Raw genomic sequence first — 144,179 nt, 5'->3', positions numbered from 1 at the left:
ATTTGTTATATAAGCATGTGATATATGTAAGGCATGACCAGGAGAGTAATGACAAACATGTAGGTCTCTCACGAGAGACAAGAAGTCATGAAATGAGAGTCAATTGGACCCATAATGAGAAGACCATTGTGCTATAAATGTTATAAGTATCCCATAAGTGTATGAAGTTGTGTTGCACTCCTGAAGGATATTGACATGAAGAATTGGAATCTCAAGTCCGTGTGTCTAAATAAGAGTAGAGAACTTATGAGGTTAATACAATGGTGACTTCAATCTCCCTAATATTCAAACATATATGTGAGGGATAGAGATATGAAACATATGTCCATGAAGTTGTTAAATTCAAGACTTGTGTCAAAATCCGGGACATTCGCCCTATGTGGTGGAGGAAGGGCCATATTAAGGCCACTTAAATACAACGAAACAAGAGTAAGACCATGTAGCTATGATGTTTGAATATTTTGTCGAATACATGCGTAGTCTAGAAAGGTGATAATGGATAATGTTATTATCTGAATAGATATACTAATGAAAGACCACGAGTACCCCCCAAAAAGGTGGAAGGTTAAGGAAGGTAAATTCTTCATACATGGCAATGTGAATGATAGGGTCAACGATCCTAGAAACTAAGAGTATGTTTCTAAAGGGATTTTATACTTGTTAGAGGGTCAGGAACAATGGAACCTAAGGAAGTACTATAGGTCAAATGTGGAAGGTTGCGAGTTTTTAGAATGGGTTAATCATAGATATGTGATTTAACCAAAGTACCAAGGTGTTAAGAAAAGCGAAACTAGTGGGAGAAATAAATGTGATGCAATAATAACCCAAGAGGGTATTTGGGCTTGATGGAGAGCCTCTAGAGAATCTTACAAGCAAAAAAGTGTTAAGTGATATGACGATGAACACACTTTCCCACGGATATCCTAACAAGAGTTAATAGGTGAGTGGGATAAATAAATAAGGAAAAAGACCACGTAACATGTGGAAGAGTGAGTGGCTATTCACTAGCCAGGAATAATGAGGTGAAAAGAAATGGGAAGAAAATCTATAAATTGAGATGTCTATAGTTATCGCAATATAGTTTGTATCAGAATGGTGGACTCGCCTGGAGCACAAGTGTTAATAGAAGGTATAAAGGACTAACCGTAATACTATCGACTTGGGTGACACTGAATATCAATTGAAATATTTAGAGGGAGTTCATGTCTACATATTACAATGGAAAGTGAGACTACTGGTGGTGAAATAGTGGTGTGATAAACTCAACAAACCAGACACAATGATACCACGAGTCCATGGAGGTAGACAAGCGTGTGAATAAATAAAGCTATCAACTATGCACTATGAGCAAAATAGAATGGGAATGAATATTCCAGTTAGAAAGAAAAGATGGTACCAACATATTATTCGGGCCGGTGGCGCTTTCTGAATTGAATATGTTTGAAGGGTGTTGATATGCGTTTTTGGTGGTGTTGAAAAGTAAAGAGATATCATGAGAATGCTAATAAGGGAAAGTGGAGTGGTTTCCCAAATCCTATAAGGCACACAAGGAGGAAAGAGTTTGACCAGGAAAGGTCTGAGCACGATGTTACATTACATCTGATGCAATGTCGTGCATGTTGATGATATTAAGGTGTGTGCGCAGGCTAGAAGATGTTATTCCTTTGACATAGAAGGTTCTATAAGAAAACCCATCTAGTAATGTCTTCTGTTGAAAATTAGGAAGAGCAAGTTGCAAGTACTCACATAAGATTGTAGCCATATCAAGTTATTGAAGAACTCAAATCCTAGGAGGTCATATGCAAGAGAAATGTGATATAGATGGTTCACCATTGATGGAACATGGCCAGGTGATCACTTAGGCCTCTAGGCAACCCAAGAATCATGAAAAGAACTATCTGGCACATGATTTAGAACTTGCGGCGGTAGTTTTTGTATAAATATTTGGCGACATTATGTGTATGGGGTCCACGTTGATGTATTTGTGAACCACAAGAGCCTTTAGTATATTATTAAATAAAAGGAGTTGAATCTGAGACATAGAGGATGGCTCAGGTTACTCAAGGACTATGATGTTGAGATTCTCTATAACCCGGGAAAGGCCAATGTTGTGGCGGATGCTCTTAGATGGAAATCTATAGGTAGTTAGCTCACTTGGAGATATATCAAAGGTCGTTGGCCAGGGAGGTTCACCAGTTGGCTAACTGGGAGTTCGTCTTGCGGACACTAGTGAAGGGGGAGTAATTGTGCAGAATAAGGCTGAATCATCGCTTGTAGCGGAGGTCAAAGAAAAGCAATACAATGATCCATTGTTAGCACAGCTGAAGGAGGGGATTCATAAATACAAGACCATAGCTTTTTCTTTTGGCATTGATGATGGTACCCTACGGTGCCATGGGTACCTATGTGTTCCACATATTGATAGTCTTCGGGAAAGGATTGTAGCAAAAGCTCACACTTCCAGGTATTTCGTACACCCAAGTTCTAAAAAAATGTATCATGATCTCAAAGAATTTTATTTGTGGAATAACATGAGAAGGGAGGTGGCAGACTTTGTGGCAAAATGTCTGAACTGTCAGCAAGTGAAGGTCGAACATCAAAGGCCTGGAGGATTGTTACAATCATTGAAATTCCAATGTGGAATGGGAAATGATCAATATGTATTTTGTTGTAGTCTTGTCGCGCACTCTGTGCATGTTCGACTCAATTTAGGTGACTGTGGATCGACTCACGAAATCAGCGCACTTTTTGCATGTCAAATCTACTGACACAATGGAACAATACGCTCAACTGTATATCAAAGAAATAGTCAGGTTGCATGGCACTCCAGTCTCAATCATTTCAGATCAAGGGGATCAATTCACGACAAAGTATTGGAAGAAATTTCAGCAAGGTTTGGGTACTCAAGTAAATCTTAGTACAGACTTTCATCAATAAACTGATGGGCAGGCATAGCTGACTATTCAAACGCTTGAAGACATGTTGCGTTCTTGTACTATTGATTTCAAATGTTGTTGGGATGACCATTTGCCACTCATAGAATTTGCTTACAATAACAGCTTCCATACTAGTATCCAGATGGCACCATTCGAGGCACTGTATGGTAGGAGATGTAGGTCTCCCATTAGGTGGTTCGAGGTTGGAGAAGCGGAATAGATAGGGCCAGACCTCGTGCATCAGGCCATGGAGAAAGTCAAAATTATTAAGGAGAGGTTGAAAACTGCTCAGAGTCACCAAAAGTCTTATTCGGACATTCGTCGCAGAGATTTGGAGTTCAAAGAAGATGATTGGGTATTTTTGAAAGTTTCCCCCATGAAGGGCATTATGCGATTTGGGAAGAAATGTAAATTAAGTCTGAGGTTTGTCGGACCGTACATAGTCATTTAGAGGATTGGTCAGGTGGAATACCAGCTCGAGCTGCCTCCCGGGACGTCGTTGGTACATCCGGTTTTCCATGAGTCTATGTTGAAGAAGGTAGTGGGAGATCCATCCACTATTGTGACAGTTGAAACTATTAAGGTTAATGAAGAACTATCTTATGAAGAAATTCCAGTTTCCATTCTTGATAGGCAAGTCCGGAAATTGAGAAATAAGGAAATTGCCTCCGTAAAAGTGTTGTGACGGAACCAGCAGGTTGAGGAAGCCACTTGGGAAGCCGAGGAAGAAATGAGAAAGAAGTACCCACATTTGTTTGAATAGTCATGTAATAGCTTTGATGCATTTGGTTCCTATGAACTCTTATCTTTTGATTTGATCCATGTTAAACTATTCCATTCTGATTATATGTGTTGCCTATGCGGCCATGGTTGGTGTTGTACAAATTATGTTATATCTATGAAACATGTATATGCTGTTAGGATATGTATCTGGGGCCCTATGACAGGTGGATAGGTCTAGTTACAAAGGAAACTCTGGCAAAATTTTCAGAAAGTTAAAGAGTTAGCCAAATTCTAGGCTGTTGATATATTTCATGATGTGAACAAGCTAAAGTTACATAAGGATGGCTAGTGAATGAACCTTGATCCTCATTCGAGGACGAATGATCCTAAGCGGGGGAGAATGTAAAGCCCCGAAAAATTTTGCTAAGTAATCTAAGATTTCGTGGTGCCAAGATAGGTTAATTATTTTATCTTGTGTGCAAGTGAGGGTTCATGATATAATGGATATCAATTGAATAAGTTAATAAGTGTATAAGTCATAATATAAGTGTTTTGGGGCCTAAGGAGAGGCCTAAGTCTAAGCCAAGTTGGAAAATTACCAAATAGGCTAAAGTTGTAAGTGAATGCGCACAAGATCTCACTTTGGACAAGCATATCTCTAGTTATATATAGTGTTGTGTGATTCACAACCTATCAAATTAAAGCTCTTTGAGTGTAGTTTCCAACGAATCAAACCGATTATCATTTTGAGGTGTATACAGAAAGTTATGACGATTTTACCGGACCTGTATCAGACACGCGAGCACGGCACGACCGCGGAAAACCGCAAGAAAACTGGGTGTTTCTGTCTCAGAGCGTGCCAAAATGCGGCAAACCGCGGCCGCGCGCCCAACAGACCTATTAATACCCCAAGAGAGGGTATGGAGCACCCCTAAGTCATTTTTTTGTGCTAGGGCTTGTTTTATCAAGGGGAATCCGTCCCATACTTCCCTCCTATGATCCAAGGTAATGTTTTTTGAGTATTCTGAGTTGATTACTACTCCTAAACACTTATATTAACAAAGATAAAAATTGAAAATTCATAGATTCCCATTCAAATCCCTAAATTGATCAAGAACTCTACAAGTGGGGATTCTCAAAATTCTTGCTACAAAAGGTATGTCTATCATCTCTAACTACTTTATGGTGATTATTTATGTATGATATGTACATTAGAACTCATGGGATGGTGATTGGAATCAATAAGTGCCTAACCTAGGTTGTGTTAGTGTTGTGGAGATTGTGAGATGGGATATTTGGGTATGATTCTTGGGTGTAATAGTATTATGTAAACATGCATGTACGAATTACGTTTGTGAGAAGATTATTGAACATAAATACGTAAAGGTTGGGTTGGGGAATAAAGGAAACCTTGTAAATGTGATTTGAAATCAAGATGCTCAACTAGTATTTGATAAAATGCTCAAATGAGCTAAAACCATGAATACCTTCCTAAATTGTGTTCAATTTTATTATGTCTGAAGTAGATGGGATTGCTAGAATTTTCGGAACATCGTAGTAATTTAAGGAAAGCTTAAACGAGGTATGTATGGCTAAAACCCCCTTTTATTAGAAATTGAGTTCCGTTGGCATTTACGAAAGTGTGGTAAGATTTGAATTGGTTAATGTATTGATTGTTATTGCGCATTAATTGATTTGCAATTAACTACACATATACGTGAAGGATGTGCCTCAATGTGAGTAATGTACCATTCTTGATAATTAGAGAAGTATGAAGAATACAATTATGTGTTGAAATGCTGAGGCTATAAGCCAAGATAGAAACTGAGAATTATTCATGCTAGCTATGTGCCCACTTACATATACTGCAACTTGAATTACTTTTGTATATGCCTATGATCACAACCTGCAAGATGAATACTGAAAATGGAAAACGTTGTGATAATTGTGGCCCTGAGTGCCAAGGATGTGATATGATATATATATGAAATAAATATTCAGATGCGATGACTAATGAGAAAGGAACAACGCCTAGATAAGGTGGCCAAGCCGATCGGGTCGTGATCAGACACCATGCCGCACACATGGTGGTAATGTGCTGATATTGAATTCCGGATAAGGAAAATGAATTAGTTATTGAGATATATGCCTCCAATGAGGCAACCTAGCCGGTCAGGTAGTGATCGGACTCCGCTCAAGATAGCGGTGGTATTGAGCACAGTGATGAAGATATGAAAGAAATGCCCCAAACTAAGTTTTGGAAATTATATGAAGGATTGAATGAATTACATATTTGATTTACTCATGTGATTTACTTGTACTTGCTTGATAGTTCTTTCTAGTAAAATGGTGTTTAGTTATACATACTAGTGCTATTCGATGACACTAACATCCCTTTTGTCGGGGGCGCTACATTTTTTTTATGAATGTAGGTGGCTTCATTGCGGATAGTGCCGATCGCGCATAGCGGAGTACCTTCTTCTCAAAGTCTTGGTGAGCCCCTTTCTCCTTCAAGGGGTTATATTGTACATCTTCTTATTTTGGACTTTCACTTTTGAGGTATAGCCTAGGCCTTGTTACCGGCATTGTTATTACGTCTTTTGTATCCTTATAGGCTTCGTTGACGTTTGTGTGGGTTATGTATGGGTATTGGATAGGTCAATGGACCATGTTGAACCTTGTACTCTTGCTTTCTTCTACATTATAACTTGTATAAAACCTTGGATGTTTAACCACGTTTTAAATATTGTGATATAAAATGAACTAAGATGTTGAATGTACTATCTTTTATTGTTTAAATAAAGGTAAGCATGGCTTCCTTATTCCTATCGGGTTGGGTAGATAGCGGTTGATAAGGCTTTCTCAGTTGGGTTCACTCGGTTGAGCGCCGCTCGCGCCTCCCGAAATTGGGGCGTGACAAACTTGGTATCAGAGCCTAAGGTTTTAAAGTGTCTTAGGATGTCTCGGAGCTGTGTATAGTAGAGTCCTTCTTATCAGTGTGTTGTCGACCACATATATAAGTTTGAGGCTACACGGACATTTAGAAATATGACCCTTCTTTAACACTCCAGATCGTGCGATAAAGCTTGACTATAAGATTGTTTTCTAACTCGTGCGTTGAGATTCAAGATAAGTTTAAATGCTCTTTCGTCTATTTCAAGTAATGTTGTCATATGGAATGACCAATGGGAAAGGCCTGAATATTAATGAGATGGCACATGTATCATATTGAACAAATTGTACGGATATATGAAATACGAACATAGTACCAGAAGCATACATTATTTGAGAAAAGTGTTTAAATTGATCACCCACCTCCAAAGAGACATTGACTTAATAAATGAGACGCGAGCTTATATGTCACCTGTTGATAGTGTGGGAAGCATGTATATGATCCTAAGGTGTAAAAGAAAAATTTGTTATATAAGCATGTGATATATGTAAGGCATGACCAGGAGAGTAATGACAAACATGTAGGTCTCTCACGAGAGACAAGAAGTCATGAAATGAGAGTCAATTGGACCCATAATGAGAAGACCATTGTGCTATAAATGTTATAAGTATCCCATAAGTGTATGAAGTTGTGTTGCACTCCTGAAGGATATTGACATGAAGAATTGGAATCTCAAGTCCGTGTGTCTAAATAAGAGTAGAGAACTTATGAGGTTAATACAATGGTGACTTCAATCTCCCTAATATTCAAACATATATGTGAGGGATAGAGATATGAAACATATGTCCATGAAGTTGTTAAATTCAAGACTTGTGTCAAAATCCGGGACATTCGCCCTATGTGGTGGAGGAAGGGCCATATTAAGGCCACTTAAATACAACGAAACAAGAGTAAGACCATGTAGCTATGATGTTTGAATATTTTGTCGAATACATGCGTAGTCTAGAAAGGTGATAATGGATAATGTTATTATCTGAATAGATATACTAATGAAAGACCACGAGTACCCCCCAAAAAGGTGGAAGGTTAAGGAAGGTAAATTCTTCATACATGGCAATGTGAATGATAGGGTCAATGATCCTAGAAACTAAGAGTATGTTTTTAAAGGGATTTTATACTTGTTAGAGGGTCAGGAACAATGGAACCTAAGGAAGTACTATAGGTCAAATGTGGAAGGTTGCGAGTTTTTAGAATGGGTTAATCATAGATATGTGATTTAACCAAAGTACCAAGGTGTTAAGAAAGGCGAAACTAGTGGGAGAAATAAATGTGATGCTATAATAACCCAAGAGGGTATTTGGGCTTGATGGAGAGCCTCTAGATAATCTTACAAGCAAAAAAGTGTTAAGTGATATGACGATGAACACACTTTCCCACGGATATCCTAACAAGAGTTAAGAGGTGAGTGGGATAAATAAATAAGGAAAAAGACCACGTAACATGTGGAAGAGTGCGTGGCTATTCACTAGCCAGGAATAATGAGGCGAAAAGAAATGGGAAGAAAATCTATAAATTGAGATGTCTATAGTTATCGAAATATAGTTTGTATCAGAATGGTGGACTCGCCTGGAGCACAAGTGTTAATAGAAGGTATAAAGGACTAACCGTAATACTATCGACTTGGGTGACACTGAATATCAATTGAAATATTTAGAGGGAGTTCATGTCTACATATTACAATGGAAAGTGAGACTACCGGTGGTGAAATAGTGGTGTGATAAACTCAACAAACCAGACACAATGATACCACGAGTCCATGGAGGTAGACAAGCTTGTGAAAAAATAAAGCTATCAACTATGAACTATGAGCAAAATAGAATGGGAATGAATATTCCAGTTAGAAAGAAAAGATGGTACCAACATATTATTCGGGCCGGTGGCGCTTTCTGAATTGAATATGTTTGAAGGGTGTTGATATGCGTTTTTGGTGGTGTTGAAAAGTAGAGAGATATCATGAGAATGTTAATAAGGGAAAGTGGAGTGGTTTCCCAAATCCTATAAGGCACACAAGGAGGAAAGAGTTTGACCAGGAAAGGTCTGAGCACGATGTTACATTACATCTGATGCAATGTCGTGCATGTTGATGATATTAAGGTGTGTGCGCAGGCTAGAAGATGTTATTCCTTTGACATAGAAGGTTCTATAAGAAAACCCATCCAGTAATGTCTTCTGTTGAAAATTAGGAAGAGCAAGTTGCAAGTACTCACATAAGATTGTAGCCATATCAAGTTATTGAAGAACTCAAATCCTAGGAGGTCATATGCAAGAGAAATGTGATATAGATGGTTCACTATTGATGGAACATGGCCAGGTGATCACTTATGCCTCTAGGCAACCCAAGAATCATGAAAAGAACTATCTGGCACATGATTTAGAACTTGCGGCGGTAGTTTTTGTATAAATATTTGGCGACATTATGTGTATGGGGTCCACGTTGATGTATTTGTGAACCACAAGAGCCTTTAGTATATTATTAAATAAAAGGAGTTGAATCTGAGACATAGAGGATGGCTCGAGTTACTCAAGGACTATGATGTTGAGATTCTCTATCACCCGGGAAAGGCCAATATTGTGGCGGATGCTCTTAGATGGAAATCTATAGGTAGTTAGCTCACTTGGAGATATATCAAAGGTCGTTGGCCAAAGAGGTTCACCAGTTGGCTAACTGGGAGTTCGTTTTGCGGACACTAGTGAAGGGGGAGTAATTGTGCAGAATAAGGCTGAATCATCGCTTTTAGCGGAGGTCAAAGAAAAGCAATACAACGATCTATTGTTAGCACAGCTGAAGGAGGGGATTCATAAATACAAGACCATAGCTTTTTCTTTTGGCATTGATGATGGTACCCTTACGGTGCCATGGGTACCTATGTGTTCCAGATATTGATAGTCTTCGGGAAAGGATTGTAGCAAAAGCTCACACTTCCAGGTATTTCGTACACCCAAGTTCTAAAAAAATGTATCATGATCTCAATGAATTTTATTTGTGGAATAACATGAGAAGGGAGGTGGCAGACTTTGTGGCAAAATGTCTGAACTGTCAGCAAGTGAAGGTCGAACATCAAAGGCCTGGAGGATTGTTACAATCATTGAAATTCCAATGTGGAATGGGAAATGATCAATATGTATTTTGTGGTAGTCTTGTCGCGCACTCTGTGCAAGTTCGACTCAATTTAGGTGACTGTGGATCGACTCACGAAATCAGCGCACTTTTTGCATGTCAAATCTACTGACACAATGGAACAATACGCTCAACTGTATATCAAAGAAATAGTCAGGTTGCATGCCACTCCAGTCTCAATCATTTCAGATCAAGGGGATCAATTCACGACAAAGTATTGGAAGAAATTTCAGCAAGGTTTGGGTACTCAAGTAAATCTTAGTACAGCCTTTCATCAATAAACTGATGGGCAGGCATAGCTGACTATTCAAACGCTTGAAGACATGTTGCGTGCTTGTACTATTGATTTCAAATGTTGTTGGGATGACCATTTGCCACTCATAGAATTTGCTTACAATAACAGCTTCCATACTAGTATCCAGATGGCACCATTCGAGGCACTGTATGGTAGGAGATGTAGGTCTCCCATTAGGTGGTTCGAGGTTGGAGAAGCGGAATTGATAGGGCCAGACCTCGTGCATCAGGCCATGGAGAAAGTCAAAATTATTAAGGAGAGGTTGAAAACTGCTCAGAGTCACCAAAAGTCTTATTCGGACATTCGTCGCAGAGATTTGGAGTTCAAAGAAGATGATTGGGTATTTTTGAAAGTTTCCCCCATGAAGGGCATTATGCGATTTGGGAAGAAATGTAAATTAAGTCTGAGGTTTGTCGGACCGTACATAGTCATTTAGAGGATTGGTCAGGTGGAATACCAGCTCGAGCTGCCTCCCGAGATGTCGTTGGTACATCCGGTTTTCCATGAGTCTATGTTTAAGAAGGTAGTGGGAGATCCATCCACTATTGTGACAGTTGAAACTATTAAGGTTAATGAAGAACTATCTTATGAAGAAATTCCAGTTTCCATTCTTGATAGGCAAGTCCGGAAATTGAGAAATAAGGAAATTGCCTCCGTAAAAGTGTTGTGACGGAACCAGCAGGTTGAGGAAGCCACTTGGGAAGCCGAGGAAGAAATGAGAAAGAAGTACCCACATTTGTTTGAATAGTCATGTAATAGCTTTGATGCATTTGGTTCCTATGAACTCTTATCTTTTGATTTGATCCATGTTAAACTATTCCATTTTGATTATATGTGTTGCCTATGCGGCCATGGTTGGTGTTGTACAAATTATGTTATATCTATGAAACATGTATATGCTGTTAGGATATGTATCTGGGGCCCTATGACAGGTGGATAGGTCTAGTTACAAAGGAAACTCTGGCAAAATTTTCAGAAAGTTAAAGAGTTAGCCAAATTCTAGGCTGTTGATATATTTCATGATGTGAACAAGCTAAAGTTACATAAGGATGGCTAGTGAATGAACCTTGATCCTCATTCGAGGACGAATGATCCTAAGCGGGGGAGAATGTAAAGCCCCGGAAAATTTTGCTAAGTAATCTAAGATTTTGTGGTGCCAAGATAGGTTAATTATTTTATCTTGTGTGCAAGTGAGGGTTCATGATATAATGGATATCAATTGAATAAGTTAATAAGTGTGTAAGTCATAATATAAGTGTTTTGGGGCCTAAGGAGAGGCCTAAGTCTAAGCCAAGTTGGAAAATTACCAAATAGGCTAAAGTTGTAAGTGAATGCGCACAAGATCTCACTTTGGACAAGCATATCTCTAGTTATATATAGTGTTGTGTGATTCACAACCTATCAAATTAAAGCTCTTCGAGTTTAGTTTCCAACGAATCAAACCGATTGTCATTTTGAGGTGTATACAAAAAGTTATGACGATTTTACCGGACCTGTATCAGACACGCGAGCACGGCGCGACCGCGGAAAACCGCAAGAAAACTGGGTGTTTCTGTCTCCGAGCATGCCAAAATGCGGCAAACCGCGACCGCGCGCCCAACAGACCTATTAATACCCCAAGAGAGGGTATGGAGCACCCCTAAGTCATTTTTTTGTGCTAGGGCTTGTTTTATCAAGGGGAATCCGTCCCATACTTCCCTCCTATGATCCAAGGTAATGTTTTTTGAGTATTCTGAGTTGATTACTACTCCTAAACACTTATATTAACAAAGATAAAAATTGAAAATTCATAGATTCCCATTCAAATCCCTAAATTGATCAAGAACTCTACAAGTGGGGATTTTCAAAATTCTTGCTACAAGAGGTATGTCTATCATCTCTAACTACTTTATGGTGATTATTTATGTATGATATGTACATTAGAACTCATGGGATGGTAATTGGAATCCATAGGTGCCTAACCTAGGTTGTGTTAGTGTTGTGGAGATTGTGAGATGGGATATTTGGGTATGATTCTTGGGTGTAATAGTATTATATAAACATGCATGTACGAATTACGTTTGTGAGAAGATTATTGAACATAAATACGTAAAGGTTGGGTTGGGGAATGAAGGAAACCTTGTAAATGTGATTTGAAATCAAGATGCTCAACTAGTATTTGATAAAATGCTCAAATGAGCTAAAACCATGAATACCTTCCTAAATTGTGTTCAATTTTATTATGTCTGAAGTAGATGGGATTGCTAGAATTTTCGGAACTTCGTAGAAATTTAAGGAAAGCTTAAACGAGGTATGTATGGCTAAAACCCCCTTTTATTAGAAATTGAGCTCCGTTGGCATTTACGAAAGTGTGGTAAGATTTGAAATTTTTAATGTATTGATTGTTATTGCGCATTAATTGATTTGCAATTAACTACACATATACGTGAAGGATGTGCCTCAATGTGAGTAATGTACCATTCTTGATAATTAGAGAAGTATGAAGAATACAATTATGTGTTGAAATGCTGAGGCTATAAGCCAAGATAGAAACTGAGAATTATTCATGCTAGCTATGTGCCCACTTACATATACTGCAACTTGAATTACTTTTGTATATGCCTATGATCACAACCTGCAAGATGAATACTGAAAATGGAAAACGTTGTGATAATTGTGGCCCTGAGTGCCAAGGATGTGATATGATATATATATGAAATAAATATTCAGATGTGATGACTAATGAGAAAGGAACAACGCCTAGATAAGGTGGCCAAGCCGATCGGGTCGTGATCGGACACCATGCCGCACACATGGTGGTAATATGCTGATATTGAATTTCGGATAAGGAAAATGAATTAGTTATTGAGATATATGCCTCCAATGAGGCAACCTAGCCGGTCAGGTAGTGATCGGACTCCGCTCAAGATAGCGGTGGTATTGAGCACAGTGATGAAGATATGAAAGAAATGCCCCAAACTAAGTTTTGGAAATTATATGAAGGATTGAATGAATTACATATTTGATTTACTCATATGATTTACTTGTACTTGCTTGATAGTTCTTTCTAGTAAAATGGTGTTTAGTTATACATACTAGTGCTATTCGATGGCACTAACATCCATTTTGTCGGGGGCGCTACATTTTTTTTATGAATGTAGGTGGCTTCATTGCGGATAGTGCCGATCGCGCATAGCGGAGTACCTTCTTCTCAAAGTCTTGGTGAGCCCCTTTCTCCTTCAAGGGGTTATATTGTACATCTTCTTATTTTGGACTTTCACTTTTGAGGTATAGCCTAGGCCTTGTTACCGGCATTGTTATTACGTCTTTTGTATCATTAGAGGCTTCGTTGACGTTTGTGTGGGTTATGTATGGGTATTGGATAGGTCAATGGACCATGTTGAACCTTGTACTCTTGCTTTCTTCTACATTATAACTTGTATAAAACCTTGGATGTTTAACCACGTTTAAAATATTGTGATATAAAATGAACTAAGATGTTGAATGTACTATCTTTTTATAGTTTAAATAAAGGTAAGCATGGCTTCCTTATTCCTATCGGGTTGGGTAGATAGCGGTTGATAAGGCTTTCTCAGTTGGGTTCACTCGATTGAGCGCCGCTCGCGCCTCCCGAAATTGGGGCGTGACAAACTTGGTATCAGAGCCTAAGGTTTTAAAGTGTCTTAGGATGTCTCGGAGCCGTGTCTAGTAGAGTCCTTCTTATCAGTGTGTTGTCGACCACATATATAAGTTTGAGGCTACACGGACATTTAGAAATATGACCCTTCTTTAACACTCCAGATCGTGCGATAAAGCTTGACTATAAGATTGTTTTCTAACTCGTGCGTTGAGATTCGAGATAAGTTTAAATGCTCTTTCGTCTATTTCAAGTAATGTTGTCATATGGAATGACCAATGGGAAAGGCCTGAATATTAATGAGATGGCACGTATATCATATTGAACAAATTGTAAGGATATATGAGATATGTACATAGTACCAGAAGCATACTTTATATGAGAAAAGTGTTTAAATTGATCACCCACCTCCAAAGAGACATTGACTTAATAAATAAGACGCGAGCTTATATGTCACCTGTTGATAGTGTGGGAAGCATGTATATGATCCTAAGGTGTAAAAGAAAAATTTGTTATATAAGCATATGATATATGTAAGGCATGACCAGGGGAGTAATGACAAACATATAGGTCTCTCACGAGAGACAAGAAGTCATGAAATGAGAGTCAATTGGACCCATAATGAGAAGACCATTGTGCTATAAATGTTATAAGTATCCCATAAGTGTATGAAGTTGTGTTGCACTCCTGAAGGATATTGACATGAAGAATTGGAATCTCAAGTCCGTGTGTCTAAATAAGACTAGAGAACTTATGAGGTTAATACAATGGTGACTTCAATCGCCCTAATATTCAAACATATATGTGAGGGATAGAGATATGAAACATATGTCCATGAAGTTGTTAAATTCAAGACTTGTGTCAAAATCCGGGACATTCGCCCTAAGTGGTGGAGGAAGGGCCATATTAAGGCCACTTAAATACAACGAAACAAGAGTAAGACCATGTAGCTATGATGTTTGAATATTTTGTCGAATACATGCGTAGTCTAGAAAGGTGATAATGGATAATGTTATTATCTGAATAGATATACTAATGAAAGACCACGAGTACCCCCAAAAAAGTGGAAGGTTAAGGAAGGTAAATTCTTCATACATGGCAATGTGAATGATAGGGTCAACGATCCTAGAAACTAAGAGTATGTTTTTAAAGGGATTTTATACTTGTTAGAGGGTCAGGAACAATGGAACCTAAGGAAGTACTATAGGTCAAATGTGGAAGGTTGCGAGTTTTTAGAATGGGTTAATCATAGATATGTGATTTAACCAAAGTACCAAGGTGTTAAGAAAGGCGAAACTAGTGGGAGAAATAAATGTGATGCTATAATAACCCAAGAGGGTATTTGGGCTTGATGGAGAGCCTCTAAAGAATCTTACAAGCAAAGAAGTGTTAAGTGATATGACGATGAACACACTTTCCCACGGATAACCTAACTAGAGTTAAGAGGTGAGTGGGATAAAAAAATAAGGAAAACGATCACGTAACATGTGGAATAGTGTGTGGCTATTTACTAGCCAGGAATAATGAGGCGAAAAGAAATGGGAAGAAAATCTATAAATTGAGATGTCCATAGTTATCGCAAAATAGTTCGTATCAGAATGGTGGACTCTCCTGGAGCACAAGTGTTAATAGAAGGTATAAATGACTAAACGTAATGCTACCGACTTGGGTGACACTGAATATCAATTGAAATATTTAGAGGGAGTTCATGTCTATATATTACAATAGAGAGTGAGACTACTGGTGGTGAAATAGTGGTGTGATAAACTCAACAAACCAGACACAATGATACCACGAGTCCATGGAGGTAGACAAGCGTGTGGAAAAATAAAGCTATCAATTATGAACTATGAGCAAAATAGAATGGGAATGAATATTCCAGTTAGAAAGAAAAGATGGTACCAACATATTGTTCGGGCCAGTGGCGCTTTCTGAATTGAATATGTATGAAGGGTGTTGATATGCGTTTTGGGTGGTGTTGAACTGTAAAGAGATATTATGAGAATGTTCACAAGGGAAAGTGGAGTGGTTTCCTAAATCCTATAAGGCACACAGGGAGGAAAGAGGTTGACCAGGAAAGGTCTAAGCACGATGTTACATTATATTTGATGCAATGTCGTGCATGTTGATGATATTAAGGTGTGTGCTCAGGCTAGAAGATGTTATTCCTTTGACATAGAAGGTTCTATAAGAAAACTCATCCAGTAATGTCTTCTGTTGAGAATTTGGAAGAGCAAGTTGCAAGTACTCACATAAGATTGTAACCATATCAAGAAAATTATTGAAGAACTCAAATCCTAGGAGGTCATATGCAAGAGAAATGTGATATAGATGGTTCACTATTGATGGAACATGGCCAGGTGATCACTTATGCCTCTAGGCAACCCAAGAATCATGAAAAGAACTATCCGGTACATTATTTAGAACTTGCGGCGGTAGTTTTTGTATAAAGATTTGGCGACATTATGTGTATGGGGTCCACGTTGATGTATTTGTGAACCACAAGAGCCTTCAATATATTTTTAAATAAAAGGAGTTGAATCTGAGACATAAAGGATGGTTCGGGTTTCTCAAGGACTATGATGTTGAGATTCTCTATCACCCGGGAAAGGCCGATGTTGTGGCGGATGCTCTTAGATGGAAATCTATGGGTAGTTATCTCACTTGGAGATATATCAAAGGTCGTTGGCCAGGGATGTTCACCAGTTGGCTAGTCTAGGAGTTCGTCTTGCGGACTCTAGTGAAGGGGGAGTAATTGTGCAGAATAAGGCTGAATCGTCGCTTGTAGCGGAGGTCAAAGAAAAGCAATACAATGATCCATTGTTAGCACAGCTGAAGGAGGGGATTCATAAATACAAGACCATAGCTTTTTCTTTTGGCATTGATGATGGTACCCTACGGTGCCAAGGGCACTTATGTGTTCCAGATATTGATAGTCTTCGGGAAAGGATTGTGGCAAAAGCTCACACTTCCAGGTATTTCGTACACCCAAGTACTACAAAAATGTATCATGATCTCAAAGAATTTGATCTGTGGAATAACATGAGAAAGGAGGTGGCAGACTTTATGGCAAAATGTCTGAACTGTCAGCAAGTGAAGGTCGAACATCAAAAGCCTTGAGGATTGTTACAAATCATTGAAATTCCAATGTGGAATGGGAAATGATCAATATGTATTTTGTGGTAGTCTTGTCGCACACTTTGTGCAAGTTCGACTCAATTTAGGTGATTGTGGATCGACTCACGAAATCAGCGTACTTTTTCCAGTCAAATCTATTGACACAATGGAACAATATGCTCAACTGTATATCAAATAAATAGTCAGGTTGTATGGCACTCCAGTCTCAATCATTTCAGATCGAGGTGCTCAATTCACGGCAAAGTTTTGGAAGAAATTTTAGCAAGGTTTGGGTACTCAAGTAAATCTTAGTATAGCCTTTCATCAATAAACTGATTGGCAGGCAGAGCTGACTATTCAGACGCTTGAAGACATATTGTGTGCTTGTACTATTGATTTCAAATGTTGTTGGGATGACCATTTTCCACTCATAGAATTTTCTTACAACAACAACTTCCAAACTAGTATCCAGATGGCACCATTCGAGGAACTGTATGGTAGGAGATGTAGGTCTCCCATTAGGTGGTTCGAGGTTGGAGATGTAGAATTGATAGGGTCGGACCTCGTGCATCAGGCCATGGAGAAAGTCAAAATTATTAAGGAGAGGTTGAAAACTTCTCAAAGTCGCCAAAAGACTTATTCGGACATTCGTCGTAGAGATTTGGAGTTCAAAGAAGATGATTGGGTATATTTGAAAGTTTCCCTAGGAAGGGCATTATACGATTTGGGAAGAAAGGAAAATTAAGTCCGAGGTATGTCAAACTGTACAGAGTCATTTAGAGGATTGGTCAGGTGGCATACAAGCTCGAGCTCCCTTCCGAGATGTCATTGGTACATCCGGTTTTCCATGTGTCTATGTTGAAGAAGGTAGTGGGAGATCCGTCCACTATTGTGCCAGTGGAAACTATTAAGGTTAATGAAGAACTATCTTATGAAGAAATTCCAATTGCCATTCTAGATAGGCAAGTCCAGAAATTGAGAAATAAGGAAATTGCCTCCGTAAAAGTGTTATGGCGGAACCAGCAGGTTGAGGAAGCCACTTGAGAAGCCGAGGAAGAAATGAGAAAGAAGTACCCACATTTGTTTGAATAGTCATGTAATAGCTTTTATGCATTTGGTTCCTTTGAACTCTTATCTTTTGATTTGATCCATGTTAAACTATTCCATTTTGATTATATGTGTTGCCTATGCGGCCATGGTTGGTGTTGTACAAGTTATGTTATGTCTATGAAACATGTATATGTTGTTAGGATATGTATCTGGGGCCCTCTGATAGGTGGATAGGTCTAGTTACAAAGGAAACTCTGGCGAAATTTTCGGAAATTTAAGGAGTTAGCCAAATTCTGGGAAGTTGATATATTTCATGATGTGAACAAACTGAAGTTACATAAGGATGGATTGTGAATGAACCTTGATCCTCATTCGAGAACGAGTGATCCTAGGCGGGGGAGAATGTAAAGCCCCGGAAAATTTTGCTAAGTAATCTAAGATTTCGTGGTGCCAAGATAGGCTAATTATTTTATCTTGTGTGCAAGTGAGGGTTCATGATATAATGGATATCAATTGGATAAGTTAATAAGTGTATAAGTCATATTATAAGTGGTTTGGGGTCTAAGGAGAGGCCTAAGTCTAAGCCAAGTTGGAAAATTACCAAATGGGCTAAAGTTGTAAGTGAATGCGCACAAGATCTCACTTTGGACAAGTATATCTCTAGTTATATAAAGTGTTGTGTGATGCACAACCTATCCAATTAAATCTCTTTGAGTTAGTTTCCAATGCATCAAACCGTTTGTCATTTGGAGGTGTATACAGAAAGTTATGACCATTTTACCGGACCTGTATCAGACACGCAACCGCGGCCCGGCCGCGGCAAACCGCGGGAAAACTGGGTGTTTCTGTCTCCGAGCGCGGCAAAATGCGGCAAACGGCGGCTGCGCACCCAACAGCCCTATTAATACCCCAAGACCGGGTATGGAGCACCCCTAAGTCATTGTTTTTTGCTAGGGCTTATTTTATCAAGGGGAGTCCGTCCCATACTTCCCTCATATGATCCAAGGTAATGTTTTTGGAGTATTCCGAGTTGATTACTACTCCTAAACACTTATATTAACAAAGATTAATCTTGAAAATTCATAGATTCCCATTCAAATCCCTAAATTGATCAAGAACTCTACAAGTGGGGATTCTCAAAATTCTTGCTACAAGAGGTATGTCTATCATCTCTAACTACTCTATGGTGATTATTTATGTATGATACATACATTAGAACTCATGGGATGGTGATTGGAAGCCATAGGTGCCCAACCTAGGTTGTGTTAGTGTTGTGGAGATTGTGAGATGGGATATTGGGATATGATTCTTGGGTGTAATAGTATTATGTATACATGCATGTTCGAATTACGTTTGTGGGAAGATTGTTGAACATAAATACGTAAAGGTTGGGTTGGGGAATGAAGGAAACCTTGTAAATGAGATTTGAAATCAAGATGCTCAACTAGTATTTGATAAAATGCTCAAATGAGCTAAAATCATGAATACCTTCCTAAATTGTGTTCAATTTTTTTATGTCTCAAGTAGATTGGGATTGCTAAAATTTTCGGAACATCGTAGTAATTTAAGGAAAGCTTAAACGAGGTATGTATGGGTAAAACCCCCTTTTATTAGAAATTGAGCTCTGTTGGCATTTACGAAAGTGTGGTAAGATTTGAATTTGTTAATGTATTGATTGTTATTGCGCATTAATTGATTTGCAATTAACTACACATATACGTGAAGGATGTGCCTCAATGTGAGTAATATACCATTCTTGATAATTAGAGAAGTATGAAGAATACAATTATGTGTTGAAATGCTGAGGTTATAAACCAAGATAGAAACTGAGAATTATTCATGCTAGCTATGTGCCCACTTACATGTACTGCATCTTGAATTACTTTTGTATATGCCTATGATAACAACCTGCAAGATGAATACTGAAAATGGAAAACGATGTGATAATGGTGGCCTTGAGTGCCAAGGATGTGATATGATATATATATGAAATAAAGATTCACATGTGATGACTAATGAGAAAGGAACAACGCCTAGATAAGGCGGCCTAGCCGATCGGGTCGTGATCGGACACCATGTCGCACACATGGTGGTAATGTACTGATATTAAATTCCGGATAAGGGAAATGAAATAGTGATTGAGATATATGCCTCCAATGGGGCAACCTAGCCGGTCTGGTCGTGATTAAACTCCACTCAAGATAGCGGTGGTATTGAGCACAGTGATGAAGATACCACTAAGTTTTGGAAATTATATGAAGGATTGAATGAATTACATATTTGATTTACTCATGTGATTTACTTGTACTTGCTTGATAGTTCTTTCTAGTAAAATGGTGTTTAGTTATGCATACTAGTGCTATTCGATGACACTAACGTCCCTTTTGCCGAGGGCACTACATTTTTTTTATGTATGTAGGTGGCTCCATTGCGGATAGTGCCGATCGCGCATAGCGAAGTACCTTCTTCTCAAAGTCTTGGTGAGCCCCTTTCTCCTTTAAGGGGTTTTATTGTAAATCTTCTTATTTTGGACTTTCACTTTTGAGGTATAGTCGGGGCCTTGTTGCTGGCATTGTTATCACGTCTTTTTTATCCTTAGAGGCTCCGTAGATGTTTGTGTGGGTTATGTATGGGTGTTGGATAGGTCAATGGACCATGTTGTAACCTTGTACTCTTGCTTTCTTCTACACTATAACTTGTATGGAACCTTGGAAATTTAACCACGTTTTAAATGTTGTGATATAAAATGAACTAAGATGTTGAATGTACTATCTTTTCTAGTTTAAATAAAGGTAAGCATGGCTTCTTTATTCCTATCTAGTTGGGTAGATAGCGGTTGATAAGGCTTGCTCAGTTGGGTTTACTCGATTAAGCACTGGTCGCGCCTCCCGAAGTTGGAGCGTGACACCTTGAAACACATAAAATAACATCATAACTAAGAATCTTACCCCAAAACTAAATTGATCAATTTATGAACTTCAAACTTCTTCAACTAACTTCGAACGTGTAGAATCATACCCAGACAACTCGGATTGAAACCAAATTTTGCATTCAAGTTATAAATAAATATACGGAACTATTCCCAGAGTCGTAATCCAAAATGGACATCGATGACACTAAAGTCTACTCCAAACAAAATTTAAAGAACTAGAAAACCTTCAATGAACCAACTTTCATCATTAAGCGCTGAAACGATCCCGGATCACCTGAAACTTGATCCGAATAAAAGCCCAAGTCCAAAATCATCATACGAACCTATTGAAACCATAAAATCATGGTTCTGAGTTTGTTTACTAAAAATGTTGACTTAAGTCAAACTTGGCCCTCGTAGGCCACTATTTAGGAACTAAGTGTTCCGATTTTAACCCGAACCTTTCCAAACCCAAACCAACCATCCCCTCAAGTCATAAAATAGTAAAAGCACATATGGGGAGTCTTCATTATGGAAACGAGGACCTAAAATGCAAAATGACCAGTCGGTTCGTTACAAGTAGTGACAAGGAACAGTGAAGACACCTACTAGACATAGTAACCTTTGCAATTCTGAATATAAAACTAATAGGAAAAAATATCAATATAAAGCTAAGCATGGTAAAAACGACAAAAAATATTTGCAATAGAAAACTAGAAGCAACAATCAGAAACAAGGAACAAATAGGTAATAACGTCATAGAGTAAGCTGAATACATTTAAAGTCTGGTGAAACCAAGGGAAAATAGGTAACAACCCAATAAACAACCGCTTTCACACAAGGTTTATTCAAGAATTTCCCCAAGGTACCACATCTCACAATTACAAATCACGGGTCCCAAAAAATGAACTATAATCACTTGGCATCTTGTGCCCACATTATAAATCACAACCACATGAACAACTTATGTGTTGCATGAACAACTCACGTGCCAATACCATTAATACCTCACATCTGCACGGAAAACTCAGGTGCTAAGGGAGTGACAATATCTCATATCTGCACGGACGACTCATGTGCTAGCAATAACAATATCTCATAACCGCACGGACAACTCACATGCCAATAGCAGAAATATCTCATATCTGTAAGGACAACTCACATGCCAATAGTACAACTCATGCACAGAAGGTAGGTATACAAGAATACATGTAAATGATCAATAAACATCGAGGCTCATCTTCTTGGACTGATATGAGTGACTAACTACGGTGTATGCTTGTGCAAGTATTCTATCATAACTAGAGTCAACAAGTAGATCAGAGACAACGAATGGTACATAGGAAACAACACAACAAAATATAAAATGTGTGACTCACACAAAGTAGGTACACCACTACACAAATATTATCAACAACAATGCCCCCACGCCATCACAAATCATCCTCGACATAGTCGCCCTTGTCTCACCACGTGCGCAACAATAAAGTAAATGCCCCCTCATCTCGCCACACACGTATAATAATATTACCGCCTTGTCTCGCCACATGAGCAAACACACATATATATAGCCCGCCTTGTTAAGCCGCATGTGAAAATATCAATAATAACAATAACATGGACAACTCATGTGCGAATACCCCGACAATCATATTAACAATATCATGTGTGCCAAAAACATAACAACACAATATGACAACTGGCACCACATTTCCTCCAAAAAATTCCAATGCCACAACCACACATATCCCTAGGCTCAACAACATTGAGCACAACAACAACAACGATAACATGAGAGTACGGCAAGTAAATACACATAAGAATTACTAAACACAAAGAAATGGAATAACAAGCTCACAATGAAAGACATAACAAATAATAATGGTTTCAAACAAGAATAACTCAAAAATGAGATAGATAGTGTGTAACTACGACATCAAATAAGAGTAACTTGGCAATACGAGAGATAACATGTAACAGGACCTCATAAAAGGACAATTCAACAATACAAAAGATAACAATAACTTCGAATAAGGATAATGAACTACAGAAGAGATAACAATATCTTGAATTATTGATAATCAACTAAAGAATAGATAACATGGCAATAAAATAGGCAACAACTTCAATTAAGGCATATAAGGGTATATTTTGGCAATAAAGTGTAGAATATGAACCGATCAACTTCAAATAAGACATGTAGGGTAAATTTTGCGATGGAGGATATAACATGATGAGACAACTTCATTTTAATGTACATAAGAACCCAAGAGTCTAAACCGATCAATTTCCACCTATAAGCCATGGACAGACTCATCATCTCGTGTACACATCTTTCACGTAGTTCAAATAGTGCAATCAACTAATCCATGTGAGGTAGTTTCCCCACACTACGTTAGGCAAGAATCTTACCTCAAAAGCCCCTAATCAATACTCTAGCATAGCCTTCTGTTTACAATTCACCTCCACTCGACTCAAATCCTACCAAAATCAATTCAATAACATCAAATATTGCAAGAGTAATGAATTCCAATAATGAATGCTGTGATTTTTACACAATTTGTCAAAAGTCAACAAAACTCAACCCCAGGACCGCCCGATAAAAACCTGTGTCTAAGGGTAGATTTGGAATACCCATAACCCTACGAGTCCATATATGTGTTTTGTTTCTAAAACCAAGTCTAAGCCGACACTCAAAACTCAAATTTTCATTTTTCAAAATATTGACAAAGTTTCCCAAAAATTCACTTTGATTCTCAAGATTTTGATGTTAAAACTCACATATAATCATGTAAAATAGTTGAAAAAATTGAACAAAATCACTTACCCAATGATTATAGAGGAAAACACTTCTTCACAATTTTCCCATACTAAGTCTAGGGTTCTGAAATGTTAAAATAAGGCCAAAATCCCGTCCCTCAACTCTTTTGTCCAGTCGCAGGAGTCGCAATTGCGCAGAACCCCGTAAATGCAAGAAAATTATTGCAAAAGCGAAACATCACGCATCCCTACTACAGTCCCAAATGACATAATGTTCGCAAATGCGAACTATAGACACCTCGCAAAAGCGACCTATCTGATTGCAAATGCAACAAGCTTACCCATGCCCCCATTGCAAATGCGAACATTGTGTCCTCAAATGCTAACATAGCAGACTAGAGAAAATATTGTAATTGCGGTCCATATCTCGCAAATGCGAGACCAGAGTCATCTGTGCAAAACTAGCACAACTTAAACTCTATCAAACATTCCGCAACGCGTCTAAAACTCACCCAAGCCCTCGGTGCTCCAAGCCAAATATCAACACAAGTCTATAAACATAGCCCAAACTCGCTCGCACGATCAAATCATCAAAATAACATCCGAAACCACGAATCAGATCTCCAAAAGACATGAAATCAACAAGATACTCAAGAACTTCTAAAAAATCAACTTCGCATATGATTCCTATCAATTCAACAGTGAATGATGCCAAACTTTGCAGAGAAGTTCTAAATAAAATAATGGACCTATTCCAATTCCCAAAATAAAATTTCAAGCACAATAGCTAAAAGTCAAATTACGGTAAAACTTTTCAACTTCAAATTGCCAAATTTTGACAAAACAACACAAATAAACCTAAGAATTTCTTAAATCAATGTTTGGCACATGCCCAAATTAAAAATTACGATACAAACCTATCGTAGCCGTCAAAACACCATTCCAGGGTTTTTTCCACAAAAGCCAAACCTTGGTCAACATTTTCAACTTAAGCTTGTAAAGTGAGAATCATTCATCCAAATTCATCCCGAAATATCCAAAAATAAAATCCGACCATGTACACAAGTGATAATAAACAATACGAAGCTACTCAAGACCACGAACCACTAAACGGATCTCAAAAGCACAAAACAATCGGTCGGGTCGTTACATTTCCCTCTTAAAACAAACGTTTTGTCACGCCTCAATCTCGGGAGGCGCGACCGGCGCTCAATTGAGTAAGCCCGACTAAGAAAGCCTTATTGAAAACTTTCTACCCAACTCAATATGATTAAGGAACCATGTTTTCGTTTATTTAGACAATAGGAAAGGTTGTACATTCAACATTTTTAGTTCATCTTATATCACAAACGTAAACCGTAGTTAAGTTCCAAGATTTCCATACAGTTACAATTTAGAGAAACAAGAGTTAGAATTATAACATAGTTCATAGACCTATCCAACACCCGTACAAACCCCACACAAATGTCTACGGGGCCTTTAAGGATACAAAAGACAATGATGAGAGAAGGATACTCCGCTACGCGCGATCGGCACTGTCTGCTATGGAGCCACCTACATTCATTCAAAAATGTAGCGCCCCCGACAAAAGGGACGTTAGTACCATGGAACAGTACTAGTATGTATAACTAAACACCATCTCATTAGAAAGAACTATCATGCAATAACAAGGAAATCACAAGAGACAATCGAAAGCTTTAACCGAACACCACATCATCGAATAAAAGAATCATATAACTTTCACATAATTTCTATAGCTTTAGTTTGGGGCATTTCATACTGTTCATCATCAATCATAATACCACCTCTTTCTTGAGCGGAGTCTGATCACGACCCGATCGGCTAGGTTGCCTCAATTGAGACATGTACCTCAAATCACAATCTCATTCTCCTTTTCCGGAATTCAATATCAGCACAATACCACCATGTGTGCGGCATGGCATCCGATCACGGCCCGATCGGCTAGGCCGCCTTACCGAGGCGTAATTCCTTTCTCATTAATCATCTTGTTTCAATCTTTATTGTACATATATCAATTCATAGGCACTTAGGGCCACAATTATCACATCATTTCCATTTTCAATGCTAACCTTGTAATTTGAGATCATAAGCACATACAAAAGCAATTCAAGTTGTAAGCATAGGTAAGATTTCACATAGTTGGCATGACAGTCTCAGTTTTAATCTTGGCTTGTAGCCTACGCATTTCAACATATGGTTCATATTCTTCGCACATCTCTAAATATCAAGAATAGTACATTGCATACATTGAGGCACACCCTTCATGTGTATATATATATATATAATTGCAAACCAATTCATGTGAAATAACAATCAATACATCAACCAATTCTAGTCTTACCACATTTGCGTAAACACCAACGGAGCTCAATTTCTAATAAGAGAGGGTTTTAGCCATACCTCAGTAGAGCTTTCCTTAGATTCTTACAAAATTTCGGGACTCTTAGTACCTTCAATATCTTGTGGTGAAGGCCCTCTACTTAGATTCTTACAAAATTTCGGGACTCTTAGTACCTTCAATCTCTTGTGGTGAAGGCCTAGCAGCTTTGATAATTTTCAAGGGCTTAAGCAAGGATTGAGTGGGGAATTGGTGAAGATCACCCACTCTCTCTCTAGAACTTCCTCTCCTACTCTTTTTGCAGTAGAATATCTTAAAAGGGGTCTAATGGGGTATTTTTAATGAGATGGGGTCGGGTTTTAAAAGTTAGAAAATAGGAGCCCCGACACACTTAGCGATCACATATGCGATCGCATAATGGATATGCGGCCCGCAAAATGGACCACAAAAATGGTCCCAAAAACCTGAACAAACTATCCGGGTATGCGGCAAGAATGTGGTCCGCATACCTGTTTTGTAATCACATAATGCACCGCAGAACTGCCCCTTGCAAAAATTTCAAGTGTATTTTGCGATGACTATGTGGCCCGCATATTGATTATGCGATCGCATAATTGGCCGCATAGTTGACCTTAAAATTAACCATCAAACTGTCTGACTCTGCGGCGACTATGCAGTCCGCATAGCTGTTATGCTACCGCATAATAGACCGCGAAAACACATTTTTTCTGGAAAAACATTATTCCTTAACTTTTTAGTGCATAGATCAGTCCAAAGGGTCCGAACCTTTTACCAATTTCTAACACATATTCCTAACTTGGCACTACGAGCTTTTGGTTTTGGGTAGAAATTTTCACGGGGCCTTACACGTTCATCCTCGAACGTGCCAAGAACCTTTCCCAAGCCACCATATCACTATATGGACTCACCATGCACATACACATGGATTATTTCACGTTACCTCAAACCACATAAAACTGGCAACATCATCTCAACTGAAGATTATTCCGTCTACTCATGTCGATAAGCCTCAGAATCAAATTTTCACATTTACCAAGAGCCCTATTATAACACAAGCACAATGTAAAATTCTCAACTAACTACAACAGCTTATGCATACACCCGCAAGGTATGACCACACAACATAACACATAATCCATATGCTCATAGCATCAGCTTTTACCATAATAGTTGCCCATTACAACGCATAGTACTAGCAAATAGACTCAAATAGACTAAAGCATTGTTCCAAACATTCAAAACGCTGAAAATAATGCAAGAAACATGAGAAACTCATAACTACTCATCCGTTCAACAAGCCACCTCAAACGCCACCTGGGCACATACATCACAATCCAAACCCAATAAGTACACCTCAAATATGACTGATTCTAAAAAGAGGAACACATGAGAGAACTGTCAAACAAGCCAAACAGGCAAAACTCCCCACCGATACCATACTACGAGAATCCAACCCACAATGAAGAATCAAGACACACACAACAATGTCACGACCCAGATTTTCCACCCTCGGGAGTCGTGATGGCGCCTACTAGTGAAAGCTAGGCAAGCCAACCATTTGAATTATTTAGCTTTTTCCCATTTTTAATCCTTACAATTAAGAGCCAACTTTGTATAAACAGTAGAAATTAAAAGCGGAAGATTGAGATGTCATATATAAATAAAGATGCCAATACCAATCCTTACATAAACTACCCAAGACTGGTGTCACAATTCCACAGAGTGTCTAGGAATACTACAAATAAAGGTTCGAAAGAGTTATTACAGCACTGTCTCTGAAATACATAAAAGAAACAGGACAAAAGGATAGAAGGAGATGCCAATGCCTTTGGACGTCGGCATGATTATCGCGAATCTCCGGATGGACTGAAGGCGGCAACCCCATAGCTAAGGTCCAAAACCTGTTGCACGGGATCTGCACACAGTGTAGAGTGTAGTATCAGCACAACTGACCTCATTTGCTGGTAAGTGCCTAGCCTAACCTTGGCGAAGTAGTAACGAGGCTGGGAACAGACTACCAAATAAATTTGTGTAGTTAAATCATATACAGTGGAAAATAAAAGCAGGAATGTATAGTTAAGAATGGGAGAGGAAACATGCTGTTGGGAAACATCAAATGATAACAGAAAGACATCAGGTAATTACAAGGAACACCATAACTCAATTATCAACAAGAATCAGAAATCAATTAAGTGCACGGCACCATCCTTCATGCTTTTACTCTCGTCCTCACCATAAGAATCAATATAATCTGCATGGCATCACCCTTTGTTCTTTTATTCTCGTCCTCACCATAAAATCAATATAATCGGCACGGAATTGTACATCGTGCGGCAGGACATCACCCTTCATTCTTTTACACTCTTCCTCACAAAATCATACATGGAATCACCCTTCGTGCTTTAACACTCTCTCACCAAAACAATGCACAGCATCACCCTTAGTGCTTTAACACTCTTCCTCACCCAAACAACAATCACAAGCAATGAGGGCAAGGAAATAAATAAAACCACAATAAAATCCCGGCAAGGGAACAATAGTACACAATCAAATCCCAGCAAGGGAACAATAGTACAACAATCAAATCCCGGCAAGGGAACAATATCAAAAACATCAACATCCCGGCAAGGGAGACAATACAATAATCCTCTTCTCTTTTTTTCACATTTACTTCACAACTCACTTCACTACTTGATCCAATACTCTATAAGGTTCAATTGCCAATTATACTTCCACAATTCATTTTACAACTTGAGCCAACGCTCTCCAATATTCAATTACCAATATTACATCCACAAGTTTTACTCAATAATAGAAATCATCACATAAGACATGAAAAATACAAACGGAGTCACATTAATCATAGTATAAGACTCACGGGCATGCTTGACACCAACGTATAGATACTCGTCACCATGCCTATACGTCGTACTCAACAAATAACACATAGCGAATAGGACACAACTCCTAATCCCTCAAGCTAATGTTAGACCAAACATTTACCTCAAACTTCCACGGCCAACTCAAGCCTAAACACCACTTTTTCTTTAGAATTCGCCTCTAAATACTCGTATCTAGTCCAAATTAATTTAACAACATCAATAAATGTTAAAGAATTCATACCTAATGCTTAATTATAGATTTTCTATCATTTTTACCAAAAAGTCAAAAATCGACCCCGGGCCCGCTTGGACAAAACTCGAGGTTCGGACCAAAACCCGATCACCCATTTACCCACGAGCCCGAATATGCAATTAGTTTCGAAATCCAACTCCAAAACGAGGTCTAAATTTTAATTAATCAAAAATCCCTAATTCTACCGAAATTCCTAATTTCTACCAAAAAAATCCTAGATTTTTGGATGAAAATTGATGAAATGCAATGGGAAATCGAAAGAAAAAGGTTTAGAATCATCTACTAATACTTTGGGGAAGAACTTGTTCTTTGAAAATCGGCTCAATGCTCTCTAGTTTTAAAAATATGAAGTTTTGAACTAAAACCTGATTTGCTACTGTTTTTAATTCACTGGACAGGCCTTCTTCGCATTCGCGAAGGGTCAGGCCCATTAGCATTCGCGTTCGCGTTCTTGTTTAGCGGCTCGCATTCGGGAAGCTTTGAATCCTCCAACCTTCGCATTCACGGGCCAATGGCCGCGTTCGCATAGAACAAAATCCCCTTCCCCCTGCCCCAGCCCCAAGGCCTTCGTTCGCAATAGCAGGTCCGCGTTAGCGATAGTAGGTCCGTGTTCGCAAAGGGTAGCACCCCCAAAGCTTCGCGTTCGTGACCTGTTTCTCGCGTTCGCGTAGAAAATCCCTTTAGCCTGACTTACCCTTCGCGTTTGCGAGAGTCCTTCCGCAAACACAAAGAACAAAACTTTAGAACACCATAAACTGAAAACCTGCAACTTTTCTAAGTTTAAAAACCTTCCAAAACCTATCTGAAACTCACCCGAGCCCTCGGGGCTCCAAACCAAACATGCATACTAACTCAAAAATATCATATGAACTTACTTATGCGATCAAATCACCAAATTAACAGCATTAACAATGAATTTAGCTTCAATATCAAAGAAAATTTTCAAGAACACTTAAGTTTCAAATTTCACAACTGAGGGTTTGATTCACGTCATTTCAAGTCCATTTCTTACCAAATTTTACAGGCTCAACTTAAATCATATATAAGACGTGTACCGGGCTCCGGAACCAAAATACGGTCCTGATACCATCAAATTCAATTACATTCAAATTTCCAAAAACTCTAAAATTTCAGTTAAACATTTTCTTCAAAAATTCATTTCTTGGGCTTGGAACCTCGGAACTCAATTCCGGGCATACGCCCAAGTCTCATATTTTTCTACGGACCCTCCAGGACCGTTAAATTATAGGTCCAGATCTGTTTACCCAACATGTTGACCGAAGTGAACTTAAATTAAATTTTAAAGGCCAAATTAACATTCTTATCACATTTCCACATAAAAGCGTTCCGGATATATGCTCGGATTGTGCATGCAAATCAAGGTGAGGAAAAAGGAGGCTTCTAAGGCCCCGGAACACAGAATTTACTGGTAAATCAATTGATGACCTTTTGGGTCATCACAAACAATCACAACAAATCTTAGCTTAAATGATCTTATTGCGGCGTATAGCCCGACACCAACACACCAATTCACAAAGAACGCCAGGTCCTCATCCTTTTATCGGAATCACGAGAAAGGTAAACATCTCAGCAACTAAACCATTATACTAACTCAACATCGTAGAACTAGAACAACAACACGTAACAACTTCCCATACTGGTAGAGTACCTAAACCACAAGTCGAGCCAAACCTTCCGAAGATCAAATCAAATCCTACCGTATTAAATAACAAAAAGTCCACCCAAGTCACATGACCTATAATAGAAACAAAACCCGAACGATATTCTTGGGCTATCACAATAAAATTATCAACTGGCATTAACACATGAACAGAGTACAAGAATCACAAAAACCAGCCATATCTGATGCAAAGTAGGATGAATCTTACCAACAAATAAGTCTGAATCGAAGAAACACAAATGCATCTTTATACTCAAATGAAACCATACTTGTGAGGACATTATCTGGTGCATCGGCCTCTGCCCAACCAGGAAGAGCATAACAATAGACATGGCCTCCCCTTCTAGCGTGACCTCTACGCCTGACATCCATCCCTAGCTGGCGGTGCAAGTATAATAGCAATTGGAGCAGAACTTAATGGCTGAATACTCGCTGTGACACATCTATCTGGAGTCTGGGAGAATCTATTACCATGTGGCTGGTATCTCCACGCTCAAAGCAACCTCTCCACTGACATGGATGTGGAAGCTGTTCGGTATGGGTGCTCTGGGATCCATGAATGTCTGAAGCAGCACATGAAGTATGAAGTGCAAATGGAACTAGCTGACCAACAAAACATCTACCATGGTGTACCATGCCTCAAAAATAGCGATCATTAGATCCTATCAGTCCACGAGGCCTCTTAACCTCCCTACCCTCTCTCTCATGACCCCGCATACCCTATAATCTGCGAGCAATCTCTACCCCCTGCTAAAATGGAACATCCATCTCCAACTCTTGAGCCATGCTGAATCGGATACCATAATTAAGACCTTCATTAAGCCTGTAGACTCACTCTCTACTTGTAGAAACCAAAGTAGGTGCATGACGAGATAACTCTTTAAACCTCATAGCATACTCGGACATAGCCATGCTCCCTTGGCGCAATTGCTCGAACTCGGTGCGCCATGCATCCCAAAGGGTCTAGGGAACAAACTCTCTCAAGAGCATCTTTGAAAAATGAGTCCATGAAAGTGAAGCTGCATCGACTGGGCTATCCTCCTCATAAGACAATCACCACTGACACGCTGCTCCCTATAGCTGGAATGTAGTAAATATAACCACGCTCATCTCCACAGTACCCATTGTGAGAAAAATACGATGGCACTTCTAAAGAAAATTGTGTGCATACTCTGAAGCTAAGCCACTGAAAGTAGGAGGACGATACTTCTTGAATCTCTCAACTCTCAGTTGCTCCTCTTCAGATTCCCCTAGCCTGACCTCAGGCTGAACCAGAATAATAGGTTTTGCTGGCAAGACACGTGTGTCACACCTCTTCTTTACACAACATTCCGGAGGAGGGCGTAGGGTAAAGAGAGTTTTTCCGATTAAAGGACAATCGAAACGGGATTCTTTATTAATTTCAGAGTCTCCACCTGGGAATTTTATGGCGTCCCAAGTCACCGGTTTTAATCCCGAATCGAGGAAAATATGACTCTGTTTATCATTCTGCGAACCAGAAATCCGAGTAAGGAATTCTGTTAATCCGGGAGAAGGTGTTAGGCATTCCCGAATTCCGTGGTTCTAGCACGGTCGCTTAACCATTTTATACATGGCCTAATTATCTTGATTTACTAAATACATTTTTTTCTTGTTGCATGATTTTGTTACCGCTTTTGGTTAGATTGTTTATAATTATAGACCTACCTTAAAACGAATCACGCGTACGTATATTCGTATTTTTTTTTATATAAATGTAAAGAATCGTGTCACGCATACGTGTACACAATAAGATTGATAGTATTTTTTTTATATTTTTTATTATAAAAAAAATGAAATTATGGCCGAAATTGTGCGTGCTTAAAATAAAATTACGAACATTCATTACTCTCGTATGATTAAATAGTGAACTGCACATCTCGGGTTATATGAAATAAATTAATTTAATAACCTCCGAAAAACCCCTTTTATTAAGAAAGTTTGCTCGAAGTTGCACGAACGCATACTCCAATTGTCTTTAGAAATGTAATCATGTCACGCGAACGTGTCCCCAATTACACAAAATATTCTTGATGGTAATATAAATTTTCTACAAATGTTTATATGTCCATCTATTTTTAAATATGAAAGCCATGGGAAATCACCGAATGGGATGCCTCGATATTTCTTGAAAAAATCAAAATTTATTAAGTGTTGACCACAGGTTATATTTTAAACGTGAGAATTATATACCTCAAAACTATTCAAATTAAAAGAATTAATGAGATGAAAAATAAATAAATAACGTTCAACTAAAACTACCATTTTTATCGTGAATACAGTATTCGTATTTTGTTTATGTATTTTTAGTACTTGATAATTATATGCACAAGTTATTTATTATTTTCCTAAGCTTAAGACTAAGTGTATATGTTTGAAAACTTACCAAAAGCGAATTACGTGTAAAAACTAGGAAAAATTTAATTGATAAGCAAACTAATAGTTTTCGAAGAATTTCCATTATTCTATTCGAAGCGAACTCTACTTTGTATATCTTTGACTTAAAATGTTGCAATTCGTATTTATAAATCCGGCCTTCTTCTACACAACTTGTTTTTAGTCCAAAGTTCTAATTATTTGGTTAATTTGCTTACGATGATTGAGTTTGGGATAGATAAAATCAAACCAATTTTTATCTCGGCTTATGCAAGCTATTTACAAATACTAAATCTATACTTTGTACAAATCATTGACATTATTTTTATATACTATTTTATAAGGAAATGGGTTAATCGCATTCCTAAAATAAATGGCCATTTGTTATTAAGAAAGAAAACTAATTTACAAATTTGATTAAATGAGTTGACATTATATACCGCAAATACACATCTAAACCTTTAGGAATATTCCAATATCTTAAACGTAACGGATTATGTCAATTTTTCTCTCACTTATGGTTATTCACATAACCATTAACATGCCATATACAAACAAGAAACCCTTACATCAACTAGATTTAAAAAAAAATCTGATGCTTGACGAGATAAATGTGCAGAAATAAAAAAAAGCAATAGCTTCTATTTGAAAGAACAAAACAACAATTTCAGCTTGATTTCAAGCTTTGATCTAGATTTACTTCAAGGTTCAAATGTTTTTACGTACCTGGATATGAAAGTCAAAGGAAGTAGGATCAATAAGCATAACAACAACTATCACCAGCAGCAACAAACAACCCCGATCAAACAATATCTCGCACAGCTTTGACCCAAATTTGAAGACCAATTCTAAAACCTTTTCCCTCAGGTGAACTGAGATTATTTCAGATGTTTTTAAAAAAATAATTCTCAATCAGTAAAAAAAAACTTCAATGGAACAGCAGAATTGTCTTCCTGTGTGTGTATATCCGTGTATGTCTTAACCCTCAATTTTCAGAATTTTTAGAGTTTTAAACCTCTTTCTCCTAAATCTCTTAAGCTCCCTCTCTTTTTTTTCTGTGTTCTGTATTATTGTCCTCTCTTTTCTGTGTGTGTGTGTGTTTGTGCTCTTTTTTCCTGTTTTTCTCTTTCTGCTTTTTCCTGTCTGTATATCTCTCTGTGTGTTCTTTCTGTGTTCCTTTTCTGTCTAAGTCCTGAAATCAGTCCCAACACCCCTTCTTTATACAATTAACTCCCTTTCTTCCAGCCTACTGCCCGGACCCCTTTTGTTATCCAAGACAGATTTTTTTACTAAAATCTGCCACTAAAACTGCTTTTCTAATGAATCAGCCACTAAGGAAAACTTTTCCCTTAATTTCAGCCCCTCCACTTCCTTTGGTTCCCCATTAGGATTAATTAATACTCCATTGATAAAGCACTAACAATAAAGCATCATACTAACTGTTTTATTCCCCAAACACCCCGAAAATTCCCTTACTATTACTGCCCTAAATCAATCTGCCTAGACTGAACAATTATCTACTAATCTGCCTAATAGCTAACAGCCAATTCCTAAAGTCTCACAGCAGAAAAATACAAAAATTTCCAATTTAGGATAACATTCACAGAATTTCAACTAATTGGACAATTAACAATCAGAACTAAAACCAAACAGAATTTTGAATGATTCAATCTATACAAACAAACTAATCAATGAAGCTTAATCAAACGATACATATTATAACTGACATTGATCAGCAATTAATGAACACAGGCAATTCAAACAATTGTAGTGTTATGGCCAGAATCAAGGATTAAATGGAAACAAATTAATCGACGCAACTTATTAATCGATTACACACATAACAATCATAGCATACATAAACAAATGACAGAATTGGACAAAAATAAAAGTCCACTGAAGATGAGCAGAATTAATTGATAGAAGATGGAAAACTAATAGAAGTTCACTAAACAGATACATAGATAAAAAAATCATACATATAGAATAAAAGAAAAAGGAAAGAACCTCAGAAATATTCCGACCCAGGCTCGAACTTGAATTGGGACATTCTGAGGTCGAACAGACTTTAATCGAAGTATCCTCAATTGAAAATACCTCGGTTAAGGTCTATTAGACTTCAATCTATTATTTAATTTGGACAGATTCCAGGGGTTGGATTTTTTTAGGGTTTCATTTTTCTTTGGATTTAGGGTTTGAGTGTTTCTTGCTAGATTCGAACCAAACCAACGGTGTTTTAGGCACGAGGGAGGTCAAGTGGATAACTGGTGTGAGTTTGGGGTTTATTAGGCGAATTAGGGTTTTGAGTCCTGAGCTTCGATCGAAGATTCGAAGGAGTCATGGATGATTCGAGGACAACGGTCAACAGATCCATAACGAGGAGGGTCAGGGGGTGCCTTGGTGTGGGTTTGGGACTGGTTGGGGTGGGTTTCAAGTTGGCTCGAATCTTCGATTGAAGATTGAAGAAGCTGGAGTCTGATTCGAGCAATACAGTTAAGGGATTCGTGGAGAGGGTGGTTAGGGGGTACAGGGTGTTATTTTGGTGGTCACCGGCATTGTTGCCGCCGGCTTTCAAGCGAGGGGGTTTCAGGGCGGCTAGGGTTTGGGAGGGGGGTGTTCGCTTCTGAGTTTGGGGACGATGAGGTAGGTTTGGCTATGAGGGGGGGCGAGGTAAGGTTTAGAAATATATACCAGGGGTGAGATTAAAACCTGGCCGTTTGATCTGATGAGATCAACGGCTCGGATTAATTATGTTGAAGGAAACGGTGTCGTTTGGGTGTAATAACGGGTGAGACCGGGTTGGGAAATGGGTCGGGTTATATCAATGGATATAGGGGTATGTTTTGAGCCATTGGATCGATGTGGATTGAATGGCTAAGATTGATTGTCCACAAAACGACGTAGTTTGGCTCCTATACTACATCGTTTCATCATCCTGTGAGACCTGAAAGTTTGGACCGGGTATGGAATGGGTTTGGGCCGATTTTGTTTGGGTATTAGGTGTGTTTGATTTGGGCTTGAGGATTAGAGTAGATTGGTCCAAGAATTCTTTTCCCTTTTCTTTTCTTCTTTTTTTTTCAAAATTTGAAAAATAAAAATCCTAATTTAAAACAAAGGACCTAAATTAACTTAAAAATAGTAATTAACTTTAAATAATACCTTATCACAAAAATATTTAAACACTAAATGAAAAGAAAATCACACAATTTGACCAAAATACAAATAATATGTTATTTTTTGTGAATTTTCATTTTTGTAAAACAACTAATTATCAATTAATTCCAAAAAATATAAAAATCCAATTCTAAATGCAAATGCTATATTTTTGTATTTTTAATGCATTAATAAAATTAAACATGCACATAGATCTATGCAAACAACAGGAAAATCGCACAATATTTCCTAAAAACAACACACAATTAAAGAAAAGACCTAATTTTGGGGATTATTTTGGAGTAATTCGTATGAGGCAAAAAACACGTGCTCACAGCTGCCCCTCTTTGTCCGGAAACACGAAGAGTTTTCGTGCAAAGATAAAGTGAGCGGATACGAGTGATTTTTGCCTGTTTGAATACTCCGTGGGAAGCATTTTTTGAAAGATTTGACCGAACCTCTGCTTCAAAGGTTTCCTACATATCCTTGGCTATAAAGGAATCAGGTCAATGTAGTTCGGGAAGTTTTGGTAGCTGGGAATACCATGGGACTGTGATGTTATTGCTGTTGCATGCTGCTTTTACTGCTTGTTGACCTCCTTATTACACCCTGCTTAAAGAAAAACAAAAAGCTAGACTAGACCATGGTATATGAATTACAAAATCTTATCTAGATCATGCCCTTGTGTCTCTTGTTGCTTTGATGTCTTGGTGACTCCTTTGGTATCTTTTGCTTCCGATTTGTCTCGTATTCTCTTCGGACTACCGATCTTGAACTGCTTGTTTCCTTTTTGTATTGTTTTTCATTGAGTCTTGTACTTCCTTCCTCTGCTTGGGGATTCTTTGTTGTTTCCCGCTGGGGATTCCGATCGGATCCCTCTGCCTTATTGATTCCAAGTGTATTCCTCCATTATATGGGTGGGATCCTGACATCAACCAACAAAGTCAAAAATAAATCACCATTCTGTTCTTCAGGGGGGCTCTTGGCCTCTTGAAATTTGAATTATATTCCCTTGTTCTCCAGGTGGACGCCTGATTGCTGATACTTCAACTGTTCTTCCTTGTTCTCCAGGTGGACGCCTGCTTGCTGAGACTTCCATTGCTCTTCCTTGTTCTCCAGGTGGACGCCTGCTTGCTGATATTTCAACTATTCTTTCTTGTTCTCCAGGTGGACGCCTGCTTGCTATTTCAACTGTTCTTCCTTGTTCTCCAGGTGGACGCCTGCTTGCTATTTCAACTGTTCTTCCTTGTTCTCCAGGTGGACGCCTGCTTGCTATTTCAACTGTTCTTCCTTGTTCTCCAGGTGGACGCCTGCTTGCTATTTCAACTGTTCTTCCTTGTTCTCCAGGTGGACGCCTGCTTGCTATTTCAACTGTTCTTCCTTGTTTTCCAGGTGGACGCCTGCTTGCTATTATTGCAATTGTTCTTCCTTGTTCTCCAGGTGGACGCCTGCTTGCTGATATTTAAACTGTTCTTCCTTGTTCTCCAGGTGGACGCCTACTTGCTGATATTTCCACTGTTCTTCCTTATTCTCCAGGTGGACGCCTGCTTGCTGATATTTCAACTGTTCTTCCTTGTTCTCCAGGTGGACGCCTACTTGCTGTTATTTCAACTGTTCTTCCTTGTTCTCCAGGTGGACGCCTGCTTGCTGTTTCAACTGTTCTTCCTTGTTCTCCAGGTGGACGCCTGCTTGCTATTTCAACTGTTCTTCCTTGTTCTCTAGGTGGACGCCTGCTTGCTGATATTTCAACTGTTCTTCCTTGTTCTCCAGGTGGACGCCTGCTTGCTATTATTTCAACTGTTCTTCCTTGTTCTCCAGGTGGACGCCTGCTTGCTACTTCAACTGTTCTTCCTTGTTCTCCAGGTGGACGCCTGCTTGCTGATATTTCAACCGTTTTTCCTTGTTCTCCAGGTAAACGCCTGACTGCTGATATTTCCATTGCTCTTCCTTGTTCTCCAGGTGGATGCCTGACTGCTTCCCTCACCGGGTGTTTCCTGAAACAAATATTGTTTTTGCCCCTATTTCAAATCAAAGAAAATCTTGTTTGTTTAAGGCGTGGTGGTTAGTTGTGGCATTCTTGCTGGGGGTGGGGTTTCTCTTTGTCCTGTTTTACTGCCTTGAAGCGGTTGAAAAGACTGTTTTGTCCTCATAATTGATCCTTAACCGTAGGATCCCCAACTGTTGTTTTCACTTCAAACCCTTTCAATTGTATTCATATGTCTCTCATGACATTACTGAACCACTTTTCTGATTCAACTTTTCTCACACCCATATCTTATTTTCATCCTATTACCTCCCGCCTATCATGGACGTATTTTGCATTGTGCAATTTTGAATCTTGGTAGTATACCTTGACATTCCTTTTTATTTGCTTGGAACGAAACTTACCTCAAAAGCTTTAGAAGAGTAAGATTATTAGTGACGAAACATGAAGATTTTGACAATTAAGAATGAAAAGAAAAATCCAAATTTGGATGACTGTTGGAGATAGGAATAAGGAACTTATCTGATTGATGTCACTGGCACCAATGATCAAGGTATGCATTTTGGATTAATCATCCCAGTCTATTTAACCAATCTCCTTTTCAATTGTTTCACTTTGCTTTCAAAATTTCCACAACACAATTTTACTTTTTGTCAACTTACAGAACTTGTTCGACTTGTAGTGCCTTAAAGAGTTTTCACCGACAAACCTCCCTCATTTGTTTATTTCTTAATTACTTTTCGCCTTATGGTGCCTGCGAAGGTTTTCACCAATAAGAATCTCTCATTTTAATTTCTCTCAGCTTCCGTCATCTCATGGTGCCCGTGAGGGTTTTCACCTATAAGACTCTCTCATTTTCATCGCTTTTTCCTGTTTGGACCAGAGTGTTATGAATCACCTCCATTTGCTCGACTCGACATTTTTCTAAGATTGATCGAAAGGTCTTTTGGTATGTGGTTGGAATGAAAGGGTATCAAAAGTCAAAACAATTTTGATATGGGTTTAAAATTACAACTCTTGGAATCATTTTTCTTATTGCCATCACAATTCCTGCCCCAGCTTCTTGCTTGGGGGTCTTTTGATGTTTTATTTTATGCACATTATGCATATTATACACCCTATGACCAAGCCGTGAGAAGCCTACGTATCCTCTTTGAGGAATCAGGTCAAACGTAGTTCACTCCTATAATTTTTCTTTTTTTTTTATTGATTCCAAAAGAGGGTAGGAAAGAAACAAATATGGCTCAAAATGGGGAACAAAGGGTACAGTGTTTGGATAGCAGAATAAATTGCCTTCGTCATTCCAATCTTCGAAATAATGCCAAATACAAACATTCAATAACTATAACAAAGAAAAATCATGCATAATATCTCTTTACTGCATCAGAGTTGATAGCCATGTCTATGCATTTTCCTTCAATATCTGTTAAACATAATGCACCATTGGACAATACTCTGGTCACAATGAACGGTCCTTGCCAATTTGGGGCAAACTTGCCCTTTGCTTCAACCTGATGTGGAAGAATACGTTTCAGCACCAGTTGATCCACTTCAAACTTTCGGGGACGCACCTTTTTGTTGTATGCTCTTACTATTCTTCTTTGATACAATTGGCCATGACATACTGCTGCCAATCATTTTTCATCAATCAAGTTTAACTGTTCCAAATGGGTTTGGACCCATTCATCATCATCAATCTTAGCTTCAGCGACGATCCGAAGGGAAGGAATTTCAACTTCTACAGGAATTACCCCCTCAGTGCCATATACCAACAAATAGGGAGTTGCTCCTACTGAGGTGCGAATAGTAGTGCGATATCCCAACAACGCAAATGGTAATTTTTTGTGCCATTGTCTTGAACCTTCTACCATTTTCAGAAGTATCTTCTTTATGTTTTTGTTAGCTGCCTCGACTGCTCCATTCGCCTTGGGCCGATATGGGGTAGAATTGCGATGTATAATCTTAAACTGTTGACATACTTTTCTCATTAAGTTACTGTTAAGATTAGCACCGTTATCTGTGATGATCACCTTTGGGATTCCGAATCGACATATGATATTTGAGTGAACAAAATCTACCACATCTTTCTTGGTCACCGATTTGAATGTTTTGGCCTCAACCCATTTGGTGAAATAATCAATGGCTACCAGAATGAACCTGTGCCCATTAGATGCTGCTGGCTCAATTGGTCCAATAATATCCATGCCCCAAGCGACGAAGGGCCATGGTGCCGACATTGTATACAACTCGGATGGTGGAGAATGAATCAAATCTCCGTGTATCTGGCATTGATGACATTTGCGCACAAAACTGATACAATCTCGCTCCATGGTAAGCTAATAGTAACCAGCTCGGAGAATTTTCTTTGCCAACACATATCCGCTCATGTGGGGTCCTCAGACTCCCGAATGTACTTCAGACATGACAACTGTAGCTTGTCTAGCATCTATGCATCTTAATAATCCAAGGTCTGGTGTTCTTTTATACAAAACTCCTCCACTTAAGAAGAATCCACTTGCCAACCGTCTAATGGTTCTCTTTTGATCCCATGTGGCTTGTGCTGGATATATCCTCATTCTGATATACTCCTTGATGTCGTGGAACCATGGTTCACCATCAAATTCTTCTTCAACCATGTTGCAGTAAGCGTGCTGATCGTGGACTTGAATATGCAGTGGATCCATATAAGCTTTGTCCGGATGGTGCAACATTGATGCCAGGGTAGCCAATGCATCGGCAACCTCGTTATGGATCCTTGGAATATGCCTGAACTCCACTGATCTAAACCGTTGACAAAGATCATGTAAACATTGTCGGTATGGTATGAGCTTCAAGTCTCGTGTTTCCCATTCTCCTTGAATTTGATGTACCAGAAGATCCGAATCTCCTAAGACCAAGATTTCTTGGATATCCATGTCTGCATCTAGCCTTAACCCCAAAATACAAGCTTCATACTCAGCCATATTATTGGTGCAATAAAACCAAAGTTGAGCCGTAACAGGATAGTGATGCCCGGTTTCAGAAATAATCACAGCTCCTATCCCGACTCCTTTCATGTTAGCAGCCCCATCAAAGAAAAGTTTCCAGCCAGGTTTTTCAATTTGCTCCATCTCACTGATATGCATTACTTCTTCATCGGGAAAATAAGTTCTCAATGGCTCGTACTCTTCGTCGACCGGGTTTTCGGCTAAATGATCGGCCAATGCTTGGGCCTTTATTGCAGTCCGAGTCACATAGATGATGTCAAATTCTGTGAGCAATATCTGCTACTTTGCAAGTCTTCCTGTTGTCATAGGCTTTTGAAAAATATATTTCAACGGATCCAGACGCGAAATGAGGTAAGTAGTGTAGGATGACAAATAGTGTTTCAATTTCTGAGCTACCTAAGTTAGGGCACAATATGTCCTTTCCAGATGAGTGTACTTAACCTCGTAAGCTGTGAACTTCTTTCTAAGGTAATAGATGGCCTGTTCCTTTCTGCCGGTGATGTCATGTTGACCCAGTACACAACCAAATGAATTTTCCAAGACTGTTAAGTAAAGAATCAAAGGTCTTCCTGGCTCTGGCGGAACCAGCACGGGTGGGTTTGACAAGTATCCTTTTATCTTATCAAACACTTCTTGACACTCATCGGTCCATTTGACCGCAGCATCCTTCTTCAACAATTTAAAAATAGGCTCACAATTTGTCGTGAGCTGAGCAATAAACCTGATGATGTAATTCAACCTCCCTAACAAACTCATTACTTCAGTTTTGTTCCTTGGAGGTGGCAATTCTTGGATGGCTTTGATCTTTTATGGGTCCAACTCGATGCCTCGCCGACTGACTATAAATCCCAACAACTTTCCAGATGGACCACCAAATGCTCACTTGGCAGGGTTAAGCTTGAGGTTGTACCTGCGAAGTCTCATGAAGAATTTCCTCAAATCCCCAACGTGGTCGGCCTGATGCTTTGATTTTATGATCACATCGTCCATGTATACCTAAAACTCCTTATGTATCATATCATGAAACACCGTGGTCATTGCTCTCATGTAAGTTGCCCCAGCGTTCTTCAAACCAAATGGCATTACCCGGTAGCAATAAGTTCCGTATGGTGTGATGAATGTCGTCTTTTCTACATCTTCTTCATCCATTAGAATTTGATGATACCCAGCATAACAATCCACAAAAGATCCTATCTCATGCTTGGCACAATTATCGATCAAAATATGGATATTGGGTAATGGGAAGTTATCCTTCGGACTTGCTTTGTTGAGATTGCGGTAATCGACGCATACTCTAATTTTGCCGTCTTTCTTTGGCACAGGAACGACATTAGCCAACCAAACAGTATATCGAGTGACCCGAATGACCTTTGCATCCAACTGTTTGGTGATTTCTTCTTTAATTTTAACACTCATATCAGTCTTAAACTTCCTCAACTTTTGCTTGACAGGAGGCACCATTGGATCAGTGGGCAATTTGTGAACCACTAAATCAGTGCTCAAGCCTGGCATGTCGTCATATGACCATGCAAAAACATCTTTGAATTCGATGAGTGCTTTAATTAACTCTTCCGGATCTTTGGTTCGAGGTGGACACTTATTTTAGTTTCTCGGATATTATTTGTGTCTCCTAGATTGATGTCTTCGGTATCACTCAGGTTAGGTTTGGTTTTTTCTTCAAAATGAATTAACTCTTTACTAATCTATTCGAAAGCCTCATCCTCATCATATTCTGATTCATAATCACAATATACTTTTTGAATTATTATTTCAGAATCAAATTGATTTTTAAGACTAGGTTGAGGATTCCTTATGCGTGTCATATCACTAGAGCCAGCGTAAAAAGGACTGTACAGAAAAAGAAGAAAAAGAAAAGAAAACTATCAGGAATGATAATGAAAAGGAAACTGTATTTTATTGGATGATGAAAGATAACAAGGTTTGCACACTTCAAACAAACTGTAAGATAAACATTTGGATTACAACCTTGAAGTAACCCAAACAAACTGAAGGAAAATCAAAATAAACTACCAAGACTCCTTTCGAATGGGGAGAGGAGTGGCTTTCCAGTTATTAAGCTTTGTCTCTGGCCCAACGAATTGAACTTCTGCGTCGCTAGAACCTTCACCGCTTTCCACCATGTTCACATCGTCAAACAGCTTTTCGAATCTTTCAATTAATTCCTCCTCAGGATTAATCATGGATTTAGGAATTGTTGTTATCGGGTGATTTCTGGTACCGGACTTGACAAAAGACTTTGATAGATGTGGGACTGGCTTTGGAAGGACCCATGCCTTCTGTTTTGGCTTTATGGCCTTTCTCACGTCTGTGACAGTGGGTATAAATCCCAAACCAAATGTTCCCCAGTTCTCGGGAAGAGATACTGGTTGTATAATGCCTTGCAAAGATGATCCCAAACCTTTGCCGAGTACAAAACCATTCTTCAACATTTCATAGGCTACCATGACTGATGCAGCGGTTATCTTTGGATTCAGAATGTATTTCCCCTCCGGAAGTTTCTCTACCAACATTGTGTCGGAAACCTGGTAAACCCATGGACCCTGGTCATTTTTAATTCCCTCGACCGGTACAATGGCACTGCTGTGAGCATTTAAACTGCCTTCCCCATGCACAACTATTTCTTGTTTATCCCATTCAAACTTGACCACCTGGTGTAGTGTTGATGGGACTGCTTTAGCAGCATGGATCCATGGTCGACCCAACAGTAAATTATAAGAAACAGCTATATCCAACACCTGAAACTCCATTGTGAATTCAACTGGCCCTATTGTGAGCTCCAGCACTATGTCGCCAAATGAATATCTGCTTCCACCGTCACATCCCCGTACGCAAATACTATTCTTGTGGATTCTCTCCTCTTTTATTTTCAACTTGCTCAGAGTGGAAAGAGGGCAGATGTTTGCACTTGACTTGTTGTCAACCAATACCCGGGTCACTACGGAGTTTTCACATTTCAAGGTGAGGTAAAGAGCTTTGTTGTGCTCAGTACCTTCCAGAAGCAATTCATCATCAGAAAATGTGATTCTGTTTGCCTCAAAGATTTTGTTGGCTATTTTTTCCAAGTGATTCACGAAGATCTTATCAGGAACGTATGCCTCATTCAATATCTTCATTAAATCTTGACGGTGCTCGTCCGAATGGATCAACAATGACAATAATGAAATTTGAGCGGGCATCATTTTCAATTGTTCCACGATAGAATAGTCATGCAGCTTCATCTTTCTCAAGAATTCTTCCGCTTCTTCAGTCACGACTTTCTTCATTGGTGTTGGATTATTTTTAGTTTTTCTTAACTCTTCGGGAGTAAAACATCTTCCCGAGCGAGTCAAGCCTTGCACTTCACAGACTTCTTCCTTAACTTCTTTTCCTTTGTATATTACCGTCACCCGTTCGTAGTTCCATTGAATATCCTTGTTGTTGATTACTGGTAACTGGGTTACTGGCTTGATAATAACCCGATCTACATGGGATCCTTCCACGACTATGATGGGTTTGCTGGCCACCCCTAGTACAATCACCTTTGACCCTTCCTGCTTCGTGACAACTTTGCTCGAAGATTCCTTCTCAACTACCACAGATGGCTCATCACCGTTTTTGTTCTTCTTAGGTACCGACTTCTCCTCTGCTAACTGTTCATCTATCTTGGCTTCATGAGACCGAATCATCATGACGGTTTGTGACGGCTTCTTTGTTTCCCCATCAGCCCGTACTATTTCTATCATATTGGCCTCCTGATGGGCTGGCATTGGATTTCTATTGATATTGGGAGCTTCGGGGGTTTAAACTTCAATTTTATTAGTATCAATCAGCTCTTGTATTGCATTTTTTAAATGCCAACACTTTTCTGTATCATGGCCTGGTGTACCAGAACAATACTCACAGCTAACGGTGTAGTCCAGATTCTTTGGAGGAGGATTCGGCAGCTTGGATTGTATCGGCCTTAGCATATCCAGCTGTCTTAGCCTGTGGAATAGACTAGTGTAGGATTATCCCAACGGAGTAAAGGTTTTCTTTTTCTGCAACCTTTCACCCCTGAGTGCTTGATTAGGCCTGAAACCTGGCCCGGGATAGGTTCGCGGATAAGGGTAGGTACTTGGTATGACAGGAGCACTCCAATGAGCGTGGGCGGGTGGCTGATTGTATGCTTGCGCATGGTTGACGGAAAAATGAGGTTCCGACGGGTGATAGTAGTGTTGGGGTGAATTGTGGTGATAAGTTGGTTGATGGGATCGATGTTGATTGTAGTAATGAGGTGAACCTCTGGATCCCGACCAAGTTCCTGAATCAACTATTGCCGCTTCCTCTCTTTTCTTCTTTCCAATCCCTCCTACTCCGCCTTGAATAGCTTGAGTAGTTGCTTTAATAGCCGAATAGCTCATAATTTTATTCGACTTGAGGCCTTCTTCCACCATACCTCCCATCTTCACCACTTCGTTGAATGATTTTCCTATCGCTGAAACCAAATGGGCATAGTAAGTAGGTTCCAAGGCTTGTAGGAAGTAATCTACCATCTCACTTTCCTTCATTGGAGGATCCACCCTTGCTGCCTGTTCCCTCTACCGGAAACCATACTCTCTAAAGCTTTCACAGTGCGTTTTCTCAAATTTTGTCAAGGATAGTCGATCTGGGATGATTTCCAAATTGTATTGGAAGTGACAAGCAAATTCTTGTGCCAGGTCATCCCAGGTGTACCATCTCCCATGGTCTTGGCGGGTATACCACTCCAAAGCTGATCCGCTCAAACTTTGACTGAAGTAAGCCATTAATAATTCGTCTCTTCCCCTAGCTCCCCGCATCTTGCTGCAGAAACCCCTCAAGTGGGCTACTGGATCGCCATGCCCGTTGTATAGGTCGAATTTGGGCATCTTGAAACCAATTGGTAATTGCACATTTGGGAACAAACATAGGTCCTTGTAGGCCACACTGACCTGCCCTCCTAACCCTCGCATGTCGCAGAACGATTGTTCTAAGCTTTTGACCTTCCTGAACATCTCTTCTTGTTCGGTATTTTTGACTGGCTTGTGAATTTTTGTTGGGAGGTTAAAACGGGGAGTAAATGAATGGATTTCGGAAGCTTTGAAAGTGGGCTCCGGGGGGTAGTATTGGTTGTCCTGGGCCTGGAACATAGGCTCACTAGGAGATTTGTGGAATGTAGCTGGGGGAGATGCTACGAAGACAGGAGTTACTGGTGGAGGAGGGTATGGAACTGGTTTAGGAGGTGGAGACTGTGGTGTATGAGAGGTGGTGCCTCGGTAGTGCTGGTAGATGGGGAAACTTGGGGATAGTTCAGTGGCAGGATTATCCTGAGTTTGGGCTAGTGATGGGGTAGAGGCAGGGTTAGCTGGGTAAGATGGGGGTGGTTGCCTTGTAGACCAAGCCTGATACATCTCGGCCATCTGTTGCTTAAGTTTAAGCATTTCTTCTTTCATTTTACCGACGTCCATCTCCTCTATCTCAATACTTGTGTCGACATCCGGGATAGACATGCTTTCGGGTATTGGTCCTTTTGATCTGGTTTGATAATGATAATGTTCCAGTATACTCTAGATAAACTAACTACTTGAATTCTGGAAATGAGCAAACTTGTTAGTTTTGAGAGTTTAACACATATACAATTACACGTTGAGATGCAATGTTCCTAAATAACCATTTTCTATCATGCATTTGCTCGGTTGCTTGTGTCATCCCCGCTTTTCTTGATCTTTCTTTTTATTGTCACTCACTCTTTATTTTATTCCTTCTTTTGATTGTGGTTGAATCTTATAGAGATTGCCTACGTATCATGTCCCTGCATGAATCAGGTCGTGCGTAGTTCTGGCGTAAGGCAATTGTCAACACTTTTATTTATTCTTGAAAAAATACAAAGATGGAACGGACATTACATTTGGAAAACATTATAAGAAAATGGTTTAAAAACTCGACACAAACCCAAATCAAACTAAAGACATAACTCTTAACAGCTATGAACATACTCCACTCCCCCACTTTTGTTTTCAATCATTGGATCATCTGCTCATGGTGGGGCTTGACCCGACTGACCTCCTAGCGTACGATACATTCTTTCTAACTCCATTGCCAGATGACAGGCAAAAATAGGTGCATGCTCTATAAACCTTTCATAATCCATCCCTTGGCAGTTCACATAACTTTGAGAGGTGTAAACCGCCAAATCATGGATTTGTGCCCTGAAATCTTGGAGACATTGGTCTTGGTTTTGCAGTTGTTGTTGGCGAGTGGTGGTTATATCTCTTATACGGTCTTCGCGATCTAAAGCTGACTCTAATTGAGCTTGAAGTCTGGCCTGATCGAGTCTTGCCTGTGCTCTTTCCCTGTCGATGTCTGCGTGCTGATGTTCTCTATTGTACCTTCTGGCTTCTTCCAATTGTGCATGGAGTTGAGCTTCTGAATGTATCCAATGGTCTTTCTCTTTCTTGAATTGTGCCTGTCTTCTTCGGATTGCATTACTTGGCGTTCCTTATTAGATTTGGCCTCCTCGTTTAATTGTATGATTCTTCTTTAGCTTTGCCTAACGCCTTTTCAGTCTTTGCCAAAATGGAGTCATAATCTTGCATTTTTTCCAAAAGATTGGCGATGATTTTTTGATCTTTCCAACTTCTCTTGGTGTTTCAGAAGCTTTCTTCATTTTTTGAAATTGAGCGTGAAGATTTTTATTTTCACAAGCCAGACTCTTCTTTTCACCTTCTGCTTCTTGTACTTGTAAGTCTTTCTCCAAATTGAGGTTCCTCAGACTTTCCTTTAAGGCATGAATAGTTGCTTTGTATCCCTTTTCCTTTTCTCCCCAAACCAATCGTTCTTGGATTTTCTCGTTAAAGGTTTGAACATGGGGTCTTTTTATAGGCCTTCTCAGATCGGGTTCTGCTGCATCATCCACGCAGGATCGTTTCTCAAACCACCTTGCATATCCTGGATTTATCTCGCCCTTTGTAGTATCTGGAACTTGAGTATCATCTTTCAAGTATCGACATCCATTCCACATCTGCTTAATTAAAGCCTCGGGAAGAGTGGCTTCGGGGTGTAACTCGATTACTTGCATACTCAAATCCTCATCATCAGGCACTACTTGGTATCTCCCTAGTTGTCTTAGAACTCTCTGTGGCGCATATGGCTGGATGCTTATCAATCCCAATAGCAGCAAATAACTATTCAAGGTTGACATGTGTATCACTTCTCTTACCGGGAGCCATCCCAAAGTCCACTCAATTTGACTTGCCGTTAAAGATCTTAGATGAGATACCCAGGCTTCCACCCCTTCTGGAGATTTATAATCTTTTATTCTTTCTTCATAACTCTCGATGAAATTGTCATTGCTTGGACCATACTGCATGAACTTGGGGTGATGTTGGAGATGTTCAATCATCCACATTTGCAACAAAATTTTACACCCTTCGAAGACCTTTGCCCCTGATTTACGTAAAGTCAACGCCCGATAAATGTCTGAGAGAATGATCGGGGCAAGAGTGTGATTTTCCTTGGTAGTGAGGACCTGTACGACTTTCGCTGTGCGAATATCAATTGTTCGTTCTTTGTTTGGGAAGACCATGATTCCCAGAAAAGCCACCATGAAAGAGAAGCGACGGTGAATCTGCCAGGTGTCTTTGTTTTGTTTGTTAGTAAGGCCCTTTTCATGAATTTCAAATCCGTCCGGCTTTCCGAACCTTTAATACAGGAAGTTGAAAGAACAACACCCTGTGACAACGTTGCTTTTTCTGATTTGATTACTGATGTTCAGAAGACCAAAGAATCGATGCACTGAGGGAGCCTTTGGGAATATAAGATTTTGGTTTCTTAAATCTCCATCAAAACCGGCATATCTAGCTATCTCTTCTAATGTAGGAGTAAGCTCGAAATCAGAGAAGCGAAAGACATTGTGAACAGGGTCCAAAAAAGTTACTAACGCCGCAATCAAATCATCACGTGGTTTAACTTTCATAATATCTGTGAGAGTTCCCAAATGCTTAATGACCTATTTCTGACCATCTTCTCCTAACTCATGCCACCATATCTGAAGCCGAAATAGAAACTCATCTACATTTGCGAATGGTGGGTTTTGGGTAGTGCTCATTTTGTATCTGCGATTAATTTTAACAAAATCAAGACTCCTTTTGAAAACAGACACTCATAAAAAAGAAAATCATTTTATTTATTTATTTAACAATTCTTCTTTTTTTTTCAAAATTTAAAACTATTTTGGGAATTTTCTAAAACAGCCCATTTTATTTCTCGGTTCTCACAATGATTTTTTTTTCAATTAAGCTGGTCAACATGCAAATCCGAGGCAAATGAATGCACAAGTAGCAAGTAGGATGCATCAGGATGGTCTTTTCATTTCGGGTTCACCTGTCCTAGACAGACCCAACCCCTATGTTGAGTCTCCAAGGTCAAATGTATATGATGCAATCAGACGTTCCTACTAGGGATCCGGTACGAGGCTAAGTTATTCTAAGTGAAAAACCTGAGGCAGATTGTTCTAGACCTGGCTTACCCAAACGGACAGCTTGAGCCGAAATGGGGGCAACGTACCGGGAGCACGAAAGTCTACCCGGCCTAGTTACTTGTCCCTACTTCGTCTTATTTGATATGACTTCTAACAGAAAGGTGGGCCACGCGCACGTGTGCACCATAAATTCAGAAGACTCAGAAAGAAGAAGGGTTTCGTAGCAGTTTTATATACACAATTCAGATAATATTAAAGCGGTAAAAAGCAACATTTAGTACATTAAGCATAAATATGTGAAAAAATCAGATAACAAACAAAGACAACTGTAATAGTTATTTTAAGATCGAATTCTTGAACCCTGAACCAGTGGTTCTGGGTTCGGTCAAAACTCCCCAGCAGAGTCGCCAGAGCTGTCACACCTCTTCTTTACACAACATACCGGAGGAGGGTGTAGGGTAAAGAGAGTTTTTCCGATTAAAGGATAATCGAAACGGGATTCTTTATTAATTTTATAGTCGCCACCTGGGAATTTTATGGCGTCCCAAGTTACCGGTTTTAATCCCGAATCGAGGAAAATATGACTCTGTTTATCATTCTGCGAACCAGAAATCCGAGTAAGGAATTCTGTTAATCCGGGAGAAGGTGTTAGGCATTCTCGAATTTCGTGGTTCTAGCACGGTCGCTTAACCATTTTATACTTGGCCTAATTATGTTGATTTTCTAAATACATTTTTTTTCTTGTTGCATGATTTTGTTACCGCTTTTGGTTAGATTGTTTATAATTATAGACCTACCTTGAAACGAATCACGCGTATGTATATTCATATTATTTTTTTTATATAAATGTAAAGAATCGTGTCACGCATACGTGTACACAATAAGATTGATAGTATTTTTTTATATTTTTTATTATAAAAAATGAATTTATGGCCGAAATTGCGCGTGCTTAAAATAAAATTACGAACATTCGTCACTCTCATATGATTAAATAGTGATTGCACATCTCGGGTTATATGAAATAAATTAATTTAACAACCTCCGAAAAACCCGTTTTATTAAGAAAGTTTGCTCGAAGTTGCGCGAACGCATACTCCGAATTGTCTTTAGAAATGTAATCATGTCATGCGAACGTGTCCCCAATTACACAAAATATTCTTGATGGTAATATAAATTTTCTACAAATGTTTATTATGTCCATCTATTTTTAAATATGAAAGCCATGGGAAATCACCGAATGGGATGCCTCGATATTTCTTGAAAAAATCAAAATTTATTAAGTGTTGACCACAGGTTATATTTTAAACGTGTGAATTATATACCTCAAAACTATTCAAATTAAAAGAATTAATGAGATGAAAAATAAATAAATAACGTGCAACTAAAACTACCATTTTTATCGTGAATACAGTATTCGTATTTTGTTTATGTATTTTTAGTACTTGATAATTATATGCACAAGTTATTTTTTATTTTCCTAAGCTTAAGACTAAGTGTATATGTTTGAAAACTTACCAAAAGCGAATTATGTGTAAAAACTAGGAAAAATTTAATTGATAAGCAAACTAATAGTTTTCGAAGAATTTCCATTATTCTATTCGAAGCGAAAGCTACTTTGTATATCTTTGACTTAAAATGTTGCAATTCGTATTTATAAATCCGACCTTCTTCTACACAACTTGTTTTTAGTCCAAAGTTCTAATTATTTGGTTAATTTGCTTACGATGATTGAGTTTGGGATATATAAAATCAAACCAATTTTTATCTCGGCTTATGCAAGCTATTTACAAATATTAAATCTATACTTTGTACAAATCATTGACATTATTTTTTATATACTATTTTATAAGGAAATGGGTTAATCGCATTCCTAAAATAAATGGCCATTTATTATTAAGAAAGAAAACTAATTTACAAATTTGATTAAATGAATTGACATTATATACCGCAAATACACATCTAAACCGTTAGGAATATTCCAATATCTTAAACGTAACGGATTATGTCAATTTTCCTCTCACTTATGATTATTCACATAACCATTAACATGCCATATACAAACAAGAAACCCTTACATCAACTAGATTTAAAAAAAATCTGATGCTTGACTAGATAAATGTGCAGAAATAAAAAAAACAATAGCTTGTATTTGAAAGAACAAAACAACAATTTCAGCTTGATTTCAAGCTTTGATCTAGATTTACTTCAAGGTTCAAATGTCTTTACGTACCTGGATATGAAAGTCAAAGGAAGTAAGATCAATAAGCATAACAACAGCTATCACCAGCAGCAACAAACAGCCCCGATCAAACAATATCTCGCACAGCTTTAACCTAAATTTGAAGACCAATTCTAAAACCTTTCTCCCTCGGGTGAACTGAGATTGTTTCAGAAGTTTTTAAAAAAAAATTCTCAATCAGTAAAAAAAACTTCAATGGAACAGCAGAATTGTCTTCCTGTGTGTGTATATCCATGTATGTCTTAACCCTCAATTTTCAGAATTTTTAGAGTTTTAAACCTCTTTCTCCTAAATCTCTTAAGCTCCCTCTTTTTTTTTTCTGTGTTCTGTATTTCTGTCCTCTCTTTTCTCTGTGCGTGTGTGCTCTTTTTTCTTGTTTTTCTCTTTCTGTTTTTTCCTGTCTGTATATCTCTCTGTGTGTTCTTTCTGTGTTCCTTTTCTGTCTGAGTCCTGAAATCAGTCCCAACACCCCTTCTTTATACAATTAACTCCCTTTCTTCCAGCCTACTGCCCGGACTCCTTTTGTTATCCAAGACAGATTTTTTTACTAAAATCTACCACTAAAACTGCTTTTCTAATGAATCAGCCACTAAGGAAAACTTTTCCCTTAATTTCAGCACCTCCACTTCCTTTGGTTCCCCATTAGGATTAATTAATACCCCATTGATAAAGCACTAACAATAAAGCATCATACTAACTGTTTTATTCCCCAAACACCCCTGAAATTCCCTTACTATTACTGCCCTAAATCAATCTGCCTAGACTGAACAATTATCTACTAATTTGCCTAACAGCTAACAGCCAATTCCTAAAGTCTCACAGCAGAAAAATACAAAAATTTCCAATTTAGGATAACATTCATAGAATTTCAACTAATTGGACAATTAACAATCAGAACTAAAACCAAACAGAATTTTGAATGATTCAATCTATACAAACAAACTAATCAATGATGCTTAATCAAACGATTACATATTATAACTGACATTGATCAACAATCAATAAACACAGGCAATTCAAACAATTTCAGTGTTATGGCCAGAATCAAGGATTAAATGGAAATTAATTAATCGACGCAACTTATTAATCGATTACACACATAACAATCATAGCATACATAAACAAATGACAGAATTGGACAAAAATAAAAGTCCACTGAAGATGAGCAGAATTAATTGATAGAAGATGGAAAACTAATAGAAGTTCACTAAACAGATACATATATAAAAAAAATCATACATATAGAATAAAAGAAAAAGGAAAGAACCTCAGAAATATTCCGACCCAGGCTCGAACTTGAATTGGGACATTCTGAGGTCGAACAGACTTTAATCGAAGTATCCTCAATTGAGAATACCTCGGTTAAGGTCTATTAGACCTCAATCTATTATTTAATTTGGACAAATTCCAGGGCTTGGATTTTTTATGTGAAAGGTTATGACGTTATATACGCACCACCACCTGATCAGCTGGTATACGATGATGATTTTGCCATAGTGACTGATATGATATGATGGGATGCCCTCAGAGGCTGATGATGTTATGAAACATATACCTATGCACGGCATGACATTCATACGCATATGCATGACGCTGAATGTAATTTATAATTTACAAAGTTATTCAGACTTACGGGTTGAGTCATGTACTCCATATGTCTTCCATGTCTCGTATGTATTTATTTATGTGCCTTACATACTCGGTACATTATTCGTACTGACGTCCCTTTTGCCTGGGGACGCTGCGTTTCATGCCCGCAGGTCCTGATAGATAGGTCGAGAGCCCTCCAAGTAGGCTATCAGCTCAGCGGAAGATGTTGGTGCGCTCCATTTGCTTCGGAGTTGCGTATTTGGTTAGTATGATTTATACGTCTATTGTTTGGTATGGCGGGACTCTGTCCCGACCTTTGTGACACTTATGTACTCTTAGAGGCTTGTAGACATATGTCGTGTACGTGAAAGATTGTACGACCTTGTCGGCCTATGTTTGATTTTATAAATGATTATGTTAGCCTATTAGGCCCATATGTCACATGTATATAATGATGTAATAAGAAAGGTACATTAGGTTGGTACTCGGTCAAGTAAGGTACTGGGTGCCCGTTGCGGCTCATCGATTTGGGTCGTGACATTTTTAGGGTTCCATTTTTTTTGGATTTAGGATTTGAGTGTTTCTAGCCAGATTCGAACCAAACCAACGGTTTTTTAGGCACGAGGGAGGTCAAGTGGATACCTGGTGTGAGTTTGGGGTTTATTAGGCGAACTAGGGTTTTGAGTCCTGAGCTTCGATCGAAGATTCGAAGGAGTCAGGGATGATTCGAGGACAACGGTCAACAGATCCATAACGAGGGGGGTCAGGGGGTGCCTTGGTGTGGGTTTGGGACTGGTTGGGGTGGGTTTCAAGTTGGCTCGAATCTTCGATTGAAGATTCGAGAAGCTGGAGTCTGATTCGAGCAATACAGTTAAGGGATTCGTGGAGAGGGTGGTTAGGGGGGTACAGGGTGTTATTTTGGTGGTCACCGACATTGTTGCCGCCGGCTTTCAAGCGAGGGGATTTAAGGGCGGCTAGGGTTTGGGAGGGGGGTATCCGCTTCTGAGTTTGGGGACGATGAGGTGGGTTTGGCTATGAGGGGGGCGGGGTAAGGTTTAGGAATATATACCAGGGGTGAGATTAAAATCTGGTCGTTTGATCTGATGAGATCAACGGCTCGGATTAATTATGTTGAAGGAAACAGTGTCGTTTGGGTGCAATAACGGGTGAGACCGGGTTGGGAAATGGGTCGGGTTAAATCAATGGATATAGGGGTGTGTTTTGAGCCATTGGATCGATGTGGATTGAATGACTAAGATTGATTGTCCACAAAACGACGTAGTTTGGCTCCTATACTACGTCGTTTCATCATCCTGTGAGACCTGAAAGTTTGGACCGGGTGTGGCATGGGTTTGGGCCGATTTTGTTTGGGTATTAGGTGTGTTTGATTTGGGCTTAAGGATTAGAGTAGATTGGTCCAAGAATTCTTTTCCCTTTTCTTTTCTTTTTTTTTTTTCAAAATTTGAAAAATAAAAATCCTAATTAAAAACAAAGGACCTAAATTAGCTTAAAAATAGTAATTAACATTAAATAATACCTTATCACAAAAATATTTAAACACTAAATGAAAAGAAAATCACACAATTTGACCAAAATACAAATAATATGTTATTTTTTGTGAATTTTCATTTTTGTAAAACAACTTATTATTAATTAATTCCAAAAAATATAAAAATCCAATTCTAAATGCGAATGCTATATTTTTGTATTTTTAATGCATTAATAAAATTTAACATGCACACAGATCTATGCAAACAACAGGAAAATCGCACAGTATTTTCTAAAAACAACACACAATTAAAGAAAAGACCTAATTTTGGGGATTATTTTGGAGTAATTCGTATGAGGCAAAAATCACGTGCTCACAACGTGGAAACTGACCAATGTGGACTCGCTGGTCTGGAGTATGGGCGATGGGACTCTGAGCTCCTTCCCTAGTCTCATGAAATCTTGAGCCAACGTACCAAACATGTTCAAGAACTGCGCTAAAGTCTCATGAAATCCTGGGGGAGCAATAGTCGCCTACGGTGCCTATCCCCCAATCGGAGCTACTGGTTCCTCCTCAGCTGCTGCACTAGCAGGTGCTCTAGCTGTAGCACGTGCTCCTCCTCGCCCTATGTCTCTGTCTCTACACCGACCCCTAGCAACACCGGCTCAAGGGGCAGCGTCTTTAGTAACTACAACTAGTGTTCTCACCATCATCGAGAGAATTGAATGAAAGTGACTCAAAACCCGAAATTAATAAACTCGCATGATAGGAATGAACGAAGTGAAGTTTTCCTAATAGTTATGTAGCCTCTCGAAGATAAGTAAAGACGTCTTTGTACCAATCCGCAAGTCTCTACTAAACTTTCTTATGACTCGCAGCACCTATTAACCTAGAGCTTTGATACCAATTTGCCATGACCCAAAGTCTCTTCTTATGAGTTGTGATGACACCTAGTCTCTAAGACTAGGTAAGCCTAACACTTATTGAATTAATAACTGATTTTCACAAATTAACTACTACGCATGAAAAAGAAATATCTATATAAAGCCAACATTCCAATGTATATACCTAACATCCCAAAACCGATAATACAAGTAATAAGCTCTACCGAGTTTATTAGAAAATCTCTAAGTACAACTATTCTGAAATAGAAATAAATAGTACAAAATAAAATTTCAAAAGGTGAGTCTGAGGATTTTGAATGTGACGGTAGATATACCTTGAAATTTTCACTACAATACTCGATCATCTATCTAACGATCAGCAAGCTCTGAGGTACCTGGATCTGCACAAAAATGTGTAGCAACCGTAGCATGAACACACCACAATGGTAACCAGCAAGTCAAGACTAACCTCGGAGGAGCAGTGATGAGGAACAGTGAAGACACCTACTAGACATATTAACCTGTACAGTTATGAATATAAAACTAACAAGGAACAATATCAATATAAAGCTAAGGATGGTAAAAAACGACAAAAAATACATGTAATAGAAAACTAGAAGCAACAATTAGCAATAAGGAACAAGAAGGTATAATGTCATATAGTAGGTTGAATACAGTTAAAGTCCGGTAAAACCATGTAAGGGAAAACAGGTAACAACTAATAAACAATTGCTCTCATACAAGGTTCATGCAAAAATTTCCACGAGGTACCACACCTTAAAATCACAATCATAGGTCGCAAATCAAGAACCCTAATCACTTGATATATTGTGCCCACATTACAAATCACAATTGCATGGACAATTCATGTGCTGCATGGACAACTCACGTGCCAATACCATTAATACCTCATACCTACACGGACAACTCATATGCCAATAGTACAACTCACATAAAGAAGGTAGGTATACAAGACTACATGTAAAATATCTATAAATATTGAGGTTTATCTTATTGGATTGGTAAGAATGACTAACAACGGTGTATACATGTACAAGTGTTCTATCACAACTCGAGTTAATAAGTAAGATCAAATACAATGAATGGTACATAGGAAACAACAGAACAAAATGTAAAATGGATGACTCACACAAAGTAGGCACATGACTACACAAATATTATCACAACAATGCCCCCACACAATCAAAAGTCATCCCCGACATAGCCCCACTTGTCTCGCCACGTGCACAACATAAAGTAAATGTCACCTTGTCTTGCCACTGTCACGACCCAAAAATCGGCCCGGTCGTGATGGCGCCTATCATGATACTAGGCCAGCCACTTATTTCCAAATACTCCACTTCTCAAATAAAAAAAACTTAAGAAAATCATAATTTTTGCAGAAATCCAATAAGGTAAAGTAGAAATCAAATCCCGCGGAAAGAAATACAAGCCCGACCTTGGGTGTCACGAAGTCATGAGCCAAAATTACTACAACTATTAGAAATAACATGACCAACACGGTATGAGAATATCCAACATATAAACTAAAGGAAGATAAGGAAGGAGAAGGCGGAACTGCGGTCTCCAAGTAGCTACCTCACAATCTCCAAAAAAAGTCCACAATGATATGATCAGCAGCCGCTACCGTAGCCTAAGATACCTGGATCTGCACACAAGGTGCAGCGGGTAAGGTGAGTACACCAACTCAGTAAGTAACAAGTCCAAACTATGGACTGACCGGTAGCGACGAACCAAACCTCAACAGGTAATCATATAACTATACGGAAAAATAGACATGCTTGCAGTTCAAATAAAAGCTCAACAGTAAGTATTTACAATATGCCCAGTATGGAGTAATAATCTCAGTAAAACTCTAAGTACCAATGCACAAATAGAATGATCAGTGTTCCGTATACCTCCACTTACAATTGCTAAACCACTCGGTACCGTATATGGCCATTCGACCCAGGGAAGATCCATCCCGGAATATATATACATCACTAATTGTAGTCATCCAGTATCGAGTAAGGCCATTGCATCCCTATGGAGAAAATCCATCTCCAGATATCAATACTTCGGACAAGATCCATGTCCAGGGAAGATCTATTCCTCAATATCATCATCTCTTCTCACTGGGGGTGCAAAGACTCCGGAGGGGCTTCTTTGAGCCTAAGAACTATTACAAGCCAATGAAGGCATGTTCAATCTCGTTGCGGCGCGCAGCCCGATCCCATACAGTTACTAAATATCAAGCTCTCGACCTCACTAAGTCATTACTATCCAGTCTCACACACACGGGCTCAAAATAGCAGGATAGTAGCCCGAACAATGATATAATATGTCAAATAACAATAATCGAGACTGAGGCATGATATAATATACATGAACAGGACTGAGTACAAAATAATTATGAAGCAATTACATGATAGCAAGAAACGACCTCTCGGGTCTCAACAGTATTGGCGTGACGCCTTAACATGATAATTAGCATGATTTGCAGCTCATTAACTTAATCACATAGATACAACACAGATATCAGCAAGAAAGAGTCACTAAGCGATACTCTAGAATGATCCAGGCCGCATTTCTCACATTGAACGCCCACACGCCCGTCACTTGGCATTTGCGTTACCTCAATAGTAAATATAGAACATATAGTTCGGAGTTTCGAACCCTCAGAACCAAGTTTGGAAGCGTTACATACCTCTAGCCAAGCCAAACTCTAGCCCGTGGTGCCCTTTCCTCTCGATTTGGCCTCCAAATGCCCCAAATCTACCCAAAATCAGAACCATAACATCAATATTTGCTAAGGGAACAAAGCCCATGTGAAAATAATCAAATTACATCACAAATCCCGAAATTGGTCAAACCCGACCCCCAAGCCCACGTCTCGAATTCCGAAAAAATTCACAACACTAGAATACTTACAATCTCACGAGTTCATACATACCAAATACCCCAAAATCTGACCACAAACGACCCCTCGAATCCCTAGATCAAAGTCTCCAATACCAAGCCCTAATCTCTCAACCTTCCTCCTAAATTTTCCACTAATACCATGATTAAACAATGGAAAAATGGCCATAAACACAAATAATAAGGCTTAAGAAGCTTACCCAACTGAAGCCCTTTGATTTCCTTTAAAATCACAGCCCCAGCTCTCTTCCTGTCATCAAAAATGGTGAAACTTAGCAAAAATTTGCGAAGGCATCTATTTATATGTTCTGCCCAGCGATACCGCATCTACGGTCCAATTCCCGCACTTGCAAGACCGCTTCTGCGCCTATCCAACATGTGCGACATACCTTCCATATCTGCGGTGCTCGCCCAACAGTTAACATTTGCTTCTGCAGTTGCTATGCCGCTTCTGCGGCTTCCACCTACGGTCCTCAATTCGCAGGTGCGGTTATGACAGAAACTCAACTACTAAAGCTGCTCTAACAAATTTCCAAACTTCCCGATGACCATCCGAAATCCTCCCGAGGCCTCCGAGACCTCAACCAAAAGTACGAACAAGTCATATACCACTATTCAAACTTATACCAATCTTCAGAACACTTAAAACAATGCTGAAACACCAAATCACACTCGGATACAATCCTAAGGATTTCCAAACTTCCGAATTTCGCAAACGATCAAAAAGTCTATCAAACCATCTCCGAATGACCTGAAATTTTTCACACACGTCAAAAAAGACACAATGAACCTACTCCGATTTCCGGAATTCCATTCCGACCCAGATATCAAAATTTTCACTACCAACTGGAAAGCGCCAAAATTCCAATTTCACCAATTCAAGCCTAAATCTACTCCGCACCTCCAAAATACATTCTGATCACGCTCCTAAGTCTCAAATCACCTTACAAAGTTATCCGAACAATCAAAATTCACATCCGAGCCCTTTTTCACATAAGTCAATGTCCGGTTGACTTTTCCAACTTAAGCTTACTCAAAAGAGACTAAGTGTCTCAAACCTCTTCAAAACCACTCCGAACCCGAGCCAACTAACCCGATACCACATAATACAACTGAAAAACACATAAAGAAGCAGAAATGGGGGAAACGGAGAGGTAACTCACGAAACAACCGGCCGGGTCGTCATAGCCACACATGCATAATAATATTCCTGCCTTGTCTCGCCACATGCACAAACCCATATATATATACAGACCTTATACCACTACATGCGTATCAATAATCACAATGGAATGATAGAAACCTCGTGCAAATAGTAACAACCGCACGACAATATCATGTGTTCCAAAAATATAATAACAGAATATAACAACTCGCACCACATGTGCCAATATGCCACAACATTTCCTCAATATAATTCCAATACCACAACCACACATAGCCATCGGCTCAATAACACAGATTACAACAACAACAACAACAACAACAACAACAACAACAACAATAATAATACGAGAATACGACAAGTAAATCAACATAAGAATTACTAAATACAAAGAATTGAAGAACGAGCTCACAAGCTCACAATGAAAGACATAACAAGTAATAATGGTTTCAAACAAGAATAACTTAATAATGAGAGAGATAGTGGGTAACATTGATATCAAATAAGAGTAACTCAATAATAGGAGAGATAATATATAACATGACCTTAGATAAGGATAAGTCAACAATGGAAGAGATAACAATAACTTCAATTAAGGATAATCAACAAAGGAAGAGATAACAATAACTTCAATTTAGGATAATCAATAACGAAAGTGATAAAAATAACTTGAATTGAGGATAATCAACTATAAGAGATAACAATAACTTCAATTAAGGATAATCAACTACGGAAGAGATCAAAATCCCGTCCCTCAGCTCTTTTGTCCAGTCGTTGGTGTTGCAATTGCAACCTAGGGTTCGCATTTGCGAACCCCACAGATGCGAGAAAATTATCGCAAAAGCGAAATGCCTCACACTCTTGCTACAGTCATAAATGCAGCATAATGTTTGCAAAATGCAAACCATAGACACCTCGTAAAAACTACCTATCTGATCGCAAATGCAAACAAGCTTAACCATCCCCCCCCCCCTTCGCAAATGCGAACTCCGTATTCACAAATGTGAACCTAGCAGACTACAGCTAATATCGCAATTGCGATCCACATATCTCAAATGTGAGACCTGAGGTTTCTATGCAAAACAAGTAGAACTTAAACTCTATCAAACACTCTGCAACGTGTCTGAAACTCACCCGAGCCTTCAGGGCTCCAAACTAAACATCAACGTAAGTCTAAAAACATAACATGCACTCGCTCGAGCAATCAAACCATCAAAATAACATCTGAAATCACAAATCGTACCTCTTAAACACATGAAATAAATATTAAACCCTTGAACTTCTAACACCCCAACTACGCATCTAATTCCTATCAATTGAACTCGAAAAAACACCAAACTTTACAGAAAAGTTCTAAATAGTATAATGGACCTATTCTAAGTCCCAAATCAAAGTTCGAGCTTATTAGCTAAAAGTCAAACTACGGTTAAACTTTTTAACTCCAGATTACCAAATTTTGGCAAAAGAACACAAATAAAACTATGGACTTACAAAATCCATTTCTGGTCATACACCCAAGTCCGAAATCACAATACGAACCTATCGGAGCCATCAAAACACTATTTCGGGATCGTTTTTACACATGTCAAACATTGGTCTAACATTTTTCAACTTAAGATTCTAAAGTGAGAATTACTCATCCAAATTCATACCCGAAACATCCGAAAATCAAATTCGACCATGCATGCAAGTCATAATACACAATATGAAGCTCCTCAAGACCTTAAACTACTGAACGGATTGCTAAAACTCAAAACAACCAATCAGGTCGTTACATTATGTATTCAAGACAGTGATGTAAACTTTGAGACGTATTGTACTTCTTGTAGAGATTATAACTCAGTACTACCTGGTTTTGAGATTTTGATTATTGTATTCACATTACGGCTAGGTTATGTCATTTTCCATCTTTTATTTAATGTATAAGTCTTTATAGCCTATTTGATCTCACTATATGATAGGCTTATCGAGCCTTAGAGATTAGGCATCACCATGATACTTAAGGTGGGATTTTGGGTCATACACATATCAACGGCTCTGGCGAGTCACAAAACCATATGGAAAGCATCAAATAGGTGGACAGGGCTTAAATATACCAAATAACCGACGGGTCATTATAGTTGAGCCCTTCATGATCCCGTCCAATCATATCAACTAGTCCGTATACACTATATAAATTTTTCTAGGGGCTCAAAGCACATCCAGAAACATTACAACTAATAATCAAGATTTAAATCAAAATATGAAGTCCCAATAACCTATATGGATCAATCGAAAGGCTCAAAACTAGAACAAAAGTTAATTATAAGTCTAACATATGAACATTAAAGTTTTTCAAATTGCAAACTTTTAACCAAACACGTCGAATCCTTCCCGGGCCACCCAAGACCCGATATTAATATACGTATAAGTCCAAAATTATTATACAAACATATTTATACCTTTAAAATCAGTAATATGAGCTCATTTACCCAAAATGATGCTTTGATCATCTCTTTAAATTTAATTAATAGAATTTTAGGTCCTTTTGTTCCACATATTTGTAACGACCCGACTGGTCGTTTTGTGTAATTGCGCCCCGTTTCCCCTTTTGATGCTTTGCACATGTGTGTTTATGGACTTATCACTACTCTACTGAGGTTAGGCTTGATACTTACTAGGTGACGTTATAGAATACTCATGCTAAGCTTCTGCACATATTTTTGTGCAGATCTAGGTATGTCTTCCCATGCTGGACGTTAGTGATTGATTGTAGCTATTTTCCATATACTTCAAGGTATACTTCCTCGCGTCCGCACGCCTTGGAGTCACCTTCCCTTATATTTTTATTATGTAATATTTCTTATGCAGACGGTGTTGTAGTAGACCTTCTAGATTATTCTGTAGGGCGTATGACTCAATTTCATCAGTTTAGGAAAGAGTGTTGTTGAAATCCTTTTCTGGAAGTATATAAGTTATCATTCGTGCTTTAGTATTTCTATTAAGTTACTATTGAATGTTAGGCTTACCTAGTCTTAGAGACTAGGATCCATCACGACACCCTAAGGTTTAAAATGCGGGTCATGACAAGTTGGTATTAGAGCTCTAGGCTCATAAGTGTTACGAGTCATAAGCAATTTTAGTAGAGCCTTGCGGATCAGTACGAAGATGTCTGTATTTATCTTCGAGAGGCGATAGAATTTCTAGGAAAACTTCACTTCTTTCAGTCCTTATCATGAGAATTGGTTGACTTCATAATCTAAATCTTTGACATTCTATTCTCCCACAGATGGTTAGGACACGCACAGCTGAATCCGACAGTCAAACAAACGTGCCCCCTACTAGGGCCGCTAGAGTATGAGGTCAGGGCAGAGGCCGAGGAGGGGCACGTGGGGAAGCTAGATCACCTGACCTTGCTGCAACATAGGATCCACCAGTAGATCTAGTTGGGGGGCAGGCACCCGTGGCACCTGTTGCCACCCTTGCACTTTAGGAGACCGTCGCACAATTCTTGAGCATGTCTGGTACTCTAGCTTAGGCGGGGTTCATTCCACTTGCACCAGCCATATCTTAGGCTATGAGAGGAGCTCAGACTCCAATGGCCTGCACTCCACAGCAGTGGGTCCATGTTGATCAGGTCCCAGAGATTATACTGGCGCATCCTGTTATTTCGATTTTGCCCGAGGTTAGGGCAGTGGAATATAAGGAGGAGGAGCTTAGACTTGAGAAATTCAAGAAGTATCATCCACCTACTTAGAGTGGCTTAGCTTCAGAGGATGCACAAGGTTTTCTAGAGACTTGAGAAATTCAAGAAGTATCATCCACCTACTCAGTGGTGGCGGGCTTACAGGGATGGATGCCCAGCCAATGCAACTTCACTTACATGGACTTAGTTTTTAGAGATGTTCTTAAGAGAGTTTATTCCCTATAGCATCCGGGATGCATGCACGGAGTTTGAGAAGATGCGCTAAAGTACTATGACACTGTTGGATTATGTTATCATATCAGTGAGTTGTCCAGACAAGCACCTACCTTGGTTTCTACAATCAAGGAGCAAGTCCGCCGATTCATGGTCGAGCTTAACTATGGTATTAGATTCAACATGGCTCGAGAGTTGAAGACATATACCCCATATTAGTATGTGGTAGAGATCGCACGAAGGTTAGAGGGTATATGGTACCGTGAGAGAGAGGACATGGAGGCCCAAAAGCCTCGAGGTATAAGAGGATTTAGTGGTGGCCATGTTGTAGCTACAACCCATCATTGTAGAGGCTATGTTAGTTGTCCAGTTCATTCAGCACTTCCAGCTTCTAGTGGTGATCCGGCTACTCCGAGGTCCCAGGTTTCCCACTTTGCTCAACAACTTTCTAGTGCACCTCCTACACAGGGTGCCTTTAGTGGATAGTCAAGCGGAAAAGGCTAGGGCTAGTTCCAGCAGCTATGCCCACAGAGAGCTTGCTTCGGGTGTGGTGATACCCACCATATGGTGAGGGAATGGACCAAACTTAGGAAGGGTGTACCTCCATAGACTAATCAGGCTCCACGGATTTCACCTGGTCCATAAACTTCATAGGCCATGGTTTCTACTCCAGTTGCCGCTCTACCCGTAGAGCTAGCGAGAGGTGGGTTCAGGCAGGTAGAGGTCACCCTAGAGGGGGAGGCTAGGCTAGATTCTATGCTTTTCCGAGTAAGACAGAGGCAATCACACCAAACGTATTCATTATAGGTATGGTTTCAGTTTATCACAGGGATGCATCAGTTTTATTTGATCTTGGATCCACTTATTCATATGTGTCATCTTACTTTGCCCCACACTTTGATATATCTCGTGATTCTTTGAATTCTCCTATATATGTGTTCACTCATATGGGAGATTCTATTATTGTGGACCGTATGTATCAGTCATGTTTAGTTATTCTTGGTGGTTTTGAGACAAGAGTTGATCTATTATTACTAAGTATGGTAGACTTTGATGTTATCTCGGGCATGGACTAGTTGTCGCCCTATTATGCTATTCTGGATTGTCATGCCAAGACTGTGAAAATGGCTATACAAGGTTTGCCATAGTTGGAGTGGAATGGTACATTGGATTATGTCCCTAGCAGGGTTGTGTCCTTTCTAAAGGCTTAGCGGATGGTTGAGAAGGGGTGTGATGCATATTTGCCTTTGTGAGAGATGTCAATGTTGATACTCCTACAATTGAGTCAGTTCAGGTAGTGAGGGACTTCCCAGATGTATTTCCAGCAGATCTTCTAGGCATGTCGCCTAATAGAGATATCGATTTGGGTGTTGACTTATTGCCGGACACTCAGCCCATTTCTATCCCACCATATCGTATAGCCCCAGCAGAGTTGAAGGAGTAATTGCAAGAGTTGATTGATAAGGGTTTCATTCGGCCTAGTATGTCACTTTGGAGTGCTCCGGTGTTATTTGTGAAGAAGTAGGATGGTTCTTTGCGCATATGTATTGATTATCGGCAGTTGAATAAGGTTACACTGAAGAACAAGTACCCATTGCCGCGCATTGATGACTTATCTGATCATCTACAGGGCGCTAGAGTGTTCCTGAAGATTGATTTGAGGTTAGGGTATCATCAGCTAGAGATTCGGTATCTGGTTATTCTGAATATTGCCTTCAGGACTCGGCATGGTCACTATGAGTTCCTTGTGATGTCATTTGGGCTGACCAACACCCTTGCAGCATTTATGCACATGACTAACATTGTATCCAGGCATATTTCAATTTATTCGTCATTGTGTTTATTGACAACATCCTGGTGTACTCCTGCATTCGGGAAGATTATGAGTATCATCTAAGGATCGTACTCCTGACCTTCAGAGAGAAGAAGTTATATGCGAAATTCTCAAAGTTTGAATTCTAGCTTGATTTGGTGGCCTTTTTTGGTCATGTAGTGTCGAGTGAGGGGATCAAGGTGGATCCGAAGAAGATTGAAGTAGTTCAAAGTTGGTCCAGACCATCTTAAGCTACTGAGATTCGGAGTTTCCTATGTTTGGCCGGGTATTATCGCTGTTTCATAGAGGGTATCTACTCCATTGCTACACCTATGATCAGATTGAACCAGAAGGGTGCTCCTTTCAGATGGTCCGAGGAGTTTGAGGCGAGCTTTGAAAAGCTCAAGACTGCTTTGACTCCAGCTCTAGTGTTGGTGTTGCCTACAGGTTCGGGGTCTTATGTTGACATCCAATTTTGTCCATCCTCTCTTCTAATTAATTTTCTTGATCTTCTAAATTACTAATAAACTGAATACCCTATTTTTACTACTATTCTTTTTATTACAATTGTTACTACTTATATCATTAGCATTAATATTAGTATTAGTATTAGTATTAGTATTAGTGTTAGTATTGAGATTATTATTATTTTTATAATTACTACTTTTACTATTATCACTATTATTACTACTACTACTACTGTTATTTCTAATAGGTTATAATCATTATAACTACTACTAGTTTACTACTATTAATAGTAATACCGTAACTAATGTTATTATTACTGTAATTTTTTATTAATATATATCTAATATTATTTTATCTTACACATATAAATTTAAGTTTTAATACAAAGAAGTTCAAAAGAATTAATCTGAAGATTGAAAAAAAAACAAAAAATTCGGCCACGACAAATGTTCTTTTTTTCACTATATTACCAGCCGAAATTCAATTAACCCACCTAAACAACCTAAGTGAATGCAAGACTAATCCAATGTAAGACCTATAGCCTGTTTGACCAAGTTTTTTTTTTGGCCAAAAGTACTTTTTTTTTTGCCAAAAATACTTTTGGCCAAAAATTGAGGTGTTTGGCCAAGCATTTGGAAGGAAAAAAAAGTGTTTTTGAGGAGAAGCGGAAGCAGTTTTGGAGAAGCAGAAAAAAGTAGCTTCTCTCAAAAAGTACTTTTTTGAGAAGCACTTTTGAGAAAAATACACTTAGAAACAGTTTTTTAAAACTTGGCCAAACACTAATTGCTGCTCAGAAGTGTTTTTCAAATTAATTAACCAAATATAAACTGCTTCTCACCAAAAATACTTTTGAAAAAAAATATTTCTTAAAATAAGTTAATTTTTGCAGCTTGGCCAAATGGGAGACCAAACTCGAGCAGTTCGTTTTCCTAGCCCAATACACATACAAGAGTTAGGGTTCAATTCTTCTTCCAAACCTAATTAGCAACGCCCCTCTTGGTTCCCTTCTCCATTCTTAGATAATTCCAAAGAACTTCAACACTACTCAGAAGATGTCCACCCCATTTTGTGCAAGCTTTCGTCCATCATCGTATTTTCCTTCTCTCCTCTGTTTTATTTTATCATTTCAGCAAAGTACATATACACATGACAGAAGAATCCGACCATTTTGAGCTAACAACGGCTCTTTTCAGTCACAGGTCTGTTTTCTTCTCTGATTCAATGGTTGTTTTGACAGCTCAAAATCAAAATCAAGAATTCCTGCTCAAGAGAAAACCCTAGATTTTTCGCCATAAATAGTTGCATTTCGGACCACTTCTGGAGACCCGCGAGCTGCCGACACTGGACACAAGAATCAGAACACTATTTTATCACTCACAAATCTGATATTGTCTAAATTACTCGAGAGTCTCTTAAAAACTTTTCTTTTCTGTCGCGATGAACTTTAGCCGTGACAGAGATTTTGAAACTCCTTCCAATCGAGGTTCAAATCTTTTCATAACGAGAGTTTGTTTCTGAGCATGTCTACAATAATCATCTCTACTTGTTATATGTTTACCACCATAGATCTCTCAAATCCCTACCCCATTGCATGTGAGTCTTTTCTTTATGTCTCATTCTGTGACTATGTCTAGTTAGCTACTTCGGGCATGACTGCTAATTCCCAGGTCTTTGTCTAACTATGTGTGTCCTATGTATTCCCAAACCCCTTTTACCCCTGTTTGTGACTACCAAACCTGCCTTGATGCTATGACTCTTGGTTGTGTATGAACCTATCCTAAGGTTTTTGGACTTTGTTAACTAGTCCAATCTCTTTTTCAAACAATCTTTGATGCTTTACTAATTTACTTTCAAACGACTTTTGTTAAATAAAGTTTCTTACTAAAACCTTTCAACTTGTGTCCATCACTTTCACTCTACTCTTAGTCAATAAGTTTTGCCCTTCTAGTATGTATACTGCCTTGGGATCCTTTTGAGAACCCTCTGAACTCTGGCATACTGAGGCTGGCCTTTCCACACTACACTTGTTCAATCTTTGGTTACTTAGTCTAGGTGTAAGCACTTCCCTGGATCCTTGAGATCCTTAGGGAACTTTGATGCACCTAGACTCTGATTTGTCTATGGAACTGAGGCATATGAGGCCATTGGAGGTTTTGGGAAATTTGGGCCTGATTGAAGGCTCCCTATAAAATACCTTCTGATTTTCTATTTTTACTTATGTAATTCATTCACTGGACTGTAATAATTTGTAAACAGATATTGGAGTATTTAGTAATAATGGTAGGTAAGTACATGTTTTATGGGGTAATTCAGGTAGAAATCATGCTCATAGGACTTTGCTTTTAAATCTGTTTGTTCTACTAAGTAGAAACCATACTCCTAGAACTTCATGTTTAAATCTGATTGTTTTTACACTAGAAATCATGCTCTTAGGACTTCCTGCTTAAATTCGAGTGCCTTGTCAAGTAGAAACCATGTCTATAAGGTTTTGCATTCTGTCATGTTTAGAAACCATGTATATAAGGTTTTACATTCTGTCATGTTTAACTATAACAAGTGTTATATATGCAAATCGTTAAAATCAGTATTACGCTTAACTATCATGCCTATAGGGAGCCCTACTCTCAATTCTGTCTGTTAATCTAATTTAGTCTAAATAAATCAACTTGATCACGCCTAGTTCATTTCTGAAGTGGTTTTACTAAGTATTAAGTATTTCCTGAAACAAGTTCTTTCAAACTGCCTCAATCTCATAAGATATTAAAGGTATTAAAGGTATTAAAGGTATTAAAGGTATTAAAGGTATTTCCTGAGCCTATAGGTATTAAAGGAATCCATTTCCAAACCTGCTTTGTTTCTGCATTAATATAGACATCAGTATTCTGCATGAAAAATAAATTTTACAAGGTTTTTCCCAAAATGGTCAAAACCACCCCCGGACTCACGTGGTCGAAACTCGAGGTTCGGACCAAAACCCGGTTACCCATTCTCTCACGAATCCAAATATCTGCTTTGTTTTGAAATCGGACCCCAAATTGAGGTCCAACTCCTCAATTTGTAGAAAACAGGCAAGCCTTTAGGGCGTTTTCAAAACTACATCTCTGAAACTGTCACTATTGCTTAATGTTTTCTGATCCTAACAGGCTTTAAAAAAAGAGTCCATAGGCAACTGCTATGGTATAACTTCTGAGTCTAAAAGAGGTTGTTTGTCTTCTGCATATTTACTTAGATATCCTGCTTTAGGACATTGTCTAATAAAAGACCTTAACTTTGCTTGAGTCATGCTGCTTATATTTTTGTTTTGAGGAGGAAACTCTAAGCCCTAATTACTCCTTTTGCATGTTGAAAGTCCTAAGTGTTTTTGATTGTCGCCTTAGAATTTTCTCCTTTTAAAACCTTAGGGGGTACGTCTAGAACCACCTATAGGTAGAGGTCCTAACTTCCTCCAGGACCATTAAGAAGGTAAGGTTAGCAGCACGCAATAGAAATCGTTCACCAAACACTCGCTTTGCATGACCAATAAGGGGATGGGAAGGGTAGATATGGGATATGATGACTACGCGCTAATGTCACATGTAGCCCCTCATTGAGGAGTGTTTACCAGAAATTGTGTGGGGTGATCCTATAGGATAACCAACCAAGGACCCCTCTTTACCAAATCCTTTCTTTATTTAAACCTTTGTTTTACAACTTGTCCGAACCTTTATCTTGCTACTTGAATTATTCTAACGTGTTTTACTTGCAACCTATTTGATTCAACTGTTTACTTATAATGGACTAATTTGTGAATATAAGTTCGGTCGGGATCCACAGTTGTGGACCAAGAGGGGTGCCTAACACCTTCCTCTCGAGGTTTCTTTGAGCTCTTACCCTAATCTCTAGTAATGCAAACCAACCCAAGAGTTAATCGCTCTAGGTGCCCTAACACACCATAATCCGTTAGATGGCGACTCTTCAAATACCCAATTCCCAAAAGGAAATGAATCATTACACCCCGAGAATGTAGAAACCCGGGCTTCCCCATCAAAATGTAGGAAAAAGGGGGCGCGACACCTGCACAAGTCATAGCTGAGTCAACTGAGCACTACAACAGAAAATCCACCGCGGACGCGAAGGACCTACTGCAACAATGGTCCTTTTATCGCGGTCCGTGGTGGCAATATTTAAAAAGTTGACATTTGGTGCTTTTCAAGTCACTACTGACTGCGGTGATTTTATGCGGCCGCGATGCCTCCACTGCGACATCGGTCCATTTTCCACTGTCATCGGTACCTCCGTCAGGGGCATTTATGTCCGAAAAATTTAGTTGTGTATAAATACTTCTTTGTCAGATTTTTAGGTCATCTTATCAGTAGTGTGCACGTGAAACCGCCGTTTTAGCTATTTTGAGTAATTTTATAGCTTGTTTAGCAATTAATCTTAGTTTCTTATCTTGTAATTACATTTTATGGATTATTCTTCATCTCAATCTATGATTTCTTCTTCAATTATCAGTAGCTAGACCCAACCCTAGTGTGTGTATTTAATGGATCTCTTATTTTAGGGCTTAGATGTTTATGAGTGATTGATATTTGGCCTGATTTATGCTTTCTATGTTGAATTAGTGGTTGCAAACACTAATTTGTGCCTTTTTGACTTAAGTCTCTTCTTGAGAAAGAGAGCTTAAGTCTAGGAATTTCAGGCCAACAAGGAATTGGGGTGTATTCAAGAGATTGATAGCCCCAATTAAATGGTTAAACCTAGAGATAGTAATACCCGACTTGAGCCAACATTTCTTGCACAAATTGAACACCCAATTGGGCTTGAGAAAGCAATTAGGGCAAAGTCACTCAAACTATCGAGAGGTATAGAGTGAGTAGCTTCATGCATTGGCTAAATCATGATCCAAACCATAACATTATTTCCCTAAGTTTGAGATCCCGTTAGATACTCACCTAGGAGTAAGTCACTTCCGTAGTGCCTTTTTTTATCAATTTAGAAAACCCTACAAAATATCTACTTAGCTTAATTTCTTGCATCTTTAGTATTAAAATTAGAAGTAATAAACAAACAAGAATGATTGGAAGTGCAATCAACAACACTACACACTCCTAGATTAGATAGGAATCCAACTCCAAACATTATATTAGCTCCCTGTGGATTCAATCCCGATCTTCTCGGGTAAAAGTTGCATCGACCACTCTTGCCACTCTATAGTAGTGTAGGGTTGGACCCGATTATCGCACTTGCGGATCACTTTGGCCGCATTTGTGGCTGCTCTAACGCTTCTATGATCTTGCACATGCGGTCCCTAATCCGTAGGTGCGGTTATGACAAGGGCAGCAACTGAAGTTGCTCACTTCCAAAACCAAACTTTCCGAAAATCTTCCGAATTCATCCTTAGGCCCCCAGGACCTCAACCAAAGACACAAACAAGTCACATAACACCCTCGAATTCAAGCCTAAGGTTTCTAAAACTTCCAAATTCTGCTTTAGATCAAAATGTCTATCAAACCTTGTCCGAATGACCTAAACATTTGCACACACATCACAAATGACACAACAAAACTACTCCAATTTCCTGAATTCCATTTCGACCCCTATGACACAATAGACCTACTCCAATTTCCTGAATTCCATTTCGACCAATCGGAAAAAGTCAAAATTCAATTCGTCAATTCAAGCCAAAATCTTCCACGGACCTCAAAAATACATTTTGATCACGCTCTTAAATCCCAAATCACCTAGCGAAGCTATCTGAACCATCAGAATTCACATCCGAGGCTTTTTCACATAAGTCAACATCCGATTGATTTTTCCAACTCAAACTTACTTAAAAGAGACTAATTGTCTCATTTCTCTACAAAACTACTCCGAACCCAAACTAACCAACACGATACCACATAATACAGCTGAACAAGACATAAAGAAGAAAAAATGGGGGAAACGGAGCGGTAAATCATGAAACGACCGGCCAGGTCATTACATCCTCCTCCCTTAAACAAACGTTCGTCCTCGAACGAGTCAAGAAACATACCTGAAGCCTCAAAAAGGTGAGGATATCTACTCCACATCTCCCACTCGGTCTCCCAGGTAGCCTCCTCTATGGGCCGACCTCTACACTACAGTTTCACTGAAGCTATATCCTTTGATCTCAACTTCCAAACCTACCGCTCCAAAATAGCCACTAGCTCCACATCATAGGTCCAATCACCATCTAACTAAACTGTGCTGAAGTCCAAAACATGAGACGGGTCGCTAATATACTTTTGAAGCATAGAAACATGAAAATATCGGATGCACATTCGACCAGCTGGGTGATAAAGCAAGCTCACAGGCCACCTCCCCAATCCTCCGAAGCACCTCAAAAGGCCCAATGAACCGAGGACTCAATTTACCCTTCTTCCCAAATCTCATAACACCCTTCATGGGTGAAACCTTTAGTAGAACCTTCTACCCAACCATGTAAGAGACATCACAGACCTTCCTGTGAGCATAACTCTTTTGTCTCAACTGCGTTGTATGAAGCCACTCCTGAATCACCTTCACCTTGTCTAAAGCATCCTGCACCAAGTCTGTACCCAAAAGCCTAGCCTCAGTCAGCTCAAACCAACCAATTAGAGATCTACAGTGTCTTCCATATAAAGCCGCATATGGAGCCATCTGAATACTCGACTGATAACTGTTGTTATAAGCAAACTCTGCAAGCAGTAGAAACTAATCCCATGACCCTCCAAAATCAATGACATAAGCGGCAACATGTCCTCCAATATTTGAATAGTGCACTCAGACTGCCCGTCCGTCTGAGGGTGAAAAGTTGTGCTCAACTCAACCTAAGTACCCAACTCTCGCTGCACGACCCTCCAAAACTGTGAAGTAAACTGAGTGCCCCTATCTGAAATGATGGAAACTGGACACCATGCAAGCGAGCAATCTCTCGGATATAAATCTGTGCTAACTGCTCTGAAGAATAGGTAGTACACACAGGAATGAAGTGTGCGGACTTGGTCAGTCGATCCACAATCACCCAAATAGCATCGAACTTCTTCAAAGTTCGTGGGAGCCCAACTACGAAGTCCATGGTGATCCGCTCCCACTTCCACTCTGGAATATCCATCTGCTGAAGCAAGCCACACAGTCTTTGATGCTCATATTTCACCTACTGACAATTGAGGCACCAAGCTACAAATCCCACAACATCATTCTTCATTCTTCTCCACCAATAATGATGTATCAAATACTGATACATCTCTGTGGCACCCGGATGGATGGAATACCGCGAGCTATGGGCCTCCTCTAAATCAACTCTCGAAGCCCATCTACATTGGGCACACATATCTGGCCATGCATCCTCAATATTCCATCATCACCAATAGTCAAATCTCTAGTATCGTCGTGCTGAACTTTATCCTTAAGGACAAGCAAATGAGGATCATCAATACTGGCATTCTCTGATGAGATCAAATAAGGATGACCGAGAAATCCCACAAGCCAATACCCGACTGGGCTTCGAAATATCCAACCTCACAAACCGATTGGCCAAGGCATGAACATTAATTGCAAGAGGTCTCTCCACAACAGGAATATACGCCAAACTCCCCATACTCACCGCCTTCCTACTCAAATCATCGGCCACTACATTGGCCTTCCCTGGATGGTACAAGACAGCAATATCATAATCCTTTGGCAGCTCCAACCATCTCCGCTACCTCAAATTGAGATCCTTCTGCTTGAATAAGTGTTGGAGGCTACGATGATCAGTAAACACCTCACAAGACACACCATAAAAATAATGCCTCTAAATCTTCAATGCATGAATAATGGCAGTCAACTCTAGATTATGAACAGAGTAGTTCTTCTCATGGGGTTTCAACTAGCGAGAAGCATAAGCAATCACTCTACCCTCCTGCATCAACACACACCCAGTACAAAAACTAGAAGCATCACAATACATGGTATATGAACCTGAAGCTGATGGCAAAACTAACACCGGAGTTGTGGTCAAGGCAGTCTTGAGCTTCTAAAAACTCGTCGTACACTCATCCGACCACCTGAATGGAGTACCCTTTTGAGTCAATTTGGTCGAGGGTGATGCTATATATGAAAATCCCCAAACGAACCGACGGTAATAGCCCGCCAATACAAGAAAACTGCGAATCTTTGTGGCTGAGTACGGTCGGGGCCAACTCTAAACAGCCTCTATCTTCATCGGATCAACCTGAATACCCTCACTGGACACCATGTTCCCTAAGAAAGCTACTGAACTGAGCCAAAACTCACACTTGGAGAACTTTGCATAAAACTTCTCCTCTCTCAATCACTACAACACAACTCATAAATGCTCCGTGTGCTCCTACTGACTACGCGAGTATTCCAGAATATCATCAATGAATACAATAACGAACGAGTCAATATAAGGTCGAAAAACGCTGTTCATCAAATGCATGAACGATGTTGGAGCATTGGTCAGTCCAAAAGACATCACAAGGAACTCATAATGACCATATCGGGTCCTGAAAGTTGTCTTAAGAATATCTGAGTCCTTGATCTTCAACTGGTGATACCCTGACCGGAGATCAATCTTGGAGAACACTTTCACTCCTTGAAGCTTGTCAAATAAATCATCGATACGAGGCAAAGGATACTTGTTCTTGATTGTAACTTTGTTCAATTGCCTGTAATGAATGCACATTCTCATCGTGCTATCCTTCTTCTTCACAAATAGAATAGGAGCACCCCAAGGTGACACACTAGACCGAATAAACACCTTATCAAGGAGCTCCTAAAGTTTCTCCTTCAACTCTTTCAACTCCGCTGGTGCCATACAATACAGTGGAATAGAAATTAGCTGAGTGTCCGGCAAAAAATCAATACCAAAGTTAATATCCCTGTCTGGTGGCATGCCCGACAGGTTTGTAGGAAATATATCGGGAAAATCCCTCACTACAGGAAAAGAATTAATACTAGGAGTCTCTGCACTAACATCCCTCACAAAGGCTAAGTATGAAAGACAACCTTTCCCAATCATCCGTTGGGACTTCAAGAACGAAATCACCCTATTGGGAACAAAATCAGTCGAACCTCGCCACTCACCCAACATAGCCAACGTCAATGTCTTAGCATGACAGTCCAATATATCACGAGATGGAGATAACCAATCCATGCCCAATATCACATCAAAGTCCACCATACAAAGCAATAAAAGGTCCACTCGGGTCTCCAGACCCCCAATAGTCACCACACACGACCGGTCTACACAGTCCACAATATAGTATCTCCCATTAGAGTAGATATACGAATAGATGAAACAAGAGATTCACGGGGCGTATCCAAATAATGAGCAAATTATGATGACACATATGAAAAAGTGGAGCCAGGATCAAATAATTTAAAGGCATCTCTGTGGCAGCCTAAGACAATACCTGTAACTACAGCATCTGAACAATAGCATCTGGTCTGGCTGGGAGTGCATAGAAACGGGCATGACCACCACCTGATCGGCCTCCCCCTCTGGGGCAACCCCTAGCTGACTGACCCTACCCCTATCTGCCTGAGCAGGTGGTGACGTAACTAGAGTTGAAGTCGAGGGCTAACTCCTCTACTAAGAAGGACCCTCAAGAAGATGAGAAAACTACCTCCTCATATTACCAAACTCTCCACACTCGTAACAACTTCATGATATAGGGAACAGGGACTGAAGGGAACCCCGAGCACTGGAATGAATAGTAGAAGGACCTGGCATGGAAGAACCCTAAACTGATGGAGCACGGGACGAACTCTGGGTTGGTAGGGCACTTATTGATTAATGGCCCTGATGTGAGCTGTGAGAACCATGGCCTAATGATGCCTCATGATAAATGGGGCGGGCTGACAGAGCATGCCTGAAAGGGTGGCCTCTGTCGTGCTGAAACTGACCTCTCGAAGGAGCACTACCAAAACTACTAGATCCTCGCGGCCTCTTGGCCTCTCTCTCATCCCGCTCCTGGCGATAAACTGACTCAATCTCGCGAGCGATGTCAACAAACTCCTCAAAAGTAGCACTTGACACCCTCTCCCTAGTCATGAGAATCTAAAGCTGATATGTGAGGCCATCAACGAACCTCCTGATCCTCTCTCTATCCGTATGAACCAACCAAACAGCATGACGAGCTAACTCCGGGAACCTTATCTCATACTATGTCACAGTCATATATCCCTGACGCAACTGCTCGAACTACCTGCACAACTCCTCTCTATGACACTGTGGCACATACTTCTCCAAAAAGAGAACGGAGAACTGCAGTTAGGTAAGGGGCACTGCTTCAACAGGCCTACGCCTCTCATATACCTTCCACCAAGTAAAGGAAGCTCTAGAAAATTGAAAAGTAGTAAATGCGACCCCACTGGTCTCTAGAATACCCGTTATACGAAGAATCCTCTGACACTTGTCCAAGAAACCCTGGGCATCCTCGCCCTCTATACCACTAAAAGTCAGAGGCTGAAGTTTACCAAACCTCTCCAATCAATGCTGCTCGTCGTCAGGCATAACTGGCACTACATAATCCTAGGCTAGTGCAACCAGCTGGACTGGAGGTGCCCCCAGTGTCTGAAGTCCCTGCACAACCTGCCCAGGTATGCAAGCAGTGGCAGTCTGAGTACCACCCTCGGCCTGAGAAGTAGCTGCGGCCGTAGTAACTGAGACCGCATGAGTCAGTCCAGTGCACACTGATATAATCTAGGCTAGGGCCTCCTGAAGGCCTCGAATCACAATAGGCACAGTCGGTGCCTGAGCTGGTGCTGCTTGAGCGTCCACAACTCGGACCTGGTCATTAACTGGGATAGCTGGTGGATCTGCAAGTGCTGTCCTAGCTATAGTGCGGGTTACACCCCTACCCCTACCACAGCCTCGACTACGTCCTCGTCCTCTAGTGGCCCCAATTGTTGGTACTGGTGGTTGTCTGCCCTGACCGGTAGCACGTTTCCTCACCATCTGTGAAAGAATAGAATAACAAAAGTTTAGTACTAGAAACAACCGATTCGCACGACGGGAATTTCAAGAATGTGAAATTTTTCTAAAGGTTCTACAGTCTCCTAAGGATAAGTACGGACGTCTCCGTACCGATCCGTGAGACTCTACTAAGATGGCTCATGACCCGTGAGATCTATGTAACCTAGGCTCTGATACCAACTTGTCACGATCCCAAATATCCTGGTCGTGATGGCGCCTATCACAGTTTTAGGCAAGCCAATTAAACTTTTACCACATCAAACTCATTTTATAAATTCATTTTTCCAAAATAAGTTAAGTCTCAATTCTTTCATATGCAATATATATATATATATATCAACAGAAATATGCGGAAACCAGTACGAAAATACACTAACACAGTCCGAATCTGGTGTTACTAGTCATGAGCCTCTAAGTACAAACCAACACTGTCTGAATAATACATAATTAGTTTGAAAATAAAATGTACTAAGATAGGAAGGAGGAAGGCAGGGTTGTGAACATCGTGCAGCTACCATGCGATCTCCAAATAAGACTCTGATAGTGTTAGAAGCTCTCACACTGATGCTCGGGCACTTGGATTTGCACACAAGGTGCAGGGAGTAATGTGAGTACGCCAACTCAGTAAGTAACTAAAGTAAATAAAGTCTGAGTGTAGTGACGAGCATTTAAGATCATATGCATACTTATCAAGAAAACTCAACAGAAATATCATATCAAAATCTGCAGTTCAATAACCAATTATCTTGTAAAAACTCCAGTTTCAGTTAGAAATCTTTTGAAAACATTTATTCAACATTTTTCAATAGAGGCTCAGTATAAAAGAAGAGTGAAAACAGAGATAATGTCTTAAACAAGCCCCCCGGGTAAGGTATCACTATTAAGTATAGTCTCTCGGTCAAGGCTCTCGATCACTCGTGACTTAGCTCTCTTTAATCAGTACTCACACTCAGTAATCCGGTTCAATAGATATCTCATAATAATAATAGTAACTATTGCAGCATGCAACCCGATCCATAATATATAGTCGACTACACTCGTTGGGGGTGTGCAGACTCTAGAGGGGCTCCTACAGCCCAAGTGTTATATCGCTGTGGCACGCAGTCCGATCTATATGTATATCGCTGCGGTGTGCAGCCCGATCCATATGTATATAATATCGCTGCAGCGTGCAGCCTGATCCATAATAACCATTAGGTCCTCAACCTCTCTCAGTCATCAACCTCACGACCACTCGGGTATGTCAGTGAAAAATCAGGCAAACTCAGCCCAAACAATTTTTATTTATTAAGAAGTAGGGTAATGAAACCCGATTTAAAATAAACAGGTAATATCATGACTGAGGATATGCTTTAAAATCAAAATAGTGTGAGAAAAAGTAGTAAAATACACCTAAGGGTCTAAACAGTTCGGTACAAGGCGCCAAACATGGCATTCGGCCCAAGTTAACAAATTCATTTATAAAACACATGAATGTTATATATAGTATATCAAAATATGCAACTATACAGTCGTCACGGGACGGACCAAGTCACAATCCCTATAGGTTCGCGCCCACACGCCCGTCACCTAGCATGTGTGTCACCTCATTTATCAAAACTGTATGAAATTTTGGGGTTTCATACCCTCAGTTATAGATTTACAATTGTTACTTACCTCAAACCAGATAAAATACTACTCCGCGATGCCCTTGCCTCTCGACTCGGCATCAATCCACGTTGAATCTATCCAAAATCAGAATCATAACATCAATATATGCCAAGGTAACGAAGCCCATGCGAAAATAATCAAATTAGATCAACAATCCCGAAATTGGTCAAACCCGACCCCTGGGCCCACGTCTCGAAATCCGATAAAAATTACATCAATAAAATTCTTATCTTCCCACGATTCCATACATACCAATAACATTGAAATTGGACCTCAAATGGCCACTCAAATCCCCAATTTTCACCTCTCCAATCTCAAGCCCTAACTTCCCAATTTTTCACCCTAAATCTCATAAATTTCATGCTTAAACATTTAAAAATCATCATAGAATCGAGTTTTAGGTCCAAAAAACTCAACTCAATGAAAACATCCTTGATTCCCTCTTCAAAACCCTCCAAAAAGCTTCAACTCAGGATAAAAATGGTGGAAAACAACTCAAATTCCGCGAAGGAGAACTTATATACTTTCTGACCCATGGATTTCGCACCTGCGGCCCCTTTTCCTGCTTCTGCGGTCAAACAAACCGCTTCTGCGGTTTTTCACTTAAGTTCCTGGAACCGCACCTGCAGTTCACTTTCTGCACTTGTAGCTTCTAGCCTTCGTGCTCATGGACGCATTTACGGCTGCTCTAATACTTCTGCAATCTCGCACTTGTGGTCCCCAATCCGCAGGTGCAAAAGGGTAGCAGCTGAAGCTACTTACTTCCAAAACCAAACATTCCAAAAATCTTTTGAATTCATCCCGAGGCCCCCGGGAACTCAACCAAAAATATGAACAAGTCATATAACACTATTCAAACTTGTACAAACCTTCGGAACACTCAAAACAACATCAAATCATCAAAACACCCTCGGATTCAAGACTAAAGTTTCCAAAACTTCCAAATTCCGTTTTCGATCAAAAAGTCAATCAAACCTTGTTTGAATGACCTAAAATTTTGTACACAGGTCAAAAATGACACAACGGACCTTCTCTAATTTTCGAAATTCCATTTTGACCCCTATATCAAAATCCCCACTACCAACCGGAAAATGCCAAAATTCCAATTTCGCCAATGCAAGCCTAAATCTTCCACGGACCTCCAAAAATACATTCCGATCACGCTTCTAAGTCCCAAATCACCTAACGAAGCTATCCAAACTATCGGAATACACATCAGAGACCTTTCACATAAGTCAACTTCTAGTTGACTTTTCCAACTCAAGCTTACTCAAAAGAGACCAAGTGTCTCATTTCTCTACAAAACTACTCCTAACCGAAACTAACCAACACGATACCACATAATACAACTGAACAAGACATAAAGAAGTAGAAATAGGGGAAACAGAGTGGTAACTCATGAAACGACTGGCCGGGTCGTTACAGTTTTAGGTTGTAGAGTTCATTTGGGTCCCATCTTAGTTGTGTGTTGTCTAACATCCCCCTCAAGCTGGAGTGGGAAATTTGCACGACTCCAAGCTTGGTTTGGAACGACTAAAACTGAAATTTAAATAGGGGTTTTGTCAATATATCAGCAACCTAGGACATGGAAGTAATGAACTTTATCACCTAGCTCATTGGACAACTTTTTCCAGGACAAAGTGACAATCAAGTTCAACATGTTTGGTGTGAGCATGTAAGAATGGATTTGTCGTGAGATATGATGCACTGATGTTGTCAGTAAACAATGGTGGAGGTTGAGATAGAGAGATTCCAATGTCCTTCAAGATGTAGGTAACCCACGTAACTTCAGCAGCAAGAGAGGCGAAGGACCTGTATTCAGCGTCGGTGCTGCATTTGGCAACTGTGCTTTGCTTTCTAGAGGACCAAGATATGCAATTCGAACCTAGAAAAAACATATATACCTAATGTGGACCTACGAGAAAGTGGGCAGCTAGCCCAATCCGCATCCAAAAACCCAACTAAATTTAGAAAAGATTGTGTAGACATGTGTAATCCAAGCAGAGAAGTTCCTGTGATTTAACGAAGGACCCATTTAACTTCGTACCAATGAATTTCAGTTAGACTTTGCATAAACTGGCAAAGAAGATTTACTGAATAGGAAATTTCAGGCCTGGTAAGGGTGAGGCATTGGAGAGCTCCAACAATGATCCTATATTTAGATGCATCGACTAAGTCACCAGTAGAGTCATGTAAAGCATGCATCTGAGATAGAGGGGTATTCAAAGGTCTAGCAGCGAGCATATTGGTCCTTTGAAGGATATCCAAGGCATATTTATGTTGACTAAGAAAAATCCCATCTTTGGTTCGGGTAGCCTTAATTCCAAGAAAGTAATGCAAATCTCCCATATCCTTCATTGCAAACTTGAAACTGAGCTTGTGGATGAGGATATTAATCAGTGAGGAATGACTATCTGTGAGGATGATATCATCAACGTACCAAAAAAGTAAAAGGGTGCCCTTATAAGAGTGCACCACAAATAATGAGGGGTCTGCCTTGCTACAAAAGAAGCCAAGATGCAAAAGGAAAGAACTAAACTTGTGAAAACATGCCTTGGGCACTTGTTTGATTTCATAAATAGCGTTTTTTAGCCGACAAATATGGTGTAGAAAATTAGATCTTTAAACCCTGGGGGCTGCTCAATGAAAAACAATTTCCTTCAAGTATCCATGTAAAAAGGCATTTTCACATCAAGTTGTTGAATGGGCCAATAGAGAGTAGTTGCAATGGAAAAAAATACGGACAATCGTTGCTTTTATCACCGGACTAAATGTATCTTCAAAATCAACTCCTTCGATTTGATTATAACTTTTAGCAACAAGTCGCGCTTTGAAATGTTTTACAGACCCATCTACTTTTAGTTTGGTCTTGAACATCCATTTGGACCCAATAACATTCATGCGCGACTGGCGAGGAACTAAAACCCATGTTTCATTTTTGTGCAAGGCTTGAAGGTCCTCATGCATAGCTGATACCCAGTGAGGTCGAGACAGTGTAGCTTTGATGGTCTTTGGTTCTTTTGTGTCTAGTATCGTGGTCGCTGTAAGAACTTCAAAGGTAGGATTCTGTATTAAACTAGTTTTTGCTCGTGTGAGCATATGATGGGTATTTGATGGGCTTTGGGGTCGAGGTGGTGGCATAGGTTCGGGATGAGAATTAACTTGTGGATTTGTGGTACAAGGCATGGGAGGTAAGTCAACAAAACGTTCTATACCTGGTGTATTTGAGATGTCAAGGTGTGATGAATTGGATGATGAGGAAGTGGAATGGCTGGTTGAAGTGTACGAAAATGAACCAATACTTTGTGGAGAAATTGGAGCTAAAGCCAGTGGACTTTATTCTTGTTGATTTGAATGAGTTGGAATGCCCAAGTTCTCAGTTGTACAAGAAGGCAAAGTTTTGAATAATGATGGCAAAACAGATACACCCAATTAAGGTTGTTCATCGTTCACATTCTCCTCAAAAGAGGATAGAGCAGTAACTGAGTTAAAGAACTCTCGAAAAGTGGTAAATGTGATAAACCAGAGTTTGCACTCAAATTAGTAATAGTAGATACATATGGTAATTAAAGTTCATCAAGTATAAAATGCCCTGAGATAAAAACCTTCCTTGATTGAGGGTGATTGCATCTATAACCTTTGTGAAGAAGACTATAGCCTATAAATATACAAGGAAAAGTTTTTGGTTGGTTTGTTCTTACTTTTTCCTTTGAGGTAAGAAAAACATCTGCATCCAAAAACTTTTAAGATGGCGTATTCAGGCTCTAATCCATACAATTTAAAGAAAGGGGATTGTGTGCTTAATGTAGAAGTATGCATTCTATGAATTAAGAAAACAACCGTCATAAAAGTTTCAACCCAAAGAAATAGTGGCAGGTTGGCATTAAAAATTCGTGCCAAGCCCGTTTTCACAATATATTTGTGTTTTATTTCGCTACGCCATTTTGCTCAAGTGTATGAGGACAAGAAACTTGCCTTTCATGTTGAGCCAAATAATGAAGAAATTCCAAGATACTAAACTCTTCTCCCTCATCATATTGAAAGACTTTGAGTTTCTTGGAAAATTGATTTTTTACAAATTTATGAAAGACTATAAAAGTAGATAGATAATCAAAGTTCCTTTTGAGAGGGTAAAACCATGTAAATATGGTACAATCATCAACAAATATGGCATAATATTTTATCCCTTGAGAAGAAGCCACAGGGGTTGGTCCCCATAAATCAAAATGAATCTTCACTAATGGCTCAATCTCCCTTTTATTTGATACAGGCGCGAAGCATGGTAGGCCTGCGCCGGGCGAGCATACCATAGGGAGGAAGGGAGCCCGGACGATGGAAGAGCCAGGGGAGGCCGGGTCATTTGACGGAAATGGAAGATAACTTACAACGTTTACCCATCTAACAAATAGTACAAATAGAAAAGTTTTTATTCCAACTTTTGACATCATTTATCTTATTGCTATGCAAAAAGTTAAGTATTCTTGAGTGTGGATGTCTAAGTCTTTGATGCCAAATTGTATCTGAATTTTTCTCAATCTTTTTAATTTTAGTGATTCATGTAAGTTTCCCTCCAACGTGTATAGATCATTCTTATTTTTTCCTTTGCCAGAGTAATTCCCGTTTTCTTGTCCTTAACATTAAAATCTTTGTCAGTAAATTCCAAAGAACATGCATTATCCTTGACAAATTTACTAATAGAAATGAGTTTCTTCTTGAGTTTAGGCACAACAAGAACATCTTTTAGGTGCAGGTTCCTCCCAATATTCTTATTACTTATATGTGTGCTAGAAAGTTTATCACTATTTCCTCCCATTACGAAGTCATTTCCCTTAAAAGGAGATGGATTTATTAGAGTACCTGCAAATTGAACTATATGGTTGGTAGCTTCAGAGTCCATGTAAAGATTGTCATCAGATTGATTATTGAATGACATTGTTGCTAGTGCATGTGGTACCTCTTGTTGTGCTTGATAAGAGTAGTCCCATCTATACACGACTAGAAATACAGATGTTTACCGTGAAAATGGTAATAACAATTAAATTTGATTTAGTGATTCTAAAAATACGTGATCTATTTTTATGCTAGTTGTTAAGCAGTTGATGCTATGTGAAATAATTGGAATCAAGAAAAGAGCTTGAGAGGAAGGTGATAACCAGACCGAATGATTAATAATCGGAGCCTTGAGCTTGCCTATTCGAGGGCCTCGGGGTCGAGTCTGAAGCTCGGCTAGGATCTATCGAGGGTGGTCAATGGAGACTAACAGTTATAAATAAATCAATGATGGCTCTATATAGACAATAATAAGCAATAAATGATGAACTATAAGTAGAACACAATAAATATGATCAATAAATGAAGTAATGAGACCAAGAGAATGTGTTAGAGAGCAGAGAGAATGTTCTTGTGTATTTAGTATTGAGCAACAGATAACTACAAAATAACAAGGATCCCCTTTATATATGAGGATAATCCCAACATAGTACAAAAGGCATTAATTACAAAGATATGGAGATGGTACACCTAGTCAATGCCATGATGCAGACTTAGCCTATCATGACAGACTTTGTCGGTTCTAGCTACACGCCTTGGGAACGCCCCACTTTCTCTCTGTATCCATCAGTCTAATACTACCCCGAGGTTGAGCATTGATTGCCCTCGAGGGATGAAACTCAACCGTGTTTTTGAGCCTTCGAGATGTCGTAATGGTGGAAAATTGGACCCTCCGATTTTACCGTATACAGATAGTCCACGCGTTTCTTAGAGTAGAACGATAAGAAATGACCTTGATAACCATCTTTCTGAATCTCCCACGATAATGTTGTACTAGTGATGTCATACTTATGACATAAGCCTTTGTGACAACTGAGGCGTCCCGCTGACTCATCTTTTCAGCGCCATTCAATGTACTACTGATTCTCGTCCTTCTAAGTGATAATATCGCCACCGATTCAGTTCCAAAAATGCAGTGATTGTGCCTGCCGATATGTCTTTCTAAGACATTGATAGTGGCGTCGGTTACATTTTTTAAAGAGTATTGATTGTGCCTGCCAGTTACTCTGCCCTTTCTTTATAAATGGGAGTTTTCTGGAACCAATTCTTTATTCAAATGTTCTCAGATTAGCCTTTCATTCTTCCCGTCTCATCATCCTCATTCGTCATTATCCCTTATGTTTGAGGCCCGCGGACTTAAGGCTACATGGCGGCGTTCTCTTCAGCCACACCATGGCCTTTTTCCTAGGCTTTCCCTTGCCGAGCAAGATTACATTGACTTATCATCGTTGTTATTGTTGTTATTACTGTTGTCATTATTGGATCGAGATGATACAGGGGGGCCAATTTATTCTGACTTGGGAAGATATTTGGATTTTGCATCGCTGCTCACGAGGGTGTTCGGACTATACACCGCTGCTCACCTTTTTACCCCGGCCTGGTGTGGCACTTCATCCCTTTTGCTTTCTATGGGGTGAAGTGGCACCCCTGTCCGGTAACTTCCACGGCACAATGTCCCAAAAGTATCCGCGCAAGTAAGGCCGACGCTATCCAAGTCTTACACCAGGCCGTGATCTTCTTGGTCTGGTAAAAGCCATTGCTCTTTGGCGGGCTATGCCTTTTTTCATCCCTTTTTGCTTCTTCACTTTCCTCTTCTCCATCTTCTCACTTTCCTTTTCTTCATCTTCTCCCTTGGAGATACCATTTTGGAAGACTGAGATGAGACCCCCGAGGAGATGGCGCTCAAAGGTACTGCTGCCGAGGATTCACCCTCGAGAATAGATTAGGCTCTTGGCTTTTACTATATGTACACTTTTTTTTCTTTGTTTCTGTGTAAGGACCCCACGTGGGCTTTTGTAATCATATGTAAGGACCCTCATGGGCTTTTGTAATCAAGTGTTTATGAATATAAATACGTTTCTTCAGTTTGTCTCTGATGTATGCTATATTTCCCTTTATCTATGCATGTGAATAATCTGATTGCATGACTCTACCGATTAGTGCAAATATCGAGCCCGGGTGTGAGTATTTCTTGTGAATTTTGATTGATTAACATGGATCCCCACAGAACCCCTTGCCATTCCTTGGACCGAGCCCTGATTGGACTAATAAACTCGGGTTGTTGGGACCCTAACTTCGAGTTGAATGAGAGTAGGGCTTTGAACCCTCAGGCCGAGACTTAGCCTTTAGAACCTACGATAATCTTCGAGGGGGATTTTCTCGGAAGCCCGAGAATAGAGACTGCCTTTAGGCTCTCGAGAACAGTCCCTGGGTGGGGGTTTGCTCAAACTCGGGCCACCTGGAAACTTGTTTTGAACTTAATGTAGAAAGTATTAAGGCATTGCAGATAGATCTCGGACAAGAGCTTACCCGAGTTTATATGGTACCCGAGTCCAAGCCCATACGAGTAGAGTTTAGGCGCTTTTTTTCTCCTTGAGAGAAACCCTCGAGATTGGGTACTATCTCGGGACTTGCAATGATGCCAATGGCTTCCTGGAACCTGTCTTCTTTTGATGGAGGTCCTCGAGATCAGGTACCATCTCGGGACTTGTAATGATGCTAATGGGTTCCTGTAGCCTATCTTCTTTTTGGTGAAGGTCCTCGAGATGCTTTCGACAAGCTTAAGTCCAAGCTGCTTCGCTGTAAGGCTAGGCTGCGGAAGGCTTTGGATAGGGAGAAATCCCTTAGGCTCATTTGTGGCAAAAGGGAAGTCAAGTTGTCACGCTTACGTTATGAGGCGAGTCGGAGCTTGCATTATAAAAGCTACCTAAAATGGCAGGTAGTTTTTGTTCTGAGGGAGTGTGTCTTCCTTCTTCTAGATACTGAGGCTCATGTTTCATTTATTTCAGTTGCAGAAAGAGATGGAGGACCTAGAGCGCCTTCAGAACAAAGTTGGCTAAGCCAGGAGTGAGTATGATGAGTTAAAGACTTAGGCGAATGCTCAGGCTTCGGTGGGGAAGGGTAGTCTGGCTAAAGCTTCCGCTCTTGAGGTTCAACTTCGCTTAGCTCGTGATAATAGCTTGGTTCGAACAGATATGATTATGAAGCTCGAGTCTGAACTTTTGAAGATAAAGGCCAAGGTTGTGGATGCCCGGGCTGAAGCTGTAATGAGCCATACTAAGGCTGACCAGAAAGTGGCGGTCTATTTGAAGGATGTTGCTGATGCTCAAGCTGAGCTGAGAAGGACTCTTGACCGTGAGGGAAGGAGCAAGGAATATGATCGGTGTAAGTCTCGAAGGGAAACCTTCAAGGATATCCATGCTAGGGGCTTTGATCTCTTGGAAGAGGTAAAGCAGGTAAGGGCAGACGAACATGGCGCTAAGTCACTTCTGTCCGACACTGAGGATAGCAAAGATGAGGTTGACGGGCTATAGTCCCCGAGGAAGATGTATATTTCCTTTTCTCATTCTATACATAGTACTTTCAAAGTATGTTGCAAATGGAGCTTGTATTTTTCGTATAAAAGGAAAGCCTCGCGATTTCATTTCTACTGCATTTCTTTTTGCCTTGATTTTAGCCAGATGAACTGGTTTTAGAAGGAATCCTTAGATTCAGGGTATGGCCCTAAGGCTCATTAAGCTGACCCGTAGGCTCTTACGTGCTCGGTCGATACGACCTCTTATGTGGGTTGGGGATAGTGGCTCTTATGCGTTTGGTCGGTGCAACCTTCGATTTTAGTGCTAGCGATAGTGGCTCTTACGTTTTTGCCCTTAGGCATATTTAGTTAACTTTTTTGGGTTCGGTATCCGAATAGGGTTTCAACTCGAGCTCCTACGACCCTCAAGTTTTTGAACTTCAAGTTGGCCCTTAGGCTGTTACATGTTGGGTCGGTACAACCTTTTATGTGGACTGGCGACAGTGGCTCTTACAACTTGGGTTGATGCGACCTTTTATGTGGGCTGGCGACAATGGCTCTTATGTCTTGGGTTAATGCGACCTTTTATGTAGGTTTTATTTTTCCCTCAATAAGGATTTTTTGAAATAGTGTTTGCTTGACGTTTTGATGGTTTAATAAAAAACCTTGATTGTGAGTCGTTATATGGCGATGATCGAGCAACTCGGGAGGTTTGGCTCGGAGGCTGAGTATCTTGAAGCCAGTTTTTAGGAGCTGACATGGTCGAAGCAATTTTGCCTATGTCGAGGGTAGCATGTTAAACCGGTTTTTTCGAAGTATATTTGAAGTAATTGAAGGCCTGTGATTTTATAGCGATGGTCAGGCATCCCCGAGTTGCGTTAGTTTGGCTGGCACAGCCTTGTGACCGTAGTCATTTGTGTTTTGCCAGAGCCTTTCAGTCCCGAGTGAAGTAGTTTTGGCATCTATATCAAGGGTATACCTTTTTAGGGGTCTTACAAGTTCGATATATAGCCTTAACTTTGAGATCGGCTCTATGCCTTTATTAAGGTCTTACAAGTTTTACATGCCTTTGAGGTCTTACAGTTTTGGATACTTTGTACAAGTCTGGTTCATCCCTTGCTTGAGGTTTTACAAATATTGATGTTGCCTTATATAGGTCTTACGAGACCGAGGCTACCCGCATGTGGTCTTATGACCTCGGGTTTTGATAAGTCGATGGATATAGCGATTGACGATAGTCCCCGAGTCATCGAGGGTTTCTTGGCTCGGGAGACATTACTTGTGAACTTGGTATTGCCTCATTGAGGGCTTACAATTTCGGAGTTTCCGACCCGGAGGTCATGTGGGCTTGAGTTTTCGATGCTAGTCCCCAAGTGTTCGGGACGTTTTTGGCTCTGGAGCTTTTTTGTGACCTTGACGTTGCCTCATTGAGGTATTATGAGTTTGGAACTCCAACTCGTAGTTCATTCAAGCTTTGAATTGTTGTCGCCAGTCCCCGAGTGTCCGGGATGTTTTTTAGCTCTGGAACCGTTTTTGCAAAAGTGCCGAGCTTTTTTGAAATGCGAAATACTTTGGAAATTATTCTTTGATCACTTGGTACAAATATACATGCATTTGCTGTTAAGGGCTCAATTGTTCTATACGGACACGGTTCGTTCGACCGTTTGGCCCGGTACATTATTTTCCTATCGAGACCCCTTTTGGCATATTTTGGCTTCTCCGAGTAGGTGACCTTCCGAGGGGATGCCCCCTAGTATTCGAGGTTGATTGTAAAAGAAGCCTTGAATATTTGTTGATTCTTACTTATGTATCATATGAATGTTGCCTCGTTAAAAACCTTGCCGGTAAAACCATTTTTTGGGATAAAAACCTGGTCGAAGGAAAAGAGTGCAACACATGCTTTTGAAACTTAAGGCTGTCGAGTTGGAGAGTTCTTTGGCTATTTCGTTCGGATACCTGTATTCAGGTTAGTGTAGAATGCAATTGAAAGAGAAAGGAAACGTCCATACCTTAGTCTCGAGCCCTGATATGTTTCAATCGCTTGTGATGAGGACGTGGTACGGTCCCCTACTTTGTTTAGTAAGGGATAGCCGAGAGTGTAGATTGTTATTGCTATTTTACTGTTTACTTATCCTTTGGATCCTTCAAAAGTGGAGGTACCGGGGTCGAGGCCACATCGTGTACCGCGAACATTTCTCTCGCTGCATGTTGTTCCCCGTAGACAGTTTTAATCCCATACTTTATTGGTAATTTCATCATTTGATGGAGGGTGGATGGTACTACTCTCATGCAATGTATCCATGGCCTTCCGAGCAACGCGTTATACCTTATGTCTCCATTGATAACATGGAATTTGGCATTTTAGGTTGTGACGGCCACGTTGATCGGGAGGGTGATTTCCCCTTTCGTTGTTTCGCTCGCTATGTTGAATCCATTGAGGATTCGAGAGGCGAGTATGATTTAGTCGAGTAGTCCAAGCTGCTCTACCACTCTCGACCTGATAATGTTGGTCGAGCTACCTGGATCCACAAGTACACGTTTAATTTAAAATGTATTTACAAGAAATGAGATTACCAGTGCGCCGTTGTGAGGCTGAGACAAGGTCTTGATGTCCTCGTCGCTGAATGTGAGAGCATCCTCGGGTATGTAACCCCGAGTTTGCTTTTCTCTGGTGATGGATATATTTGTTCTTCTCATCATGGGCTCTTATGGGGCATCGATGCCTCCCAAGATCATGTGGATGACATGTTGTAGCTCACTTATTTCATTCTTCTTGGCCGCCTCTCTTTCCCGGAACTGATTTTTGGCCCGTTCGCTGAGGAACTCTTAGAGGTGACCTTTACTGATTAGTCTGGCTACTTCTTCTTTGAGTTGGTTTCAATCCTCGGTTCTGTGGCCGTGTGTGTTGTGGAATTCACACACTAAGTTATGATTTCTTTGCGAAGGATCTGATTGCATAGGCTTGGGCCCCCTGGCGTCTCTGATTTTATTGATGGCAAACATAATGTCTGATACATCGACATTGAAGTTGTATTCTGACAAGAGAGGTGCCTCAATTGGCCTTGTGTGCCTATAGAATCTGGCTCTGTTGACGAGTCCCCGAGAATTCTGTCCTCGGTCCATCCTTCGGTCATTACATGGTATGTTACGCCTTGTAGCGTTTCACCTTTCGTCGGTGTATGGCCGGTACCTTTACTTGTTTAGCTTTAGCTCCTTCTCCAGAAGCCTGCTTGGGTATACCGAGCTTGAGGGGGCTCCTATTTTGTCGTCCCCGACCCTTATTTTCGATTGATATTGGTTTTGAACGTCCGACCAGGTCACGGCGGGATATTCGACTAGATTCTATTTCAGCTGCTTAAAACCCATCGAGCTTCATTCATTCAGGCCTTGAGTGAAGGCCTGTACTACCTAGTCATCGGAGACTGGTGATAGTTTCATTCGTTCCATTTGAAAGCGAGATACGAACTCTCGTAGCATCTCGTTCTCCCTCTACTTGATCTTGAAGGCGTCAAACTTCCTTGTTGCTACTTTGATGGCACCGACATGTGCCTTTATGAAAGAATCTGCCAGCATGGCAAATGAGTCTATTAAGTTAGGAGATAGGTTGTGATACCACATCATGGCCCCTTTCGAGAGTGTTTCCTCGAACTTTTTTAGCAAGACAGACTCGATCTCTTCGTCCTTTAGGTCTATGCCCTTCACTGCACAAGTGTAAGCAGTAACGTGCTCGTTGGGGTCTGAGGTTCCATTGTATTTCGGGAGGTCCGGAATTCTGAACTTCTTTGGAATGGTTTTTGGAGCCACTTCTTCGAGGAATGTCCTTTGTATGAACTTCTTTGAATCTACACCTTTCAGGATCGGGGGTGCGCCCGGAATTTGGTTGACCCTGGAGTTGTAGGTCTCGACCTTTTTGTCGTTGGCTTCTATCTTCTTCTCGCGCGATTCGATCCTTTTTGTGAGGTCCTCGATCATCTTTACGATGGTGGGGTCGACAGCCGAACCATTGTTGCTTGATCTCTCCGGTACCTGCTCGGCTGGGGGAGCCATCCTTGGCGCTACCGTGTTGGGAGTTTTCTGGTGACTTTCCAACTGAGCAATCGCTAGCTATTGTGCCTGCAACATTTCAAAAATAACATGAAGTCTAACCTCCAATTCTTCCCTAGCCGTGGTTTCCTGAGCTTCTTGTTGGTCTCCTTAGTGCACGCTCCTGTTAGTGTGGGAGCTTACATCGACGTATTGAGCATTGTGTGAGACCGCGTCCATGGGAATTGGTTCTGGTGCATTCTCAGGGTTTCGTGGTGGTACACCAACACCTAGAACATCCATACTATTTTCTCCATAGTCCTCAAAATTGTTGTTTCCGCCTCCATTTACCGAGTTAGACATTTTGACCTGAAATCGAAGATCTTGGACAAGAAAAAGTGTGAAATATAACTTGTGTTGTGTAGTAAAATCAGCAAGAAAATAATCACTATTATTTTTAGCCCCACGGTCGACGCCAAACTATTTACCGTGAAAATGGTAATAACAATTAAATTTGATTTAGTGGTTCTAAAAATACGTGATCTATTTTTATGCTAGTTGTTAAGTAGTTGATGCTATGTGAAATACTTGGAATCAAGAAAAACGCTTGAGAGCAAGGTGATAACCAGACCGAATGATTAATAATCGAAGCCTAGGGCTTGCCTATTCGAGGGCTTCGGGGTTGAGTCTGAAACTTGGCTAGGAGAAATCAAGGGTTGTCGATGGAGACTAACAGTTATAAATAAATCAATGATGGCTCTTTATGGCCAATAATATGCAACAAATGATGAACTATAAGTAGAACACAATAAATATGAGCAATAAATGAAGTAATGAGACCAAGAGAATGTGTTAGAGAGCAAAGAGAATGCACTTGTGTATTTAGTATTGAGCAACAGATAACTACAAAATGACAAGGATCCCCTTTATATATGAGGGGAATCCCAACATAGTACAAAAGGCATTAATTACAAAGAAATGGAGATGGTACAGCTAGTCAATGCCATGATGCAGGCTTAGCCTAGCCTAACAGACTTTGTCGGTTCTAGGTACACGCCTTGGGAACTGTCACGACCCAAACTGAAGGGCCGCGACGGGCACCCGATGCTTTACTCAACCGAGTACCAACGTAACATATCTTTCTTATCATATTATCATGAGTAAATGATCCAGAAAACCCGTCATGAGATAACAAGAATAAAACATAAGGGAATACTCAACATATGAAGACCCAATATGATATACAAACTTATATATGTGACATACGGGCCTATAAGGCCGACATGACCATTAATAACTCGAAACATAGGCCGACAAGGCCATACAAATATCCATACACCTGACATCTGTCTACAAGCCTCTAAGAGTACATAAAATCATAAAGGCCGGGAAAGGGCCCCGCCATACCAATCAATACATATCCAAAGCATACTGACCAGATAGGTAACTCCGAAGCAAGTGGAGTGCACCAACACCTTCGCTGAGCTGATAGCCTACTGGAGGACTGTCAACCTATCACTCGAGACCTGCGGGCATGAAATGCAGCGTCCCCAGGCAAAAGGGACGTCAGTACGAATAAAGTACCGAGTATGTTAGGCAGGAAAGCATAAACAAGAGCAGTAATATAAAGAGAGAGATAGAGGAGATACAACCTGTAACATCAGAGTGCCTCTGGGGGTTACTAATATGAAATGCATAATATATATATATACATAAACTTTTTAAAACATTCGCCTATGTGGGCATCATCATCATCATATCGTACCTGGCCTCAAAGAGGACTCGGTAAAAGCGTACCCGACCATCATAAGGTTTGGTAGAATCGTACCCGGCCACGTGGAGCTAGGTAAACCCAACTGATCAGTGATTTCACAATAGGTACCGTACCCGGTCGACTATAGCGCGGCTCGATAGAGTAAAATAGATACATATATATAATGCATGCTCAACTCATGGAATTACATTCTAAACCTTTTGGAGTGACTAAAGAATATTATGGACATCCCTACCATCAATATGAACCTTAGTAGGATTTAAGGATCATACACACTTGTTTAGAATAATTTTATAATGAAAGAACAACATGGACAACCTTAGTTTCTAGGAGTAGAGTCATTATGAAATAGCGTATCGTTTATGTTCATTTCCTTTTAGATCATGCCAAAAGAAAGAAGAAAGTGCCTTAACATACCTTAAACCCGTTGAGTCCCTAATCCCTTCCAAGCAACTCTTCAAACTAGTCAACTCAATCTATCATAGTATAAGGAGATTCAAAATCAGTGCTGAGCAAAGGCTAAGTCTATAACTTAAGCTAGTAGCTCGTTTACGTAAATTTGGGCAGCATATCCCTTGTAACAAGGGCCTCCTACAATACCATATACCAACAACAATTACCAGAGCAATCCATCAATACATAATTATCAATATCAAGACACCATATAACAACAACAAGTCACAACTACATTACGACGAGCGGCAAGCTCCGATTGGAATCCGTATACCCCTTATCAATCCTTATAGACTTATTACTTCAACCTAAAAGTATCATTAACATGATAATGAAGTCATTAATCAATGATTCCAGCCTTATATCATATATTTATAACAACGAAAATAATCTACAACTTCAACTATCCTCAATTAGCAACTTTATTCACTAGTTCATGTCTAGCCCATCCATTTAACTTAATCAACATCAAGATAACCTTAGGCACAAGCAATATCACAATATACATACCTTATACAGTAACTTCAAGTCAAAATCCAAGTTATATTCAGTTTACAACAACCCTTAATAGCAATACAACACCATAGAAGTGACTTAAGCTAATCCAAGTATTATCTTGTAGTTTATCATCCTAACAACTTAACCAACATACAAGCAAGATTAAGCACAATTATTAGGCTGTTATACTCACCTTAGACAGAAGCAACAACTTGTAATTTCATCCAAATACAGCCCACGACAATCCTCAATGACAACACAACCTCAAAGAGGTGTTGTTCTTCACTAGAACTAAGTTTTGATGTTGAAATATGGTGTAATCACTTTGGAATCACTTCAAACCCTTGTGGTATATGTTTAGGAGGGTTAGGAGAAGTTTGGAGACGAACTTTAGTTGAAAAATTAGCAAAAATAGGCGTCCAAATCGTTTATAAATTGAAGTAGGTCAACCACCGCCTTAGTGGGTCCCATTGGGAGCTGCTTGCGCGGTCTCGCGAAAACGCGAATATATCTCTACTCCGATGTCGTATTGATGAACGGTTTAATGAGTTAGAAATTATACTCGTAGACCTTCAATTTTGTAGGTATAACACACCATTATTCCAAGTATATTTGGAGAAATAATCAGATACATTTGACCTAAATTTCAGTAAATTTATGAATGTAACTTGTGATGACCTTTGCCAACTCTTGTTCCACAACTTGCTTGCCTTCAAAATGTAGAAAATGAATATCATACGACTAAAATAACTCATAGAATAACCTCCTTATCATGTTAAGAACCCTAGTTTCACCCCCAAAGTACATGTTATAATATTCCAAACTTGTCGACTTTTGACGAAACTTATTTTTTTCAATTGGTTTAGCTTCTAAGATTTCCAACCCTCTTGGTACTCGTTATTCATGATCTTAAATATTTGTAACCTCCAAGGTAACATGATTAACTTACTTTATTTGCTTCCAGATAGAATCTCATTTCCGAGCTTACATCAATGACTTACGACGTACTCTCACGTATGAAAACTTGGGGTGTAACATCATTCACCCCTTTGGAACATTCGTCCTCGAATGTTGACTGATGCGCTTATCAGTTTCATAAACTATGGCTCTTACGAATACTCTAATGCTCATCTTTCCATCTAAGCAACTGTTTTGTGAATAAATCCAAACGTTTGGGCATTCCCCCCTTTTAGGCCTCTTTGTCACACCATGACATGTGGTTGGAATTCTTCCAACATCGTAACATTTGATACCTTATGTCATGCAGTATGTACGACTGTGTCCTTGTATGAGCGCCTAGCAACTCATATTCTCTTTTTCCTCCATCTTTTAGCCAATCTCTAAACCTCACTTTATGAACATATACAGAATTATGTCAAGCTGTCCCTCTAGGCATCTATAGGTGTACTGATGTCTTTCGCTTGGTACTTTATCGAACTTAAGACTATTTCTATCTCTTGTTTCATAGCCTTGTATATCTATCCTTATATGGATTTACTACATCTAGGTAGGTTATACTATACCATAAAACTTACTTCGGTTTATTATTACTGAGGTTTTCTACCCAACTCCAGGTTACTCTCTCGCTGCTTATCCTATATGTATAAATCTAAGTCATTTAGTGATTCCTCATTATTATTCATCTAAGAATAATAAACAAATCGCATCTCGAACTTTGGAACTTGTACCCATCTATTGTTTATTCACCTTAATGTTGATCTATAATCTATCACTGATAACTTGCAACCTCTTATGTAATACACTGTCACTAGGGCTCACATCTTATCGGGGAACATATGAAGTGATTTTCCTGATCCACCTAGGGATAATACTATACTTCAATAACTGTATTTCATTGCATCCCAACGCGATTCATCTTATGGGGGTATTCTAATCCCGTGCAATTAATGAAATCCCTTTCTCGTTAAATCGTTACTCAATCAAAGGCCTAAGTATCATCCTCTTATCTATCACAATTAGACCCTTATTCTATTGCCAGGGCAGCATTCCATCTCTTCTAAGTGCACCTAGTCTCAGACTCCTCTGTGTTCATTCAGGCTGTACCGAGCTTTTTATTACATATGGAAATCATCAGCTCCCTTGTTTTGATGGGTTTAATCCCGAGGACATACATATTCTCGTCACCTTCTCACTCACCTTTTCATATCCTTACTCCTATCAACCTAAAACCTTGTTGCTCTATAATACTTTGCCTTAGGACCTACACCGATCTATTTATACTACTCGCAACCTTCCTTTAACTTGCTAGCACCATAAATTTCCTTTCGTGCCTTCTCAGTTGTCCTTAAATGTAAGCAATTACTTTTGCTGGTCGTTCTATCACTTGTTGCATGAATACTTGGCTTGTCATTTTGCCCACGAATACTATAATTTCCTGTACCTCATATGATCTCAAACATCACCTTTGATGGCTTTTTTTTACCATTCATTAGCCATGATAGGTGCCACTTTCTTATGGAGTGTATACAATATTGTAGTGAGACTGTTGTAACAGGATAATTTACTCTTTAGCTCAATATGCTTAGGTGGAAACCTTCTTCCTTATTTCCTCAGCTAGTATTTCATTGTAGTACTTAGGGAGACCTTCTGGCTCTTGTAAAGTTGCGAGCTGGATATATCGTACACCCGAAGGTAATTTTCGTTATTCTTACTCACCCATAATAATCCTTAGTTACATAAATTTATGCATTTGTGCTCGTAGAGTTACTTCTAAGCTCAAATTTTCATTGTCTCCTTAGTGGCACTCTCTATTATTTTTATAAACCTTAAAAATGGTACCTTTAATTGCCTCAACTCCTATCTGAATTTTTTTCAAATGATTGCGATCTCGTATCTGCGAGGCTGAATTCACTATGATGTGGTTCACTACATTTATCTTGCATGATCTATTGATTTATCTGTGACCTCTTGTCTAGCCATAACTGGGCTCTTCCTGAATCAACTACTAATTACTCGTTGGTCCATTCTCATATATATATATATATATATATATTCTGCATAATCCCTCTTGGGATATATCCATAATCCCTCTTGGGATATATCCTTTGTCTTAACTTATCTCTCGCCACTAGCTCATGATGTATCAAGTGTCCATTCACACTTATTTATCAATAACATCATGGCCGGAAACTTTTACTACCTCTCCCCGGTGTCGTGCTTGTATAATGTTCTGGAGTCGCAACATATCTGCAGGAACTGAATAAATCCAAAATCATCCCTTTCTCCTTTTTACCACATTCTTCCTTTTCCATTCCATAGTTAACTGAACCGCTTAACTCCGACTTAATACCATATCACACCATATTCCCCCCTTCAAGGGAGTACTAAGATTTGGTACTACGACGATCTACCTATAGTTGTTTTACCTCCTCATCTTTGGTGTCTTTCACATTATCAATGAACCTTAATCACCTTATGGTAACCTTCTGTACTAGGGATAACTAAATTTCTTACGCACGAAGGTGACACCTACGGTAACTGGCACACTTAGTCCCTTAAGATTAACTCTGCTCAGAGTGCTTGCTTTAGGTAAGCGACTTCCTAAATAACCTTTAAAGGTTATTCGTCTGTTGTCTATTCTATTATTGTTGGAGCACGATCTTTGAAATTCTCACGATGTCGACCATTATCAAATCCTCCGGTCCCTAATTCATGTTTGGTTTTATCTTGTTCACCAGCCCATACTGATTTTTATTACTCTGGGGTCTAACCTTTCCTCCTGATAATCACGTGGAAGTCACCAACTCATTTCTCGAAATAAGAATATGACTTTACGGCTTATACTCTTTTATTGCCTTAAGGCTTGTCACCTCTTGTATTTTCCTTCACTTGACTATAGACTCTGTCATCGTGTCATATTTTGATTTACTGTTATCACCCATATATCACATCTTACTCATGATGCTTCATTTATTTTCTTCTTATTCTCCGGATAATATTTCTTTTGTCTATCACTTTATTCTAAAAACTTCAACAAAAAGTTCTTTCCCTATAAGCTCCCCTAGCTTCATCTCACTGGCTCTTGGGAATGCCTAACATTCTTTTTTTTTACTCGGGGCTAGAGTCATACTAAGGTAAATATTTGTCCCTTCTAGGATCCCACTGCCTATCTTCTGAAATTTTTGAATATTCCAGTATTCGTATCTGATTGTACTACTCTAGAGTTCACCATCTGGGTGTCTTAGAAGGAGATCTATTACCACATTTGCACCATCTTTCGGAAACGTTAGTTAATGATAACAACCTATCCACAATTTTTGGGTTACTCTAACTCCAACTAGATCCTGATATCCCATCTTTCTCTTAAATAATATTTGCTAGCTCCCATAGAACATAACTGAGATGGGTGTGGCCAATTGTACTTACCTATGTCATTGATGAAGGTACCAAAATGCTTATATTTCTCTGCCTGATTTGAAAATATTGATAATCTTCATTATCTGGGTGCCTTGTATCCCTCTTCACCTTACTTCTTTTACTTGTTAAAACTTGTATCTAGCTTCTGAATTCCTCATAGATTTTTACCATATTTGTGAATAGATATCCGTGCCTTAAGGCTCTTTATTAAGAAGCATACATATCTTAGTACACACATGATCTATTGAAGACCTCATATTTACTCATCATAAGCTTGATGTGAAATCGAGTTCCTCTGACTCAACTCTTCAACATCCATATGCAATCTCTTACCAACTATCTTTGTGGATGTAGGTATCGTTGTATTACGACTAAAGTCGAATTTAGGAGTTTGAATTCTTACAACTGAGCTCTACTGCACGATCTAGAGTAAGAAGAAAGAGTGACAGACCTAAATGCCCTATAGCCTCCTACTTATAAGTGTGGTGCACAACACACCCATAAACAAGACTCTACTAGACACATCTTGTAGACTCCCTAGGACAGAACTGCTCTGATACCACTTCTGTCACGACCCAAACCGAAGGGCCGCGACGGGCACCCGGTGCTTTACTCAACGGAGTACCAACGTAACATATCTTTCTTATCATATTATCATGAGTAAATGAGCCAGAAAACCCATCATGTGATAACAAGAATAAAACATAAGGGAATACTCAACATATGAAGACCCAATATGATATATAAATTTATATGTGTGACATACGGGCATATAAGGCCGACATGACCATTAGTAAACTCAAAACATAGGCCGACAAGGCCATACAAGTATCCATACACCTGACATATGTCTACAAGCCTCTAAGAGTACATAAAATCATAAAGGCCGGGACAGGGCCCCGCCATACCAATCAATACATATCCAAAGCATACTGACCAGATAGGCAACTCCGGAGCTAGTGGAGTGCACCAACACCTTCGCTGAGCTGATAGCCTACTGGAGGACTGTCAACCTATCACTCGAGACCTGCGGGCATGAAATGCAGTGTCCCCAGGCAAAAGGGACGTCAGTACGAATAAAGTACCGAGTATGTTAGGCAGGAAAGCATAAACAAGAACAGTAATGTAAAGAGAGAGATAGAGGAGATACAACCTGTAACATCAGAGTGCCTCTGAGGGTTACTAATATGAAATGCATAATACATATATATACATAAACTTTTTAAAACATTCGCCTCTGTGGGCATCATCATCATCATATCGTACCCGACCATCATAAGGTTCGGTAGAATCGTACCCGGCCACGTAGAGCTAGGTAAACCCAACTGATCAGTGGTTGCACAATAGGTACCGTACCCGGCCGACTATAGCGCGGCTCGGTAGAGTAAAATAGATACATATATATAATGCATGCTCAACTCATGGAATTACATTCTAAACCTTTTGGAGTGACTTAAGAATATTATGGACATCCCTACCATCAATATGAACCTTAGTAGGATTTAAGGATCAAACACACTTGTTTAGAATAATTTTATAAGGAAAGAATAACATGGACAACCTTAGTTTCTAGGAGTAGAGTCATTATGAAATAGCGTATCGTTTATGTTCATTTCCTTTTAGATCATGCCAAAAGAAAGAAGAAAGTGCCTTAACATACCTTAAACCCGTTGAGTCCCTAATCCCTTCCAAGCAACTCTTCAAACAAGTCAACTCAATCTACCATAGTATAAGGAGATTCAAAATCAGTGCTGAGCAAAGGCTGAGTCTATAACTTAAGCTAGTTGCTCGTTTACGTAAATTTGGGCAGCATATCCCTTGTAACAAGGGCCTCCTCCAATACCATATACCAACAACAATTACCAGAGCAATCCATCAATGCATAATTATCAATATCAAGACACCATATAACAACAACAAGTCACAACTACATTACGACGAGCGGCAAGCTCCGATTGGAATCCGTATACCCCTTATCAATCCTTATAGACTTCTTACTTCAATCTAAAAGTATCATTAACATGATAATGAAGTCATTAATCAATGATTCCAGCCTTATACCACATATTTATAACAACGAAAATAATCCACAACTTCAACTATCCTCAATTAGCAACTTTATTCACTAGTTCATGTCTAGCCCATCCATTTAACTTAATCAACATCAAGATAACCTTAGGAACAAGCAAGATCACAATATACATACCTTATACAGTAACTTCAAGTCAAAATCCAAGTTATATTCAGTTTACAACAACACTTAATAGCAATACAACACCATAGAAGTGACTTAAGCTAATCCAAGTATTATCTTGTAGTTTATCATCCTAACAACTTAACCAACACACAAGCAAGCTTAAGCACAATTAGTAGGCTGTTATACTCACCTTAGAAAGCAGCAACAACTTGGAATTTCATCCAAATATATCCCACAACAATCCTTAATGACAACACAACCTCAAAGAGGTGTTGTTCTTCACTAGAACTAAGTTTTGATGTTGAAATATGGTGTAATCACTTCGGAATCACTTCAAACCCTTGTGATATATGTTTAGGAGGGTTAGGAGAAGTTTGGAGACAAATTTTAGTTGAAAAATGAGCAAAAATAGGCGTCCAAATCGTTTATAAATTGAAGTAGGTCAACCACCGCCTAAATGGTCCCATTGGGAGCTGCTTGCGCGGTCTCGCGAAAACGCGAATATCTCTCTACTTCGATGTCGTATTGATGAAAGGTTTAATGAGTTAGATACTAGACTCACAGACCTTCAATTTTCTAGGTATAACACCCCATGATTGCAAGTATTTTTGGAGAAATTCTCAGATACATTTGACCTAAATTTCAGCAAATTTATGAATGTAACTTGTGATGACCTTTGCCAACTCTTGTTGCACAACTTTCTTGCCTTCAAAATGTAGAAAATGAATATCATACGACTAAAATAACTCATAGAATAACCTCCTTATCATGTTAAGAACCCTAATCTTACCCCAAAGTATATGTTATAACATTCCAAACTTGTCGACTTTTGACGAAACTTATTTTCTTCAATTGGTTTAGCTTCTAAGATTTCCAACCCTCTTGGTACTCGTTATTCATGATCTTAAATATTTGTAACCTCCAAGGTAACATGATTAACTTACTTTATGTGCTTCTAAATAGAATCTCATTTCCGATCTTACATCAATAACTTACGACGTACTCTTACGTATGAAAACTTGGGGTGTAACAGGAACTCCCCACTTTCTCTCAGTATCCGTCAGTCTAATACTGCCCCAAGGTCGAGCGTCGATGGCTCTTGAGGAATGAAACTCGACTGTGGTTTTGAGCCTTCAAGATGTCGTAATGGTGGAAAATTGGACCCTCGAAATTTACCGTATACAACAGACTTTTCCCACTGAATAATCGGTGGGAAATCAGTGTGAAATTTCAATATTCCTACGACATTCCCAGGGGAGACGCTCGGTGGGAAAATGGCTGGTGGGAAAATAGTTTCCCACGACATTCGTGGGTAATTCCCAACGAGTTTGCCACTTAGTGTTTGGTGGGGTCTCCAAGTGTAATTTCCCACAAACATCGTGGGAAAAGTAAGAAAATAAAATAATTTAATTTTCTTAAGTTTCCCACTGAATCTGTGGGAAGTATTAAAAATAATTTAGTTATTTTTTTATTTTACCCATGGAAGTAGTGAGAAAGATACATAAATGCACAAAATTCCCATGGAGTCAGTGGGAAATCCGTGGAAAATCTGGAAAATATCTTCATGGCCAAATCTGTTTTTAAATCTACACCACCTGCCAAACAGAAAGTACAACCAACAATACAAGACTAAATATAATTAATCATTCAAATGCCAAATTCAACATAAATTCATTTCATAAACAACAACTAATCAACCCATTTCATAATTAATCCAACTAATCCAAAAGTAGAACAAAAACTAAAAAATTCCAACATTCAATATTCAATATTCAACATCCTAGTACCATCCAAGACAAGCTAATAAAAGAAACTACTCCTTAGTTATCATCAAATGCTGGAGAACGGTCCACAAGAAATGCACCAAATGCTAAGCGGGAGTTTATCTAAGACTTGAGACTTTTAACATCACTAGTGACAAGTCTTAATGCATCATCCTTTCGCCTCATTCCTTCCTCCCTTCGACTTTCCTCTTTCTCTCTTCGCCTATCTTCTTCCTTCCTTAGTTTTGCCTCTTCTTCCCTTGCAGCCTTTTCTTGAAGATACAAATCCGTAATCTTCGCTACCTTCCTATTCAATTACAAAAACTCATCTATATCAACCGAGAAATGTGACAAAGAATAAGAATAAGAAAATCCAGAAGTGCGACGGCCGAGACTAAACTCTGATCCAAGGTCGTAGACTCTCCCTTTATGCACGCCACCAGCTACCTTAATCCATATGCCTTATGATTGTTCCTTCCACAAATCTGACAGGGGATTGACTTTCAATCCTCATTTGGCTAATTTGATCCATTATTTGGTGTTCCAAAATTCCTTTGACTAAATTGTCTTCCTCCTCTTTCTCTTTGTTGGACTCTTCCTCTTGTATACAGATAAAATCAAATATTTAAATACTAAAATATAAAAATCTTGGGGAGGGTCAAAAATCAAATATCTACATCAGCCTCGAGAGTTCTTTATGCTCGATCTTGGGGCAGCTTAAATCGATGGCTATCATGGATAAACGGGAAGTTCCCTAAGCATGTGGTCAAAGCTGAGAACACCTACAAGAATAGTACCAGTCTGTACCAGACTGCTAAGTAGCTGTGCCAGCCACATTTTTTTGTAATAAATGCACATGTACTATATTGGGATTTCCCCTCCTATATAAAGGGGATCCTTGCTATTTTTTGCACACATGACAACAACACACACAACATTCAATGCAAGAACTTTCTCTGCTCTCTAACACATTCTCTTTTGATTCTATTATTTACATTCATTACTTACATTTATTGTGTTTCATTAATTGTTCTTCATTTATTACTCATTATTGTTCATAAAGAGCTCAGATCAAATCTCTTAGAATTGTTAGCCCCCATCGGTCGGTCACAGCCTAACGTTTAGCTCAACCCCGAGGCCCTAATAACCTAGTTCGAGGCCCCAATTATCAGCCTTTGGGTTTGCTTAACATACTGCCTTTAAGCTCTTAGCTTACTTTCTAGTCTCACACTTAGCATCTACTGCCTAATGTATACGGTAAAAATCGGTGGTCTAAATTTTTTACCATTAAGGCGCCCCGTGAAGACTTCCCCCAGAAGGCTCGAAGCTCAGCTTGGGGTTTCGACCCCGAGGTTCTCAATGATTGACCTCAAAGCAGTGTAACTTAGTGTCTACGGTGGATCGATGTGAAGTTCCCAAGGCACGTGACTAGAGCTGACAGAGTCTATTTAGCTAGTTCAAGCCCGTACGGTGGCATTAAGAGATTGTACCAACCATATATCTTGGTAATAAATGCATTTGTACTATTTTGGGATTCCCCCTCATATATTAAGGGTAACCTTGTCATTTTGTAAGGGGAAGATATACTACACACAACATTTAATACAAGAACATTCTCTCTGCTCTCTAACTTGGACTCACTGTCTTGATACTTACATTTATTGCTTATATTCATTGTGTTCTATTTATTGTTCTTCATTTTATTGCTCATTATTGGTCATAAAGAGCCGCAATCAAATTTGTGATAACTATTAATCCCTCATTACCTGCCCTTAGCCGGGAATCCGACTCAACCTCGAGGCCCCGTATACGCAAGCTCGAGGCCCTGATTCCCAAACATCTGGTTTGATTATTACACTATCTACAAGCTATTATATTATTTTCCAATCCTTCACTTAGCATCTATTGTCTAACAACTAGCATAAAAATAGATCACATATTTTTAGAACCACAAAATCAAATCTAATTGTTATTACCATTTTCAAGGTAAACGGCTTGGCGCCCACCATGGGGCTAAAAATAATAGTGATTATTTTCTTGCTGGTTTACTACAGAACGCAAGTTATCTTTCATGCTTTTTCTTGTCCAAGAATCTTTGATTTCAGGTCAAAATGTCTAACTTAGTGAATGCATATGAAAATAATGGTCTTGAGGACCATGGGGAAAATAGTGTAGTTGTTCCGGGTATTGGTGCACTTCTACTAAACCCTGGGGACACGCCAGAGCCTATCCCCCCAGATGTGGTCTCATGCGATGCCCAACACGTCTATAAGCTCCCACAATAATAGGAGTGTACGCCAATGAGACCAACAAGAAGCCCAGAAACCCCTAGCTATGGAAGAACAAGAGGTTAGCCTTCATGTTATTTTTGAAATATTACAGGAACAAAATATGGCAATTGCTCACCTACAAAGCCACCAGAAAACTCCCAACACGGTAGCACCGGAAACGGCTCCCCAAGCCAAGCAAGTACCAGAAAGATCAAGCAACAATGGGTCGGCAGCCAACCCCGCCATCATAAAGATGGTCGAGGACCTCACAAAGAGGATAGAGTCGGGCGAGAAGAAGATTGAAGCCAACGACAAGAAGGTATAGACCTACAATTCCAGGGTCGACCAAATTCTGAGCACACCCCCAATCTTAAAGGGTGTGGATTTGAAGAAGTTCGTACAGAAGCCGTTCCCATAGGAAGCAACTCCGGAACCCATTCCAAAGAAGTTCAGAATGCCCGACCTTCCGTAGTACAACGGAACTTCGAACCCCAATGAGCACGTCAATGCTTACACTTGTACAATAAAGAGAAACAACCTAATGGACAACAAGATCGAATCCGTCCTACCGAAAAAGTTTAGAGAGACGCTTTCAAAAGGGGCGATGATGTGGTATCACAGCCTAGTCCCAAACTTGATAGATTCGTTCACCATGTTGGGAGATTCCTTCATAAAAGTAGATGATGGTGCCATCAAGGTAGCAACGAGGAAATCCGACATCTTCAAAATCAAAAAAGGGAGAACGAGATGCAGCAAGAGTTCGTATCTCGCTTTCAAATGGAACTAATGGAACTACCACCAGTATCGGATGACTGGGCAGTGCAGGTCTTCACTCAAGGTTTGAACGAGCGAAGCTCGGTTGCTTTGAAGCAGCTAAAGCAGAACTTAGTCGAATATCCCAGCGTGACTTGGTCGGACGTCCATAACCGATACCAATCAAAGATCAAGGTCGAAGACAACCAACTAGGAGTCCCCTCGGCTCGGTATATTCTAGCAGGCTTCTAGCAAAGGAGCTAAAACCAAACAAAGAAAGATACCAACCATACACTGAGGACAGGAGGAATGCCCCGAGGCGCAACATACCCTGCAATGACCGAAGGATGGATCGAGGATAGAATCCTCAGGGACTAGTTAGTAGAGCAGGATTCGATAGGCACACAGGGTCGATGGAGGCACCCCACTTGTTGGAATACAACTTCAACATCGACATTTCGGACATCGTATCCGCCATCAGTAAAATCAAAAATGCCAGGTGGACAAGGCCTGTACAATCAGATCCTTCACAAAGGAATCACAACATAGCATGTGAATTTCATGGCATGCACGGTCACATGACCGATGACTACCGACAACTCTAGGAAGAAGTAGCCCGACTACTCAACAAAGGTCACCTCCGAGAATTCCTTAGCGACCGAGCCAAAAATTAGTTCCGGGAAAGGGAGGCCCAAGAAGAATGAAACAAACGAGCCATAACATGTCATCCACATGATCTTAGGAGGCATCAATGATCCATAAGAACCCATGGTCAGAAGAATAAAAATATCCATCACCAGGGAAAAGCAAACTCGAGGTTACATACTCGAGGACAAAAATATCCATCACCAGGCAATCACGAGACACATTCTTGGATATACCCAAATAAAACACACAAAGGACTATGCCGTGTCCTTAGAGAAAATATTGAAGACCTATCGAGGCTCAAAGCGCCATCACTACTAAGGTATAACAGTCTCCCTTTTTACTTATATTTCACACTAACATTTATGCAGGACTGCAGGTATCTGATCAAAACAGCCGAAGCACTTTCCAACTTGAAGGCCTTAGGTTCCAAAAGCATACGTTGCACTCTTTTCCTTCGACCGGGTTTTTATCCCAAGAAGGGTTTTACTTGCAAGGTTTTCAACGAGGCAACATCCATATGCTACCTAAAAGGACTCAACAAGTGTTCAATGCTTCTCTTCAATCAACCTCGAATACTAAGGGGCATCGCCTTGGAAGGTCACCTCTTCAGAGAAGCCAAGATGTGCTAAATGGGGTCTCGATAGGAAAACAATGTACCGGGCCAAATGGTTGAATGAACCATGTGTATAGAATAACCGAACCCTTGATAGAAAAAACGTGTATACTTGTACCAAAAAATCAAAGAATACTTCCCTCTCCATCAAAGCATTTCGCATTTTAAAGTAGTTCGGTATTTTTCACAAAAACAGCTCCAGATCCAAAAACGTCCCAAACACTCGGGGACTGACGTCAAAAAACTCGAAGCCGTATGGCCTCCGGGTCGGAAGCTTCGAACTTGTAAGCCCTCAAAGAGGCAACATCAAGGTTACAAAAATAGCTCCAGAAGCCAAGAACGTCCCGAACACTCGGGGACTGACGTCAAAAAACTTGAAGTTGTATGGCCTTTGGGTCGGAAGCTTCGAATTTGTAAGCTCTCAAAGAGGAAGCATCAAGGTTACAAAATAGCTCCAGAAGCCAAGAACGTCCTGAACACTCGAGGACTAGCGTCAAAAACCCAAAACCGAATGACCCCTGGGTCGAAAGCTTCGAGCTCTTAAGCCCTCAGTGAGGCAACGTTAGGTCTACAAAAATGGCTTTAGAGCCAAGAAAACATTCATTGTCCCGGGGACTACCGAGGCCATAAGACCCCATACGGGCAACCTCGACCCCGTAAGACCTTCATAAGGCAACACCAAAAACTATAAGACCTCAAGCAAGGCATGAACCATACTTGAACCAAGTAACCAAAACTATAAGACCTCAAAGCCATGTAAAAATTATAAGACCTTACAAAAAGGCATTATCCCGACCTTAAAAGATAAGGCTATATATTCGAACTTGTAAGACCCCTAAAAAGGCATACCCTCGATATAGATGCCGAAACTAGTTCACTCGAGAACTGAAAGGCTCCGGCTAAACACAATGACTACGATCACAAGGTTGTACCAGCGTATCTAACGTGACTCGGGGATGCCCGACCGTCGCTATAATATCACAGGCCTTCAATTACTTCAAAAGTACTTCGAAAAGAACCGGTTAAACAGGCTACCCTTGACATAGGCAAAAGAGCTTCGACCATGACAGCTCCAAACTATAGGCTTCGAAACACTCAGCCACCGAGCAAAACCTCCCGAGGTGCTCGCCCATCGCCATATGACGACTCACGATCGAGGTTTTCATCGAATTGTCGAAGAGTCAGGAAAACACAATTTCAAAAAGTCCTTAACGAGGGAAAAATAAAGCCTACATTAGAGGTCATACCGACCCAATGCGTTAAAGCCACTGCCGTCAGCGCATATAAAGTGTCGCACCGACCTAATGTGTAAGAGCCTAAGGGCCAGGTTAAAATTCAAAAAACTTAAGGGTCAATAAGCTCGAGTCGAGACCCGATTTGAAGACTAAACCCGAAATAGTTAACTAAATAGGCCTAAGAGCAAAAGCATAAGATCTTAAATGTTGGCTTATACTAAAAAGTCGTACCAACCAAACACGTAAGAGCCTACGGGCCAGCCCTACGAGCCCTAGGGTCGTACTACAAACCTAAGGGTTCCTTTTAACCCAAAGACCAGTTTGATCTGGCTAATGACTGACGAACATCAAAGCAAAGGGAAGTGCGCAAAAAAAGAAATGAAACCGCAAGGCTTCCTTTTATATACATATATGTGAAAAAATACAAAGCTCCATGTTTTTAAAAGCACTATACGCAAAATCAGAAAAGAAAGGCCTAATCTACGTCCCCCTTGGGGACTATGGCCCATCGGCCTCTTTCTCGCTATCTTCAGCATCGGACAGAAGGAACTTAGCGTCATATTCGTCCACCTTCGCCTGCTTTATCTCTTCCAAGAAATCAAAACCCCTAGCATGGATCTCCTCGAGGGTTTCCCTCCGAGATTTACACCTAGCATACTCTTTGCTCCTACTCTCCTGATCAAGAGCACCCATCAGCTTAGCACGAGCGTCGGCAACGTACCTAAAATAGACGGCCACTTTCTTATCAGCCTTAGTTTGGATCTCTTCGGTTTCAGCCCGGGCATCCACAACTTCAGCCTTCATCTTCAGAAACTCAGAATTGAGCCTTGAAATCATGTCCGTTTGGACCAAGCTAATCTCATGAGCATTGCGAAGTTACACTTCGAGGGCGGAAGCCTTGGCCAAAGCATCCTTTTTAGCCGCAACCTAGGTGTCCACCCGAGCCTCTAGCTCATCACGCTTACACTTGGCTAGACCAACTTTGCTCCAAAGGCGTTCTAGGTCCTCTATTTTTTCTGCAACTAAAGTAAACAAAACATTAGCCTCAGAAGATAGAAGAAGAAACACGCACTCCCTTGAAACAAAAATTACCTGCTCCTCGAGGTAGCTTTCGTAACTCAGACTTCGACTCGCCTCATACCTCAAGTATGCCAACTCGTCTTCCGTTTCATCGCAAAGAATCCTGAGGGATTTCTCCCCATCCACGGCTTTTCGCAACCTGGTCTCACGGCGAAGCAACTCAAACTTGAGCTTGTTAAAAGCCTATGAAAGAGAAACTCAATAAGAGAGTAAAAATTGCAAGAACTGCAAAACCAATACGATCGGCCAAAACTCACCATAGAGTAAAGTCGTTGAGCTTCCTCAAAAGTTAAGCACACATCTACTAATCTGGCTCCATCAACCCTAGTATAACCGCTCCCGATTGGGATACGATCACTCAATATATGTGGCCTCTGGTTTCAAACATCCCTTTAAATGCCTTCGAAAGGAGAAGAAGTCGGCGGTAGAGAACCCTCGTTCCTCAAAAAAGGGAAAGAAAGGCGCATTTACGGAGCCTGCCTCCTCCGTAAGCAAAACAAAGAAGGAACAAGTGTACCACTTACATGTAAAATTCCATTCCTCAGGAAATGGCAGAAACTCCACGGGGATAATATCAACAGTCTATACTCAGACAAATATGCTCATCTATCCCCGATCCCAGTTTTATTCATCATCGACAACAAAGAGTGCAGTGGATCAGCATCGTAAGGTTAGCATACCTCGATGATAAAAAGGTCGGTACATCTTGATGAGATGACTAAGGGTAAGCTCAAGTCCTGCTTCTTTCGCAAAAAACCTCATCATCAATATTATCCTCCAAAATGACGAATGAACCTGTGCCAGGGTAACCTGGTACTTTCTACAGAAGTCGAGCACGACCCTATCAAGGGGGCCCAGCATAAAGGGGTACGTGTATACGTTCAAAAACCCCTCGGCATGATCCATGATGCTCTCTTCCGGGGAAGGTACCTGCATTACTAGCTATTGTCCCCATCCACAATCTTCCTCACTAAGTCAAGGTGCCCATCTCCTATTAAAGAAATAAACTTCAACAATGACCCCAAAGATTGGGAGGTTTTTCTGACGAAAAGTCCCCTCAGAAACAAAATGTCCCAAGGTTGGCTTGCCTAGCACCAGTGGTGCACCACCAACCAGGCAGGAACTAAAGGCGGAACTTCCTCCTCTTTGACGAGTAGATGCTGGCGTAGCAGCCATAACTATGGTAAAACTAGGGAATTGGAGTGGGAATTTGAGCAAGGGCTTCAAAGTTGAAATGGTGAAGGACCTAGCACAGGAAAGAAGAAATCTATGAATGAGAATCTCTCTCTCTCTCTCTCTCTCTCTCTCTCTCTCTCTCTCTCTCTATATATATATATATATATATATATATATATATATATATATATATATATATATATATATATATATATACGCCTGCCTCAAAGGCCAATTAAAAATGCTGACTAAGCCATTTTTCGCTTTGGGAAGATGTACCAGCGGAATTGCCTTGGTCGCTTCATAACCATGTCATGCAATTAACGCTGTCGTACGACATTTTGGGGATCAAAGACCCCCGCACCAATAAGCCTCGAGATGGTACCTGATCTCGAGGACCTCTATCAAGGAGAAGATAGTCTCTACGGAGCCATTAATACCATTACAAGCCTCGAGATAGTACCCGATCTCGAGGACCTCTGTCAAGAAGAAGATAGGCTCTAAGGAGCCATTGATATCATTATAAGCCTCGAGATGGTACCCGATCTCGAGGACTTTTGTCAAAAAGAAGACAGGCTCTAAGGAGCCATTGATATCATTACGAGACTCGAGATGGTACTTGATCTCGAGGACCTTTGTCAAAAAGAAGATAGGCTCTAAGGAGCCATTGATATCATTACAAGCCTCGAGATGGTACCCGATCTCGAGGACCTCTGTCAAAAAGAAGATAGGCTCTAAGGATCCATTGATACCATTACAAGCCTCGAGATAGTACCCAATCTCGAGGACCTTTGTCAAGAAGAAGATAGGCTCTAAGGAGCTATTGATATCATTACAAGCCTCGAGGTGGTACCCGATCTCAAGGACCTCTGTCAAGCAGAAGATAGGCTCTAAAGACTCATTGATATCATTAAAAGCCTCAACATAGTACCCGATCTCGAGGACCTCTGTCAAAAAGGAGACAAGCTCTAAAAATCTACTCATGCGGGCCTGACCTCGAGGCGGTACCCTACCTCAAGGATTTCTGGTACTGCAAATGCAGGTCATCTACCCGATCCTCTAGCCTCGAGATACCTGAGACCGAGCCAATTTGCACTAGAAAACTACTAATAAAGCCTTAGGGATATTTCTCACTTTCGGATCAAGTTAAACGCCCTCTCAGCTACTTTAATCCAGGGGCTATCCGAGACCAGGCAAACCCTCATTCAGGATCTATCTATAACGCCTTAAGGCTATTTTCAGATCGCCCGAGCTTGAGCAAACTCTCACTCGGGGACTGTCACACCTCCTTTTTCCGCCCCCGCGAGGGGCGTAGGGGTTTTTTCCAGTTAAAGGACAATCGAAACGGGATTTTTTTGTTTATTTCAGAGTCGCCACTTGGGAGATTTAGGGTGTCCCAAGTCACCAATTTTAATCCCGAATCAAGGAAAAGAATGACTCCATATTACAGTCTGCGTAGCAGAAATCCGAATAAGGAATTCTGTTAACCCGGGAGAAGGTGTTAGGCATTCCCGAGTTCCGTGGTTCTAGCACGGTCGCTCAACTGTTATATTCGGCTTGATTATCTGATTTTATACAAATATGAACTTATGTGCAAATTTTAACTTTTTACCGCTTTCATAATTATTATTATTATTTTTTTACAAGGAATTGCAACGTTGTGAAAATGTATCTCGAACCGCGTTACAATCAATGTACCCGTGGTCGTCGACACACTTTGACTCCGTTGAGATTTGGATTTGGGTCACATCAATGTGCACCCGAGTTTAAGAAAATTAAATTATTAAGGCGCGTCCTAAAGAGACTAACGTATTGTTATTTTAGGAAGAGGCCGTGAAGGTTCATTAAACGGCCAAATCCAAAGTCTAATCAATGGTTATGTATTTATTGAGGGCCCCCAGCGATGTGTGATTTATTTGGCGAGGCTCGTCTCATTTTTTTATTTTTAAGATAAACCTACAGTGACTACATTTCTTCTATTAAGTTTGTCTCTAAAAGTAAAAGAAAATTTCTCAATTAATTACATGCTGAAAAACGTAACTTATTAGTTATTAGGTTACGGCTAATGTGAATGGAAAATTGCGATCGCGTTTGTACAAAGAAACACTGCTTTCATTCTATATTCTATTATTCAATAATAGTAGAACATGAGATTGACATACCATAATATCAAAACAAATTAACTAATACTTGATTAATTTAGACTAACATTGTTAGATGAAGAAGTTATACATATGCAACCTCGTTACTCATTAGTAAATCGACTACATTTTTGTACAAAGAAAGGAAAATTATATTCAAGCACAAATCTAAACAGGAGGGATTCAACAGGAACAAAGCCTGATTAATATTTCATTTTTGCTTCAAGCCGAGAGTGTACAAATGTGTACCTGGCAATGGCAGTACAAGAACAAAAGAAGGAGAAGTCAGCAGCAATAATAACACAGCAACAGCAGGTTCAGCAACACCGCATACCAGTAACAACCAGTAGAATAACCCAATAACAGATTGAAAACTCAGCAATACCAAAGTGCAATCGTAGTCAAAGAAGAAGAGAGACGGATACAAGATGCAGTAGTTTACTGAATTTGAATAACACTAGAGAAAGGCAAACGGAGATTATTCAAGTGAAAGTTCAAATTGCATTTCTCTTTTACTCTCAAAATGTTTCAAGTCTGTCAGCTCTCCAGTGGAAAAGTTTGTCTTTTTAATGTTCAAGTCCTCCAAAATGTGTCAAATGACCCTATATTTATAACAAGACTCTTGTCTTGAATCCCCAACCAGAAATTATTCCCCCAAGGGCATGCTTTCTCCCCACTACTTAATATTTTCTTTATTCTAAACATTGTCCCTCATGCCTACATGCTTTGTCCCCCACTACATTAAATAAATACATCAACCCCAACTCATTACAATTTGTCCCTCATGCCTAACATAAACAAATACAATATTCCCCTCCACTACATTATGTCATGACCCCCATTATGTTAAACAATTATATCAAACCCCACCCCATTATATTTTGTCCCCCATGCTTAACATAAAGAATTACAATAATGTTCAATTACCAAACTACCCCTCCGACCTTATTGCAATTACCATTTTACCCCTGAACGTACTGCAATTTACCAAACTACCCCCATCAGCTCTAAACAATCAATTAATCATAACCTAACCAAAATATAGCCAAGATGACCAATTTCTCAACAATCTTCAACAACAAATCTTATGAACACAGATGAACAACAAATTCAAATTAATGGAAATAAGTTAACCATATCGGGAACCAATCCTGGTTAACTTAGACCAAAAATGGATGAGCAAGGAAATAACAATATTAACAACACAATACATGATTCATCAACGAATCAAAAACATAAAATCACATTATACTGGATTAAAAATGAACTTCAAACAAAGATGAACATGAACTAAATCTATTTTTAAACAACAAACATGACGGATTAAATGATTTAACCAACATTAACAATTTCTAAAAAATACATAAAACACATGAAACAAATTGAAGAAATAATTAATTAAATTTCAATTTGAATCTGACGAACATTAAACTAACAATTCCTACCTAAAAAAAATAAACAAGAACAATAAAACAAACATGAAACAAACTGAAAAATTCACAAAATAATGAACAAAACAAACATTTGCCGATTTTAGATTCGAGAATATCAAAATAAAATTCGGACAAAATAAAACTCAAAATCTACTAACCGGATCGAAACGAAATATGTATGGACTGTTTTGACGACCCCCAACCAAAAACTCGAACAAATGACGACGAACACGAACCTAAGAAGCAACTGAAGGGACGATGAAACACATGTGAAGCAGTTCGACGCAGCAGCAACCATGTTACAGAAGCTGCTGGGGTGCATTTGGTTCATTTGTGCGAAGAAGATGAAAGCAACGATGAAACATTAGGGAAGGTCGACGGACAGTGGCGAACACAACAACAGCTGGTCGTTTGGACAGAGGTCGATGTAGCAGCGGGCAGAAGCAGCTGGTCGACGCAGCATCAATGGAGGAAAATAAGGATGGAGCAGCTATGGTCGTCGACATGTTGCTGCGTTCAACAACTATGGTCGTCGAGGAGGAGGAAAGCTGGAACAGTAGCAGGAACTATATAAAAAATGGAGCAGCCGCGCGAGGAGGAGAAAGGTAGCCATAGACGTCGAGCTCGAGCTCGAGCTTGACGCCGGACGACGAAGATGAAGCAGAAAGCAATGTCCGCCATGGACGAGCTTGATGAAGAAGATGAGACAGCAGCCATGGGAGCTCAAGCTTGAGCTTGGCGACGAAGACGACGAAGCAATGGCAGTGTGGCTATGGAGGTTCGACGTGGAAGAAGATGAGGAGGGGGAGGTCGTGTGAGGGTGGTGACAATGGAGAAGGCAATTATGGCTGCTAGGGAGTGAAGCTTGGGGTTTTTTTTTTGGAGAAGAATGAGATAAGGTGGGGCGGATCTCTTTCTTAGGTTTTAGGGTTTGTGGGTTTTTTTTTTTGTTTTGTTTTGTGTTGGACAAAAATGAAAAAAATGAAGATAGGGGTGTTGGGTATTTGGGTTAATGGGGCGGACCGGGTCGACCCGGATTGAAGTTGACTGAGTCATGGGGAAGGTTGGACAATTGTTTGGGCCTGGGGTTTAAATTTGAAGAATTGTCCAATCTGATTTTTCTTTGTATTTTTGTTCTCTTTTCTTCTTTTATTTTTCTAAAACTAAATTATAAAAGTACTTAAATTATTATTAAGAACTAAATTAAGTTATAAAAGTGCAAATTAACTCCCAATAACAACTAACGCACAATTAAGTAATAATTAAGCATAAAATTGTACAATTGGACATTAAATGCTAAAAATGCAAAAGATGCCTATTTTTGTAATTTTCATTTTTTGTAAAACAAACTTAATTAGTAACAATTATAGCATTAAATCCTACATGCAAAATGCGACATATTTTTATATTTTTTTGTTAATTTAACAAATAAACATGCACAGACAAATACAAATAATTATCTAAAAATATCACAAAATCTCACAAAATTGCACACCAAGGAAAATCATTTTATTTTGAATTTTTGGGAGTAATTCTCATATAGGCAAAAATCACGTGCTTACAGCTGCCCCTCTTTGCCCGAAGACACGAAGGGTTTTCGTGCAAAGATAAAGTAAGCGATTTTTGCCCATCCGAGTACTCCATGTAAAGCATTTTTTGGAAAAAGATTTAACCGAACCTTTGCTTCAAAGGTTTCCTACATATCCCTGGCTAAAGGGGAATCAGGTTAATGTAGTTCGGGAAGTTTTGGTAGCTGTGACTACCGTGGGACTGCAATGTTACTGCTGTTGCATGGTGTTATCACTGCTTACCGATCTCCTTGTTACACCGTGCTTAAAAGAAAACAAGAAGCTAGGCTAGACTGAAATTTGTTCTTGTTGCCTTGCTTTCTTGTCGGCTTGTGTTTCCTCCGGTGCTTTTCTTCCGTGAATTTGGGAATGATACTGGCCCTTTACTTTTCTGAATACCAGTTTTCATCATTTTGCTTGGTCCGCTGGGGACATGGCTTTCTTCATTAAGCTTTTCGGCGGTTCCTCTGGGGGTACGGCTCTCTTCATCAGATTTGTTATGCTGGGCATGATTTAACGTTCTCCATCCGCTTCTTTCAAGACGCGTCCTTTCTTCCTTTTGACTCAGGCACTTGAATTTGTACTGCACTTGAGTTTGCAACCTTCTGCTTCCCGGTGCTGGGGATTTTTATTGTTTCCTGCTGGGGATTCCTGTTGTAACCCTCTGTTTTACTGTCTTCTGACTTGATCTTGAAATGTATTCCTCTGTTCTATGGGCGGGCTCCCAACTTCAACACTTGAAATGAAAAGACTGAAATGTATTCCTCTGTTCTATGGGCGGGCTCCCAACTTCAACACTTGAAATGAAAAGACTGAAATGTATTCCTCTGTTCTATGGGCGGGCTCCCAACTTCAACAACAACTTTAAAAACAAAATGCCATTCCTTTCTTTAGGTTGGCGAGGTTTCAACAACTTTTAAAAATAAAACGCCTGTATTCCTCTGTTCTTTGGGTGGTCTCCCAACTTCAATACTTTAAAAGTAGTACTAAAATGTATTCCTCTGTTCTATGGGCGGGCTCCCAACTTCAACGCTTGAAATGTAAAGACTGAATGTATTCCTCTGTTCTTATGGGCGGGCTCCCAACTTCAATACTTGAAAAGTAATACTGAAATGTATTCCTCTGTTCTATGGGCGGGCTCCCAACTTCAACACTTGAAATGAAAAGACTGAAATGTATTCCTCTGTTCTATGGGCGGGCTCCCAACTTCAATACTTGAAAAGTAATACTGAAAATATATTCCTCTGTTCTATGGGCGGGCTCCCAACTTCAACGCTTGAAATGTAAAGACTGAATGTATTCCTCTGTTCTTATGGGCGGGCTCCCAACTTCAATACTTGAAAAGTAATACTGAAATGTATTCCTCTGTTCTATGGACGGGCTCCCAACTTCAACGCTTGAAATGTAAAGACTGAAATGTATTCCTCTGTTTTTATGGGCGGGCTTCCAACTTCAATACTTGAAAAGTAATACTGAAATGTATTCCTCTGTTCTATGGGCGGGCTCCCAACTTCAACGCTTGAAATGTAAAGACTGAATGTATTCCTCTGGTCTTATGGGCGGTCTCCCAACTTCAATACTTGAAAAGTAATACTGAAATGTATTCCTCTGTTCTATGGGCGGGCTCCCAACTTCAACACTTGAAATGAAAAGACTGAATGTATTCCTCTGTTCTTTGGGCGGGCTCCCAACTTCAATACTTGAAAAGTATAACATTCTGTTGGCGTTATTCTTTCCTGCCTCCTTAGTCATTTTCCTCTTACTTGAATCATCTCCCTTCAGAACTTCTTTCCTCAAAATTAGTGTTTCATTCCTTCGAAAATTGCTGGGGATATCACTTTATCCAGACCTGCGTTGCCTTCCTTTCTTCCCCAAGTGGGTACCTGATTTTTGAGAAAATTTCCGCAATGAGAAATTTTTCTGCCCCGGTTTAATGATCTTCTTTATGGCCTGTCTTTCCGCCATCTGTAACATTTCTTTTCCCTGGTTCAAATCAAAGAATGATTTTGTTAGTTTAAAAAAACATGGTGAGTGGTCGTGCCACTCCTGCTGGGGATGGTTTTTTTTCCTTTCTCCCTTCCCTGCTCGGTGTTCCATTACACTATCAGAACTTGCTGGGGATGATACTATTTATTGGGGATGATATTACTGCTGGGGATCACATTCCTGCTGGTGATCACATTCCCGCTGGGGGTGGTTTTCCCCATCTTCTTTCCTCGCTCTGCGTTGTCCGACCCTTTTGGAACTTGGTAATCGGCCAAGGATGCTCTTGCATCTCGATGATCTGCTGTGGATTTTCATGGAACTTCATCCTCAGTTTCTCAATTGTTGCTTTTCAGTTTTTTTTTTATTATTATTATTATCCTTATACCCCCTTGCCATTTAGACCAACTCATCATTTGGTCTTGCAACAAACGTCTTTCCCGTTTCATTGCCTTATCTTTGGCATGTCCTGCTCGCCTTTTGCTTCGCACCATTTTGGCAATTAGTAGTAAGCTCTGGAAAAAAAGTCCTTCTAAAAACAAACTACTGGAGAAAAACACTTTAAACCAAGAAATGAAAAGTGATGACTTCAAAAAGATAAAAGAAAAAGTCTTTCTGAACAAATGTTGGGGAAAGAAAAAGAAAAGAACTTATCTGAATGGTACAATCGATCCCAATGATCATGTCATGCATTTCTGGATTAACCAACCCAGTCTATTTATATCAATCAATTTTTCTGATGGCCTTGCTTTGCTGGGGATGCGCAGAAGCCTAACTCTCGCCGGATGCGGATCATTTTTGCCAATCTTATCTTGCTAGCCCCTTTTGTATCCTTGTCGCCTCATAGTGCCCTTCGAGGGGTTTTCACTGATGAGGCTCTCTCATTTCTCTCAACTCTCGTCGCCTTATGGTGCCTGTGAAGGTTTTCACCGATAAGACCATTCTCACTTTATTTTCTAAGCTGGAGATTGGAGTGTTACTGATATGACTCTTTGCTAGGGATTCTTTAGGTTATCAATTCGTTGCCGACTTTTCTCTGCTTTCATTTGCCCGACTTGGCACTCCTCGGATTTTGATCGGGAGGTCTTTTTTGGACATCAACATGGGTTTTTGTTTATGGCTAAAAGAAAAGGAGGGCATCAAAAGGGTTCAAAATAATTCTGATGGGTAAAAACCATTACAACTCTTGGAATCGAACTTATTTCCCAACATTACAAACATAACTTCTGCCCCAGTTTCTCGCTTGGGGATTCTTATTTTTTGGTTACACTATGACCGGGCAGTGAGACGCCTACGTATCCTTCTTTGAGGAATCAGGTCAAACGTAGTTCACAAGATTCCTTTATTTTTGTTATTATTTTCCTTTTCTTTTTTTTCATTTTCATTAACGATTCCAAGATAGGGGTATGAAGGAATAAGTAAGGCTCAAAGGGGTAAAGCAAAGGTTAGAAGTGTTCGGATAGAAGAAAGAATTGTCTCCGTCATTTCATTCTACGATAAATGCCAAGTATAAACAAACAAACAACAATTACAAGTAATAGCCATGTCGATGCATCTTCCCTCGACATCTGTCTCGCATAAAGCGCAACTGGATAACATCTTGGTCACAATAGACGGCCCTTGCCAATTCGGGACAAATTTGCCATTTTGCTTTGGCCTGATGTGGGAGGATCCGTTTCAACACTTGTTGCCCCCTTCAAATTTCCTGATATCGTCTGCATCCCCTAAATTGATGTCTTATGTGTCATTTAAGTTGGGCTTGGATTTCTCTTCCAACTAGCTTAACTCTCTGTTTGTCTCTTCGTAGGCTTCATCATCACCGTATTCCGATTCGTCATCATGATTGACCTTTTGTACAATTAGTTCGGAATCAGATTGATATTTTAGACTAAGTTGAAGATCCGTTGTGCATGCCATGTCATTGGAATCAGTATAAAGAGCCTTGTTTAGAAAGAGAAAAAGAAGAAAACAGACTTAAAACAAAATAAGAAGAGAAAAACTTTCACTTTATAAAAATACGGGATAACAGAGTTTCACACTAAAACAAAACTGGATTACAACTCTGCAATAACCCAAAAAAGAAAGAAAAATCAGAGCCCACTACCAAGACTCCCTTCAGATAGGAAGAGGAGTAGTCGTCCAATTGTTGATTTTTTCTTTCAGCCCAACAAACTGTACATCTGCCTTGCTGGACCCTTTGCCCATCACCATGACCGACTTGTCATCTACACACTGCACCCCTGCTTTTCCCTTGTCGATTTTCTTTCGAACTATTTTCACCGGCACGGATCATCATTACCGTTTATGAGGGATTCTTAAGCTCCTTGATCCCTAGTTCGATCATGTGGGTCTCATGGTGCGCTAGTAGCGGACTCTAATTAATGTTTGGCGGCTCTAGAACATGAACCTCGATCCTATTTGTGTCAATAAGCTCTTGCACGACATTCTTCAACTTCCAACATCTCTCAGTATCGTGTCCGGGAGCCCCCGAACAATATTCACAACTTGCTGAAGGGTCAAGATTTCTAGGAAGGGGATTTGGTAATTTGGGCTCAATATGATTCAATAGGCCTAACTGCCTCAATTTGTGGAACAGGGTAGTATAGGATTCTCCCAGCGGAGTATATCTATGCTTCCTCTCATTCTTAAAAGCTTGATTCCCACGGAAACCTGACCCTGGAAGATTTCTATAGGCCCTCGGAAGTGGATATATGTTTGGTGGAGGTGGGTATGTATTTTGGGAGCCGGCGCACGCCATTGTGCGTATGCTGGAGCGTGCGTATAGGTTTGTGCATGATGAATGGAAAAATGGGGATCTGGCAGTGGGTAATAATGTCGTGGAGGGCTATATGGAGTGCGGGGGTAATTTTGGTGGTAGGGTCATGGTTGGCTATAGTAGGGTGACGGGCCTCTAGATCCGAACCAGGCTCCAGACTCAACAGTCGTGACATCTTCTTTCTTCTTCTTCCCAAGTACACCCTCAGTACCGCTCTGGATGGCCTGAGTGGTTGCTTTAATTGCCGAATAGCTCAGGATTTTGTTGGACTTAAGTCCCTCTTCAATCATGCTGCCCATCTTTACAACCTCGTTGAAAGATTTGCCAACCGGCTTTTCCAAGTGACCAAAGTAGGTTGGCTCTAAAGTCTGTAAGAAGTAATCCACCATTTCACCTTCCCTTATCGGAGGATCGACTCTTGCTGCTTGTTCCCTCCAACGAAAACCAAATTCTCTGAAGCTTTCTCCAGGTTTCTTCTCGAGCTTTAACAATGTGAGACGGTCAGGGACGATCTCAAGATTATATTGGAAATGACCAGCAAATGCTTGCGCTAGATCGTCCCAGGTGTACCACCTGCTGGGATCCTGCCTTGTATACCACTCTAGCACAGATCCGCTCAAACTCTGACCGAAATAAGCTATCAGCAGCTCATCTTTACCACCTACTCCTCTCTTCTTACTACAAAAGCCCCGTAGATGTGCCATAGGATCGCCATGCCCCTCGTTTAGATCAAATTTGGGCATCTTAAAACCTGCCGGCAATTGCACATCAGGGAAAAGGCATAGATCCTTGTAGGCCACGCTGACCTGGTTGCCTAACCCGTGTATGTTCCTGAAGGACTTCTCCAGGCTTTTAAATTTCCGTATCACTTCATCCTGCTCTGGGCTCTTAGTCGGCGTTTCAATCTCCGCTAGGACCTCCAAGTGTGGATTGTAAGTATGGGGTTCTGGTGCATGGAATGTGGGCTCAGGGGGATAGTATTGCGTATCGTGAGCCTGAAACAACGGCTCGCTGGTTGATCTTTGCCGGGTGGCTGATGTGGGTCCCATAAAAGTTGGAACATTTGGTATTGGGAGAGGTTGATGGGGTGGTGGAGCTTGGGAATCATGGGGGCTTCTCTCCTGAAGATAACGGTGATTCGGGAGGCTGGTTGAGGGGCCAGAGTGAGGGTATTCCGGCATATGCCCCAGTGGTTCAGGGCTCTTTTGTGTTTTGGCTAGAGCTAACTGCATTGCATTCATCTCTAGCCCCATCCTTTCTATCTTCTCCATCACTTCTTTTAACAACTGGCTCAACGGCCTTTCTTCCTCGGTACTATTTTCTGAAGTAGTCATGCTCGTTGTTACCGGTCCTTTGGATCTGGTTCAGTACGGGTGTGTTGCCAGTACGCTTTAACAACTAACTGTCTGGTATTTGGGAAAACAACCAACTTGTTAGCGTTAGAGTTTAACAGATTTGATAATAGCACATTGGGGATGTAATGATCCTAGGCAGTTAATCATTTCTAACATGCTTTGCTTCGAACACATGCGTCATCCCGGCTTGCTTATTTGCCCCTATAAAGTACTTTGGGAACCCCCGTATTTTTATTTTCTTATTTGCCTCGTATTTTATTTTATTATATTTTATTTATTTATTATTATATTTTTTTTATTTTTTTTTATTTTTTTTATTTTATTATTTTTTTCATTTTAGTGGTGGTCGAATCTTATGGAGATTGCCTACGTATCATGTCCCCGCATGAATCAGACCTTGCGTAGTTCGGACCAATAAAATAAACAATAATACTAAATATTTTTTTTCAATTTTCATATTATAACAAACTGGGTCTCAAAGGTTTGAAGATGACCTACACACTGGAAAATCAAACAACCCACATATTCTAATTAAAAGATTTACAAACTCCAAAACAAATGGCCAGCTTCCTTTCTCCGTTTGACAAATGCAACCGAACGGTTATTTTTGCAAACGCGGCCCCCTCCAAATTTCACATGAATTTGAGGCCGGGGAGAATTATTTTATGACACTTTACAAACTTGTCTGTTCTTTTACGAAAATAGCCTTTCGACAACTGAAAGATACTCTAAGGCTATTTCGGCAAGAACGGGTTAAGACGCGGCCGAAGCTGGCTCGACTTATTTTTGACTAAAAATTCAGACGGTATTCACCTGACCGCTGACTCTTTTTTTTTTAGATTACAATGAAAACGTGGTGTTGCAAACACGGCCCTTCAGCGCCTCGGGGACGAAGATTTTTAAGGTTGTGTGGGTCAACTTGACCAAATTTTAAACATGACCCAAAAAGTGGTTGTTTATTCAAAGTCAGCCTTCCGGCGTCCCTTTCGGGAACATTTTGCTATTTTGACAAACAGCATCACCCGACTTATTTATGACAAAATTAAGATTTTGACATGTTTTTTTTTAATTTGATTTTGGCTATTTTAGCAAAAGGTAGGGTTGGACCCGATGAGGGTTACCTACGTATCTCACATCCGGTGAGAATCAAATCCGCGTAGTTCGGGCAGATCATGAATAAGTAAATGAACTAACTTTTTTTTATTATTATTATTTATTTATTTATTTATTTATTTATTTTTGAAGGAAAGACTTATAAAGAAGAAAAGGAGCATTTTTGCAAAGAAGGATTTCTAAGGAATTTTTTTTTTTGAATTTTAACTTCAATGAAAGAAATGCTTCTAAAAGTATTTTTTGAATTTTGAATTTTCTTTTCAATTTTGAAAGAAGAAGGAAAATATTTTCGGATTTTTTATTTTATTATATATATTTTTGTTTTTTTAAAATAATTAAAAAGACTTTCTAAAGAGGTCAATAATGGAAAATATTTTTGAATTTTTTTGTTTTGAAAATTGGGGGTCTAAAAAACTTTTCTAGACTTTTTGGCAAGACAAATATTTTTGCAAACAAATAAAGATATATATATATATTTTTTGGAAATAAAGAAAAACCTTTTGGCTTTATATATATATATGCAACAAATAATAAAACCACTTTCAATGCCCGACTCTTTTTATTTTATTTTTTTATTTTTAGCATTTTCATAAACAAATAAATAAATAAAAAATATTTTAAAAATAAGACTCTTTTTCATTTTTATTTTCATGGCAAGACAAACTATTTTTTTTCTATTTTTTATTTTTTTTGAAAAACAATACTGAACAACGACTTTTTTTTTCTCTCAATTTTTCCTTTGATTTTAATAAAACAAACTAATAAGATATTTTTTCATTTTCTCAAAATTTCAAAAGAGTTTTGACAGTACTTGGGCATTGGTTTTTTCAAAAATAAACAATCAATTCCCTAACCGCTATTTCCTTTTTTTTTAATTTCAAAATATTATCCATGATATTCAAAAGTCAGTCAACACACAAGTCCAAATCAAATAAATGCGCAAGTAGCAGCAAGTAAGATGCATCAGGATGGTCATTTTCATTTTTTGGTACACCTGTCCTAGACAGACCCAACCCCTGTGTTGAGCCTCCAAAGTCAGATGCACGTGATGCAAACAAACGTTCCTACTAGGGATCCGGCATGAAGCTGAGTTATTCTAAGTTCATAACCTGGGTATTTGTTCTAGACTGTGTACCCGAGCGGACAACTCGAGTCGAGGAGGGGGCTACGTACCGGGGACCTGCGGGGTCGTCCGGCTTTGTAACTTATCCGGCCTCTTTCTTATTTCAGGTATTGACACTAACAGAATAGGGAGTCTCAACCAGCGAGCTTCTCCCCGGAGGTAAGAAGAGAAGGGTTTCGGCACAGTTTATATACAGTTCAAATAATATCAAAGCGGTAAAAACATCATTTAGCACATTGAGCCCAAACATGTAACAAAATCAGATAAAACCAAATATAACAATTTATCTAAGTTCGAATTTCTAACCCTGAACCAATGGTTCTGGGTGAATCATCCCTAGCAGAGTCGCCAGAGCTGTCACACCTCCTTTTTCCGCCCCCGCGAGGGGCGTAGGGGTTTTTTCTAGTTAAAGGACAATCGAAACGGGATTTGTTTGTTTATTTTAGAGTCGCCACTTGGGAGATTTAGGGTGTCCCAAGTCACCAATTTTAATCCCGAATCGAGGAAAAGAATGACTCCATATTGCAGTCTGCGTACCAGAAATCCGGATAAGGAATTCTGTTAACCCGGGAGAATGTGTTAGGCATTCCCGAGTTCCGTGGTTCTAGCACGGTCGCTCAACTGTTATATTCGGCTTGATTATCTGATTTTATAAAAATATGAACTTATGTACAAATTTTAACTTTTTACTGCTTTCATAATTATTATTATTATTTTTTACAAGGAATTGCAACGTTGTGAAAATGTATCTCGAACCGCGTTACAATCAATGTACCTGTGGTCGTCGACACACTTTGACTCCGTTGAGATTTGGATTTGGGTCACATCAATGTGCACCCGAGTTCAAGAAAATTAAATTATTAAGGCGCGTCCTAAAGAGACTAACGTATTGTTATTTTAGGAAGAGGCCGTGAAGGTTCATTAAACGGCCAAATCCAAAGTCTAATCAATGGTTATGTATTTATTGAGGGCCCCCAGCGATGTGTGATTTATTTGGCGAGGCTCGTCTCATTTTTTTATTTTTAAGATAAACATACAGTGACTACATTTCTTCTATTAAGTTTGTCTCTAAAAGTAAAAGAAAATTTCTCAATTAATTACATGCTGAAAAACGTAACTTATTAGTTATTAGGTTACGACTAATGTGAATGGAAAATTGCGATCGCGTTTGTACAAAGAAAAACTGCTTTCATTCTATATTCTATTATTCAATAATAGTAGAACATGAGATTGACATACCATTATATCAAAACAAATTAACTAGTACTTGATTAATTTAGACTAACATTGTTAGATGAAGAAGTTATACATATGCAACCTCGTTACTCATTAGTAAATCGACTACATTTTTGTACAAAGAAAGGAAAATTATATTCAAGCACAAATCTAAACAGGAGGGATTCAACAGGAACAAAGCCTGATTAATATTTCATTTTTGCTTCAAGCCGAGAGTGTACAAATGTGTACCTGGCAATGGCAGTACAAGAACAAAAGAAGGAGAAGTCAGCAGCAATAATAACACAGCAACAGCAGGTTCAGCAACACCGCATACCAGTAACAACCAGTAGAATAACCCAGTAACAGATTGAAAACTCAGCAATACCAAAGTGCAATCGTAGTCAAAGCAGAAGAGAGACGGATACAAGATGCAGTAGTTTACTGATTTTGAATAACACTAGAGAAAGGCAAACGGAGATTATTCAAGTGAAAGTTCAAATTCCATTTCTCTTTTACTCTCAAAATGTTTCAAGTCTGTCAGCTCTCCAGTATAAAAGTCTGTCTTTTTAATGTTCAAGTCCTCCAAAATGTGTCAAATGACCCTATATTTATAACAAGACTCTTGTCTTGAATCCCCAACCCGAAATTATTCCCCCAAGGGCATGCTTTGTCCCCACTACTTAATGTTTTATTTATTTTAAACCTTGTCCCACATGCCTACATGCTTTGTCCCCCACTACATTAAATAAATACATCAACCCCAACCCATTACAATTTGTCCCCCATGCCTAATATAAACAAATACAATATTCCCCTCCACTACATTATGTCTTGTCCCCCATTATGTTAAATAATTATATCAAACCCCACCCCATTATATTTTGTCCCCCGTGCTTAACATAAAGAATTACAATAATATTCAATTACCAAACTACTCCTCCGACCTTATTGCAATTACCATTTTACCCCTGAACGTACTGCAATTTACCAAACTACCCCCATCAGCTCTAAACAATCAATTAATCATAACTTAACCAAAATATCGCCAAGATGACCAATTTCTCAACAATCTTCAACAACAAATCATATGAACACAGATGAACAACAAATTCAAATTAATGGAAATAAGTTAACCATATCGGGAACCAATCCTGGTTAACTTAGACCAAAAATGGATGAGCAAGGAAACAACAATATTAACAACACAAAACATGATTCATCAACGAATCAAAAACATAAAATCACATTAAATTACTGGATTAAAAATGAACTTCAAACAAAGATTAACATGAACTAAATCTATTTTTAAACAACAAACATGACGGATTAAATGATTTAACCAACATTAACAATTTCTGAAAAATACATAAAACACATGAAACAAATTGAAGAAATAATTAATTAAATTTCAATTTGAATCTGACGAACATTAAACTAACAATTCCTACCTAAAAAAAATAAACAAGAACAATAAAACAAACATGAAACAAACTGAAAAATTCACAAAATAATGAACAAAACAAACATTTGCCGATTTTAGATTCGAGAATATAAAAACGAAATACGGACAAAATAAAACTCAAAATCTACTAACCGAAATATGTATGGACTGTTTTGACGACCCCCAACCAAAAACTCGAACAAACGACGACGAACACGAACCTAAGAAGCAACTGAAGGGACGATGAAACACATGTGAAGCAGTTCGACGCAGCAGCAACCATTTTACAGAAGCAGCTGGGGTGCGTTTGGTTCGTTTGTGTGAAGAAGATGAAAGCAGCGATGAAGCAGTAGGGGAGGTCGACGGACAGTGGCGAACACAACAGATATCCCGTTTAATCAATATGATCTAAGAAGCATGGTTGCAGTTTTAATCTACTGCTTTTATTAAAGTACTGCAAATGTTAATGTGACAAAAGAATTGTTTTTCTATTGAAGTGCTATTATGTATGTTCTTATTTTATTTTCCTGCTTTTAAATGATTAAAAAAGAGATTTTATGTTTTAGAGAGCATGCCTAGAGGGAAATCTACATGTCTGCTCGTTTGGGTAGATAAAACAGTTCATGTTGAACATTTTAAAAGTTTTCGGCATCAACAATATGGAATCATTGTTAAGGACTAAGTACTAATAGAGAAAGAACACATATTTACTCTTTAGACATACTCTTTAGGACTTAACAGTATTCTGTTGGAATTTAAGAGAAATTGACCCTTGGTGGCTTGGCTTGGCATATCACCGTTCAACTCATTTAGGTTTCGTAAGATAAGGAAAATGTATATTGGGTATGTATTCAAACAGTAGTTTGAGTTCCTCGTGCTAAACACTATTATAGGGGTAAGACCTACAAGTCTTGATCCCTCTGTTTTTGTCTAGATATAATATAGAGGAATCTGTATGCGATTTCCTATAATTCCATTTTAGATATCATAATTTGAGCTATATACATATATGTTGAGGATTTTTATTTTATTTAAGAAGTGAAGATGATAGACCAATTTAATTTTGGGGTAGTATTTGAAACGGCTGAGCTCGCTATTTAACCAAGTCACGGTACTCCATTCAACTGGGTGCCGCTAAGATGTATTAGGATTTGTGGCAACACTATTGACAAAGGATAATGAAGAACAATATAGTAGAGTATGTGACTCAGTGTCTAAATTGTTAAAAGGTGAAAAATGAGCATTAGAGGTCGGGCATTTGGATTTAGTGACTTGATATTCCTAAGTGGAAATGGAAGCGTGTTAGCATGGACTTCGTTGTTGGGCTCCCATAAACTCAAAAGAAATTTGACGCAGTATGGGTGATTGTAGACACGTTGACCAAGTCCGCTCATTTCATTCAAGTGGTGACCACATATTCTTCAGAGCAGCTAGCTCAGATCTATATCCGCGAGATTGGCTGAGTTCATGGCATACCGTTATCCATTATCTCTGACCGGGGCACACAGTTTACATCGCACTTCTACAGAGCTGTGGAGTGTAAGTTAGGCACACTGGTTGAGTTGAGTAAATCATTTCCCCCCAGAAGGATGGGCAGTTCGAGCGCACCATTCAAATGTTGGAGGATATGTTTCGTGCATGTGTTATGAATTTCAGGGCTTCTCAAGATCCGTTCTTGCTGTGGAGTTTGCTTACAACAACTACCAATCAAGTACTCAGATGGCTCATTGTGAGACTATATATGGGAGATAGTTTTGTTCTATAGTCGATTGGTTTGAGCCGGGAGAGGGTAAGTTGTTAGGCATGAATTTGGTTCGAGATGCCTTGGAGAAGGTCAAGTTGATCCAGGATCGACTTCGTATAGCACAGTCTAGACAAAAGAGTTTTGTTGATCGGAAAGTTTGTGATGTGGGATTTATGGTTGAAGAGTCAGATTTGCTCTAGGTTTCACTCATGAAGGGTGTGATGAGATTCGAGAAGAAGGGCAAGTTGAGCCCTAGGTATATCAGACCTTTTGAGATCCTTGGGAGAGTTAGTAAGGTTGCCTACAAGCTTGAATTGCCACCTACCTTATCTGTAGTTCATCCGGTGTTTCATGTTTCTATGCTCCAAAAGTATTTTGGTGATCTGTCTCATGTATTAGACTTCAGCTCAATCCAATTGGAAGGATTTGACTTATAATAAGGAGCTGGTGGCTATCTTAGACTAACAAGTCCAAAAATTGCGATCAGACAACGTTGGCTTATTGAAGGTTCAATGGAGGGGTCATCCGGTTGAGGAGTCGACCTGGGATACCGAGCACGACATACGGAGTCGTTATCCTCATCTATTTATCACTTTAGATACGTCCTTATGCATGTTCGATGATGAACATTTCATTTACGAGGGGGAGAATGTAACGACCCGACTGGTCATTATGTGTAATTGCGCCCCGTTTATCCTTTTGATGCTTCACACATGTGTGTTTATTGTTTTATGACTTGGGGAGTTTATTGGTTTCATTTCGGAAAGGTTTTAGGTTGATTTAGACCCTTTGGTTCTTGGTTCAGAAGCCTAAGTTATTTATGTTGACAAATGGTTGACTTTCATGAAAACGACTCCTGAACAGGGTTCTTATCACTCTGATAACTTCGTATCTTTATTTTGGAGTTGGGTGTATGCTCGGAATCGAATTTAGAAAACCATAGGTTTATTTGTGTTGTTTTGCCAAAAATTAGCAATTTTATGTATAGATGGCTGGGTTCGAAATTTGGATTTGGGACTTAGAATATGTCTGTTATGCTATTTAGAACTTGTCTGCAAAATTTGGTGTCGTTTGGAGTTGATTTGATAGGATTCGGACGCTTAGATGCAATTCTAGAAGTTCTCGAAATTTACTTTGAAATTCATGCATTTTATTGTCCAGTTCGTAGTTCTAGATGCTATTTTTATATTTTGATCGCGCAAGCAAGTTCGTATGATGTTTTTAGACTTGTGTGGATGTTTGGTTTGGAGCCTCGAGGGCTTAGATGAATTTCAGATGTGTCGAGGGTCGATTTGAACTGAAAACATGAATCTAGTATGCTGATGCCTTTGGTGTTGCATTTACGAAGACCATGTTAGCAATTGCGAAGTAGTTCAAGAGGTTTGGGTAATTCGCATTTGGAATAAAAGAGTCGCATTTGCAATGAGGACATGCTTTGTAAATGCGAAGCCAATGTCGCATTTGCGACCTCCTCCTAGGTTGTCAGTGGTTGCATTGGTGAGGATTACTTCGCAATCGTGAAACCATGTTGCAATTGCGAGAACTGCAACTGAACATAAGGTTAGAAAATACGGGATTTAATCTCATTTTTCTCACTTTAGAACCCTAGACTCGGTAGGAGGCGATTTGGAGAGGGAATTTTCATCTACAAACATTGGGTAAGTGATTCTAATCAACTTCTATCATGACCCAAAATTCAAAAGTCGTGATGACACCTAACCCAACACTCTAGGTAAGCGAACAGTCACATGATTAATAATGGAAATTAAATAACACAGTCTAATAACTGAGCAGAGGAAGAATAGCATAAAATATCTGAGAATAAAGTCAAAATGCTACTACAACCAACCCCAAAATCTAATGTCAACAAGTACACGATCACTACTGAATAACAAGGTACAAAATATATCTTCTAATATAACTGTCTGAACATGAGAAACTGTAAAGATAAAGATAACATGAAGAGAACTTCAAGGATTGCGGATTGTATGGCAGCTACCTCGTATTCTCCCAAATAGCTAGCACAACTCAAGCCTGAAAGTAACCTTCGCTGGATATACCTGGATCTGCACACAAAGTGCAGAGTTTAGTAAGAGTACAACCGACCCAATGTACTCAGTAAGTAACAACATTAACCTTGGGTTGAAAGCAGTGACAGGCACAAAATAACAACCAAATGCCAATACCAATAACCGATAATAGTTTAGAAAATATAGGATAAACCATATAAACAGTAGATCAATGATATCAAGTACAACTCATTCTCATTTTAGAAATTTAGGAAAGCTTTCAAGTATAACATTTAAAAGCTAACACGGATAAAGCTGGTCAATTACCAATCAACATGAGCAAAGTACATCTCTATACTACATGTCAAGTATACAGGTAAATCAATTGTATCACGGTAGATCCATCAATAGTATTTACACTATGCGTTGTACGGGTGCCTGACATAACTGCCCATCATCAAGCACATATATGAAACATTGTGCATGTGCCCATTGCTGGCATGTCCGACTCCGAAGGGGCGGATCCTGCCCAAGCAATCACTTAGCCCAATAATGAGGCGTGGTGCACGCGTTGCCTCAAAACAATAACACTCAGCCAATTTTGAGTCTGGCGTACGCATCACCTCAGAATCAATACCAAACCGACTCTATAGCCCAAACTCAGTCATTTACCCTTTAAGTCTCAAATGATCATACCTTAAATATTAAATTAAACCTTTTTTACCCTTAAGCTGTATCAACAACATGTGAGGAATCAAATAGGAATTACTGAGATAGAGATATCGACACGGATATAGTATCATTACTGAGAGCACGTGTGCAAATAAGGTATATAACTTAGAAAGAGATGGAATAGCCCTATCAAGTCTCAAATAGTTAGTACATAGCCTAGATATGATGTCTAACATGATTCACAATTCAAATAATTAAACAAGTAGAAGGGGACTTTGGGATGACATGGTATGATAGCAAAACAAGTTCGGTATTAGCCTAAAGGCCTCCCCAAACCATGAACAAATTGGTGCACGCACACACGCCCGTCACCAAGCCCGTACGTCACCCAAATATCTTTCACATAACATAGTCCTTAGGGTTAATGTAACGACCCGATCGGTCGTTTTAGGAATTAACACCCCGATCCCCTTTTAATTGCATTCCCTGTGTTTGTTTCTGCTATTGTGAGTTGCCGGGAGGATTTATTTGGAGTTTCGGATAGTTTTGGGACACTTAGTCCATAAATGAGAGTTTAAGTTTTAGAATTTGGACCGTAGAATTTGGGATTTCGTTGGTCCTGTTAGCTCTGTTGGGTGATTTTAGGTTTAAGAGCGTGTTCGGATTGTGTTTTGGAGGTCCGTAGCTTATTTAGACTTGAAATGCCGAACGTTAAATTTTTGAAGTTTTCGGTTCGATAGTGAGATTTTAATATCGGGGTCGGAATAAAATTCTGGAAGTTGGAGTAGCTCCGTAGTGTTGAATGCGACGTGTATGCAAAATTTCAGGTCATTCAGACGAGGTTTGATAGACTTTTGATCGAAAGCGTAATTTGAGAGTTTTAAAGTTCTTAGGTTTGAATCCGATGTTAATTGGTTGATTCGATGTTGTTTGAGGTGTTTTGAAGATTTGTATAAGTTTTGATAGTGGTATATGACTTGTTCGTGCTTTTGGTTGAGGTCCCGTGGGCCTCAGAGTGGTTTTGGATGGTTAACGGGAAGTTTGGAGTTGGGAATTTGCAGCTGAAGTTGCTGAGTTTGTTGTCATAACCGCACCTGCGGCTTGGGAACCGCAAGTGCGAGCCCGCAGAAGCGAAAGTGAAGCCGCAGATGCAGCCAAGAGGAAGAAAGGCTGGAGCCGCATATGCGGAAATTTTGGCGCATCTGCGAAGGCACATGTGCAAGAAGGTCATCGCAGGTGCGGTGGCTGGCGAATAAATGAAGAACCGCAGGTGCGGGACCACAGGTGTGGTAATTGGACCGCAGATGCGGTTTTGCTGGGTCAGAACATATAAATAGATGTCTTCGCGAATTTGAGTTATTTTTCATCTCTTTTTAAAAGGGAAGAAGCTTTGGGGAGCATTTTCAAGGGAGATTTTCAGAAGGATTTATGAGCTAAAGCCTTTGGTCCTTAAGCTCGTTGTTATGATGATTTTTATCATTTTAAGCATGAAATTTGAAGGAAAATCAATGGTAAATGGGGGTTAGGGCTTGGTTAATTGGAGAGTTTTGAGTGGTGATTTGAGGGACCATTTGAGGTTCGATTTTGGTACTTTTGATATGACTGAACTCGTGAGAGTGTGAGGATTCCGAATTTGTAAATTTTACTCGATTCCGAGACATGGGCCCGTGGGGCGTTTTGGTCATTTTTCCTAATTTCGCGTATTAGCTTAGAATTAATTCGTTGAATTAGTTACTTGGAGTTATATTTACATTATGCAATTACTTTAAATAGATTTGGGCCATTTGGAGTCGGATACTTGTGGCAAGAACGTGGTTTCGAGTTGATTGAACTGGTTCGAGGTAAGTGGCTTGCCTAACCTTGTGTGATGGATTCCCCTTAGGATTTAGTATTGTTGATATTTGAAATGCCATGTACGTGAGGTGACGAGTGCGTATTTGTGCTAATTGTTGAAAATGATGCTTTCATTAAGTAAATTTAATTGTGTTTCCTTTCCTGTTTATACTACTTGCAATTTAAGCCTACTGTTAGCTTAGGGAAGCATGTCTAATTGACTTAATTGCTTTACTTGCTCAAACTGCCTTATTTGGATTATGTATAGCATGCTAGTTTAGAAATACATGTTTTACCTTGGTATGAAATTTGAATTTAATTGAGTATTCTTCGTGTTGCTGCCGTGTGTTTACTTTGAAACTACGGATTAGTATCCCGGGAGATCCTCTGCACATATATTGATTTGGACTACGGATTTGTATTCCGGAAGACCCCCCCTGCACTTTTATATTGGAACTAGGGGACTGCACCCGGTAAATTTCCCTAGTATTAGATATTTATATTTGGGCTACGGATCGATATTCCGGGAGATCCCCGCGCACTATGAGTTGGACTACGGGACGACACCCGAGAGATTCACTGGATATTTATATTTGGGACTACAGGACGGTATCCTGGGTGATCCCCGGTTGTTACCTCTTTGTTGAGTTGTATTCCTTCTGTGATTATTTTGTTTCTGTTGTAGTTGTTGTTCTTACTATCCTGTGTTACTTCTTACTGGTTGCACTTAATTATTCCCTCTTATTCTATACTGTTATACCTTGTTTTCTAACTAAACTCAGTAAGGCCTTGACTTTCCTCGTCACTACCCTATCGAGGTTAGGCTTGGCACTTACTGAGTACCACTGTGGTGTACTCATTCCCTTTCAGCGCATGTTTTTTGTGTGTAGGTCTAGGTACTTCGACTCAACCCTAATACCCTTAAGGCAAGGCGATTCTCCAGAGACTTCGAGGTATATCTACCGCGTCCGCAAATCGAGGAGTTCTTTTCCATTCTCTCTTATTGTAGTAGCCCTTCTGTATTTACTTTTGTTTAGACATTCTGGAGTTAGACATTTGTCGTTATTCAACAGCTTGTGATTTCATGAGATTCCGAGTTTTGGGAAGTGTAGTTTTAGTCTGGGAGTTGTATTGTATATGCCGAGCGCCATCTTAAAAGCTTCATTTTGTTATTTCTGCAGTTTTGGCTAGTTTTATTCTGTTGTTTGTTTTTACGCAAATTTGTTAGGCTTACCTAGTCATAGTGACTAGGTGCCGTCTACGACAGTTCACGGAGGGCGAATTGGGATCGTGACAGTTAAATACCCTCAAAATCTAAGTTTAGAAGTGTTACTTACCTCAAATCTCGCAAGTCACAACTCCAACAAGCCCTTCCCATATGTATGAGCCTCCAAACTACTCGAATCTAGTCACAATTAGCCTCCAAATGATGCAAATCTAGTCACAAATCAACTCAATATCAAAAAATAATGCCATAGGAAACGACATCAAACAATAAAGTTTCACTCTTCATAGAAATCAAAAAGTCAACCTCCCGCCCATGCCTCGGAACCCGACGAAATTCACAAATTCTGAACACTCATTCAATTACGATCATCTATATGATAATCATCAAATTCCGACCTCAAGTCGACCTTCAAACCTCCATTTTTCAATTTTGAAAATATTCAACAAAATCCCCTATTTCTTCACTTTAATTCACTATTTAAATGTTAAAAATGAAGATGGAATCATGAAATATTAACAAATCAAAGTCAATAACACCAACCCCTAGCCAAGACGTGAAAATCCCCTCCAGATTGCCCAAAGCCGAGCTCTACAACTCAAAATATGGAAATCGTACTCTAACCCTCGATTTGGAATTTAATATATACTGCCTAGGTAATTTGAATCATGATCGCGGAAACATCCTCACGATCGCAAAGAATAGAATGACCACTGCCCTCAAAACATCCTATGCAGACGCGAAGCCCAAGTCGTGAATGTGATGGTTACCTGACTTGTACACGAACGCGGCCTCAGTTATGCCCCAAACTGACCTCTTCACTATGCGAACGCATGGACACTCTTGCGTCTGCGAAGAACTAAGACCCACAACACTACACGAACAAGATCTTCCTTACGTGAATGTGAAGCACAAACTTCCATCTACCAGCACAAATCTTTGCGATCACATCCCTAACTTCACGATCGCGAAAGAACAAACCATGTACCAGAAATCAACAACTCAACAAGGTCAAAAAAGAGTACGAACATGATCCGAATCACACTCGAGGACTTCGGGACCTCATCCAAACATACCAATAGGTCCTAAAACACGATATGAACTTAGTCGAAGCCTCAAATATATCAAACAACATCGAAATCACTAATCGCACCCCAATTCAAGCCTGATGATCTATTGATGTTCCAACATCTAAAACTAATGCCAAAATATACCAAACCAACTCTGATTGACCTCAAATTTTGCACATAAGTCATAAAATAAAACAATGTACCTATTTCAACTTCCGGAACAAAAATCATATCACCGGTATTAAGAAAGTCAACTCTCGATCAAACTTTTCAACCTTTCAAACCTTCAACTTTTCAAATGCCACCAATTCAAGCCAAAATGACCTACGGACCTCCAAATCAACATTCAGATGTACTCATAATTCCAAAATCACCATAGAAGCTATCAGAACCATCAAAAATCCATTCTGGAGTCATCTATACAAAAGTCAAACTCCGATAAACTCTTTCAACGTAAGCCTTCAACCTTGTGACTAAGTGCCCTATTTCACTCCAAAACCTCTCCGAAACTAATTCAACTGCCCTGACAAGTTACATAACCATAATTAAATATAGAAGGAGCATTAAATAGTGGAAGAGGGATACAACTCAAAACAACTGGCCGGATCGTTATAATTTCTAACTATATTTTATGATTATATCTTAGATTTAACATCAAATTTGTGTAAATCAAAAAGGAAAAATCGGGAAGTTTTGTCAAGTTTTTGAAATATGAGAATCTGAGTTTTATGAGTCGATTTGGACTCGGCTTCTAAAACTAATCATTTATATGGACTCTTGGGGTTATGGGTAGCGTAATCTACCCTTGCACTTGGGTTTTGACCGGGCGAGCCCGGGGTTGACTTTTGTTATCTTTTTGGGAAAAGTATAAAAATCATATCTTTATCTATCGTAATTGTTTCCCTTGAGTTGTTTGATAATAGTAAGTCAATTTTGGTTAGATTTGAGTTGTGTGGAGGCGAATTTTAGAGGAAAAGCTATTTCTGAGGGTTGAGTTGGCCTAGTGTCACGACCCAATTTAAGATCATGACCGGAACTTAGGAGCAACTGCCCCTAAGTAAGCCTCATCGGATTTTACAAAAAATCGGACAGAGTTTACCCTATTTTAGGGCTATCCAAAAATAGTTTCTGTTTCATAAATAAATAAAGACCAACCGATATTCACCTAAACCTGTCATAATCATCATCAACTAACCTAAAATGCGTTCCCGCCAATTTTACCAACCCTTTTAACATAATAAAACTAAATCCATTTAAAAGTACAGAAAGAAAGTGTAATACTAGAAACTAGTCCATATTAACAAATGAATACTCACGGTGCTAATAAAATACCTTTGGAGCAACTCTAAGAGTTCAAAAGAAAAGACTATAGCAAGTAAATAAAACTCTTCACCCACGCGAATGAGTGCGGAGCTCACCAGGAAATATCAACTTGTGTACTCTAATTAACAAAATTCTCGCTCCCGTCAACTGCTGTCTCTGTAAAAATTTTTTACAGGGTGTGAGTCACTAGCTCAGTTAGTAATAACACTTAACCACAATCAAATTTAATGGGGATAAGTCCGAAAATATGCTACGATATTAAATAGAATATATCATAAGAATGCTCCTTTCAGAAACAATAAACAATAATCAGTCTCATCATATATTTCATGTAATATAATTCAATTGACAATTTGGTGATAAGCTTGGTAAACATTGCGTAATATCAATATTCATGTTTGGGAGGTTTCAATGCACAGATCATATAGTCGACATAAATGTGGACTTCTTCTCAAGAAGTCCATATCATATATTTTTTTTGGTCATCAAAAAAATATAATCGACATAACTGTGGACTTCTTCTCAAGAAGTCAAATATAATGGTAGTCCCTACTCGAGGGAAATCAGTAATGGTATGCTAGTTTTACCTTTCCATTAGCGAGGGTTGTAATGGTAATCGGTAATTACAAGGTGTACCAGGTCTAACAAACCCGCTATTAGCTACAGGATCCTTCAAAGTCTACTTGTATTTATACTTGTCTTTGTAATCGATATATACTCGTAGTAAAATACTTTTAAACAGTGTAGGGTGTTTTGGTTCTTATCAAATCATGTAATTTCTTTTTGATAATGGTAAATCTTATCTCGAGTAACGGTAACACAAATTCATTAACAATGAAAACATTAAAAATAACTATAATCATCTCAAATAAATATAGTGGTGTCATATCAAGTGACTGACTTATTCCACATACAAATTCAAAATACTCGATAACATGTTCATATTAAATCATATGTAAATCATGCTAGTTGTTGAAACCCAAATTGCAACGAGAGTACTAATCACCTCTTGATGCTAATTAAACAAAGCATAACTTCTAGTCAAATCAAAATTTCTCAGCTCGTAGACGAATCTATAAATTATTTTAAAGTTGAGTGATACCACCCACTAATTATATAATTCATAAAGTTAAGTAGTAGCAGATCACTATTATGATAACCCAACGTCTTCGTTTCACTTAAATTATCAATTGCTAGACTTTTAATAAAAGAATTCTCTTCTAATTCCCCTTTCTGAATCATATATCCTTTATGAACTAGATTAGTTCTCCATGAAAATTCACATTCAATATTTTCCATTGCAATACAGTTAAACACCAAAAGTCAATTCTTGTACAGTAGTTTTATTTACACCTAACAAAAATTATATATAATGAAACTAGTTTAAGTATAAATATATCAATATCTTTTTTTTTTCCAAGTGAATTTATCCTACAGTAGCATTGAGCCAACTTCCAATTCCATAATTTGTCCATAATAATTTTTATTGGTATTAAATTTCTTATACCTTGTGAAACCCTTCAAATATATAAACGAGACAAAAAGAATTTCCAAAAAAAAAGAAACCAGATAAGAAACTCGAGTATTACCCGTAAGAACCAGTACGTATTTAAAATTTCTCAAGGTTTGATTCTAGTCTCTTTCTTCTTCGCCTTTGTTTCCTCCTTTATGGGTTTTTTTTTTATTTCCTTCCTAATGTTTAGATTCTGTTTTTTAGCACTAGCTTTGCTGCGTCTCTTCTCCCTTCTCATTTCTCTTTCCGGTGGGCTTAGCCCATTCTCCTATTATCGTTTTTTTTTTTTACTTTATTTGAAGACTTATATGCCCTTAGTTATATATGGGGTATTACATTCTCCCACCCTTACGAAATTCGGTACCCGAATTTAATTCTAGTACGTACTTGTAGACTAAAATATATGAGGATACTTGACTCACATAACACCTTCCACTGCCCATGTGGCTTCTTCAACTGTATGGTTTGTCTATAAGATTTTCACGAACATAATTTTATTTGACCATAACTTTCTTACTTGTCTATTAACAATAGCAATTGACTCATCCTAGTAGGACAACTTCTCATCAAGCGGTATACTTTATGCTTCAATCAATTGAGATGAGTTTGATATACATTTTTTTTAGCATTGAGACCAGAAAAACTAGATGAATAAATGACCAATGACAACTTAGAAGGAAGTGCCAAAGGATAAGCCAAAGGTCCCACTCGGTCTAGTATCTCATACGGTACTATAAACTTGGGGCTCAGATTGCCTCTTTTTCCAAACCACGTCACACCTTTCATGGGAGAGACTCGTAGCAACACTTTATCCCCAATTGGGAATACTAAATCCTTCTTCTATTATCTGCATAAGACTTTTTTCTACTTTGATCCGTGAGCAATCTATGTCTGATTAATTGGACCTTATCAATAGCTCCTTGTACTAAGTTCGGTCCAAATAAGTTAGTCTCACCAGCTTCAAACCATCCGATAGGAGAATGACATCTTCTACCATAAAATGCTTCGTACAATGCCATTTGAATAGTCTACTGGAAGCTATTGTTGGCGAATTCAGCTAAAGATAGATAATCGTCCCAACTACCTCCAAACTAAAGAATGTAAGCTCTCAACATATCTTCCAATATCTGTGTAGTACGTTCAAACTGCTCGTTTGTCTGTAGATGAAATGTAGTACTATGATCTACTCGTGTACACAATGCTTCTTGGAAAGATTTTCAAAAGCGTGAAGTAAATTGTGATCCTCTATCAGAGATGATGGATACTGAAACTCCGTGAAGTCGGTCAATTTCGTTGATAAATATCTGTGCATATCTTACTCCACCTTATGTAGTCTTCACTGGCAAAAATTGTGCCGATTTTGTCAATCGATCTATAATCACCCATACAGAGTCATAACCTCTAAGGGTTCCTGGTAGACTTGTGACAAAATCTATAGTAATTCTTTCTCATTTCCACTCTAGAATCTCAATTTGTTGTAATAGTACTGTGCGTTGCTGATGCTCAGCCTTGACTTGCTGAAAAGTCAAACAACTAGAAACAAAGTTATCAACATTTTTCTTCATACCTTCCCACCAATAAATTTGCTTCAGGTCATGGTACATTTTTTTGATCTAGGATGTATAGTGTATCTAGAGTTATTGGCTTCTTCAACAATAGCCTGTCTCAACCCATCTACGTCCACTACACATAACATGTTACCCATTTGAGGAACACCATCACTTTAACAATCATTTCCTTTCTTTTACCAGATAATGACTCATCTCTGTATTTGCATAATCGCTCATCCTCATATTGGGTGGCCTTAATGCGCTACCTTCTAGTCTATGCATATTTTCATCCAATGGTCTCCTTGCAGGAACTATATGTGCCAAACTTCCCATAGATTTTTTGCTCAATGCGTCAGCCACCACATTAGCTTTTCCAATATGATACAAAATAGAACAATCATCGTCTTTGGGTAGTTCCATCCACCGATGTTGCTAAAGATTTAGATCCTTCTTATGAAAAATGTACTTCAAACTCTTATGGTCTGTATAAATCTCACAAGTTTCACCGTATAGGTACTGTCTCCAAACTTTTAAAGCAAATACCACTACAGTCATCTCTAAATCATGTGTAGGATAGTTTTGCTCATGCTTTTTCAATTTTCTCAAAGCATAAGCTATAACGCAACCATTTTTCATGAGAACATATCCTAAACCCACCCTCGATGTATCATAGAACACCGTAAATCCTCCAGAACACGATGGGTTAGGGAAATATGGGTGCAGTTGTCAAACACGTTTTAAGTTTTAGAAAGCTCTGTTCATATTATTCCGTCTACTAAAACCTTGCATTTTTCTGTGTTAGCTTAATCAGTGGCACTGGTATTCTGGAGAAATCCTGTGTAAAACGCATATAATAGCTTGCTAAGCCTAAAAGGCTGCGAATCTCTGTAGGAGAAGTAGGTCTGGGTCATTTCTGCACAACCTCTGCCTTCTAAGGATCTACAATAATTCCATTTTTAGATATAACATACCCCAAAATTACTACGGGGTCTAGCCAAAATTCACACTTTGAGAACTTAGCATAAAGTCGACGTTCTCGCAATATCTGCAACATAGTCCTCAAATGATTCTCATGTTCTTCCCAGTTATGCGAATATGTCAGGATATCATCAATAAATACTATTACAAATTTGTCCAAAAATGGCTTGAACACCCTATTCATTAAAACCATAAATGCAGCTGGAGCATTAGTTAGTCCGAAAAGCATCATAAGAGACTTATAGTGCCCGTACCAAGTTCTGAAAGCGGTCTTAGAGATATCTTCATCTATGATTCTAAGCTGATGATAGCCAGACTAGAGGTCAATCTTTGAAAAATCTTTGAACTGACAAACATGTCTTCTATACGAGGCAAAGGATATTTATTACGTATTTTCATCTTGTTCAACTGCCTATAGTCAATGCACATTCTCAGAGATCCATCTTTCTTCTTTACAAACAATACTGGTGCACCCATGGTGATACACTAGGTCTGATAAAACCCTTATCTAACAAATCATACAATTATTGTTTTAGCTCCCTCAACTCTGCTGGTGCCATCCAATATGGGGTATCTATATGGGCTGTGTGTCTGGTGGCAAATCAATACAAAAATCTATTCTCGTGCTAGAGGCAATCTTCGTAAATCCTCAGGAAATATATCAGAAAATTCTCTCACTACTGGTACAGTTTATATTCTAATTGTTTCCTTTCTTGTGTCATTTACAGTATCTTGGAGACCCAACCAACCTTTCTTTAGAAGTCGTTGACATTTCATAAAAGATACAACTTTGCAAATCTCTGGAGCCTGACCCCCTTTTAGAATAACTATCTTTGCATGACAATCAACGATAGAATATCAATAAGATAACCAATCCACTCCCATCAACATGTCAAAGTCAATCATATCAAGTACAATAAGGTCATCTAGAGTATCTCTACCCTCAACCCGAATTTGACAAGCACGATACACGTATTCAGCTAATAGAGACTCTCCAATAGGAATAACAATCAGAAAAGGATCATTCAATAGCTTGGGATGTCTACTACACCTCAAAGCAAAGTACAAGGACACATAAGAGTGAGTAGATCCCGGATCAATCAATGCAAGTGCATCAAATGAAAAGACAGAAAGAATACCTATAACTACTACATTTGAGGACTGAGCATCCTATCTAGTAAATGCAAAAATTCGCACCTGACCTCTGCTAGTATTCCCTTATCCTTGATTCATAGTAGCATGATCTCCAACACCTCAACCTCTATTTTCTGTACGTGCAGCACTTGAGGTATTACGAATAGTCTGAGTAGGTGCAGCTGACTGAATAGAAGCCTGACTGAAATTCCTTGAAGGCAAAAGGCAATCCCTCAAGTGATGTCCCACTGACCACATCGAAATCACTCTCCAATCAGAGCACAACACTGGCCAAAATGTGATCTACCACAGGTCTGGCGGACTAGAGTAGTGGCATACATCTGTAAGAATTACGATGTCTAGATGATGGTGAGGGTCCCCTAGCACCCTGTGTGTAATATGATCTGTATGGGGATTGTGAAGACAAATGTATCCCTATTTGAGGACCATGTTACTGCTTTCCCTGAATTCATGCTCTACAATTTTCACTAAAACCGCCATTGAAAAATCCTCCTGCCTTAGCCTTCTTACGTAAATCACTGGTTGCATTCTCTTCATGTCCCTTATTTTTAATTTTTCTTGCAATATCGACTACATCAAAGTAGAACAAAGTCTTCATTTTTGGGGGTATTGCATTGTATAAACGACCAACCAACCGATCAACAAATCTCCAAACTCGAGCTTCTTGGGTAGGCACTAAATAAGGAGCATATCTCGTCAGATTACAAAACTTCATGTTATAGGTTGACACATCCATAACTGGAGTCTGAACCAATCTCTCAAAGTCTCTAGCATATTTTTACCTCAGGCTGTTTGGAAGAAAATGATCCATAAACAACTTACTGAACTCGTCCCATGTCAATGGGGCTGCTCCTGCTGGCCTTCCTATTAATACAGTTTCATACTATGTATTAGCAATATCCTCTAGTTTGTATATTGTGAGCTCCACAGCACACGCACTAGAATATCCTAGAGCAAGTAATACTTTTAGTGTCCCACCCAATAAACTTTGAGGATCTGCTGAACTATAAGAAGCTATGAATTTTGGTGATATCAATTTCAGGAACTCTTGCTGGGATACCTCCTTATTCCAGAAAGTCTGAGTCTGTGCAGGTGCTTGATGTTGAGCATATTTTTATATATTTTAATATTACTTTACCCTTAATTTAATCGCTTCTTGGTGCTATTTGGTGTTAAAAATGCCCAACATGTGTTAATTATCGATTTTATAACTACCCAAGTTGTGTGTGATGGTTTAGAATATTTGGAGTGCAAAAATTTGAACAAAAGATACTCCAGCTATAGCAGAAGAGGGTAGATGCATAGCATCCAACCTTGAAAAAAATGCTAATTAGAGCACCCTAAGCAGTGAAGTCGTAATTAGGCAAGATTGAGGGAACAGAGGGTGGACGCGAATCATCCACCACAGGATCCGATGCTGAGAAGTTACAGCTGAGGCGGACACGAAGCATCAACCTCAACATCAATCCCTGAAGTTGATTCAGAAAAGGATAAGGATAATTTTTTACCACTAATTTTGTACGCAATATATAATCTAAAATGCCACTTTTAGGTCATCTGACACACTTGGAAGCGGAGAAAAGCCATCACATTGTTTGGAGACCGTGAATTCATCTTGAGTTCTTCTTTTGCCTTTATTTTCTTAATTTTTATGTATTCTAAAGAATTATTTGAGATTGCTACCATGAATATGCGTGCCTAAACTCATTTATTCTGGGTTCTGAATTTACATATATTATGATATTCGAATATTTATTTGACGAGTTAATTTATCAGATTAAATTGTTTATTCATAGAGCCTAATTATTTCACTGCCTAGCTAAAAGTGAAATATTATATATGAATCTTGAGTTGAACTCAAAAGAGGTAATTCTAGATTGCAATATAATTGAATATAGATCGATCTTGAACCTAGTCATTGTGGAATTGATTTGCGAATACAGATAGAAATGTTCTTATTTGTCGTGCTTAGGCAATTGTGCAAGAAATTATTAATGCATTATTTTTCTCTCTAATATCGTAGGAATATAGTGTCACGCCCTGAACCTGGGAGCGATACTGGGCACCCGGTACCTTACTCGACCGAGTACCAATGTAACGTATTTTTCTTATTACATCATCATATACACGTGACATACGGGCCTTATAGGCCAACATGATCCTTTATAAACTCAAAACATAGGCCGACAAGGCCGTACAATCATTTATGTACACGACATATGTCTACAAGCCTCTAATAATACATAAATGCCTAAAGGTCGGGACAGAGTCCCGCCATACCAAACAATACACGTCTAAATCATACTTACCAAATGAGCAACTCCGAAGCAAATGGAGCGCACCAACATCTTCCGTTGAGCTGATAGCCTACTTGGTGGGCTCTCGACCTGTCTATCAGGACCTGCATGCATGAAACACACCGTCCCCAGGCAAAAGGGACGTCAGTACGAATAATGTACCGAGTATGTAAGACACCTAAATAAATACATAAGAGACATAGAGGACATATGGAGTACATGACTCAACATGTAAGTCTGAAAAACTTTGTAAATCATAAATTACTTTCAGCGTCATGCATATGCGTATGAATGTCATGTCGTGCATAGGTACATGTTTCATAACATCATCAGCCTCTGAGGGCATTCCATTATATCATACCGGCCACTATGGGCAAAATCATCATCGTATACCAGCTGATCGTGTAGTGGTGCGTATATAATGCCATAACATTTCCCATATCCCATATACATATATTTACATATATACGCGTATATAATGCCGTTTGAGTACATACATATATATGCGTATATAACGCCGTTTGAATCATATTTCAGCCACTGTGGGCAACATCATCATCATATACCAGCTGATCAGGTGGTGATGCGTATATAATGCCGTAACCTTTTCCCATATCCCATATACATATATTTACATATATACGCGTATATAACGCCATCTGGTCATGGGTCAGTGCACATGAATGCAGTGCATAAAAAGTACGT

This window comes from Nicotiana tabacum, chromosome 20 (genome assembly GCF_000715075.1).
Source record: "Nicotiana tabacum cultivar K326 chromosome 20, ASM71507v2, whole genome shotgun sequence".
NCBI lineage: Eukaryota > Viridiplantae > Streptophyta > Magnoliopsida > Solanales > Solanaceae > Nicotiana > Nicotiana tabacum.
This window is presented reverse-complemented; position numbering follows the sequence as displayed.